We start from the raw sequence: 144179 nt of genomic DNA, 5'->3' as shown, positions 1-144179 counted from the left end.
CTTCATTTTTCAATTTTTTTTTCTTTTTCTTTTTTTAATTTAGAGCATGCCTTGCGGGCGACTCGCGGGGTCCCTGCGGGCGACCAGGTGCCCACGGGCACCATGTTGGCTACCTCTGGTTTAGAGGATTTCTCAAATAGAAAATCAAACAGACATAGGAAATAACATGTTTATGGTTTTATTTGGAATGGGTGTATTAGTCATTGTCCTTGGATTATTGTTGTTAATGATGTTTATCTCACCCATCCTCATGGCAATCATCCTAGTTGAAGGCATTTTTCCTGTTTTGCCGGAGAAAGAAACAAGATTCGTGAAGACGTCCACGTCTTAAATTGAGTGTTCAAGGGAAATTGTAGATGTGCACGATTTCATACACTTAATTAATAAGGATGGGCAGGAGTTAGGAACTCCCAGACCCAGAGGGTCCAAGTGTGGACTCTATGATTGCAAACTGGGGATGGGAAAGTGTGACATATCTTCCAATATGGTCCACAGACTTTGCTTTTCCTCATAATGGGTCATTCAGTGTCGACAAAATTAAACTCCTAAGAGAAAAAACAATAAAAAGGTCACAATATGGAAAGACAGAAGATAATAAGAAATGTCTTGAAATGTGGAAAAAAGAAACAGAATGTAGGGACAGAAAACAAACGTTTAAACAGATGGCTAAGTTTAAAAATAAATTTAAAAAAGAGATTAAAAGAACTGAGAAAGGTGAAAGGAAATCACATAGATCTCTGTATCCTCCATTTACAGGGTGTGGCGGTCCTCTTCTCGACGCCTGCTTTCCTCCTCCCCAACAACAAAACCCTCCTCAATATGATGCAGTGACAAGACCAGACTCTACCAACCAACGAAGAGTCAGTCGCTGACTATCTGACTCATCTGACTGTCCTGTTTGACCAGCACAGCGGCATCCCTGTCCCTCCGCAACTGGGTGACCAACCGGGTGCTTATGAAACACATCTGAAACAGGCCTTCCTGAATGGTCTGCTCCCTCCACTACGGGCAAAAAGATCAACAGCTCCAGAAAGCACAGCTAACCATGATGCAGGCTGTGTCAGCACTGGTGGGGCCCCGTAGTCAAGATGGCGGCGCCAGCAGAGCGAAACACACACAAACACGCTCATGCAATGAAGAACAGCTTGCGTGTGTAAACGGTCACAAACTCAATTTCATGGTCGATTCTGGTGCAGTTTATTTTGTGATTAGGATGTCAGCTTTGCCCACATCTCCTGAAATGAGTGGTCGCTTTATTTTCTCTCAAGGCTCAACAGCAACAGTGAAGGAAAATTTCACAAAACCTCTCCCGTGCACGGTTAAATTTGACAAACATCTCGAGATTTGAAATAATGAGTTTCTCAAACCGTAGTTGTCTTAGAGTTTTAATTATTAACTCTGCAGAGGGTTACACAGTCAGCAACATGGCTCAGAGTGCAACAACGAGTAGTTAAAAAGGAGGGTTTTTATACAATGTGATAAACAGGAAACAAGACAGAAAGAAGACAGGAAATGTCTGCTGTCTGGCATCACTGTTACAGAAAGAGGAATCAAACCCAGCACACAGTTGCACAGATAAAGGTCAACAGGAGGGTTAGGGTTATGAACTTTGAGGTTCCATCAGCTAAGTGCACAGAAAACCGTCAAAACAGTAGTAAGACATTCATCAGTGGAATTTCCATTACCCTGCCCCCTTTTGATCATACAATGATCACACGAAAATAATCAAGAAACACCATAACAAACATCAATAACAAACATCAAATCATAGAAGAATATTGACGAGTCTTCAACCCATGCACTTTGCGTACGTAGAGAGTTAACATCCACCATGGAGAGGTTCTAGAACATACAATAGGTAACCGCTGCTGTTAATGTGCAAAGAAAAAAGTACTTTCCTGCAATTGAGCAAGCATATAAAAAAGAACATGGAAGGTGTAGGAGGAAATCAGGTTACACAACATTATCACACAAGTCTGTGGACGGAAGTTGAGAGGACAACAATGTAAAGAGAATCTCATAAGGTGAAAGATTAGACCTGATTCGTTTTCTCATCCTCATTTACATCAGCACCAGAGGCAGGACCTTTGGCCATGTGAGACCTGTGTCTTCACAGCACTTTGCAAGCTTAGTTTCCAGTGGCTTGGTGACCACACTTGCAGTTTGTTTTGAGGCAGGAAAGGCTTCAACCCATTTTGAGATTTACCTTCTGATGGTGATAGCTCTATGAAGTCCATCATCAGATGTTCAAAAGGTTGTACAGGCGGTGGGTGTGCTGCATGGCTGGTTACAGCCACTGGCCTGTCAATATTGTGTGTGCCGCAGATTACACATGCCTGACAGTATTTTTGAGCATAGGTGGAGAAACATTTCGTAAACCAATGTTCTGTGATCATAGATAACATCCCCATTTTAGATGTGTGATCTTTACCGTGAGCTAACTTAGCATAATGAGGGAAGAAATGTTTTGGCAAACTGGGTTTGTTGTCAGGACCATACCACACACCAGTTCAGAACATAGCACCAGAGGTCTTCCATAGGGAGATCTCAGGAGGAGTGACAGTGGACTGTACTGCAGAGAGAGAGGAGGACATATCAGAAGTGATAAATACTGTCTGTGTATGAAAAGAGGAAGTGACATGTCAGATGTGAGTGTGACAGCCTGTTGTTTGAAAGAGGAAGTGGTAGGCGAGCCGCAGCTTAAGCAGCAGCATTCCCCCGAAACAACACATCCGTATGTGCAGTACATTTGCATACAGCAACAGTCAGTAGCAAATTTGCATCCTTCCGTGCTGTTTGGGCTGAGAGGTGATGAGGAAGAGAACTCGAGAGGAGAACGTCGTTATCTGAACAAACAAAAAAACCAACAGTTAGTACCAGAGACAGGGTCATGTGAGGAGGACCCATCTACATACAGAGTCAAGTCAGAGTTAGAAAGAGGTTCGTCAGAAAGGTCAGGTCGTGGTGAACACTGGACTTGAAGTTCAGCAACACAGTTGTGTTTTTCCCCGTCGTCCAAAAAAAAACATTGGATAAGTCTACAACCGAAAAGCACGCTGCGTCAGGCGGAATTTGGGAAAGCAGCGTGTATGGGTTGGGAACAATAGGCGATCGAACAATTACAGCTTCATTCACAGCCTTCAAATCCTGCACAAATCACCACTCAGTAGGTTGACCTTTGTCTCTGATTTTCTTGACTGGAATCAGTAGAGTCAGGGCAGGGGACAACACCAGCCTGCAAAAAGGGTTCAAAAACAGGGCGTATCCCCTCTAGCGCTTCCTGTCTGAGTAGATATTGTTGTTTACATGGTAGATAACCAGATTTTGACTGGGTCACAGTTTCTGATGAAGCCCACATCGTATTTGTCTTTTGCCCACAGTGTTTCAGTTAGATCTGAAAGTAAAGGAGAAACATCAGAGGGGATGGACAACATGGCATAAGAATGAAGGTGATTTTCAACCACAATCAGGGCGTGTGGCTGGAAAACAGAAGGTTGGAGAAACTTTTAGATCAAATGCACCGGTATACACCGCTGTTATAATGACCGATGTAAACTCCCTCTGGATATAATAAGGTCGGCATCTGATCATGAGGTGGTCCAGGTCTGGAGAACAGCCCGAAGAAATAATCTCCAAATCTGAGCAGCACAGATTGTTCACCATGCAGCAGACACCTCCTCCCTTGCTCTTCCCCGGGTTTATTGTCCGTTCCTGGCGGTGAATGGAGAACCCCTCGGGAACAACAGCGGAGTCTGGGATCGAGGGGTCGAGCCAAGTCTCCGTCAAAACCAGAACGTTACAAAACTGTTGAAAAACCATCTTGCTCCGAAGTTCTTCCATCTTATTATCAGAGACTGAACATTAGCCAGAAGAATACTTGTGGTGGAGGCCGGTTCTCACGTTTCCTCAGCCGGACTAGGACGCTGAAGGAAACCCTTGTTTCCTTCATCGTCTCCGTGCTCCAGGTACAACAGGTAAACATTGCCATGGGTATTCCCCTTTGTTTGCTGGTGGTGGTGAAAAAGTGTTTTCCACCGTCAACCTGATGTGCAGAAGTTGTTCTCTATCATATTGTATGATAGGGCTCGCTTGGTCAGTGTGCACAATGCAGAATAAAGCTGAATAAATAACAAAAAAAATGAAAAAAGAGTAGAGCTGTGACACTGCAGCCTCCATTGGCACCATCTTACAACATAACAGTAAACAATACAAATACAAGGATGCAGGCAGTGAAGGATTTAGCAATTTGGGGGCCAAGAAGAAAACAGGCATGGGGCCCTCTGCATCTGTTGTTCTCCACGTTTTTCAATCCTTATTTATCTAAGAAAGTCCTACTTGTAACTTCTTCCCAACTCAACAAAACATATTAATAGTTTAACAAATGCACTCATGGTAAAATCTTATTTTCATAGACAATATGATCTCTGTACAATAAGAATGTATCGTATTGTCCATTCACATGGAAGATCTGTCATTTATTACCTTGGTTTTGAGCAGGATATCTGATTGATGTTGATGATGAGCCTCTGTCTTATATCTTGTTTTAATTAAGTGAGACAATAACAAAAAGGGGGTCAATTATGGAGTTACAGAAATATTAACGAAATATATTTTTAAAAAAGATTACCATTTTTCTGAGTCCCTGTCTTTCTCTTACTCTCCTCCTTTGTACCTGTTTTCTCTCTCTCTCCCTTGATGTTTTTATTTTCTTGTCTTTCTCCGAAAAACACGCTCACGTTTTTTTAAATCATCATGTATAGGCCATCATGTCAAATTCCAGGAGCGAGTGAAAGTGTGTGTGTGTGTGTGTGTTTGTGTGTGCGCTCACACACACAGAGGCCCCGGGACCCCGCCCCCACTCACGCTCAAAGGGACACACGCAGTGAGACCAGAGCTAGTTCACGTGAAGCAGCCGGTCAGTGACTTTGTTGAAGACCAGTGGAAACAGTGAAAACACTGAGTTTCTCTGGTCACAGCAGAAGTTGGTTTGTTCCGAGCTGGAGTTTCTGTGTCCTCCTCCACTCTATCCTGCTCTCACTTAAACTTACAAACACTCAATACTAGTTATCACGACCTGATCAGTACATTAAGTTTTCTTAGTGTTTGTTTGATTCGCTCCGGAGTTTATGAGGCTGCATTTAAACATCATAAAAAATGACTCGTCAACATTTTACCGCTCCGTACAACACAAGACGTGACGTGAACAGCAGGACTCAGTGTTAAAGTGACCGGAGCGACATGCATACATGATCAGACACCATCGATTAATAACTAAAGACATGATCGTAAGTTTGTCTCTAAATAATCCCAATAAAAAACAGAACATTTGTACGTGAACTAGTTCATTTTCATCTCTGTGAACTGAACTTTGAACTTGTTCTTTTTAAGTGTGAAATGGCTCAACTCTGCTTGTCAGTTTGTGTTTACGCCCCAAATCACTTCCGTGGACACGCTCATGTAATAATCCATTGTAGTGGGGACTGAGGGGGAGGGGGGTTGCTGAGACACTAGTTACTCATAAATTATAGGCATTCTGATGCCATTTTAGCATATGGAGTAAAGAGTAAAAAAAAAATCGTAACCATAAGTTTATTAGTAATAACAGCCTTACAGAATAAACGCATGCAAAACATAAACACCAACATCATCACTAAATAAGTGATTTCCCTATAGGGGTTTTGTATTGCCGTTAGCATGAAGCTAATGGAAGCTTACGGAGGCAACGCTCACAGGTTAAACTTAAAACACGCTATGCTAGCGGGAATCATCTATAGTAAAGGTCACACACATAATGCAAGCATAGCTTAACTCAGCGCTGATTTCATAAGAGTTAACCGGAGATTTTTTCACGCCGATGTTTGCTGCTGAACGCTGCTGCACACTGCTCACCATAGTAGAGGGGAAAGAGGAAGTGATCCTCCGGACCCGGATATTTATAGTTGAGCATCGGAAATTATTATATTATTTTTAGATTACTTTTAAATCATTTGAAACCTGGGTTACATTTGCCTAATGGTTAAGTCCGCCTCTGGATGCAGGAGCAAGTGAACACAGTGTCTGGCAGCAAAGGGCAAGAAGGGACTTTGGAGGTCCCATGACGGTCTGGTGTTGCACCTGTAGCATTGTTCACTTCATGGGTATCTGGATCGCACAGTGTCCAATGCTGTGCGAGAGGAGAGGTTTGTAATTTTGTAAAATTTGTGCCCAAAACAATGTGAGAAAAGGTGTTAAGACACCAGTAGGCCATATTCCAGTGCCAGAGGGACCATTCAAACACATTGTAATGGATTATGTTAACATAATAAAATGTGTGCATAGAAAAAGGTGATAATTTAAATAGTACTATCAAAAGATTAAATAAGATTTAAATTCTTAAATAAGGGTTAAACAAAGGTTGGGGTGTGTTTATTATCCTCAATCACAAGGGATGGTAGAAAGAGTTAACAGAACCTTCAAAGCTAAGTTAAACAATATCTGTGCTAGCACAAAGCTAAACTGGGTAGATGCTCTACCACTTGCACTAATGAGCTATCACATGCAAACTAACAGAACCACACATTTAATCCAACATGAAATGCTTATAGGTTGACCATTGCCCGCTTGAACAATTGCAGATGAACCTGAAAATGAACTGTCGTACAAAAGCTATTTCTCTTCAGGAGAAAAGCAGAGTCCCAGACTCCAGCCTGGTGGCAGAGAGCCCGGTGGTGCCAGGGGACGAGATCTACATTAAGGTCTTTCAAAGGAAGTAACACCAGCCAAGATGGGAAGGTCCATATAAGGTGGTCCGAGCAACGCCCACGGCTGTCCAAATTGAAGGAACCACCACGTGGTACCACCTGAACCACTGCACCAAAGCCAGCAAGGTGCCAACGGCCCATAACCTGTCTGGTGTGGATACTGCCAGGACAGGCCCAGGAGGAACAGCTGATGAAACGAACGATCCAAGGAAAGACCGAGAGACATGAATCAGAAGTATGATGCAACTACAGACCAGACAAACACCAAAACAGATCAAGTTTGAACTACACCAGCTAGAGTGATTAAGACCAATATGGCACAAAATGCTAGACGTAAAAAGAGAGAAAGAAACAGAACTGAATTATAGAAAGCTATTGTTTCACTTAAGAAGGTGTAGTTTCATTACAGTTGCTAAATTTTCTAGAAGGTTGTTTGGTATTTTCTTAAAGAAGGCTCCAGAAAGAGAGGAATTATGGGGGGTGACCAATGTACAGTGACCTTCCAGCAAAAACAAGTGGATTGTCTGGATGAGACCAGAACCTCAGTGGCAAGTAGCATAATATGATTTTTATCTTGAGATTGGGTTTAATATAACTTGTAAGATATCCAACGTTGACATTTTTACCTTGAACCGTGTGGAGAGGACAACAATGCAAATAGAATCTCATAAGGTGAAAGATTAGACCTGGTTCGTTTTCTCATCCTCATCCTCAGCCTCATCAGCACCAGAGGCAGGACCTTTGTCCATGTGAGACCTGTGTCTTCAGAGCACTTTGTAAGCTTAGTTTTGAGTGTGCCATTCTCTCGTTCCACAGCTCCACCAGTGGCTTGGTGACCACACTTGCAGTTTGTTTTGAGGCAGGAAAGGCTTCAACCCATTTTGACCACATGTCGAACATCACTAAGCAGTGAGATTTACCTTCTGATGGTGATAGCTCTATGAAGTCCATCATCAGATGTTCAAAAGGTCGTACAGGCGGTGGGTGTGCTGCATGGCTGGTTACAGCCACTGGCTTGCCAATATTGTGTGTGTCGCAGATTACACATGCCTGTATTTTTGAGCATAGGTGGAGAAACCTTTCGTAAACCAATGTTCTGTGATCATAGATAACATCCCCATTTTAGATGTGTGATCTTTACCGTGAGCTAACTTAGCATAATGAGGGAAGAAATGTTTTGGCAAACAGGGTTTGTTGTCAGGACCATACCACACACCAGTTCGGAACATAGCACCAGAGGTCTTCCATAGGGAGATCTCAGGAGGAGTGACAGTGGACTGTACTGCAGAGAGAGAGGAGGACATATCAGAAGTGATAAATACTGTCTGTGTATGAAAAGAGGAAGTGACATGTCAGATGTGAGTGTGACAGCCTGTTGTTTGAAAGAGGAAGTGGTAGGCGAGCCGCAGCTTAAGCAGCAGCATTCCCCCGAAACAACACATCCGTATGTGCAGTACATTTGCATACAGCAACAGTCAGTAGCAAATTTGCATCCTTCCGTGCTGTTTGGGCTGAGAGGTGATGAGGAAGAGAACTCGAGAGGAGAACGTCGTTATCTGAACAAACAAAAAAACCAACAGTTAGTACCAGAGACAGGGTCATGTGAGGAGGACCCATCTACATACAGAGTCAAGTCAGAGTTACAAAGAGGTTCGTCAGAAAGGTCAGGTCGTGGTGAACACTGGACTTGAAGTTCAGCAACACAGTTGTGTTCTTCCCCGTCGTCCAAAAAAAAACATTGGATAAGTCTACAACCGAAAAGCACGCTGCGTCAGGCGGAATTTGGGAAAGCAGCGTGTATGGGTTGGGAACAATAGGCGATCGAACAATTACAGCTTCATTCACAGCCTTCAAATCCTGCACAAATGTCTTTGTCTCTGATTTTCTTGACTGGAATCAGTGGAGTCAGGGCAGGGGACAATTACACCAGCCTGCAAAAAGGGTTCAAAAACAGAGCGTATCCCCTCCAGCGCTTCCTGTCTGAGTAGATATTTTTGTTTACATGGTAGATAACCAGATTTTGGAGTGATTTTGACTGGGTCACAGTTTCTGATGAAGCCCACATCGTATTTGTCTTTTGCCCACAGTGTTTCAGTTAGATCTGAAAGTAAAGGAGAAACATCAGAGGGGCTGGACAACATGGCATAAGAATGAAGGTGATTTTCAACCACAATCAGGGCATGTGGCTGGAGAACAGAAGGTTGGAGAAACTTTTAGATCAAATGCACTCAAACCTTTATCTTGATGTTCTCCTTTACACTTGACATCCATTGCACTTCTGTCCGTCCTGGGAGAGGGATCCCTCACATGTGGCTCTCTCTGAGGTTTCTACGTTCTTTTTTCCCTGTTAAAAGGGTTTTTAGGTAGTTTTTCCTTACTCTTGTTGAGGGTTAAGGGCAGAGGATGTCACACCTTGTTAAAGCCCTATGAGACAAATTGTGATTTGTGAATATGGGCTATACAAATAAAATTTGATTGATTGATTGATTGACTCAGACTGGGTGAATACATTACATCAGGCGTAGTTGTGGGTAGCCAATCAACGGCAGCCTGGCATGATCTGACCAATAGGCCTAAGTCGTGCCACTGGTCATCATGGGACTTGGAAAGCAAGATGTGAGGGCTGGAATTTGAGACGCGAGGCAGTGCCATCTGCTGGTCGGTGAGTGAGACGGCAGCTGCACTTCTGGAACCAGACCAAAAAATATTGCACACATTCAGAGAATCATCGGGGAAAGGCAAAAACAGAGATTCATAAACGTGATCTGGTGTGTCACATGTGAGGTGCAGTGCAATGAATCAGTGTGCATAAAAACAGAAAAAGGGGTGACAAGAGAGTGTGACATGGAGAGCAGGGGTCTCATTTATCAAACATTGCGTAGGATTCATACTAAAAGTGTACGTACGCCCAAAAGCTGGAAATGGCGTACGCCAAAGGAAATTCCGATTTATAAAACCGTGCGCACGCACACCTGAACGCAATGTTCGCTTTATAAATCACAGTCCACCTGGAAACGTTCGTACGTGGATCTGCCTCCAAATCTGCCCTCCACACGCCCACTTTCAACCATAAATGGTCAATGCAAAGCACGGCATGAATATTAAATTATCCTGCTGACCAATGGGTTTCCACCGTGAGTCCTGACGGAGTCACGGCATCAAGCGATGAGAAGAGGAAGCAAAACTTTCTGACATCGAGGTGATTGTTAGTGAGGTGGGGGTGAAGAGCAATTCATGGGACAGCAGTGATGTCACTAATAAAGAAAATACACTGATACTCTGCTGCTGCTGTTAACACAGTGAGTGAGAGTGAAGACGATAGAAAGAAAGGAGCCTGAAGTAAAAAAAAGATCACAGATCAATAGAATCTATATCAGCTGATCAGACATCGCTGAACCCTCGCTTCCTCCTCATCCTTCCATTCGCGTGCACACATCACGCAGCATCACGCACCAGTGTCACGGCAGTATTTATTTATTCAGAGCATCGGACTGATTCCCTCACATCAGTGGATCCTCACCTCCTCCCTGGGATATTATTTGGAAAGTGTCTTCATTTCTTGTAAGTGATCTCCAGTGCGCGCTGAGCGCCTGATGGCTCAGTCCCGTTCACTGCAGTGATCTGATGATACACGCACAGTGTTAGAAGATATTATTAAAAACTATTAATGACTCGGCTCCGTAACTCCGCTGTTAAATGGAATCTAAACGTAATTTGCTGTAAATTGATTTATATACAGTGGGGCAAAAAAGTATTTAGTCAGCCACCAATTGTGCAAGTTCTCCCACTTAAAAAGATGAGAGAGGCCTGTAATTTTCATCATAGGTATACCTCAACTATGAGAGACAAAATGAGAAAAAAAAATCCAGGAAATCACATTGTAGGATTTTTAAAGAATTTATTTGCAAATTATGGTGGAAAATAAGTATTTGGTCAATAACAAAAGTTCATCTCAATACTTTGTTATATACCCTTTGTTGGCAATGACAGAGGTCAAACGTTTTCTGTAAGTCTTCACAAGCTTTTCACACACTGTTGCTGGTATTTTGGCCCATTCCTCCATGCAGATCTCCTCTAGAGCAGTGATGTTTTGGGGCTGTCGCTGGGCAACACAGACTTTCAACTCCCTCCACAGATTTTCTATGGGGTTGAGATCTGGAGACTGGCTAGGCCACTCCAGGACCTTGAAATGCTTCTTACGAAGCCGCTCCTTCGTTGCCCGGGCGGTGTGTTTGGGATCATTGTCATGCTGAAAGACCCAGCCACGTTTCATCTTCAATGCCCTTGCTGATGGAAGGAGGTTTTCACTCAAAATCTCACGATACATGGCCCCATTCATTCTTTCCTTCACACGGATCAGTCGTCCTGGTCCCCTTGCAGAAAAACAGCCCCAAAGCATGATGTTTTCACCCCCATGCTTCACAGTAGGTATGGTGTTCTTTGGATGCAACTCGGCATTCTTTCTCCTCCAAACACGACGAGTTGAGTTTTTACCAAAAAGTTCTATTTTGGTTTCATCTGACCATATGACATTCTCCCAATCCTCTTCTGGATCATCCAAATGCTCTCTAGCAAACTTCAGACGGGCCTGGACATGTACTGGCTTAAGCAGGGGGACACGTCTGGCACTGCAGGATTTGAGTCCCTGGCGGCGTAGTGTTACTGATGGTAGCCTTTACTTTGGTCCCAGCTCTCTGCAGGTCATTCACTAGGTCCCCCCGTGTGGTTCTGGGATTTTTGTTCACCGTTCTTGTGATCATTTTGACCCCACGGGGTGAGATCTTGCGTGGAGCCCCAGATCGAGGGAGATTATCAGTGGTCTTGTATGTCTTCCATTTTCTAATAATTGCTCCCACAGTTGATTTCTTCACACCAAGCTGCTTACCTATTGCAGATTCAGTCTTCCCAGCCTGGTGCAGGTCTACAATTTTGTTTCTGGTGTCCTTTGACAGCTCTTTGGTCTTGGCCATAGTGGAGTTTGGATTGTGACTGTTTGAGGTTGTGGACAGGTGTCTTTTATACTGATAACGAGTTCAAACAGGTGCCATTAATACAGGTAACGAGTGGAGGACAGAGGAGCCTCTTGAAGAAGTTACAGGTCTGTGAGAGCCAGAAATCTTGCTTGTTTGTAGGTGACCAAATACTTATTTTACCGAGGAATTTACCAATTAATTCATTAAAAATTTTACAATGTGATTTCCTGGATTCTTTCCCCCCATTCTGTCTCTCATAGTTGAGGTATACCTATGATGAAAATTACAGGCATCTCTCATCTTTTTAAGTGGGAGAACTTGCACAATTGGTGGCTGACTAAATACTTTTTTGCCCCACTGTATGTTTTAATTAAAAGGTTCGTGTGGAACAGAAATGTCGCGCGATCAAAACTAAGCTGTTGGTTTTAATGTAAATGATGAATTGGATCAATAATCTGGCTTCAGTTCACCACCTCACGTCTGTGTCGCCACTTTCCCGTCTCCAAAACGTTCGTACGCATGGGTCAGAGTTTGTGTGGAAATACGCAAATTTTCCCGTCAAGTTTGTTTTTATAAATCCCAACGTTTGCGTGAGAAGTGGCGTACGCACGTTTCAGGCGACAACAGAAAATCATGTTCAAACCTTATGGGATGTTTGTCAAATTTAACCGTGCACGGGAGAGGTTTTGTGAAATTTTCCTTTACTGTTGCTGTTGAGCCTTGAGAGAAAATAAATCGACCACTCATTTCAGGAGATGTGGGCAAATCTGACATCCGAACCACAGAATAACCTTCACCAGAGTCGACCATGAAATTGGGTTTGTGACCGTTAACACACAGTTCGAGTTGAGGCATTTTCTGAAAAGCATCATTTATTTAACATTATGTGTGTGTGTGGTTAGTACAGCAAGCTGTTCTTTATTCTTTGATTATCATTGTACAGTGTATTATGATTCATCTCGAAGTGAAATTAATGGTGAATTAAAATTTCGTATCAAAAGATTTGGGCCCAATGATGAAAATTCCTTTAAATGTCAAATGGAAAGTAACTAAGATGACTTTACAGAGCTATCGACGAGATGGTCAATCTCAGTGGAGCTAGGGTTTTTATTAATTCGTTGGTTATATCGACGGATAATACGGGTTTAAATGTAATTGGAATTATTTCCTTAAATTTTGCTACAGCACTATCAGGTAGGCATCGAGAAAAGGAGTTTTTTATTAGTGGCATATATTCTGATAATGAAAAATCGAAGGTTATTAAATTATGGTCTGATAGAATTGGATTACGTGGAAGTACTATTAGATGTTCAATTTTGACACCGTATGATAATACCAGGTCAAGTGTGTGGTTACAACAATGAGTAGGTTGGTGTACACACTGACTGAAACCAATTGAGTCTAGTACTGAAATAAATGCTACGCTAAGGCTATCATTAGTATTATCAACATGAATATTAAAGGGGACATAGCATGCCCATTTTACCACAAGTTGATATGGTTCCTTGGGGTCTTAATGAAATGTCTGTAACATACTTTGGTCAAAATACCACAAGGATCATATAAAACAGCACCCTTTTTACCCTGTATAAAACAGCCCTCCACAGAGCGACCTGTTTTGAGTGCCTGTTCCTTTAAATGCTAATGAGCCAGCTCCCCTCCCCCATGATTTTAAACGATATAAATTACATATTTTATATGATATAAATTATCAAATATGCATCCCATACTTTGTATTCCCTTGTTGTCCTGGAGTTTTAATTTTCCCAATCACATAATTAAATGTCCCCTCTGCCCATCCACTACAAGCACACAAGCAGACAGACAGAGAGAGAAAGAGAGGTGGGGGGCTATGAAGACCATCATTTACCCCCGAACCCCGACATTCAACGGGTACAACAACAAGCGGAGAAAGCAGAATCGCGGGCTGACCTTATATATACAGTCTATGGGGCTGACCAGCGCGGAGAAATGCTCGTCCCGTGTGAACAGCCAGGCGGCTGTGCGCTTGAGAACGGCGCTGCGCTGCCTCGCAGCTGCGCTTCCGCGTCCGGTGTACCCCGGCGTAACTACTGTAACCCGGCGGAACTACTGTAACCCGGCGTACAGTAGAGCTGAACACTGCGGAAGTCTTCCACACAGCTGGCAGTGTGGAAGACCTCTGCGAGGCAGCGCAGTGCCGTTCTCCAGCGCGCAGCCGCCTGGCTGTTCACACGGGACGAGCATTTCTCCGCTGGTCAGCCCCATAGACTGTATATATAAGGTCAGCCCGCGATTCTGCTTTCTCCGCTTGTTGTTGTACCCGTTGAATGTCGGGGTTCGGGGGTTACAGTAGTGCTGAACACTGCGGAAGTCTTCCACACTGCTGGCTGTGTGGCGCTGACACAAATTCCAGCTCACGCACGGGAGAGCGAGCGGTCGCTCCCGAGCAGCTGCTGCAGCCTCCCAGTCCCAACGATCCAGACAAATGCCACATGTGAGTGAATCGCGGGCTGACCAGCGGAGAAATGCTCGTCCCGTGTGAACAGCCCGGCTGCGTGCTTGGGAACGGCGCTGCGCTGCTCTCGCAGCTCGCTGCCTCCGTGTAAACCCGAAGTAACGAGGTGGGGGACGGGGGTGGGGTGGGCCAAGACCATGTAGGGAGACTTCCAGTTCCTTGTTACGAAACAATACCCAGGAAGCGCAATCGAGTCGCTCAAGCATGACGTTTCTGACTTAGAGGAACTATAACAAAACGCGCAAGTGTTTTTTCCCCAGAGTTTTTGGGTTGGTAGACATGCCAGATACCCACATTAACCTGTAGAAGCACTAACAAAGTGGAATTTGCATGCTATGTCCCCTTTAAAGTCACCAACAATAATAATTTTATCGGTCTTTAGGACTAGGTTTGATAAAAACTCAGGGATTTCCATTAAAAATTCAGAAGCACGGTAAACTACAGCAAATATGATTGGCTGTTGGTACTTCTTGGATGGGTGTGGAAGACTAAGAACAAGGCTTTCAAATGAGTTGTAGCTTAGTTTAGGTTTAGGATTAATTGATAGACTGGAGTTAAAAATAGCAGCAACTCTACCTCCTCGGCCAAATTCTCGGGGAACGTGTGAATTTACATGACTGGGGGAGAGTAGATTCATTTAGACTGACATATTCATCAGGATGCAGCCACGTCTCAGTGAGGGACAATACATCTATTTTTTTATCTGAGGTTAGTTCATTAACTAAAATAGCCTTTGATGATAATCTTATGTTTAAAAGACCACATTTAAAAGTCTTTGTTTCTTGAGTTGTTGCAGAGGTTGTGTTAATTTGTATTAGATTTTTGTGTAGAATTCTCCCTCTGTTATTGTTTGATTTACATAATTTAATGGGACGGTGGACAGACAATCTCTATGGGTTTGTGGTTGTGTGACTGATCCAGAGGGAGCGCAGGGAAGTGTTTAGCACTGCAGCTCTGCTTCCTGGTCCCAACTCTGGGTTGTCATTTAATGGGTAATATTCCTAGATAAGAGAGCTGTTCCATCCCAAGTGGGATGAACGCCGTCTCTCCTAACAAGACCAGGTTTCCTCCAAAAAGTTTGCCAATTATCTACAAAGCCCACGCCATTTACAGGACACCACCTCGACAGCCAGCAGTTAAAAGACAACATGCGGCTAAACATGTCATCACCTGTTGTGTTAGGGAGAGGTCCAGAGAAAACTACTAAATAAGGGTTAAACAAAGGTTGGGGTGTTTATTATCCTCAATCACAAGGGATGGTAGAAAGAGTTAACAGAACCCTCAAAGCTAAGTTAAACAATATCTGTGCTAGCACAAAGCTTAAGTGGGTAGATGCTCTACCACTTGCACTAATGAGCTATCAGAAACACAAACTAACAGAACCACACATTTAATCCAACATGAAATGCTTATAGGTTGACCATTGCCCGCTTGAACAATTGCAGATGAACCTGAAAATGAACTGTCGTACAAAAGCTATTTCTCTTCAGGAGAAAAGCAGAGTCCCAGACTCCAGCCTGGTGGCAGAGAGCCCGGTGGTGCCAGGGGACGAGATCTACATTAAGGTCTTTCAAAGGAAGTAACACCAGCCAAGACGGGAAGGTCCATATAAGGTGGTCCGAGCAACGCCCACGGCTGTCCAAATTGAAGGAACCACCACGTGGTACCACCTGAACCACTGCACCAAAGCCAGCAAGGTGCCAACGGCCCATAACCTGCTAATGGTTATGGGCTGTCTGGTGTGGATACTGCCAGGACAGGCCGAAGAGGAACAGCTGATGAAACGAACGATCCAAGGAAAGACCGATTGACATGAATCAGATAAGTATGATGCAACTACAGACCAGACAAACACCAAAACAGATCAAGTTTGAACTACACCAGCTAGAGTGATTAAGACCAATATGGCACAAAATGCTAGATGTAAAAAGAGAGAAAGAAACAGAACTGAATTATAGAAAGCTATTGTTTCACTTAAGAAGGTGTATTTACATAAGTAAAACCTGAGTTTCATTACAGTTGCTACATTTTCTAGAAGGTTGTTTGGTATTTTCTTAAAGAAGGCTCCAGAAAGAGAGGAATTATGGGGGGTGACCAATGTACAGTTACCTTCCAGCAAAAACAGGTGGATTGTCTGGATGAGACCAGAACCTCAGTGGCAAGTAGCATAATATGATTTTTATCTTGAGATTGGGTTTAATATAACTGGTAAGATATCCAACGTTGACATTTTTACCTTGAACCTTGCGGATCCAGGAATGTTTACTACTCTAAAACTTGCAGAAGTTTTTACCTTTGATTACCTTTGTCACGTGATTGGAGAACAATGTTGCATTTACATACCCAATAACAATAATTACACTGGTGGTCTTGGCTGTGATCTGTCTATTGGTTTGTTGCATCATACTGACTCTGAGAAAAGTACTCACTTAATCTCTCGTTAAAAAGATGACCATGATGGCGACTGCACGGGAGGCGGAGGCTCAGCTGGCACAACTAGTAGAGGAGATTCCAGATCCCAGAGCAATGGACTGAACTCTGGAATAAGGGACTGATAAACATCACCTTGTGCCTCGACTGGGATCTCCTAATTCCTATGATTTAAAATTGTTTCTGATTAGGTGGATCATGTATACTCAATAAGCACATTTAAACTTTGATTGATTTGACGATATGTTTTGTGCACTCGCCTGTTATAATTTAGTTTAAAATTTAAGTAATAACCACATATACAACTTTGTTTGTAACAATAAAATATTGGTCATATGTGTGACAACCCTTCCACTCTGCCTGCCTGTGTGCCTTGCAATCACTTGCTCCTACCTACCCATCTGGGTGGGGGCATCCAAGAAGGCATAAAAGACTGCTCTTCTGGAAGTGTCTCTCTCAGCAGGGCCTGCTGCACCAGCCTCATCCTTGTTCCTTTGTTTGGTTTGCTGCACCAACCAACACACATCACACTATATTGTCACTCATCCACACACTTCTGACACAATTTATGTCTCTCATACATACACACCCCACCAGTTAATTAATATGCTGTATTAGTTGAGCTAAATAAATTATTTTGATTGATCTATCTGTGTGTGGCTTCCGTTTTTGTTGCCAGCCTTGAGCCAGGTGGTGACATATGTTACTCAGACACCACATATGTTTTTAAACTTGGTTTTGAAGAAAGTTTGAGGTAGTTAGATTTGTTTTATTTAGTGAGATTTTTGTTGTTGAGTAATTTGTTGACAGATAGTTTTGGGGTCTCAGGACCACAAAAGGGGGGATTATATTGTTTAGCTGGACATCTAAATGACCAGTGCTCTTTGACTAGTCATATAACTGTTAGCTTAACCAGTCAGCTTGACCTAACTTGTGTTGATTAAACTATGCTGTAGTCACAAAACAAACACATACAAAGACACACACACAAATGTCAGTACTGTGGTTATAAAAGCATGTATTGAACATTTCACCCCGTCACTGTTTGACATTGTGTTAACTGTGATTTTCACTGTAAGACAAAGTTGTGTAAATGCATGCTTCTGAGACCACGCTTATAGTTCTAAACACATAACTGTACATTTAGTATGTTTCTGTAGTAGGTAATTTGTGTGAAATTGTCACCACTATACAGCACAATATTTAATAAAAGACCAAATTTACTTTAAATGATCTCTCTAAGCCAGATCAGTTAGTGACTTGTCTAAAGTTATGTAGTTAAGGTAAGAGACACATATTCATATTAAAAGTAATACAGGTCTTGATAAAATCAGTAAATGTTTTTATTGCCAAATATCTGAAATGGTATTTTTGCTTTATGCATTCCCATAACAGCTGTGTTAGGATGTGCCAGTGTGCACAGGGTTTGATTGTCAATATTCAGGCAGGTTAGCTGTGTTTCTCAGTCAAGGCTACTGTGGATTAATTTCTGAGTGCTCCATCCAGAGTTATTAGAGCGCTGTTAGGATGTTGTGATAATCTGTTGGGAATTGGTGTCTTTGACGCTAAATTCCCTGCTGCTGTTTCTCCAGAGTCTTAGGCTGCGTTAACATTTGAACAGGGTAAATAACTGCTTTTGTTGCAGCAGTGAGTATCGGGCTCCAGACAATGCTGGCTTCAGGGGAGACGACCGTAACTGTCCGCGTCCTGGTAAGCCAGAGAGGGCCGCATGCTCTCAGCTGCAGTTTAATCCGAACAAAGTGTGTAGTCATTGTAAAGGCAGAGGAAATTGGAAATCTGAATGTCCTGTTAAATCAGATGTTAAAGGTGGATCTGGTCGGGGATGTCTGTGGCCTGTTGCACTGGCTGCTCCTGTCTGAACACTCAGTCCTGGGTTTTCTCCATGTGTTAGCTCTCACTGTCCTGTGAACAGGTGAAGCCAGAATTAGAGCATAGCCGAGAGGAATTCGATTTTTATGCTTTTGTGTCATTAGTGGGCAGTAGTTTAAAGGTGCCAGTGAAAATCCTGAGGGATACTGGGGCTTTTGATTCTCATATTCTGACCTCTGTGCTGCCTTTTTCTCAGTGTACTAACACATGATAGTACATTCTGATGCTGGGAATGGGTTTGACGGTGTTGCGTGTTCCAGTGCATAAGTTAGAGCTTGATTGTGGCTTGGTACAGTGTGAGGTATGGGGGTGCGCCCTTACTGCCAATCCCAGGCGTGGATATCATTCTGGGGAATGATCTGTGTGGGAGACGTGTGTGGGCTAGCTGTCCACCATCTGCTGAAGTGACATCCTCTCCTTCTGTCACTACAGTGCCTGATGAGAGTGCGCAGTGTTTCCTAGACGTGTTTCCAGCCTGTGCAGTTAGAGAGCTATATACCGTGAGAAGGCAGAGCCTGAAGTTGAGCAGAGCAGCACAGAGGGGACTGGGAGCGCCTCTGTTTCCATGCCTGACTCTCTTTTAACAGTTCCTCGCAGCGTCCTGGCAGCTGAGCAGCGAGCTGATCCTTCTCTTAGTGAGCTGTTTGAAAAAGTGCTACCAGAGGCTGATGGGAAGAGTGCTGCTATGGGTTATCTGTGTCAGGATCAATTGTTAGTGAGGAAATGGGTTCCTCGTGGGGTTAACTGTGTTGGTGATCCGGTTTTTCTGGTTGTTTTTCCGTCAAAGTTTCGCGAAGAGGTACTGAGGACCTTGCATGATCAGTAGGGACACTTGGGGGTTCGTAAGACCTATGACTACATCCTCAGGTATTTTTTCTGGCCGCGCATGAAGAAGGATGTATTTAGTTTTATCAAAACATGTCACACCACACTCAGAGTCAAGGAGCATTAGAAAAGTTTCATCAAACCCTAAAATCTCTGTTGCGTAGTTATTGTTTCGAGTTGAGTCAGGATTGGGAGGAATATTTACCCTGGTTGTTTTTGGCTGCCAGAGAGGTAGTTAAGGAGAGCACAGGGTTTAATCCCTACCAGCTTGTATTTGGTCATACAGTGCGTGGGCCGTTAACTTTACTGCATGATGCAGTTGTGCAATCTGAACCACCCCTTAGTCTGCTTCATTATGTGATTGGTTTCCAGCATGGGTTGTATGTGGCTGGAGAGCCGGCTAGGGAAAATTAAGCATCTGCTCAGAGGAAGATGAAAAATCTTTATTACCGTATGGCAAAGACTTGTAAGTTCATTCCAGGAGACCAGGTTCTGGCTTTGTTACCACTGGTGTGTTCACCATTTCAGGCCAAGTTCCATGGCCCTTTTACAATTTTGCGCTGGTTTTCTGAGCAGAATTACCTGCTGTCTACACCAAAACGTAGAAAGTCAACTCAGCTCTGCCACGTGAATTTGTTAAAGCCATTTTATACTCGTGAGTCGCCATCTTATGAAACTGGGGGGAGTTTGCCACAGCAGACTGTGAAACCTGTGTTAGTGACAGACACTGTTGGAAGACACTCACTGGTTTCTGGTGTGTCTGTACATGAAGAAGATGGTGTGGTTTCACCTAATGAGAGCCTGCTTCATGGTCATTCTGAGTCACTGCGTGATTTAAAATCTGTGTTTAGCCATTTGTCCAGTGAATGGTGCGCTGAGCTGTCTGTGTTGGTCAACAATTATTTGTGTTTGTTTAATGATGTTCCAATTCATACACACTTGTTTGAACATGACATTGATTTGGTTTTACAGGGTATCTCAGGCAAAACTTAAGGTAATGGAAAAAGAAATAAAGTTGGGCATCTTCGTGCTTGCTTGTGGATAAAGCTGATAAAAGTCCTCAGTCCCTGTACTGACTACGGGAAGGTAAATGGTATAACAAAACCAGATGCTTATCCACTGCCACGCATGGAAGACTATGTAGATCAGCTATTTTTCTTAGCAAATTTGATCTGTTCAGAGTCCCTGAGGAAAATAAAATGCTCAAAAGCAACCTGTTTATCCACCCCGGTGGCATCGTCTATTGCCAAAAACTAAAACCTTGAAACTACTGACTGGACACCAAGATAAACAAGTGTGCATCTGCGTTGCCATGCTGTGCACCTGGTCTATGGACAACTGTGAAATCATATGTGCCATTAGGCCTTCAAGCTCCCTGAAGGACATTAACCACTATAAGGCGGAGTGATCAGTCCGGACAGTGAAGTGGAGGCCCCCAAGGTAATATTTGAAGTGCCGGATGGCGCTGACCACAGCGAGCAGTTCCCGCCTGGTGACACAGTAGTGACGTTCAGCCTTGTTGAATGTCCTGCTTTAGTACGCCACCACTCCTTCTCCCTCAGGTGTCACCTGGGTCAACACAGCACCAGAGCCGACGTTGCTGGCATCCGTGTCAAGAACAAAGGGAAGGGTGAGGTCAGACGGGGAGAGAATCGGTGCCTCCACCAGGGCTTTCTGCAGCGAAGTGAATGCTGCCTGACACTTATCTGTCCATGAGAATGTCTCCCTTTTTTTTAGCAGGTAGAGCAGGGGCACAGCTATGCAGGATAATCCTTTCACAAACTTCCTGTAGTAGGAGGACAGGCCGAGGAGGCTGTGCAGCAGGGGCTGGTCGTAGGTGCAGGCCAGTGGTTGGTGGGATGGAAGATGGCGCAGGCAGGGCCTCTGGGGGGCTGTAGCACACAGGCATGTCGGTCACAGTCTCTGTTGTCTGTGTTGTAATGGTGTGAGTCACAAGACAGCCTGGCTGGAGCGGTAATGTCTGGACACGCAGGTCAGCTGGTAACAGGGCCTGTAGGAAATAGTCCTGGGCTAACTCACTCTGGATGACAGGGGGCATGTGAGTATAGGTGTGGTGGACCAGCCCCTAAATATCATTGGCAAGATCCCTCAGCAGCTCCAAAGGGCAGCTGGATGGCTTTCTCCTCAGTTGACCACTTGCTTGCCTAGGTATTGAATACGTTCTAGTTAGCTTTCCCGTCATATTTGGGGGTTTTCATAGCCGGCGGAAGGGCTTCTCTGTGCGGCTCAACATGTGGGCAGTAGAGACAACACAAGACTTCAGCTCTCCTTTTTTACAGATTTATATATGAACGTACACAGGTTACTGTAGGCCGTAACCAACACCAAAAGAACATGTAAAACTGCTGCTTCTCTCTCGCTCCGTTCCTCACTCACATGCAGCACTTGTCTCACAACACACTCACTTCCTCGTTCTGCCTCGTAACCCAACCAACAGCCATTGGTCTGTAACGGTCCAACAGTGTCACGTGCCCAACCCTGACATGTTTACTGACATTCGGGAAAAGTCAGTACTTCAACAACATTCTTCTAACTCATCTGAACATTAGTCATAAACCACAACCACATATAACAGTCAACAATAACATGAACTACCAGTCAGTTACAATATATAATGATCATGTAATTACATACCTCTATTATAATACTAAGGGGAAAGTGTTGCAAAATACAGGGCATATGCTATATGCTACTATCAACTACAATATTTAACATTCAACAATTTTATAAATATAACTTTCAGAAAACAACATAGAAACAACGAATAACCCAACCTCATCCCAGAAAACTTTGAATACTTTTTTTACTCACTGGATGCAATCCTGATAAAAAATGTCTAAAGAAGTTTTGACTGTTTTATTCTTAATCTTTTAGACATTGTAAATTGCTCACTAGAAACAGGTATCTTTCCAGATGCACTGGTCAAGCAACTTCTTAAAAAAAAACATAATTCCTTTATGCTGAGCATCTACAGACCCACTTTCAACCTGCCTCTCCTAAGTAAAATTCTGGAAAGGTTGGACAAGTTCCTACATATGAACCATATATATGATCGATTTCAGTCTGGTTTGAGAGGGACACAGCACTGAAACAGCACTGGTGAGAGTAATAATTGAACTTAGGGTGAGCCCAGATAACAAAAAAGCATCACAGTAGATCATGAGATTCTTTTACACAGACTCGAAAATTGGATTGGTATCAAAGGCACAGCTCTAAACTGTTTCAAAACATACCTCACTGCAATGTTCCCATGATCTCTAAAGGTTGCAAAATATAACCTTGGAACCTTCAGAGAACGTTCGTCGAGGTTCTCTATTTGCTGAGATCGCTGGCTTTTTATGTTTCCATACGAATTATTTTAATGCACATAAATGCTCTTAAAATGTTCCTAAAAAAGGTTCCAAACATGTCATGTTGACAGGGTAACACTTCATGTCCCAGGGAAAAAACATCACTGTTCAGTACAATAAGGAAGAAGCTCAAATTGAGAGAAGCAGAAAGTCAGACACCGATGTACCATTACTGCTGCACCCCCGGTGTTCGTGACTGAGTGTTGCCTGCTCGTTGGACATTTTGTACTGGTTTGTGGTCGCTATGAACCGCAGCGCAGTCCAGAGGCAACTCCTGGTGATCTCTCTGTCATTGAAATGGCTTACCAATGTTCGTACTTTTTTTTTCTTCTTTGGGTTAACTGCAGTCTGTGGTGCTTCACCACTGAGCATTTGGAGTGCTAAAATGATTGTGGATTTGAAATGTAGCGGCAGATGTCATGTTTTATTAAAAATCGCTCCAAGAAAGTGTATTAGTGTACTGTTAACATATACTGTTCCTATGGAAATTGCTGTTTCCGGTTCAGAGACCCCCCATTCTGTACACAAATATTTATACCTTCTTGCTCTAATAGTGTTGCAGTGTTCAGTGTTTCTTTCCCAAATATAGTAGCAGTGATGTGTATTTGAATCAAATTTTTTCCAACTCAGACACAGATTGTACAGCTAGTGGACTTTGAGGAGATATATGCAGAATTTGACAATGCAGACCATTTACTGAGATACAAGAAAAAACAGGACACGTTTATATTAATAAGTGACTGCCAAATGTTAAAGTTCAATCCAATAGAATTTAATTTAATCAACATTAAATCTTTTTTCACACAAAAATAGTGATAGTCAGCATACAGTCTAAATATCAATCAATCAATCAATCATTACTAAATAAATACTCAGCACTGTTGTGTTTTCTCAGTTATGTGACACTTAACTGAAAGGGAGAACTTACGACAAGGAAGTGAGTAATGTAACGGTTTGTTAAAAAACGTGTTTATCACAGAATATTGAAACAAAAGATCTGAGATACAAAAATCGTCCAATTACACAATATATTCCAACCATGACATACACTGACTGTAGTCAGCTTAATTCAGAGTTTTCATGACAGTGTAAGTACGCAAGTTGACCAAATATTCTCCACAAATCAGCACACTTTAACCACATTTGAAGCACAATGTAATAATAAAAACAAAGTAAACACAGCAGTTTTAAAATTCATGAAACTCATGGCTCAGATAAAAGAAGGTAAACTGTTTAAAGGATTATTATGTAGGGAAAACTTCATTGGAAATCTAGTGATGCAAACCCATGGCTCCAATACTTGAGGATACTTTTTGGGTGAAAAGTTGCAACACTTACTAATGAGCCAATCAGCACATAACGTAATCACCAGAATTAAATTTATTTTTGAAAACAGCAAAGAAAGGTATATTAAGTATAAAAATATTAAAGGTTCAGTGTGTAGAATTTAGTGACATCTAGTGATGAAGTTGCATGTTGCAGCTGAACACCCCTCACCTTCCACCTCCAAGCATGAAATAGAACCTGTGGTAGCCTTCAATTGTCATAAAAACTGAAAAGGTGTTTAGTTTGTCCAGTTTGGGCTACTACAAGAAACATGGCTTTAATATAATTTCAATGTATTAACTTTTTTTACAACAACCTTAAAAAAAAAGATTGCGCTATTGTAGCGTTAGCATACTAGCGTTAGCATGCTAGCGATCTTTCATGGCATGATAATCCCGTAATTTCGCATCGACTACTGATGACGTGTCAGGTTTACGGGACGACTACTGATGATGTAACAGCTTCTTGGATGGCTGTCCCAATTCGTAGGGGAAGATTTCAACCACTACCCCTTGTGACTCCGTTTCAAGGGGCAAGATAACCTTCGAAAACACGGGGTAGGGGTAGGACCAGGACCAAGGGGTGAAATGGGATTGGGCCTTAATGTCTTTGAATGGGACTTCATTCTCTTACATGACCAAACCTGGGTTTTGCACATTTCAGTTACATGCAGTAAAAACTGACTCACAACGCATGCTGTTACATTTTTCTTTTACTGCATAATTACAACTAATGACAAGAGAAACAATTCAGGAGTGTAATGCATTTTTTCCTGCTGCACAGCAAGAATTCTGAAGGATAATGTGGTGTTGCATTGTTTTTAACCATATTTTAGTCCACAAGGTCTTTACTAAACAACAGTATTAAAGTTTTCAGAGACAAAAAAACAAGTTTCATACCTAAATTACTAAATTGCTTGAGTCAGGAAAAATATGTGTGATACACCTCAGATTGGAAAGTACCACCGGAGTCGTGGCATCAGTCAAATACTACAGCACATATCTTAGGAGTCTTTTTCACCTCTTCTCTAGTTCAGTGTTGCTTCCCGTTTTCCCAGGCTATTCTTGGTCCCTGTCAGTATTGTAAATCTCAAAACGTATTGAAAAGCCCCACATTACAGACACTTTGTTGGGGTGGAGAGATAGTCTCGATACAATGAAGAACTGTGATGAAATACATGGCGATTATCATGGTGATGATCAGAATGGTTTTGAAGTACATTGTTCCCAAGTTAAAGAAGTGGAAAAGGAAACAAGTGAGCCATCATAGGTTTCTAGTAAAGTATCTCAATGGGCAATGGCTCATGGCAGCTAATAACCCTCATCTCCATTTCAAACGGAGTACGTACAGAACAGGCAGTTGAGTTCACTTCAACACTGATTAATAATCAATAGCACAGGTATGCACTGAGCACTAACCAGTGTTAGTGCACAGGTATGCACTAACACTGGAGCAATTCAGAAGCTAAGCTATGTGTTGTGTCGTAATGTGGTTAATATTTGTGGCACTAAAGTATTTAGTGGTACTGATTACCAGCTTACTTTCACCACTGCTCAAACAACAAAGAGCCGATCAGAGCTAGAAACTTTAGGCTAAACTCTTAGTACCGCAGGGTAACAAATACAAATACACAAGTAGTATATGTGCTAAGCTAGTCTTGAATGGGAATATAAAAACATGTACGTCGCTGTGTAAGTAACAAAGCACTGTTGCTTTTACTCTATGCAACGTCGTCTAATTCTCCCATTGGCTTTGCTTGTTTTCTTCTGTTTCTTTTCGGTATCCTGAACTATGTCTCCTCTTTCGAAGCTTTTGTGTAGTGTTACTCATGGTGAAGGTAGAAATTCCTCTTCTGTTAGCATCAGTTCACTTTTTCCCCAGTAGCACCACTGCTTCCCCCAGTACAAAGAAGCTCTGCACCTTTGTCTTCACCGCCTGGTGCCGCTTCACTCTTGGCAGTAGCAACCTCTTTGTCCTCCATACACTGTAGTACTTCCACAGTGTATTCAGACTCATTTAAAGTTGCTACAAGGAGTTTTTAACTGGTTTTGAAACAGTCTAATTTTAATATTGCTGCCTCTTTTGACCAACAGCAAATGAGACAATCAGGGAGAACATTCTTTTTTCAGTAAATTATTCTCAATTTCTGTGACTCGCAAAGTTAGAAACAACAATTTACAGCAGTCAGGGCAGAAAAGTCTATTTCAGTTTCAACATTTCTTTTAGCCCCCCAGAGATCCTATGTGTCCCAGAGACCACTGGCATTACAATACCACCATGAAACGACACAGGTGGTGGAGGGAGAGGAAACTGAAGCGGGGGAAGCAAGCCAGGCTACACGATAGGCTTAAGGCTAACCGTACAGACCAACTCACCAGAGTCTGTTTGAGGTGAACTTAACCTAATAATAACAATCAGACTAAGTGGTCACACAAAGCTGGTTATCAACTTGGTAAGTCAACCCAACCCACTTGCGCAGTCAGCTCTCACGCAAATTACACTACACTGTTGCGCAGTGCGTACTGTCCTTAGAGGGAATGATAAGGGAAGTATAAAACAATGTATGTTTGGTTAAGTTCACCGCCACTAACACATCCAGTACATCAATATAAGTAACTCCCACAAGTAAAGAAACGTAGAGCTATGCAGACAGTCTGTGGTACTATGAGCACATTTCTCCTACATGTCGGGTTGGTTATGTTCAGCTCCAGCAGCTTACAATGGTTTAGTATTCCCTCTGATGAGAATCTTTATGAAAGATATAGATTCTCATTGGAGTATGTAAAATTATTTTCTTGGTCTCTGAAGAGCCTTGTATTCCTCAGAGACCCTCTAACAGTCCACCCTAATACGAAGTGAACGAGCTTCGTAGAACCGCCAATTATGAACTAAACCTGATGTTACCCTGATAACCGCAAATCCTGCTTCATAGTACAGGCCTCTGGTTGAACAAAAACATCCCAGACGTGGCGATCAAAGTAGCCGGCTGTTCTGTTTACAGAGAAGGACCAAATGAGGGACTCCGGGAAGATCAGAGGAGGAGGTGTGTGTCTTACCGTCAACAACAGCTGGTGCTGGTGTTTACAAACACTGCTGCCTGAACCTAGAGCTCCTCACGGTAAGGTGCAGAACGTTTTTTCTTCCAAGGGAATTCACAATGACAAAAACTCTGGCAGTATACATTCCCCCACAAGCTAAGGCTCAGGTAGCGCTTGAAGTCATGAAACATCTTTGACGGTTCACCCAAATGGGATGATCATCGTAGCAGGGAACTTAATATCAATTCAGATCGTTTATCATCATTTCTACGGAAGATCGCCCACCCCCAATTGGCTATTGGCTCAATTTCTTGACAGATGTCAAGAGGAACATTTGGCCCTGTTGTTACAGCACAAGCCAAGAGGCAGATTTGGGTGAATTTAGCGTAGAAGATCATCAGCTCAACTACAAACTGACAAAATATTTATATTTGTGGTGCTTTTATTCATCACATGCTGTCTTTACCAAACTTAATCCTGAGAATTGTTGATATTGACATGGGTTTATGATGGCTGTAGATTACCTCATTAATCTGTTTAAATGCATTTTGCCTGTGAAACAGAGATTCACTTACTGTTGGTGAAATAAAGGCTGGACTCAAGGCTTTTTGCTGTCATTTTTCTGTTTGGAGCCTTCTTAAAATATTTCTGCCCTCTAGTCAAAATGTGTTAGAAAAAACAAATATCTGATGCTGACCATCCAGGTAGCATAGCATTTAAACTCTATCCATTTATGTCTTAGTCACCACACAGACATGGGTCATCACCCACCCTGCTTTGGCACATGCAAAGCTGACTGACTTCCCCCACTTGGGTAGGTTAGATAATATGACACATCAGACTGCTTATAATCATTTTGTCACCTTGTGTTATGAACCATTTCTTAAATGTGTGCAGACATGTTAGTACAGATAGTTTGTGCCTATATCAGTTTCTTATTTTTCACAAACTGAACATTTAATGTAACAATTTGTGAGTGAGCTGAGCCACATCACTTTATTGTGGAACATTACTTATTACATATCTAATTTAATTAACTCATAGTGCATCTATGATAGGCAATATACTTATCCATGCTGGATATGTTCAATCATTCTACTAAAGGGTTCTTGAAAGTCAGAAACTGTCCACAAAGACTGAACTTTGTTTTCAGACACTGTAACATTCAGATATTCTATACTGTCAGAATCCTGCTCTATACATTATTTTTTAAACTAATCTTGCCAACTTACTTCATACTTTTGGATACTTTTGGGTTTCTGAACATTGTGAGTTTTACGCCTTTAGACACAAGACATTTGCAACGTGAGGTCTTCCAGAATGGTTCTCAAGGTCAGGGGAAGTTTGGGATTAAAGGATGAGGATATTAAAAGGGAAGTCCTCATATTATTAGCAGTACAAAGACATGTGAGTGCACGTACTGTATATAAATAATCTACGCTCTTGCTGGACCTACTGTTTATGTACATCTTCATGTCGAAGTATCTTGTAAAGGACCCAATAGAATATGTTGAAAAAGAGAAAGGCCAGAGGGAAACCGGCCCTCGACACAGTGTCAATCTTTTTGGCTCGGTCAATAAATAATTTCCTCATCTCTTCAGTGCTTTTACCCCCTCCACACGCTGCCACTCCTGGTGGATTCTGGGTTGTCTTTGCTGTGGCTCCTTGGGTGCTCAGAACAGTAACAGAATTGTTGGTGCTAGCCTTTAAATCCTTGCTGTTGCTGGGAGTTGAGGTCGCAGCAGTTTTGGAGGTTGGCATGCTCTCATGTACTTCCCCTTCCTGTTGGAGAATGAGGAGGGGGAGGGTCACAGGTCAGATAAGATTGCACATGTATTTTCTTCACTGACTGGCTATGCCACTCTTGGGCCCTTGAGCAAGGCATAAAATAAAGTTAAAATTATTGTACTTAAACCAAATGGAATTGATGGCTTGGAAAGAATTGAATATCACTCTAATTTCATATTTGTACATAATTGAGATCACTATAGAATTTTAAATATAGGTCTACAGTATGCAGTGGTTTCAAGTATTCAGACCCCCTTAACGTTTTGCATGCTTGATGTTGTATATGTAAATCTGAAGTGTAAAGATGTTTAAGAAACCATTGCAGATTTATCTATGGAGATTCTTAGTCATCCAGGTCATGGTACATCCAAGTGCTAAAAAGAGGTCAACTTGGCTTGGTTGAGTTTCTTGAAGACATTTTACTTCTCATCCGAGAGGCTTCAAGAAACCAAGTCCAGTTGACCTGTTTTTAGCACTTGGACATTGCAGATTTGTCAAAAATAAAGAACTGAAATCTCTCATTTGCAAAAGTATTTAACCCCTTAATTCAGAACTTTGTAGAAGGTCCTTTAGCTCCAGTTACCACTTTGAGTCGTGTTGGGTTAATCTCTCCAAGCTTCACACACCTGGATTTGGGCAGTTTATCCCATTGTTGCCTCAAGATCCATCTGACTGGATAGTAAGTGCCTGAACTACCATTTTCAGGTCTCTCCAGAAATGTTCTGTTGGGTTTATGTCTAGGCTTTGGCTGGACAACTTGAATGGAGTCAGAGACTTGTCTTAGAGCTATTACAGCATTGAGGTTGTTGTACTTGACCTGGGGAACTAAAACTATCTTACTATGACTAATTGTGATTACACCTGCTGTTAGACAGATCTGTGGTTTACCTCAGATTGTGGGATGATTGTTGTAAATAGTGCCTTCTGGTGGCACCTGGGCTCTCAGATTATAAATCTATGCCTTCTTATTGCTAATGAGAGACACAAGACACTGACACAGCATCTGATGGCATCAACAGACTCGTCTCTGTACTCTATAGTCTGGAAAATTATTGGGATTAAATTAACTGGGATGGTACAGGGCTCACCTGATTCAACCATAGCTATAAGATGAATCAAAGAAGAATGTCTTAAATCTAAATGACTATAAATGTAGAGATGGTGTGTGTTTTCCAAACCCAGTGTGGGAGCTGGTTCCACAGGAGAGGAGCCTGGTAACTGAATGCTCTACCTCCTATTCTAATCAAGATACAAGTGAGCCTGTATTTAGCGAGCAAAGTGATCCCCCTGTCTCTCTGCAGGTATCTGAGTCCAGACCTGCAGGATTCAGACAACAACAACAATTATTATTATTATTATTATTAATAATATTAATAATAACTGTCACTACATTAAAACATATTTAGATCTATAATTATCATTCATATTGTTTTCATTATAACAACTAGTCTGTCAAAGCTGAAACATGATGGTTACATAACTGTTCCTGGTCTCTCTCTCCTCTCTAGAGACTTTTATGTCTGGGTCAAACGACGTGTCCTGGTCAACAATAATTCCAAGGTTCCTCACAGTAGAGCTGGGGGGGAATCCTAATGACCATCTGGTCAGACAATGTTTCTCTGAGGTGTTTAGGGCACTACAATTAGTCTCATAAAGATTAACAAGGTGCGACATCCTCTGTCCATAACCCTTAACAAGAGTATGGAAATTACTTCAGTTTTGTCTGAATTTGGAAGTTAAAAGTTATGGGTCATCCAGGCCTTAATGTCCTACATTGATAAGTACAGCTTGATTTAATCTGCGTAACAATGGAAATGTATATGGTGCTTCCTAATTATATTGCCATAAGGAATTATGTTTTTTGTTTTCTGTCCGAAAGTAAATCACAATTAAGTGTGCATGAATTGAAAGGGTCTGAATACTGGCACTGTGTGTTATAATTTGTGCTTTTGTGATTTCATTTAGTTTCAGATAAGATGAAATACTCATGCAAGCTTGCATCTTCCCTATGCTAACATGTTTGTATTAAACTTTGTGGTTAAACAGAAATTTCAAGATGCCCATTTATTGTGTCATAATTTCACAATGCATAATGTGCAAATTAAAATGATTTAATGGGCTGAAGTGGCCATTTTAGAACATTTCCTAAGCTTACTCAAATCTTTCAATGGTTACTCGAAGAGACTGCTCAATAGCACATTTTTGTGAATATACAATCTTGCTTGTAATGTTAGTTTGGGGAATCAATATTAACTGTGACAATAACTTCCAACCTCTGGGTCACGATGTTTAAGAAAGAAGCTTAGATGAGAACAGAAATCATAAAAATGTAGAAAATTTTGTTCCAGATCATTATTTTTTTAAAGGCCACTTGGATAAAATGAAAAACAAAATCCTGAATGTTAATCATTTGGAAAGCTATTTCATTTAATGCTTTGAGCTATGATGTGAACTATCACCAGTGTTATTAAAAGCATTGAATCAGTGGGTAGAACTAATTCAAGGCTTCTTCAGGAATCCATTTTTGTGGGGAAAAAAACTGCTTTGTTGAAAGAACAGAGTAAGTTTCAATAATAATAATGAAAACCCATTGTTATATATTCTTGACACTTGTGTTTCATAATGTTGCTTGGGGATATAGTCTCCATGCCAGTCTATTCACTGTGCAGTGCGTACCAAAGCTGGTTTACTCTGACAGTTTGTTCCAGTTTATCTTTAACCCACAAACTCTGAATCTTGACTTTGTTACAAGTGTAGCAGAGCAGGTAGTATGCAATTACCCTGTGGTTGCTGGTGTAGATATTGCTCATAGATCCATACAGAGGGTCGGATGGTTTGAGGCCGTTGTCATTGTTAACATAGCGGAGGGAATCAGCTAGCACCACGGGATCAACTGCACCTCCACTGTTCTGCCAGTCGACAGCATGCACACCAGACACAGACCAAAAGAACAAAAAACAAATGGTATACACCCACTGATTCAGTCAACACGTGTTAGAGATTTAGCTGGAAATACGATCAGTTACTTTCTGTTGAGGAGGGTCTGATGTCATATCATGCGGCTGGCGTTGTCAGCGCCGCTGTTTTTTTTCCTACTATTTATTCATAGTTTAAAACCTACCATGAATAACAGACATTGAACCCCGAATTATTCTTAAAAAGTGCTGCTCATATATGGGTGAGTGAATGACACACGAAACTGTAAAGCGCTTTGAGTGGTCATCAACACTAGAATAGCGCAATATAAATACAGACCATTTTTACCTGCAAATGTGGTATTTTTCACAGATATTTTACCTTGCTATAAATTTTAACAACCATTTAAAGTTAAGAGATACAGCCAGAACATACTGTATACTGATTAACAAAGGTAATGTTTTCTTATTTTTTCCTATATTTTTCAACATTGATACTATCAGTTTCTTACTCCTTATAAATTTGAAAGCTTTTGCTATTTTTGTTAGTGAGTTGACTGAATGCTGAGATGATCCTTTCCCAATCCACAGACACCCAAATCATGCACTGACAACAGACTTGGATGGCCTTCTGTCAGGTAAGTCACATATTATAGGACCAAGAAGTCACAAGACCACACAGTGGGATGCAGTTGCAGCCATGCTGTATCGTGCAATAGGTAGTAGCAGAAGTGGTAGAGCTGCTTTAGACATCCTCTGATCCTTTCTCCAGAGGCGCTGTATTTTTTAATTCAAATGTCCAAGTGAGAGCCTCTTTTTGTGGACCTTCTCCGGCTAGTATAATGTCTGCAGAAAGTCTGGAGGAGCCAATGTGATAGAGCAGTGTTGATGATGTTTCTAACACACAACAGATGCAAGAAATGAAAAACACAAACAAATAGAAAACAGATATCTCCGAATAAAAAAGCGATGCCATACATGTAGAAGACATCAACAAAGATGTCAAGTTTTTGGTGATAAGAGCCAACGCCGGTGTCAATATGCTGTAAACAAACACGCGATCGCCACAGCAGAAATAATATGTTACATTCTGGCTCTGCCTGCTGCACTACCCCTCACCTGAAAGCTCCAGACATTTTTGTGTTGTTGTGAACGTGTCTGAGCATAGAAACTCCTGCTGCATTGTTCATGTGTGAAAGGCAACCTCTGCATAAAGTTCAAACCCAATTCTCTGGACTTCCTCTGGAGGTCATATCTGAAAAACGATAGGTGAGATGTGGTTTCTCTTATGTCTCAAACATGCACACGCATTGACAATGTATCTCTACTGACACACCAGACATGGTGTTGTTATCAACTATTGTTAATATCATTATATTTGGATGGCTGTGGCTCAAGTGGTAAAGTGGGTCCTTGAGAAACTTACAGAACCAGATTTAGTGCAGCATGAATGGAAATGTAAATGGCGCTTTGAGTATAAAATGCTTTCAGTGGCCTAGAAGACTAAAAAGACTAGAACCACTCTGTTGACCAGGATTTTTTTCTTCACCCACCCTTAATCATCTATTCCTCTGAGGAGCACTGCACTGCACTGCAACAGTATCACAACATGTCACCACAAGGTGGCAGCCTTGAGGAGTTGAGAGAATTCCTCACAACGGTCTGTATGTGAAAGTAGCATGTAAAGGTTCAACTACTTTCTGGTTGTCCACACTGGAGTGCAGTGTTGATTGTGATGTAGGATTGTTCTTTACCTTGCTCTTTTCTTCTCTTTTATGATGCCGTCTAAATCGCAGCAGCTCCTTATGTTGCCTTGACACAAAGTTAACAGCAGCGTACTCCAACAGTGCAGAGAACACAAACAGCAGACACACCGCCATCCAGATGTCTATGGCCTTCACATAAGAAACCTGCAAACACATATACATTGCTTCATTTAGTAAAATGAATTTGTGAACATTCAGTCTTTAAGAGGATTTTGTAAACTTGGTGCTCCTGCACATTAAAGGAGAGTATGAAAAGACACAGAAAGTAAGTAAATCTATTTAGTTTCACATTTAAACACAGTCTAAACTAAGCAAAGGCCTGTGCTAAAGGACAAAGTAAAAAGGGAAACAAAAAGAGAAACATACCATCAACAAGGGAAATATACAGAGACAAAAGATTCTCAGTCATTCAGGTCATGGTATCTTCAGAAGTTTTACAAGTGTACAAGTATATCTGGACTTGCTTGTGTTACTTGAAAATGTTTCTCCTCTCATCAAAAAGGCTTCTTCATTTCCAACTGAACAAGGGGAGGATTCAGGTATTTAACCTCTTTGGGTCTGCACCTGTGTTGCAAGTTGGTATGTTAAACAGGCAGGTTGTTAAAACCCTCACCAGTTAGTGGGTCATCAGGGTCCTCTGAGTCAAGGTGTGAATGGCTGTGGATACCTGTAATTCGTAGACCCACCTGGCTATTGTATGAGTCATTAGAGTTACAGGAGTTGGGGTGTGGTTGGTTTTGTGAACCAGTGATGGTTCACAAAATATGAACATGACCATCCCATTCTACTTGAGGTGTAAGTTAACTGCTGAGTCCTGGTCTGAAGAACTCTCTCTCCGAAGCTGTGCCATCAGTTTGTGTGATGATTGTTTTGTTTCCCCCATGATATACAGGTGCATCTCAATGAATTAGAATATCATGGAAAAGTCCATTTATTTCGATATTTCAATTCAAAAAGTGAAACTCATACATTATATAGATTCATTACACACAGAGTGAAATATTTCAAGTGTTTATTTCTTTTAATTTTGATGATTATGGCTTACAGCTAATGAAAACCCCAAATTCAGTATCTCAGAAAATTTGAATATTACATAAGACCAATAAAACAAAGGATTTTTAATACAGAAATGTCAGCCTAATGAACAGTATGTGCATTTATATATGCACTCAATACTTGGTCAGGGCTCCTTTTGCATGAATTACTGCATCAATGCGGCGTGGCATGGAGGCGATCAGCCTGTGGCACTGCTGAGGTGTTATGGAAGCCCAGGTTGCTTTGATAGCGGCCTTCAGCTCGTCTGCATTGTTGGGTCTGGTGTCTCTCACTTCCTCTTGACAATACCCCATAGATTCTCTATGGGGTTCAGGTCAGGCGAGTTTGCTGGCCAATCAAGCACAGTGATACCATGGTCATTAAACCAGGTATTGGTACTTTTGGCAGTGTGGACAGGTGCCAAGTCCTGCTGGAAAATGAAATCAGCATCTCCATAAACCTCGTCAGCGGAAGGAAGCATGAAGTGCTCTAAAATTTCCTGGTAGACGGCTGCGTTGACTTTGGACTTGATAAAACACAGTGGACAAACACCAGCAGATGACATGGCTCCCCAAATCATCACTGACTGTGGAAACTTCACACTGGACTTCAAGCAACTTGGATTCTGTGCCTCTCCACTCTTCCTCCAGACTCTGGGACCTTGATTTCCAAATGAAATGCAAAATTTACTTTCATCTGAAAAGAGGTCTTTGGACCACTGAGCAACAGTCCAGTCCTTTTTCTCCTTAGCCCAGGTAACACGCTTCTAACGTTGTCTCTGGTTCAGGAGTGGCTTGACACGAGGAATGCGACAGTTGTAGCCCATGTCCTGGATACGTCTGCTGGCTCTTGATGCACTGAATCCAGCCTCAGTCCACTGCGGTTGCGGTTATCCCTGTTGCTTGTGCACCTTTTTCTACCACACTTTTTCCTTCCACTCAACTTTCTATGAATATGCTTGGATGCAGCACTCTGTGAACAGCCAGCGTCTTTAGCAATGACCTTTTGTGGCTTACCCTCCTTGTGGAGGGTGTCAGTGACTGTCTTCTGGACAACTGTCAAGTCAGCAGTCTTCCCCATGATTGTGTAGCCTACTGAAGCAGCCTTAGAGACCATTTAAAGGCTCAGGAAACCTTTGCAGGTGTTTTGAGTTAATTAGCTGATTAGAGTGGGACATCGTGAGTCTACAATATTGAACTTTTTCACAATATTCTAATTTTCTGAGATACTGAATTTTGGGTTTTCATTAGCTGTAAGCCATAATCATCAAAATTAAAAGAAGTAAACGCTTGAAATATTTCACTCTGTGTGTAATGAATCTATATAATATATGAGTTTCACTTTTTGAATTTAATTATCGAAATAAACGAACTTTTCCATGATATTCTAATTTATTGAGATGCACCTGTAGGTCTGAGCAATCCTTGTTGCATTGGACTGTATAAACCACGTTGTTCTGTTTGTGTCTGGGTATTTTGCTCTTAGGGTGGACAAGCTTTTGCAGTGGTGTGTTGCTGGTTTTGACGTGTACAGGTATATGGTGTTTGTAATATATATGAAATGTACAGGTATATGGTGTATGAGAGGTGAAACATCTTCAAGACAGACAAGCAAGGCCAGATACCTACAGTGGGGCAAAAAAGTATTTAGTCAGCCACCAATTGTGCAAGTTCTCCCACTTAAAAAGATGAGAGAGGCCTGTAATTTTCATCATAGGTATACCTCAACTATGAGAGACAAAATGAGAAAAAAAAAATCCAGGAAATCATATTGTAGGATTTTTAAAGAATTTATTTGCAAATTATGGTGGAAAATAAGTATTTGGTCAATAACAAAAGTTCATCTCAATACTTTGTTATATACCCTTTGTTGGCAATGACAGAGGTCAAACGTTTTCTGTAAGTCTTCACAAGCTTTTCACACACTGTTGCTGGTATTTTGGCCCATTCCTCCATGCAGATCTCCTCTAGAGCAGTGATGTTTTGGGGCTGTCGCTGGGCAACACGGACTTTCAACTCCCTCCACAGATTTTCTATGGGGTTGAGATCTGGAGACTGGCTAGGCCACTCCAGGACCTTGAAATGCTTTGAGTGCCTGTTCCTTTAAATTCTAATGAGCCAGCTCCCCCCTCCCCCCTCTCCCCCCCATGATTTTAAACGATATAAATTACATATTTTATATGATATAAATTATCAAATATGCATCCCATACTTTGTATTCCCCTTCTGTTGTCCTGGAGTTTTAATTTTCCCAATCACATAATTAAATGTCCCCCTCTGCCCATCCACTACAAGCACACAAGCACACAAGCAGATAGACAGAGAGAGAAAGAGAGGGGTGGGGGGGGGGCTATGAAGACCATCATTTACCCCCGAACCCCGACATTCAACGGGTACAACAACAAGCGGAGAAAGCAGAATCGCGGGCTGACCAGCCATGTTGGTAAAAAGCATGAGCCCGTATTTGTACGTAATTATTCGTACCCCAGAAGGGGAGGAGGGTTGATTTCTGGACCTCCTGCAATTTTAGTTGAAGACCTCTGGTTTAGAGGTTGAACCTAGGGAAGTCAGTTCAGGAAGATCTTTTGAAGAACTGCTACAGTTGGTTCTATGGTTTCTGTACTAGACAATGTATCAGTGCTATTCATGGGGAGGTAGTGGTGAATTTTTCCCTGATAATTTTATTTGTAAAGAATGAAATCATTGCTCCTCAGAGTTAGAGGAATAGATTGATCAGTACAGCTGTGACTGTCAGCCTGGCTATAGTGCTGAAGAGGAACCTGGGGTTGTTCTTCTTTTCGTCTATTAATAATGAATAATTCTGGAATTTCGGAGTGCTTACTTGTAATTTATGAAGGCTATCTTTCCAGGCTAGGTGAAAATCATCTTGGTTGGTGGAACGCCACTTCCTCTCCAGCTTCCATGATGTCTGTTTTAACAGACGTATTTGAGAATTATACCATTGAGCTAATCTCCTCTGATTGATTTATTAATTGAAGGGTTGTTTGTAATGAGGCTGTACTATTAACAAAGTTATCAACTAGTGTGGGAGTGAAGTTTTGATAACTTTCCTGTGTTGTACTGACACATGATTCAGAGGAATCAATTCTATAAATTAGTTTACAGTATTATCTGATTAACACAGAGTAAAAATAGAATTTCTGTCCAGAATCAGTGTAGTCAATAATTGTACATTCAAATGTAATTAAAAATGGTCAGACAAAAGATGGTTTCAGGGGAAATATAATTACATTTACAAGATCAAGAGGGTGATTGAAACAGTGAGTGGGTTTATTTACATGTTAAGTAAAACCAATTGAGTCTATTAATTAATTAAATGCTGAACTAAGACAGTCATTGCCAACATCTACACGAAATCGATTATGTAAACTATAATCTTTCCTAAGAACTACCTCAGATAGAAATTCAGAGAATTCAGATAAAAATTCACAGTAAGGAGCAGGAGATATATAATAACTAGATTAACTGTTTTATGTGATTTCTGGCTTGGATGTACAACGCTGATGAGATTTTCAAATAAGTTATGACTACCTTTAGGTCAAGGGTTAATAGATAAGTCCGATATAAAGATTGCTGCGACCCCTCCACCTCCGCCTGTGCTTCGAGGAATCAGTATTAATATAGGTAGGGGGCGTCGCTTCATTTAAACCCTCATATTAATGTTTTTGCAGCAGGTTTCAGTTAAACACAGTAAATCTATCTGATGGTCAGTAATCAGATCATGAATGAGTCGGGATTTTAAATTGAGTGACCTGATATATAATAAACAACATTTTAGTTGTAAGGGATAGTTTACCGAAAATTAATATTCCCTCATTATCTACTCACCACTATGCCGATTGAGGGGTGGGTGAAGTGTTGAGTCCACTGAACACTTTTGGTGTGTCAGGGGTAAACAGTGTTGCATTGAAGTAAATGGGACCCCTTCTTCAGACGTAAAAAAACTACAGAAAAAAATACATAACATTCCTACATACTGCTCGTGTGGTGTCATCCAAGTGTCCGCAAGCCCTGACATTCAAATTCCACAAGAAATGGCATCATTAACACCATGTTTTAAGCCTAAATGTCCACTGACATCTCTCTCTGATATCCTCCTCGGAGCCGCGGTCACGTTCTGGACACACTGGAAAACCATCCACTGCACACAAGGTCAACACTGTCGCAACTAATGAAAAGGAGCTCTTAAAAAATATTTAAAATCAGGTTTGGAAACAGATCGCTTAATGAGAGTCTAAGAAATAAAGTTAAAACACAGTTAAGGAAGGCCAAGGCAAATTACTCTCTATATAATATTCGATAGGCAAAAGGGAATCCTCAAAAGCTATGGAGAATTATTGATAAACTTATCTGAAAAGAACACTGTAAAAGTAAAAACATAGAGCTTATGATTTTGGAATTTGGACGAAATTTCAGTGTAGTTGATTTAAGTAGTGATCCACAAGCGCCTGAACTAAACTGTATTAATGAGGCAAAATTTTATAAAATCATTTTAACTTTATCTAATTGTAAGGCTAGGGATCACTGGGGACTTGATATAGTCTTTCTTAAAAAATATAAAGATTATATGTCATTCCACTCCTGTTACCTAGATCACAAATCAGTCATTGAAAGACAGTACATTACCATCAGCTTTTAAGACAGCAATTGTAACCCTAATGTATAAAAGTGGTGACAAAAAAGAAGTCAGCAATTATAGACCAATAGGCATACTACCAGCTGCTTCTACAGTGATTGAAAAGGTAGTTGCAGAACAGCTGGTGTCACATCGAACAGCAAAGATCTACTCCATCCAATGCAGTTCAGTTTTAGGAATAATTACTCGACCGAGACTGCATGTTGCTACTTCTTGGAAATAATTAAATCTAAATTAGATAAAGGAGGAGAGGTAGGAGCATGGTTTCTTGATCTGCATAAAGCATTTGATACTGTTAGACATCCAATACTTATGTTAAAGTTGCCTAAATTCAACCTTTCTGATAGTATATTAAACTGGGTGAGATCTTATATTTCTGATCGTTCACAATGTGTTCGTAATAATAATGAATTATCATCATTAAAATCATGAACAATGGGAGTGCCATGAGGCTTTATTTCCGAGCAACTGCTGTTTAGCTTATATATCAATGATATCCCATCTGTTTGTGAGGATATGGATATACAGATGTATGCCGATGACACAGTTGTATACACTTGTGCAAGAAATGCTGAACAAGTGGTAACTAAGTAATAAAAAATAAAAAAACTTATCAACAGCTTAGTTATAATGGACAAATAATCAAAAAGTTAATGAGGTTAAATATTTAGGTTTGTATTTGGATTCCAATCTGACTTTTGAAAAGCACATAAAAAAGCCTTAAAATGTTTTGACAGAAAATCATTAAATTACCATAACTTTAACATACTATCTGAATACAACCTCCTGAGTTTTGAAAATCTCATTCTGTTTTCAGAAGCACACTTGGTATTTAAGATCATTCACAATGCTGCTCTGCCACCTCTGAAGAGCTTTTTTCAGCTCCACTCAGAGCAAATGAGCAGGACATCTCGATCTGCTCTAAATTCAGACTTAAACATCCCTCTGCAGCGGACTGCCTTTGCACAATCTGCTTTTTCATTTACGGCCATCAACCATTGGAATATGTCGCCCCGCTTTGGTCCCAGGAAAATATTTAACTGTGGTAGCCGGTGTCACCGAGCCACCCTGGCTTCCCAGCTGCTTGGGAGCTGCTGGAGGGGCTGGAGAAGCTACAACTGCTTGGCTCGCTCCGGCTACCGGGGACTGGATAACTATATCAGCTAATGATTGTGGTGGAAATCTGACCTGATAAGAATTTTGAAATAAAGAGATCCGAGAATAATAGTCTTTTAAGTATACTTTATTCCTTGCAAGGAAGGTCAGACAATCATACAGCATGTGAATAGCATTCTGCAGAGGGAATGACAATGAAACATTTGCAGGCGTTTGCTTTTATGCAGATGTGGTGAAGAGGTGAGATGTGTACGAGTGCAGTGTTGAACTGTGTGTGTGTGTACTGAGTGAACAGTGAAATCCCAGGAGATAAGACACAAACACATGCTGAAGGCATCAAGGTCTCGGTGGGGAAATCTGGTCACCTAAGGTTATCTTGATAGTTACACATGGTATACAAAAGCAGAGATAATATATAGTGTGGTAGATATGAGTGTGAAAAACAGTACGAGTGTCGATGTGACTCCAAATTAGCCTCAGTGGATCAGATAATAGCAGAATTAGGAGAGATTATGAAGAGCAGAGATCGATACTGTTGTGTATTGACAGCCTAAATTTGTCCCTTCACGGATACTGTTACGCCCCCTTTTGTGTTACGTGCTTACATTGTTGTGATCCTCCGTTCTGTGTAAAAACTAATACATTCTCCCTTGTCTCCTGTGTACTCATTATTGGTGATAGTACCTGATAATTGAGTGAGTATACAACAAAACTGGCGACGAGGATTATGTGTTCTCACGTTGTATTTGTTATTTTCGGTTGAAAGTCCGAGTTTACCGGAGTTGTTTTTTTGCGGGTGCACGGCGCAAGATCGTGGCTGACTGGGCGACGGCGCAAGCCAACTCCTACAGTGTGGATGAGACGGCACCTGCACGGAGAACAGCGCTGCTGCGGGGGAGGAGGAATCTCCGCGGTGGAAAGGAGACTGAAGAGAACTCTGATGGGACGGATATAGGGACCACAAGTGGCAGTGAGTCAAACGAAACAAGGGAAATAAGCACAAGGATAAGACTTATTGCAGAAAGCAAAGGAAAATAACGAATATTGCTTAAAAATGGCTGCACTCGTTGGAAATATTGGACCATTTGAAGAACAGACGGAACAATGGACTTCATACACCGAGAGGTTTGAGTATTTCGTACTGGCTAACAAGATTAAAGGGGATGTCTTAGTGCCAGCATTCTTAAGTGTTATGGGAGGAAAAACTTTCAACCTACTACGTAGTCTTGTGCAACCTGACAAGCCAATATTAGGAAGTCACTACTCCCCTAAGCCACTCGTTATTGCTGAGAGGTTCAGATTCCATAAAAGAAACCAGGAAGGAGATGCTGCAGCACCTTACTCTTCGAGGGACTAAGTTGAAGTTACGGACCTACACTGGTGAGCCTGTTCCAGTGTTAGGAGTCGTGGATGTGAATGTGGAACACCACAATCCGAAAAAGACTCTTCCATTGTATATCATTCCAGGAAAACGTCCTGCTGTTCTAGGACGTTTTCCACACATACACACACAGCCCCGAGGCCTGTGTGTGTGTGCGCTATCTGGGAGCACACACACACACACACGCACACGCCCGCTCATGGTATTTCATGATGGCCTGATACGATGATGATTTAAAAAATGAACGTGACGTTCACTCACGTTTATCGTGACGTTCACGTTCATCATATGAAAACTGACTCGTTAAGTTCACCGTTCATGAAAAATATGCGCGCATGCGGCTCCAGAGCCGCAGGTTGCCGACCCCTGGGTTAGATCATCCAACCGCTCATGGGGTTGAAGTTCTGGATGTTTGTATTTGAATAAGCGCACAAACTTGTTTTTACTACCAACATTTCAACCACCCTTCAAAATCTTATTTTCTTATTTAAACCTTCTAGCAGTGAGCATACAGTATATGTAAGTCAAATGCCAGACCTAGTATTGGATGTACTAGGCTACTGTGGTGGTGGAACCTAATAATATCAACTGACAAATAACACACATAGCAACAGACATAGCTTTAGTTCTTCTACCTCCCCCTCAGAGCAAGTGGGTGCTCCAAATCTGGACAAAGGGCATAAAACCAACATCAGACTAGCTAAGTTATGTTTACGTTATTTATTATCATTTCATTCCGTGTTTCCCGCCCTAATGTGCTTCACCTGTGCCTTATTGTCTCACCTGTGTGTCATCTCCTTCCCTCTCTTCATGTGTATTTAGTCTGCATTCCCCTCGTGCCAGAATGTAGCCAACTCTGTTACTACTTCCAGCGATCGTTTTCCTAGTGTTAGCCTTTTGTGTACCGTACCTTTTTCTGCTACTAGTTCTAGTCTTAGTGTTTACCCTTTTTGATACCGTTCGCTGTTTTTACTTCCTTTTTGTGTACAGACCTTTTTTCTAGTAAACGACATAGCCCCTTAACATACTTTTGTCTGAGTCTTGCATTTGAGTCCTGTACTACAGTGCCTAACTGTAACACAACATTTCACTCTGAACTGAAAATCAGCTAATTTAATTGAATGTCTGAAGCAATGACAATATTATTTGAACTTTCTGTGATTTGTTTCAATATTGTTTTTTAATTGATTTCAAGTCATTTGGTAAAATTGCTACACCGTCCAGATTTCATTAAAGCTAATTTGACAATTCAGAATGCCTTACATTGTTTTATCATTTGGTTTTCCATACAGTGAATTTGTATTGAGTCATGGTGGAGATAAAATTAAACAATGCAAAATCACTACTTCTCCTCGAAAACGAGAAGATCACAGTGTGACTGCCTCCAGGGACGTCTGACCGACCCCCTTGGGTGAAAAACAGTGGTCACACAAAGACTCAGCTCCAGTGGCGGCTCCTGCCAAATTTCTCAGGGGGGGAAATTGTTACGATAATGGCTGTGGTTACCTGCTTAATGGGTAAATAAACTTAAGTCAGCTAGACATTGTCTCATTGCATTACGTACATTTGCATACAATTAGTTTTTTTCGGGTCACCTCACATCTGAATGAACTAGTTCACGTTCATTTGTTCCACTTTTTAGTGGGATGATTTAGATGTTGATCTTGAATGTGACAGTGGCGAGATCATAGGCACGGCGTGATTGGAGCACCAAGGTGCAAGTTCAACGACGAAAACACGTTAGTGCGAGCCAACCATAGCCATAAAGATTGCATTGCAGTGCATGCAGTTTGAAAAAAAGGTCTTAATATGACAGTCTATCAAAGCGATGTGGGCAATTTTCAACCTGACTGAAATCGCCCGTACTCTATTGAACAGGGCTTGATGCTGCAGCTGATTGGACTATGACATTCAGAGGCAGCAAACAGGACAAACTGTCTTGAGAATTTTTATAATTTAATACATTTTAAAAATAATGACGATTACAATGATTAACAAAATGTATCACTATCACTACTTTTTTCCTTTTGAAGGGCAGCACGCTGTCTCCCTCTATTGGCCAGCCGACCCTGCTCAGCTAACTTTTTCACTTCACTTCTTTTGACTTACACTCCATCTTCTTTCTTTTGCACTTTTACTTGACTCCTTACCCATCTCTCACACTTAGTTAATATAGCGTATTATCTGCGTAGTGTATGCCCGTGCAAATTTATCGATATAATTACTTATTATTTAAAATTTAAACTTATGCCCGTTTAAATAACTTTCCTGCACAATATTTTATTTTTCTTTAAGCCAAATCAACAGATCAGAAGATCTGATCAGAAGATTATTGCACTAAATACTCTTTTTGTTAATCTTTTTACATAACCGCATCACGGCTTTGTTTAAATATGTTTCAAGACCAATGACAATTTTTCCTGGAGTTTTTATAACAAAGTCGAGTTTAGAATTAAATTAATCAGTGCTGGTTCTGTTATCAACCAGTCAAAAATATGCCGACTGCACGCCTGCATTATCAGTCACTGCCTGAGAAGAGAGCCTGAAGAAGAGGACTGACAGCTGTGATCTATCTATCTATCCATCCATCTATTTATCCATCCGTCCATCCATGCATCCGGTATTTACAGCAGGATCCCCTGCTGTCTTCTCACATCGGATTCTCCAGACTTTCTAAAGAATTTATACTAGGGGGCCAGGCTGAGAAAGTCAGCAGATAATCGGAGTTTAGATGCCAATGCTGAAAACGTTCCTCACAAAGATATATGTACAAGTTCACACACTCACCTTATGAAACAATGACTTATTCAGACATGCGCAATATAGTGGAGTGCAAAGCTCTGTTAAGTACTGGAAACATGAGAAACCTCCTAAACTCTAAACACACACACACACAGTTTCAAAACAGTATGCGTGAGAGAGATTGGTGTGCAAATAAGGGTGAAGTAATAGTCCTCCATGTCAAATTTTTTTTTTCTCATGCATACAAGACTAAGGGGTTCTTTCTCACACACACACACTCTACACTCACATGATGTGTATTTGCCCATGTGACACATCTGCCAGTAAAAATGGAGGAAAAATAAGCATTTCAGCACTTGGGAACATACACAACACAGGAAAAGTAGTGGTAGTAGTAGTACTTTTAGTTGTTTAGCACTTGGCTGATAAGGGCACAAGGTTTGTGGATATTTTGTTTCTTATTGTCATTATTATAGACTGAATTCTAGATGTACTTTTGCAGTTTTGCTGAGTGTAAGGACACGTGTGAGTGTGTGTGTGTGTTAAATTTACAATATGTGGGGCAAAGTATGCTCATACTGAGACTATATCATTCACACTAATAATTGTTGTTATGTTTATGAGAATATGATGTGGTTTATAAAATGACAAATAATTTAATTTAAGTTGAATATGTTTATATGCAGCCCTCTATTCAGAGTTTGTTATTTTGTTAAGATAAATAGCTATTAAGTTCATATGGATTTTATGTTTGTATAAATTCATGTTAAAGTCAAGCCTTATGAAGGACAACCTAAAAGACAGTTGGTTAATAATACCACAAATTTAAAGGACTATACAAGTCGTTTATAAGTATATAAGGGAAGTAATATTTGTTTTGTTTTCCTCCTAGCTCCTCCTTCACACTTATCACAGCATGTATGGAGATGGAAATAAAGGGTTGTGAAACATCAGTAAAAAGAGAGTAAGACCATCATTTAGCTGGGGATGCTACAGTTAGGGTTGCTAATGCTAACCGTTGGCCAAAAACCGTGGTGTCATTAGGGAGTACATGAGAGTACGCCATCACTGACGGAAGATTGTTCCAGAGTTGAATGAGGCTTCCATTGTGTGGTGGGCCCCCTGGGATTACAAATTGTTTCTCCAGGACCAGGACTAATAGGGAACTGTGAGTTGAACTGTCCTGTGTTTTTGCTAAAGGTAAAGTTTCAGTCGGCCGCATCGAACACAAGCATCACACATGCCTGCAACGGTTTTCACATTTTTATTTTTTGTGTGGCTGAGTGTGTGTGTGTGGGTCCACGTTAGCTGATGCTAATATTTAACTAAGCTTTGTGTTTGTTGATCTATTGTAATAAAGTGAGAGATAGGGATTTTTGATTTACAGTACTGTACTACAGTACAGAATTTAAGTTTGAAATACAATATTTGTTTTTAAACCAGTTTGAATATTTTGCCAGGTACGATAACTAATTTTGAAAAAGATATATATATATATTTCACTTATATTCAAAAGAGTTGTCTGGGTCAGTTATTTAAAATCACATGAGTATGAGTTTGTGTTATTAAGTTAATATAACATATGCATAGCATAGAGTTTCATGTCGGGTGCTACATATATAAAGATGAAGGTGTGTTACACTTAATTGTTACGGGTATGGGTTAGGATTGTCATTGCTTATTCACTTTTCACAAATGAAGGTGAAGGTGAAGACTCTAAATAATAAAATGCACAAACACAGACCTTAGGCAGTGAAGTCCGGGAGCCTGAGCTCTGTGTTGTCATGGTAAGGACAGTGGTGATACCCAGTGCAACTCTGGCCGGGGCAGCGTCCATGTTGATCCAGAAGGAGACCCAGGACAAAATGACAATGAGCAGAGAAGGGATGTACATCTGGATCAGATAGTACCCCATCTGACGCTCAAGATGGAATCGCACCTCAATACAAGTAAATTTACCTACAAAAAAGCAGAAACACAGAAGAATAACACTCACCTATTTCTTATATCTTCATTTCTTGGAATTTGGTTTGTCTGGCTCTAATAACTAACAAAATATAAGCAGTTTTATGCTGTTCAAAACATCCCTTCAAAAACATATTGGTGATGTCACAGCAATTGGTGTAGCTGCAAAATGTTGGGTTGCATTATAGGCTAACTTTGGGGCTTGGATGTCAGTGTTGTTTTTTTTACCTCCGCCTGAAGCTGTTTTTTTGTTCCCCAATGCAAAAAATGTATGTAATATGGCAACCACTTCACATTGTGTAAATGTTATTTGTATCATGAGGATTACATCTCTGTGTGTGTGTGCACGTGTGCATGTGTTACCTGTGTTGTAGTGCTTGGTGCAGTATCTGAGGTCTGATTCATCTTTAAGAATGAATTGTGGGAGCGTGAGCCCTTCAGCCACTTGTACTGGTCCATTCTCCTGCCACTCAAAGATCAGGTCATTCATTGTGTAACCAACTGAAAAAACAGATGAAAGGACATTTCATAATGAACAAACAATAACACATTGATTGAGTGACAGTGCGTGTCCGTGTGTTCTCTCCCTCTTATGTATTGGATTATGTGTTTCCAAGTATAAAAGTGCTGTAAAATAAAATGTATCATGGTGTCTGTTGCCTCATACGTCGTTTCCCCTCTGCTTTGTTTATGTATTAGTCACTGTGACTTTTGAGAGTGAAATTATCAATCAATCAAATTTTATTTGTATAGCCCATATTCACAAATCACAATTTGTCTCATAGGGCTTTAACAAGGTGTGACATCCTCTGCCCTTAACCCTCAACAAGAGTAAGGAAAAACTACAAAAAAAACTTTTAACAGGGTAAAAAGAACGTAGAAACCTCAGAGAGAGCCACATGTGAGGGATCCCTCTCCCAGGACGGACAGAAGTGCAATAGATGTCAGGTGTAAAGGAGAACATCACCAAGATAAGGGTATTTGCAGCATTAATTAGAATAAACACTGAGTAGCATAATGGAAGGTCAATGAATTGATGGATTTTTGTCAGAAATATTATATATCAAGCAGTCTTGTTGTAATCATAGTCCATGGTCAGCAGCCACCACGATCATGATCCACCATCAAGATCGGATGCCACTATAGTCCACAGTCATTGTCCACTGCCGCCATTAGGATCCACCATCAGCTGCCACCTCAATCATGGTCCACAACCACTATCACATGCCAACACGATACAGGATCCACCATTATTATCACGATCAGCCAGCACGATACAGAATCTGCCATACAGGATCCGCCATTACGATCACGATCTCTGATACGCGATCCACAGATCATAAACTACGATGTGGCCGCAGCTGCGGCCCTGGATCTGCGGACGATAAGGCAAAGGGACTCTGGGGAAGAAGTCAAGTCAGTAACATGTATTGATGAGATATTAATTTCTTTGATGTGATAAGGATGGAGAAGAGGAAGGAGAAGCTTGGAAGAGAAGCTCCGTGTGTCATGTGTCCCCCGACCTTCTAGACCTATAGCAGCATAACTAAGAGCAGGTCTAAGACAAGCCTGGACCGGCTCTAACTATAAGCTTTATCAAAAAGGAAGGTTTTAAGTCTACTCTTAAACGTACAGATGGTGTCTGCCTCCCGAACTGAAAGTGGGAGATGATTCCATAGGAGAGGAGCTTGATTGCTGAAAGCTCTGGCTCCTATTCTACTTTTAGAGACTTTAGGGATGACAAGTAAGCCTGAATTCTGGGAGCGCAGTGCTCTAGTGGGTTGATGTGGTACTATCAGCTCTTTAAGGTATAATGGTGCCATATTATTAAGGGCTTTGAAGTTGAGGAGGAGAATTTTAAATTCTATTCCAGATTTAACTGGAAGCCAGTGTAGCGAAGCTAATACAGGAGAAATGTGGTCTCTTTTCTTGGTTCTTGTCAGGACACGTGCTGCAGCTGTCTGATTTTTGAGATATTACGCAAGTGGAAGAAGGCGGTCCTTTAAATTTGTTTTAAGTGAGAATTAAAAGGACAAATCGGGATCGAAGATCACTCCCAAGTTGCTGACGGTTTCATTGGAAGCAAGGGCAATGTCGTCTAGCGCAGCTATATTTTTAGATAATGTATCTCTAAGGTGTTTAGGGCCAAGTATTAGAACGTATTAGAATGTATATGAAAGTCTTCATATACATTACTTTCCTGGAGAAACAGAGCTGTTTGGCTTCAACTTTTTCAAGGATTTTAGACAGGAAGGGGAGGTTGGATACTGGTCCTGTAGCAATTACAGCAATAAAGCATTGTACCACCTCAAAGGGACCTCATGACAAAACAAGACTTGCAAAAACTGATTCATGCTTTTATCTCTAGTAAAACTGACTACTGCAAATAACTTTGAACAGGGTTTCTTAAAAAGACAACCAGGCACTTACAACCAATCCAAAATTTAGCTGCAAGAGTTTTAACCACATCTAATAAGACAGCCCAAATCACCCCTGTTCTTAAATCTATACACCAGCTACCAGTAAACCGCAGGGTTGATTTTAAAGTTTTACTGCTTTACATTACATTACATTACATTTCATTTAGCTGACGCTTTTATCCAAAGCGACTTACAATAAGTGCATTCAACCATGAGGGTACAATACCAGAACAACAAGAATCAAGAAAGTACAAGTTCTTCAAAAAAGTACAATTTCTTCAAAAAAGCAAAACTACAAAGTGGTATAAGTAAGTGCCATTTAAGTGCTACTTACTTGCTCATTTTTAAATCCCTTCATGGAGCTGCTCCTAAATACCTCACATACGTGTGTGTGTGTGTGTGTGTGTGTGTGTGCAGGGGTGGCTGTGTTTCCCGCTTATGAAAACCTTTGTCCATTCAGTACTCCTCCCAACCTACACACCTGCCACCTGCCTCTCATCATCATCAGAAGCAGTATAAGAACACCAGCACTTCTCTCACTCATTGCCAGATTGTTGTTATCAGCCATCAGTAGATATTCGTCTGCATCTTCTGTATATTCAGTGACCTTTTTAATTTTTCGGGTTTGCTTCGAGCTCTTTGTAACGTGCTTTGTCTCTCTGTTCAGGATCACCTTCAACTGCCACCTGACTTGACCTGCCTGCACGCACACCACCGGTAACAGTAAGCTCTGAGTTAAGTGCCATTACCTACCTTCACTCCTGCACTCTCCAGTCTGCCCTCCGTTCACCTGCTCTATGCTCCAGGCTGCCTCGTCCACTGCCTCCGGATCCCCCCCCACTCAATTTTTACATGATTATTTTATAGAATTCTATCTATTTTATTTGTATTTCAATTATTCTTATTAACTTTAAATCGGTTAAAGATATTGGACATTGGATGTTTAGTTTGGAACATGTGGAAGGTAGGGTGTGGTCTTCATTGCTGAGATTCCTAGTTGCTTGTGAAAGAGCTGCATCAGCCTGGAGGTGAAATTAGTTCCCTGGTCTGTCAAGATCTCATCTGGAATTCCCACTCTGGAGAACAGTTGTACCAGTGCACGCAAAACTGCGGGAGCAGTGACGGTGCGCAGGGGGAAGGCCTCTGGGAAACAGCTGGCATAGTCACACACTACTAAAATGTACTGGTGGCCACCACTGCTTTTCACAATATCCATGGCAATTATATGGAAAGGAGTGGTAATAACAGGAAATTGTTGCATAAAATCCTGATCAGATTTTCTGCTAGTGCATGTTTTTTGACAGGTCCGGCATGTGGCACAATATTTCTGGGTGTGGGTGTACATTGATGGCCAATAAAAGCGTGAACTGATGAACTTATGATGTACATAAGTCTTGTGGCGACCGAGGTGTCTGGCCCATGGAAGTGTGTGTGCTAGGTGCATAATAAGTGCTCTCCAACTAACCGGTATTACCAGACATCTATGGTCATCACCAACAGCAAACAACACCCCTGTATCAACAATAAAAACAAATTTACCCACACAGTTTACATTTGTCTTTTCTACCACCTTAGCAAACAATGGTTTCAATGTTTCATCTTGCCTCTGCTGAACAGCCATATTCTCAGGCACTTCCCACAGTTTATCACTCAGAAAACTCTTGATTTCAGATTCTGTTGGCCTGAGCTGCTCCTCAAAGCGGCATTGGCGACTGGATTTTCTTGGCCCCTTAGTGCCATCTTCACACAGACTACTGTCAAGGTCTGGGAGTGGTTGGACACCGGCTCTGTGATCGAGTAATCACAGACCAAGCAACACTCACATCGACCTTAGCAGTCTCCCCCTCATCTTCCCCAGAGTCACATTCCTTTGAAAGTCATTTCATGCAATAAGTCCATGAGAACAGGTAAGTCCCCCACAATAATGGCATCTACTGGTAGATTTTTTACCACCCCAACAGTCAGAAGATTAGGCTGTTCATCAATAGTGACAGTTAAATCAGCTTTAGGGTAGGGATGATTGTCCCCATAAACACATAAAATGTCTACTGTAATCCACAGTTCCTACAGGTACCAGACTGTGCTTAACCAGAGAGATGATGCTACCTGTATCGAACAGAGCAGTAACCTGCTGTCTATTGACAGTCACAGTTTTATAACGTTGAACTCTAGCTTCTTTATCTCCAGTGGGGCCAAACTCAGGCCGGGGTGCATAGCAAGCGCCTGTGACCTTAGCTTTGCGTATGGGACACACAGAAGCTTTGTGGCCTGGCTGCCGGCAATAGAAACAAACAAAGTCCTTACCAGATGGTTGTTGGTTTGCTGTAATGCTGGTGTTACCTCGAAGCTCCTGGTCAGTCTCCCTTTTTGCAAACCTGGGATGAGGTGGCAGGACCACTGGTCAAGGTGCTGCACTAGTGGGGCGTGGGGCAGGTCCTCCTCTCCGGGCATTGACGTACTGGAGAGCCAGTTTGTCAGCTGCAAGTTCCTCCACTGGCTCATGCTCCTTCACCCAGGTCCTCACCTCGAAAGAGAGTACAGAGAGTAGCTGCTCCAGGATGATGGCTTCACCCTCTAGTGGGACCTGTGCTCACAGCCCAGCACCGTGCAGCTCACTTGGCATTTGCCAGAGAACACCAGAATTGGCAGGTCCGCCATTGGCGCCACGTTCTCTTCACAGATGAGAGCCAGTTAACACTGAGCACATGTGACAGGCGTGAAAGAGTCTGGAGAAGCTGTGGTGAATGTTATGCTGCCTGTAACATCATCCAGCATGACCAGTTTGGCAGTGGGTCAGTAAGGGTCTGGGGAGGCATATCCTTGGAGGGTTGCACAGACCTCCATGTCATAGCCAACGGTACCTTGACTGCTAAGAGATTGCCAGACCTTATGCTGGTGCAGTGGGCCCTGGGTTCCTCCTGGTGCAGGACAATGCCTGGCCTCATGTGGCCAGAGTGTGTAGGCAGTTCCTTAATGACGAAGGCATTGATGCCATTGACTCACCCTCTCGTTCCCCTGACCTAAATCCAATTGAGAACCAATGAGACGTTATGTATTGGTGCATCCGACACTACCAAGTACTGCCACAGACTGTGCAGGAGCTCACTGAAGCCCTGATCCAGGTCTGGGAGGAGATCCCCCAGGACACCATTCGCCGACTCATCAGGAGCATGCCCAGACGTTGTCAGGTGTGCGTACAGGCACATGGGGGCCATACACATTACTGAGTCATATTATGAGTTGCTGTGATAAAAGACACGCAAGTTGGATCACCCTGTGATTTCAGCTTTTTTCTTTGATTTCAGGTATGATTTTGATTCCAGCCCACATGTGTGTCTATGACATTGATTTCCATTGCTATGCAGATGACACCCAGCTGTATGTCCCGTTAAAGCCTGGCCCCACTGATGTGGTTTGCACTATGTCCTGCCTTGCTGATATTAAAGATTGGATGTCCAAAAAACATCTGCAGTTAAACAATGCTAAATCAGAAGTCATCATAATTACACCCCCTGGCCCCGGTACTAGTTAAATTAACACTCTCTCTTCTAGTCTGCGTACCTTATCCAATAATGTTTGTAAAGAGGCCCACAATCTAGGTGTCTTTGACTCTTGATTTGTTTTTTGATGCGCAGGTGACCAAAGTTGTACAGTCAGGTTTTGCCCAACTGAGACAGTTGAAGAAGATCAGGTCTTTCTTTTCTATTGCAGACCTAAAAACTTTCATCCATGCCTTTATTTCTTTCAGGCTTGACTACTGCAATGAACTTTTTTCAGACATCAGTAAAAGAAACATTCAAAGACTGCAATTAAAGCAGACTGCTACTGCCAGGCTTTTAACGTATACTAAGAAAAGAGACCACATCACACCAATCCTTGCTGCTCTCCACTTGTTACCTGTGAGTTCTAGGGTTGATTTTACTGCTTGAATGGTCAGACTTCAGCCTATATATGTGATTTGTTAACCCCCAATGAGCCTAATTGCTGCCTGGGATCCTCGAATAGGGCCCTACTTTTGGTTACAAAATCTTGACAGGTCACTAGTGGTGACCTGGCCTTTGCTGTCTGGGCTTTTCAACTCTGGAACTCCCTGCCCCAGATCTCAGTATCTTCTTTTAAATCTCTTCTTAAAACTCACTTTTATGGAATGGCCTATTTTGAACTGTTGGGATTTGTTTTTAACAATTTCATATTATTTGATATTGTTATAATTTGTGAATCTTGCATCTTTTTTTATTGTAAAGCACTTTGTAACTTTGGTTTTGAAAGTCATATAAATAAAGTTTATTGTTAATAAAATTGAATAAACAGTCAGACTTCAACGTCGTAACTGGGTCACACTTTTGGTCAAAACGCTACCAGATCGTTTAGAAAATTTATATTTTTTTATTTTACCATATCAGACTGACAGACACAAACTGACTGACCAACGACAGGTGCTAATCTCTGCCATGGCAACAACATTCATAGAATCCCTTCCTATTTGGCAGTTTTTCTTAAAACGTTCTTATTTTCAAAATAAATGCACAATTTTTTTTTATTGCTGCAATACTTTATATTAAGAATAGTTATTAATAATAATAATATTAATAAACTGTATTTATGCTGCACTCGTCAAAGCAAAGTTACAAAGTGCTTTACATGAATAAACAAGGATTAGGACAATTCAGGATTAAGGCGAATAAATGTAGGTAATTAAAATAATACAAACAATGTAATGGAATAGATCAAAAACAAAAGAGAATAAAAGGAAGTAAGCCCCCAACAATAAAAAGAACTATAAATAATATCACAGATAAGACATGTTGTCAATCAAACATTGTGCTAGAATTAATAAAAGGTCCTTAGAAAAATATATGTTTTAAGAAGGGATTTAAAAGATGTCACTGATTTTTTTCACCCTGACTGCAAAAGCCGGATCACCTTTAGTCTTGAGTCGGAACTTAGGAACAGCCAACAAAGCCTTGCCAGAGGATCTAAGACTATGCTCTGGCACAGGGTAGCTTGGGGCTTTATGATAGGGTAGCTTGGGGCTTTATGATATATCCCAGGGGTGGCATGTATAAACTGAACAATAAAGGGCCAAGCACAGAGCCTTGAGGGGCCAGCCGAAGAGGAGGCATTACCCATGATTACAGAGAAAGGTCTGTTTGATCGATAGGATTTAAAGCAGTCTAGTACAGTCCCCTAATGCCAACCCACTTTCCAATTTGATCAAACAAGATAGCGTGATCCACCATGTCAAATGTTGGACTCAAATCTAAAATAATTAAAATCTAACAATCACCAGAATCAGCTGTAAGTAAAAGGTCATGGTTAATTTCAGGAGCGCAATTTCAGTGCTCTGACGTGCACGGAAACATGATGGAAATTTGTCAAAGATATTGCTTGTGTTCATAAAATTAGTGGTGCACCGATGTATCGGCCGTATATCGGTAGCGGCCGATATTCGCCTCGTTTACTGCCATCGGCGTATCGGTAATAAACTTGACTTTCACCGATAACATTGGCCGATGTTCATTGGTATGTTTTCTGCAGCCTGCCAATCTGGCATCCAGATTATGGTACACTGACGCCGGGTTTACACTGGGCGCTGAAGCGCCAGCGCAGCGCAGCGCAGCCCCAAGGAAAGCCAGGCGCCTCCCATCCACCCCTGTTAAACCTTTGGCGGTTCACATGGGCTGCGATGCGCCGCGCTGCGCCAGCGCCCTTCACCGATGGTTTCGGCGTGCGGCGAGCGTATCGCGCCAGGAAACAGACTGAAAATGATTTTACGATATAAATGACATATTTTATATGATGTAAATGATAAAATATGCATCCCATACTTTGTATTCCCCTTCTGTTGTCCTGGAGTTTTAATTTTCCCAATTTTCCCAATCACATAATTAAATGTCCCCCTCTGCCCATCCAATATAGCCACACAAGCAGTCATATAGATAAAAAGAGAGAGAGGGGGGGCTAAAGGCTTGCTTGGAGAAAACGTCATTTACCCCCGACACCCGACATTGAACGGGTTACATACAACAACAAGCGGAGAATCGTGGGCTGACCGGCGCGGAGAAATGCGGGTCCGGTGTGCACATGCGCAACAGGTACTACATACAAACAGCAGAGACAATGTCGGCAGCGTCGGCTGTGTGGGATTTCTTCACTGTCTCAGAGAAAGATCGCCGTTTAGCAATTTGCAAGACATGTTCAGCTGACATTTCAAGAGGGGGTAATACCACCAAGGATTTCAACACCACAAATCTGAAGGCTCATTTGAAAAGCAGACACATTGATGAATACAATGATTTCCTGAAAGCTGATAAGAAGCGGCAAGATGCACTGGCTATAATAAACAAATATCGGCTATCGGCTAGATTGTTGTTTTAAGTATCGGTATCGGCCAAGAATTTCCATATCGGTGCATCCCTACATAAAATAAATCAACTCTAAACAGTCTTCTCTCGAATTTTAAATAACATGGTAATTTAGAAATGGGTCTAAAAAATTTTAAATCGGTGGGATTGAGATTTTGTTGAAAAAGTAGGTGCACTACTGCATGCTTAAGGCATGAGGGAACACAGCCAGTGAACAGAGAGCTATTTACAATAGTTAGAACAGCAGAACCAACACTATTAAAATCTGGCAGGGCATACAGTCTACAGGTGCATAGTGAAAGGGACTTGAAGTTATTGAGCAAAGCAGAGGGGTTTCATTGTGGAGAGGTAGCAGGTTCTCCAAGGGGCTTGACCAATCTGGAGTGTTGTATCATTTATTTTGCTGGTGAAGAATGCTGAAAATAGCTCACAGATCAAGGACCCCCTTGCTGCAGTTTGTAGTCTACAGGGAGGGTTGATTATGGAATTAATGGTTTTGGAAAATATTCTGGGTTCATGCCAGTGTTCTGTTATGATTTTGGAAAAAATGGAGGACCTGCCTTTTTTTACTGAATTCTGGTAGGTGGACATAAGTTCTTCCATGATTTGGTAAGAGACTGTTAGACCATCCTTTTTGTTGTTTATAGCCATGGCATGATTTGACTTTTCTGATATTGAGTTGGAAGATGGAGATGAAACAAGGCTGGAGAAAGACACAAGAAGTGAGGCAGTAAGGCTAACAGGGAGCAGATTATTAACATTAGCTGTTTGCGTTTTCAGTGAATATGGGGTTGAAATTGGGCAAGAATTTTTTTGGGGGGGGGGTCTCTGAGTAATAGCTGGAATAGTTGACATGCAGCCTTCTTTCAGGATATTTTTACATTTGTTTTGCATGCATATATTAGTAAGTATTTTAATGGGTTTACAATGAAATGTAATGTTTTTCAGAGGATGCTTATTGCTTAGTTAATGGCGAATGCGACTGGAAGGGGGAGCTATAAGGTGTAGTATTCTGAGGTGTCATGCGTGAGGGAAGACATTTTCGGTGCCCCTGACCAAACAACATGATGCAATTTAGCCGCTAACATTCGACTGCCCGGCACTTTGGGATGGAGCACATCATTTCTTTCTTAGATCCCATTCCTACTCTTAGACCCCATTCCTACAAAATTACTTAAAGAAATTCTGCCCCTAATTGATAGTACGTTACTGAACACAATTAATCTTTCATTATCATCAGGATATGTACCACAGTCCTTTAAACTAGCTGTAATCAAACCCCTTCTCAAAAAAACCATCCTGGACCCAGAGTTTTTAGCCAACTACAGACCGATATCCAACCTACACTTCCTGTCTGAAAACCTGCAGCCAATAAGCTGTGTGAGTTTCTCCAGGAAAGTAATGTATATGAAGACTTTCAGTCGGGGTTTAGAGCCAATCACAGCACGGAGACAGCCTTGGCAAAAGTCACTAATGACCTTCTAATAGCTTCAGATCAGGGGTTTGTGTCTGTCCTCGTTCTGTTAGATCTTAGTGCAGCATTTGACACAATTGACCATCACATTTTATTACAGAGACTAGAACAGTTAATTAGCATTAAAGGAGCCGCCCTAAACTGGTTTAAATCCTATTTTTCAGATCGATTCCAATTTGTGCAAATTAATGATGAATCATCTATGCGCACCAAAGTTAACCACGGTGTTCCACAGGTTCTGTGCTCGGCCCAATTTTATTCTCATTATATATGCTTCCACTAGGAAACATTATCAGGACACACACAAATTTCAACTGCTATGAGGATGACACCCAGTTATACTTGTCAATAAAACCAGAACAGTGTAATCAATTAACTAAACTCCAAGCACATCTCAAGGACATAAAAATCTGGATGACCCGCAATTTTCTCTTATTAAACTCAGATAAAACAGAGGTTCTAATACTTGGCCCTAAACACCTTAGAGATACATTATCTAATGATATAGCTGCGCTAGACGACATTGCCCTTGCTTCCAATGAAACAGTCAGGAACTTGGGAGTGATCTTCGATCCTGATTTGTCCTTTAATTCTCACTTAAAACAAATTCCTAGGACCGCCTTATTCCACTTCCGTAATATCTCAAAAATCAGACATGTCCTTTCTCAAAAAGATGCAGAAAAACTAGTTCACGCCTTTGTTACATCCAGACTTGATTATTTTAATTCCTTATTATCAGGCTCCAGCAGTAAGTCGTTAAAGACTCTGCAGCTTGTCCAAAATGCTGCAGCACGTGTCCTGACAAGAACCAAGAAAAGAGAGCACATTTCTCCTGTGTTAGCTTCGCTACACTGGCTTCAGGTTAAATCTAGAATAGAATTTAAAATTCTCCTCCTCACCTTCAAGGCCCTTAATAATTTGGCACCATTATACCTTAAAGAGCTGATATCACCTTATCAACCCACTAGAGCACTGCGCTCCCAGAATTCAGGCTTACTTGTCGTCCCTAAAGTCTCTAAAAGTAGAGTAGGAGCCAGAGCTTTCAGCTATCAAGCTCCTCTCCTGTGGAATCATCTCCCACTTTCAGTTCGGGAGGCAGACACCATCTGTACGTTTAAGAGTAGGCTTAAAACCTTCCTTTACGATAAAGCTTATAGTTAGAGCCGGTCCAGGCTTGTCTTAGACCTGCTCTTAGTTATGCTGCTATAGGTCTAGAATATCGGGGGACACATGACACACGGAGCTTCTCTTTCCAGTTTCTCCTTCCTCTTCTCAATCATTATCACATCAAAGAAATGAATATCTCATCAATACGTGTTACTGACTCGACTTCTTCCCCGGAGTCCCTTTGCCTTATCGTCCGCTGATCCAGGGCCGCGGCTGCAGCCACATCGTGGATTATGATCTGTGGATCGCGTATCAGAGATCGTAATGGTGGATCCAGTATGACGGATTCTGTATCGTGCTGGCTGATCGTGACAATAATGGCGGATTCTGTATCATGTTGGCATCTGATAATGGTGGTGGACCACGATCGAGGTGGCAGCTGATGGTGGATCCTAATGGCGGCAGTGGACAATGACTGTGGACTATAGTGGCATCCGATCTTGATGGTGGATCATGATCTTGCTGGCTGCTGACCATAGACTATGATTGCAGCAGGACTGCTTGATATATAGTATTTCTCCTCGGATCCTCGACCGTTACTGACAATAATCTATCAATTCATTGACCTCCAGTTATGCTTCAAAATTTGTATTCTTATCAATGCTGCAAATACCCTTATCTTGGTGATGTTCTCCTTTACACTTGACATCTATTGCACTTCTGTCCGTCGTGGGAGAGGGATCCCTCACATGTGGCTCTCTCTGAGGTTTCTACGTTCTTTTTACCCTGTTAAAAGGGTTTTTTAGTAGTTTTTCCTTACTCTTGTTGAGGGTTAAGGGCAGAGGATGTCACACCTTGTTATGAGACAAATTGTGATTTGTGAATATGGGCTATACAATAAAATTTGATTGATTGATTGATTGATTATAAGTCTTACAGTTGCCCCTGGTGGTAACAATGTCCCTGACCATAAACTCAGAGCAACGGCACACACTCAAAAAACTTGTATCTCCATTTCAACTACTTCAGTCTCGTAAAAAAAAAAAAATCAATCATCATATCACTGAATCAGATGTTATAAGCTGAGGTATCTGCATATCACGACAACCTCCTTGATTTAATGTTTCAGTGCATCTCTATGAAATGTTTAGAATTCAATTGAATTGAAGTGCAGTTGGATCATGTTGTATTTTTCTTCATGATATGACATAAATCATTTCCTCTCATCCTCTCTCTCTGCTATTTGCGTGTCTGTCTGTTTTTTCATGTTCTCTGCTGTGTGACATGACGAGCACACACACACACACACACACACACACACACACACACACACACACACACACACACACACACACACACACACACACACACACACACACACACACACACACACACACACACACACACACACACACACAGCTGGATCTATATATAGTAATATCTCTGGCCATTGAGCTGGAGCTGAATAAAAGACATATAATGCATCCAACTGCTCTCTGTGCCCTGGGGCCAGAACATGCTACTGAATGGACAAAATATGAATTAGTCATTATAATCCTATCAACATGATTAAACATGACTTTGTGTTTCCTTAAAAAGAATATGCTTAGATACTGTTTCCACAAAGGGAGATATAAAGTGGAAGGAGGATGATAGTTATTATATGATGCATGGATGAATCTAAAAAGTTGAGATACACAGAAAAAACGTTCAAACATCCAAACATTTGTATTCATACTCTGAGTTTATACAAGATCCAAATATCTTAATTTTCTTAATCTTAATCTTGTTGCTCTTTTCAATATCCAGTTCGTGTTTGCACAGTTAATGCTCACTGTATGAATCTAAGTCGTGCACAGTTTAATTCCCCCTGGGTAAAGAGACAGAGCCATTAACTGAGGTATGGCATACGACACAAGCAGGAGAAGCCATTGCAATTATGATTTAAAAAGCGAGAGGAGATAGCATTGGTGGATTTTAATTTGCATTGTTTAATTTTAGGAGACTGATTTGGGAAGCTTTATGTTTTGATGTATTCAGTCATCAGTGCTTATTCAAGCCTGCTCACAGGTTGGAACCAACTGTCATGAAACCCTGAAATGCTGATTTATTGAGTGAGAAAAGCTGAGTGTGATATCAAGGTTTAAAAGACTGCCTTTTTTAAGCATCAAACATGATGGTTATACAGCGTACAAAGCTCAATAATCTGCCTTGGTACTAGTGTTTCATCCAATATTCTTTATCTTCTTCAATTTTTGACTGCAGCCTTACATTGCAAGATGTGCACAGATGTGCAGATACAGTACTCGCAGTACAGATGAACACTGTGCACTACAACATCTGTGTGCAAATTACAAAAAGCAGGGAAACAAGGTTGTAAAACCTATCTGGTGATTTTGTTATTGAGATTGAGAAATAGACTAAACAAAGGAGAAAAACGTTTCATTAAAATTTTAACAATAGCAAATAAATTTAATTACTTACAACAGAAATGGTATCTGTCCATTGTGGTACTTGTATATAGTACTTGGTGTCAAATGTGTGCAAATTAATATTTAAGTGTAATTTATCTATGTGAGGACCAATTTGAGTTTTAGAAGTAGAGAGTGAGGACAATTGAGTTTAACCTAAGTGCTGTTTGTGGGTTAACACTTGGTTTTAATGTTAAGGTTAAGTTTAGGTTTAGGTTTAGATTCAGGTCAGGGTAAAGGTTTTGTTAGAGTAAGCTAAATGCATTGTCTCAATGAGGGTCTCCACAAGTACAGAAGTAGAAGTGTTTGTGTGGTCCAGGTTTTACTGGACATAAATCTGTATAGTCACAATATAGGTACTTGGACTAAAAGCAAGTCCCCACAACAAAAATTATCAAATTTGAAACATGCTTTAAGGTAAGGGTTAGATTTGGTTAAAGTTTAGGCATGTTATAATTATGGTTGGGACAAGTAATTGTCCAGGAAATTAATGTAAGTCAATGTAATGTCCTTCGAAGTCATGACTGTGCGTGTGTTTGTGTGTGTGCGTACTTACAGCTTTCCAGCTGCATCATACAAGTCTGAACATCCATGGGGAAGTTTTTAAGATCCATTGGACATGACAGAGTCAATGTTAGTCTGAAAGTGAAGAAGGGGGAGTGAAGAAATGAGTCAGTGACAGGGTTTCAGGGTATCCATTAATGTCATACACATGTACTCTATCTGTGCTTATTTCATACTAATACAGCACTAAGGGAGATCTCTTTGAAGCTCCAAAACCGAAGCCAAACCTCTCTGCAATATCTAAGATGTGACAGCTTCCATTTCAATACATTGTATAACTACACATCATTTTAGGCTGTACTGTTATATTGTATAATTGCAGGCGAGCATGCTGTTTGTGTTTGCTCCTTACATAAATTAATAATGGTATTACCAGGTACTGTAAAATCAACTCAAATACATATGCATTTTTCATTATTTAGTGATTGCCCTTTAAAAAAGGCAAATCCTAAAGGTTCAGATGATGTATTTACACCACATATGGTGGATTCCTCACATCCCATCCTGTTTACGTGACCTTGGTTAACTGTGTGCCTCTGGTCACAAAAATGTGTGCTCAAACTGAAAACCTAAAATAATGTTATCCCTCCTATGGACCTACTGTATATCCACTGACTTATGACTGACCACTCTGTCTCACAAGGGATGTTCTTAAGCATCTCGAATACTGATGCTCACCAGCTGCACTTACCTAATGGAGTACAAAACATTTCCATTCTTAAATATCCTGAGCAGTTTGTTGTCTGTAGTGACTTCATGAAAGTGGGCTCCCTTCTCATTGGCAAAGAACAGATCTGGTTTCCATATGGAGTCTAACATAGAGGGGTCCAAGTCCAGAGAGTCATCTGGGTACTCAGCATAGGCAAGCCTGGGATCATTCCATTGTTGACGAAGGAAGATATTCACACGGTAGTCCTACCGACACAGAGAACAACAAGAATATGAGTTAGGGTTAGTTAAACACAGTTCAACAAAGTTTGACCAGTGTCCAAATATTTTCTGAATATGGATGTCACATTGTTTTGTGCAGTTCTATACATGAATACACTTGATGAAAATTACGTGGTTGGTGTTATCATCTTTGAGAGATTTACCTTTTGCAGGTAAATGTAAATCAGAACTCAAAACAGGACCAGCAATTTCCAGGAACAGGGTACCCTTCAATTTATAAAAAGAATGCCCCACTTGTCATTTTGTGCATTTTCTGAATCCAGACTTTGCATAATAGCAGTAGAAGAACCATATATTTCTGCATGCACAGGCACAACGAATGACTAGAACAGAACCTATAATAGGGGATTGTATTTACAGTAAAGATATAGACAATTTCCTTGTTTGCATCAATTTCACTTATGGCCAACTTCACAAAATTTTTTCAAAACCATAAAAAAAACTGATCCCTTGTCTAAAATTATTAAAACCATTACATTATTTCCCCACAGTTACTCACTAACTGCTCCTTATGATTAAATGCTGTTTAACAAAACATCTGAAGACGGCACAATATTTGACAGCGGCTTGACAACAGGGATAATTCATAATAGTACGAGGAACTACACCTGGCTGAGAGGGGAGTATCTTTACATAACTCAAGATTGTTTTCACATTACAAGACAAAACAACTGTACGTGACTATGTAGTGTGTTCCTCTAAGGATTTGGTGGAGACTAAAACAGAGCTAAAAGAAAGTAAATATTGAGTTGACATTTACATTAAATTTACTGTACAATCGCTTGCAGTCAGTGCAGTGCATCTTGTTCTGCTGCTTCAGAGTGGCTTTCAATCAAAAATAAATGAATTATAATAATAATAATAATAATAATGTTGGTGCTTTAAATGAACAGTATAAGTGATAAGGATTTGGGTGCACTACTGAGAACAAAACATCTAAACTGATCTAGCAAATGTTTTAATTTGAAATGGTTTCTGTTAGGACAAACCTGTGCAGTCAGACAAACTACTCTGCTCTACAACTAACACTGCTCACACACAGATAGATAATGGATTAAGACCGATGAAGAGACTGAGTGAACAAATGGAAAGAGTCTGACAGAAGTAAATCTGCTTTATATAGATAGTGTGAATGGACAAGAGTGAACCAACCTGTCTCTAAGCCCTCTGTGTGCATACTGTGTGTGTGTGTGTGTGTGTGTGTGTGTGTGTGTGTGTGTGTGTGTGTGTGTGTGTGTGGCACTGACATTCAAAAATTAAGCCTGATCCTCCCCCATTTTTTTCTTTCATTTATGATTATGGTAAAACAAAGCAGGAACAACAAATCAATAGGTTTATAAATGGTTATATTACCATTAAAGTGTTATTTGAAAGAAACTCTATCATTATTGAAACCAAATGTGTTTAAGACCGCTATAATAGATGATGCATGAATCTACCCCCAACATGTGGGTCCTCATATGCAGCAACCACTGATGAAGTTGCAGTAAATGTTCATGTCTTTCCAGACTCATGTAATATATGTAGTTGATTTGTTGAACCTAAATTACTTGTCATGTCTTTGTTGAGGCTTGTGATTATTGTTCTGCTGTGTCGACTGTATTAGTATGCCAGTTCATTGAGAGGAAAAAAAAGTAAAATGACTAAAATTCCAAATCTGAAGAAATTCCCTAAAGGTTTTTGTAAGATATAAACAATTCCTCTTATAGTAGTTTTTTTTTACAATGTGTGACACTATATCCATTGACACATATTTTTTCCATCATGGCAGTGAATCATATCTAAATGTGGTGTTGATGTGTTGAGGTTATGTCACTGATCGCTCCTGTTTGTCAGAGGGAGAGAGGAGTGGGTAGATGACGACAGATGGTAGGAAGAGATAGATGTTCCTAATCCTAATGTGACATATGGCCCCTTTGTATACATATTCCTCTGTGCTTCACTCTCACTAAAGCTCCCATTACAACCTCCACATTTGCACTGACCCTCATTCTGCAAAGTCATCATACTAACTATTTGTCCGTGAGCTAATTAGCCAGGGCCTTCGGTTTTAGTGGCAAACAATCCTGTTTACTGTGTATTGGTCAGGACCATAGACTGTATATAAAAGATGGACGTAGCTTCCGGCTCCAAAAGAAGAGTGCTTAAAAGTGTAGTACACTTATACTGTTAGTATGTTGTTATTAGGGCCCGAGCACAGTGCGAGGACCCAGTTGCTTTAACTTCGGTTAATAGTTTTGAGTTCACCTGGTTTAAGGCCTGTTCCTCAGTAGCAACCATAGACTGTATCAGTAACAACAGCAAAGAGGAGCCGATGTCACTAGTTTGTTCAGTCAGTAAACTTTTGTTCTCTTAACGTTTTACAGTCTGTATCTTCACGTGTTCTCTATGTTCCACATAAGTTACTGTGGGTTTCTATGTGTTCTGACCTGAGAATAGGAAACACGCTAGTTACTGTCCCACTGAATGTGAATTACAATGCTAACTAAGCTAGCTAGTTAGCCGATAGCTTTGCAATGCCGGGCCTATGAGTTCCCTCAGGGCTGCTAACCTGTGTTAACCAGGTGTATATCCCAGGTGCCAAGTTAAGCTCGATAAAAAGGTAAATTTAAAAAGTCCATGAGGATCTGGTGATAGTTCAGTTTAACATAATGTTTGGTAACTTGTAACTTCTTACATGTGGTTAAACTATAGCATTAACTTTCTTTGTTTTGTTGTGATTACCTGCTGTATGTCAACAGTTAATCAGGTAAAAAGTTATGTGTAAGTCTATGTAGTTATGGAAGCTATCAGATTATACTGACTGTGTCTTTATTTCTACTTTAATCTGATTATTTAATTCTGATGTGATAATGTCCGATTGTTACCAACTAATTCATTAATTATTTTTCTATTTCTCTCTTTTGACATGCTTTTGTAAGTTTTTGAATCATCCATGAATCTACCAGAGGCAGAAGGACTGAAGCTTTAGTTGATGATGACGTAAAGCAACTGGAACTTATCCAATGATCACGATGACTGCTGTCCACAGAAGGAAGACCTTATGCGTGAAGCTGAATATTTGGTGCCATTCTTAAGGATGTGGAGAGAGACTGGATAACAACATCCTTAATTCTTTAATGAGATGTGATGATGATGTCAATAAACCACCTTCAGTTTCTTCTGAGATGACAGACCACCAGAACTTTGTGTTTCATTTTCTATATTCTCAGATTCAGTCACTCACCTTTTACTTAATTTCTGCTGTTTTTAGATGTGGTAGTAACATTTTTAAAACATAACTTGAAAATGGAATTAGTAAATAGATCAACTTCAGCAGTCACAACCTTCACAGGTAAGTGTTTACTAATGTGACATGAAGAGTCCTCAATCGTAAACAGCTGGAACTCTACAACCTGAAGTTCACCGGGATTAATTGTGACTTCTATAACAAATGTTTACTGGTGTTAACACTTATGTATTAGATATACATGATAAAGTGTTTACTTAAACACTTCTGATATTTATGATTAAATAAATAATAATTTTCCGTTGACTACGTTCAAAGTGTTCATGTATAATTATAATACTGTGCCTGTTGCTGCTGTGACTTTTTAACAGATGTGCTCCTTAGAATCATGAGTAGTAAAATAGTTGCATAGATAACTTTATTGCACATTAAACTACATTATTTTATAATCCACCAAAAATGAAATACAGTTGTGGATCAAGGTAAACATGATCTTGACTGTAGGAAGATTCATCTTTAGTGCTTAATATTTAGTGACAATAATTTACAGAAAAGTTAGAATTGAGAAAGCACAATAGTAAAGTAGTATTTCATATAAATCTTACAGCACTTGATTCAGTCGTCTTTTCAAGAGTAAAGTCCAAAGACTGGAGGAACATAAGCTTACATTTAAAATTTTGAACAGTGTGTAGTTTAACTAATGATGGTGGTGGAGGAAAGATGCAAACAGACCAGGAGCCATTATTCATCGCAGTTCATGTAGCAGCTCATATCTGTTCTGACGTCTCTTCATGTTGTACAGATTAAAACACAGTGTTAGAAAATATTTTACACACTATTTAACGTAAGCTAACACACCAACTGTCTGAAATATGTGGACATGTGGCCACTGGCTTTTCACATTATTAAACATTAACTTTACCTCAGATGATGAAGCTAACTGTGTTAGCAGCTAGTTCTCAGCGCAGTGAGGAGCTCGGTGTGGTCAGTAGCCGATGTAGGTGGGCGTGTTTACACCAATCGGCAACAACCCGGGCTGAGCGATGAGGCCAATGCGGAAGTGCAAAAAGCTGCAGTTCACTGGGTGGCCACTTGAGGCTGGCTCCAAGAAGAAAAGTTTACAGCTTGGTTCAAAAAACGGTTTTAGTCTCAATCACTAAGTTCTTCCTTCATGACAACTGTGAGGGGGGTGAATTTTTTTGTAACTAGCTCATTTAAATTATATAGAGTTTTGAAATTATGAATAATTATCACTGGATGGACAGGTGACGTCACCGTTAGCTCGCCACTCCAGCTTCTAGCCTGTTGCCTGCTCGGCTTCACCTGAGCTAACAGGCTAATCCCGTCACTGAACACGACCTGAGTCTGTGGCGAGGTTTTCACTCAAATATCGGATGAATTATACGGTTTGATGTTCGGCTGGTTCTCCTGACGGAGAAGTTAAAGACGTCTGTGCTCCAGATTCTGTGGTAAGTAAAATACTGTATTTTATTTATTTGTTAGTAGTGATTAGCAGGTATCGGTGTCTCTTTACCTGGCTTGTTAGCTTAGTTCCGCTAGCCTGCAGGCAAGATACCAGCATCAATGGCAATGCTAACGGGACCGTAGAGTAGTTATTAAACCGACACAACACCGACATGAGCCAGTCCACACAGCAGAGAGAAGTGTTAGAGTTTATGAGGATGAATTTTTTAAACTGAAGGCAACTGTGTGTTTTTGGAGAATAAGCTCCAGTTTTTACATCGTTAATCTTAAGCAGACTTTACTGAATCAACTGAGTCATTCTTGTGTTAAATAAGTGAACATGCAAAACAATGTATTTGTTTGTCACATGAAAATAAATAATAGGAAGTGTGACTTTACTAGAATAGAGAGTCACATAGAGAACCTGAGGCTGACGTCCACCACCTATTTCCTAATCTGATGTGAAGTGATTATGATCTGATGAACTTTGAACTTTTATTTTTACCATGTAAAAGTCTGTGAAGGAGTTAACCTGACACATGTATGACTTTACATATCTGTGTATTTGTGTTGAATGTTCCTCTAGGTGACTCAGACATCCTGCTCCTGTCGATGTCCAACATGAGACAGAACTGGACTCCAACCAGACTGAACACAGAGTCATCACTTCAACACTGACTACAGGTACAGACCTGTTTTCCTTACTTACAAACAATCAAAGCAAAGTATTGCACATAATACATAATGCATTAAAGGGGACATAGCATGCCCATTTTACCACAAGTTGATATGGTTCCTTGGGGTCTTAATGAAATGTCTGTAACATACTTTGGTCAAAATACCACAAGGATCATTTAAAACAGCACCCTTTTTACCCTGTATAAAACAGCCCTCCACAGAGTGACCTGTTTTGAGTGCCTGTTCCTTTAAATGCTAATGAGCCAGCTCCCCCCTCCCCCCTCTCCCCCCATGATTTTAAACGATATAAATTACATATTTTATATGATATAAATTATCAAATATGCATCCCATACTTTGTATTCCCCTTCTGTTGTCCTGGAGTTTTAATTTTCCCAATCACATAATTAAATGTCCCCTCTGCCCATCCACTACAAGCACACAAGCAGACAGACAGAGAGAGAAAGAGAGGGGTGGGGGCTATGAAGACCATCATTTACCCCCGAACCCCGACATTCAACGGGTACAACAACAAGCGGAGAAAGCAGAATCGCGGGCTGACCTTATATATACAGTCTATGGGGCTGACCAGCGCGGAGAAATGCACGTCCCGTGTGAACAGCCAGGCGGCTGCGCGCTTGAGAACGGCGCTGCGCTGCCTCGCTGCGGCGCTTCCGCGTCCGGTGTTAACCCGGCGTAACTACTGTAACCCGGCGTAACTACTGTAACCCGGCGTACAGTAGCGCTGAACACTGCGGAAGTCTTCCACACTGCTGGCTGTGTGGAAGCGCCGCTGCGAGGCAGCGCAGCGCCATTCTCAAGCGCGCAGCCGCCTGGCTGTTCACACGGGACGTGCATTTCTCCGCGCTGGTCAGCGCGGAGAAATGCACGAGTGCGGGGGGAGAAATGCACGAGTGCGGGGGGACTGGGGGGGGTTGAGGTGGGGGTGGGCCAAGACCATGTAGGGAGACTTCCAGTACCTTGTTACGACACAAAACCCAGGAAGCTCAATCGAGTCGCTCAAGCATGACGTTTCTGACTTAGAGGAACTATAACAAAACGCCCGAGTGTTTTTTCCCCAGAGTTTTTGGGTTGGTAGACATGCCAGATACCCACATTAACCTGTAGAAGCACTAACAAAGTGGAATTTGCATGCTATGTCCCCTTTAAATTATATATGCAATACTATTGATGTGGAAGAACTCCATACTGTACATTCATTGTCTTGGTAGTGCACTGTTTAATCCAAAACCACATTCAAATACATAGTTGAATATCCACAGAAAATAAGGACACAAACTTTGTTTATAAGTAACACTTCCTCTACAATAATGCCATACTTTTATGTTTCCTGTCATTTTATTAGGTACAGACGAGCCTGAAGGACACAGCTGTGCCTTGTGTGTGTCAATCCGCTGAAGTGATCTCCACACATCTGCCCTGGATATTACAGGGGGGCAGCGATCCTCCTGGGCCTCTTGTATCTCCACAGCCGGGGAGTTGCTCTCAAAGCGAGCATAAAAGGTGTTCAGTTCATCTGGGAGAGATGCAGATACCACCTCAGCACTGCTGGTCCTTCTTATGCAGTCTGTGATGTTTTTTAGGCCAGCCAACATGTTCCTTGTGTTGGAGCCCTGGTAGTGAGACTCCACTTTGTCCCTGTACTGTCTCTTGGCACTGCTAATAGCACTCCGGAGAGCGTACCTGGACTTCCTGTACTCCTCCAGATCACCTGAGTTGTAGGTGTCGGTTCGTGCTTTAAGTTTGGCATGGACGTCCCCATTAATCCAGGGCTTCTGGTTTGGGAATATTCGTACAGTAATCCTCATCGATGCATTTGCTGATGTAGCAGATAACCGCGTCCGTGTATGTGTTGATGTTGTTGTCCTGGAACACACACCACTCCGTAGTTCTGAAGCAGTCCCGTAGAGCCGAGTCTGATTGGTCAGACCATTCAGACTCAAAGTGCAGTCAGCCAGTCAGATGGGGGGCTCATAAATAGTTAATGAGGCAGGCGAAAACAGCCTGTTCTGTTCTGGGTCAGAGAGAGGCAGAATAGGGGACATGCAGGAGAGGAAGTACGAAACGTGACGTTTCAATAACATATTTCTTAGAATGGACTGAGTTAAAAAGTCAGCGGAATGACTATTTTCATACTTTGAGGGTACCTACTGACCCCCTTCAAGTAATTACGATTTAAGATAGTTATTTCATAGAGCATCATATAAAAGACTAATGCATCTAGTTTAAATGTTAAGTTTGTCCAAAACAAACTGCAAGTTGGTACTTCCTCTTGCATGCATGTTGTATCTCAGCACGAATGTATTAAAAGTCAAATTTGAATACTTCTTTAGGAATGCTTTTTGACGAAAGTAAGTAACTTTTGTCTGTGCCTAGAGGTTAAGTCAATGTAATTTCATGCAGGAGCTCTGTTACTTACCATGGTGGTTTCAGCAATGGAGCCAAAGCTGTTGATGAAAATGTTGCAGGAAACATTGACTGGAGGACCTGCAGAGGGAGAGAAATGAATGATCAGACGGATATTTTAATATAAATATAACAATATATTGTTAAGTGACTCAAGTTTATGAACGCTTGTTTCTTGGAAGTTGCTTTGGTTTATACTTTCTGGCGACTAGAAACTAGTGTTTCAATGGTACAGACATGAGGGATACATTTCATTTTCTAAATACTGAAAAATTATGCATGCATCCAGTGTGTATTCATTCAATCTTTTAAGTTAAATCTTATTACAAGGCACTTGGCTTTGGCAAAATGGCCAAAAATACTGTAGGCCATGTGATTAAAACACTGTGGCTTAATCTGATCAAAGATCGAGCTGCCAGCATTCATCAGGTTTCTTTTCATGTTCTTTGTTTAATCTTGTTGTTTAGGGCTGGTTTTCTTCCTGTCTGTGTCGGTAAAATTCATGCACACTCTGATCAGTCGCTGAAACACACAGATATGCCTCATACCAAGTCAGATCTTTATACTGTAAATTCTCACAATTTGGTTTGTTACTTGTTTAGACAGTACCTCAACATGTGGACCAATTTTGCATTAGACACAACCCAGGCCAAAATTTTGCATTCATGCAGTTCACCTTATCGCAGTGAGGTTGTACTTGGGGCCAGTATCTCCCCCTGTGGCCTACCTACACTGCAGGACATATGACAGTGTATGGGCAGTGACTGTTACAGGGTTTGAAATAGACATATCTCTTATTGTACTTAATGGCAGCATAAATGAGCCTTTAAGAAAATGCGCCTTGGAAATAATTTTCTAATAATAATATGGTAAATGGTCTGTATTTATATATCACTTTTCTAGACTTGATGAGCACTCAAAGCGATGACCACTCTGCATGCTGAAGGACACACTGCAGATGGGGAAGACTGGGATCGAACTGCCGACCTTCTCGTTGGAAGACGACCGCTCTACCCCTCAAACACAGCTGCCCCCTAATAACATTTATAATCACAGAAATACCTCTATAAAACTATTTACATCGACAAATAATTAAATGTAATAGAAGGAAGTAGGGCTGCAACAACAAATCAGTATAATCGATTATAAATTATTATAAAAATTGTTGGCAACCAATTTAGTAATTGATTAGTCTGTTCCAGAGGTGGCAAAAGTAGAAGTGCAGATATTTGTGTAGAAAAAGACTCTGGTAAAAGTAGAAGTACTGATTCAACTCTTTTACTCAAGTAAAAGTAAGAAAGTACAGGCTCTGAAATGTACTTAAGTACAAAAGTAAAAAATTAAAATTGAATTTTTAACTTCAATGATACACAATGTCTTTTTTAATAACTTGGCAAAAACGAAAAAAGTTCTAGGCACACTAAATAGGATAGTTTTCCTCTTTTGTTAACCTGCACAGTGCTGATACAGAGAAAAAAAAAATCACTGGACAAAGTCTAGTTTTGCTGCAAGCCAAATTTCAGACAGAATAATAAAGAGTGAATTGAACCGAAATCCTGCATGAGCACCTGGATAATTTTTTACAGGGAATAAATGGTTAGGGAATATCCTCACGTTGATTAAGTCCCTGCCCATTGTACACACTTCCCGTCGCTACTACCGATTGGATGGTTTAGTGAGGTCCTCGGATTGGCCCTGCTGGAGTCGGTCATGGCCCTGGCGGAGTGCGAGAAGGCGATCAAACTTGACTATCTAGAGCAGAGGTCACTAACAGGCGGACCGCGGTCCGAGTCCGGACCCAGAAGCCGTCCCGTACGGACCCGGACCTACAGCCAAAACAGAAGGTTATGATTTAAAACCTGACGGGGCGCTTCTATTTGTAACCGGCACAGCTTTTGTAGTCTTTACGGTAGTGGTTTAGCGGGTGAGGAAACGCACAGACCAATTGCATGCGAGTTAAGCCACCCCACGTGATACTACTCAGCCAATCAAGTCTGTGCATTCCAGGCGGTAAACATTGCGACTCTACAGTGCAGACAGATGAGAGAGTTAGAGGCAAGTTACACATGAAAAGACGGTAGAAAGAAAAAGAAAGATAGAGATACAGGTAGAGAAAACAAAGGGAGAGAAACAGAGGAGTGAGACGGAGAGAGGGAGAGAAACAGTGGAGTGAGACGGAGAAAGGGAGAGAAATAGGAGTGAGACGGAGAAAGTGGAGAAACAGGAGTGAGACGGAGAAAGGGAGAGAAACAGACGAACAAAGTGGGGGAGTGGGATATAAGAGGGGAAGAAAGTGATTCTAAAACTGTTCAATTGTTAAGATGTGTTGAGATTTATTATCTGTAAAATTGGTTGAGACTTTTGAGTCAAGATGTGAAACAGAAAAAGGGAAATTCAAGCTTTTGCTCCCTTTATTTTATTTTTCTGAAGTTAAGCCCTTTATTTGAACATGCACAATTTTCACATTTTATTTATTTTCTCTTATTTTGAAATGCAGCCCTACTTTTATTTAGTTAATGAGAGAACATTATACATATCTGCAATCATACATATATGTTCAGTTCTATGTTACGTGACAATAAATATTGTCAAAAAGTTTTTGAATCGTACTGAATTCATTTGATTTGACAGTCAGGTATTTAGTACATGCAGATGTTGATACAACTACTAGGCTACTTAAATATATATCACACTAAATAGTTAGACATTATGATCTTCCGGACCTTTGCTTCCAGAAATTTTCTCTAACTGGACCTCTTTAAATTTTAGTTGAATACCCCTGATCATTACCGGTACAGCCGCTCGAACTCGGTCGTCCACGGCAGACAGGCCAACCTCCGGACACTTTGGGTCTTGCGCTGCCCCCTGCCTCGGGAGATGTTGGCTGGTGGCGTGTGTGCCGTCAGGGGGCCAGTGAAAATAAATACTCGAGTAAAGTAAAGATACATGAAAAATCGACTTAAGTGCAGTAATGAAGTATTCGTACTTTGTATTTGTACTTCGTTACTTTCCACCTCTGGTCTGGTCTGTTATCATGTACGACACACACTGTGGCAACAACTTCTGAGGTGGGGGCAGTAAACCAGCAAAGCCTGTGCCTTGTTTCGCTCACGTGACGCTGTCTCCTCTCTGGAGTCAATGTTTGTTGCATACCAGGTGCTCCTGACCACTGAGACAGCAGTGTAGGTAGAATGAAGGGCCACCTGGATCCCCGCCAGCCACTGCAAGCTCATACAGGGGTCAGTGTCACAACCGGCAGTGATTCGTTAAACACATCACCCATCCTAACACCTCTGTGAGAGGGGAGGAGGGATGATTTGGCTCTGCAATGCACTCCAAACTTCAACAATCCATCAAGAAGGGTTTGTCAGTTGTTGTGACATGGGAGTAGCTAACTGTCCAACGATGGAAAGATCACGCCCATGGCACCCTTTCAGGGTAGAAGAAGTATATGTTGGTTATTGTCGCTGACTGCGATAGTAATGATCGCAAAAACAATAAAGTGCCTTTCATATTATAGGAATTTATGATGACATTTTTGTTTAAGCTTCCTGTAATTTGTACATACTATGATTGTCAAAAAATTACAAAAGGGGGGATATGTAATGGTAATTTTAACTGTATGCTATACCTTGTATGTAATATTTTATCTGAATGTGAAATTATCATCATAATAAGTTGCAAATGTCTGTAATACATATAAAAACAGCATTGTATAAGAAGATTAAGTTAATTTTAAAGTAAAATGTAGCTTTTAACTTCCGGTACTTGATGTTTCTCACCATCAAGTATCACAAATAACACAAAACATAAAAGATCTTAAACATTTAAATGTAATGCTAATGTTGCATTTTAGGCTTTGGTTTATTTGTTTACCTTTATATAGAAAAACATAAAAACACAAAGAGACCCTGCTCTGTTGGACTGAGAAGGGAGAGAAAAATTATGACGGAGGTACTCTATATGTCGGTTTACATTTTTATGTCCAGTGCCTTTCTGTGAGCAATGTAAGAAGTGAACTGTATACGTTAACGATGTCCATGTATTGTACCATGTTACATATCATGTCCCCACATGAAGGCACTATTTCTACACAGGAACATGTGGTCAAATATTGCCATGAAATAAATCTGGATTTACTGGATGTGCTCAACATTTAATGTGTTTTGATGTTATTGTGAAGGCTGCTCGCAAGGCTCAGTCCAATTTGCAAAGTCTTCTCCTGTGAAAACAAATTGTCATTGACAGCAGATAGCTTGGTGGGTACCTTTGAAGTTCGGTCTTATCCTTGCGTCATATCCGGATGTCCTCCCCATCAGTTTGTCCAGAAAATCAGAGGGAGACATTGGGGCCTGCTGTGTCCTTCCAGCATTGTCCACCTCCTTACACTGACACACACTATCACAGAAACAAAACATAGAATAATTGTGTGTATCATTTTCACAGCAGGGTGTATGTATTTTGCTACCACCCATGTGAACTGTCCTTGCAGTCCATGCGCATCGGGGTAGGGCTGCACAATATTAGGATAAAACATGCGCTATGCAGGGCAGACACCCAGGGAGCCATACACAGCTCCACTAGGTCCACTTATAGTGTTAATTTGGAGTGAGAGAGAGAGAGAGAGAGAAATGACGATACATTTTCGATATATCGTGCAGCCCTACATCGGGGTGTGCTGCGGCTGCGGTGTAGTTGCTAGAGGTTGGTTGACGATTCTGTTGACTTTTGGCAAGTCAATTTGGTCAAGCAGATTGGACAATATAAAATCAAATTAGTGGAACTTCCTGATTCATGGCAATATGGACATGCACTGAAGAAATTTGAAGTTGATGTGATTAATTTTGTAGAAGGAGTACATTTAAGTATAATGCCTGCAAATAGCAAAAACTAAGCAAAAATTGTACAGTACAATAAACATCTGCAACTTCTTGTTCAATGTAGGGTAGGTGTCCAAAACGCTACGTTGTAAGTCTGGCTATGATACATATACCTACCGATTTTCATACATGTTGGTGAAACGTGCCACCGGGGCTGCTTCGTTGAAATTTTGTAGAGGGCTATCGAGCCATTTTGCTACAACCATATGGAAAAACCCATATTGGCAGTAAATTTTTGTCATCTCCGAAGTGTTTGCCAAGTTTCATGACTTCTCATGCAAAATACGCTATCAACTGCTACAACAGCGAAAATGGCAATTACACTGCCGAAAAACTAGTTTTGGTAGAGTTTCTACTCTACTCTGCATAGGGTACATGTCTACGCCTAGGCTCTGGCGTAGCTTCAATGCAGAAGCATGAATTGGGCTTAGGCTGAATGCGTAGTTATATAACAACAACTTTGGAACAACCAGTCAACCTTGATCTACGGTCCTCTGCAGCTTTTTCAGGTCTAATCAAGGGTGTTTATCATTCCATAGTTTGTCGATCTGCTTGAAATATTTGCGGGGAATCTTTATCGGGAGTGCCTGTAATAGGTAGTTAAATTTGGGTTCACTGTTTATTTTTATTACATTGACCTTGCCCTAGAGGGAGAGGAATAGGGGGGACCATCGGTCTGTATCAGACTTAAATTTATCTAGTAGGGGTTGAGAATTGACACAGATCAGGTCAGACAAAGATGGGGGGATTATAATTCCTAGGTATTTGATACCTGACCATGGCCAAGAAAAATCCCATGGTTGTTATAGGGCAGGGGTATTCAACTAAAATTTAAAGAGGTCCAGTTAGAGAAAATTTCTTGAAGCAAAGGTCCGGAAGATCATAATGTCTAACTATTTAGTGTGATATATATTTAAGTAGCCTAGTAGTTGTATCAACATCTGCATGTACTAAATACCTGACTGTCAAATCAAATGAATTCAGTACGATTCAAAAACTTTTGGACAATATTTATTGTCACGTAACATAGAACTGAACATATATGTATGATTGCAGATATGTATAATGTTCTCTCATTAACTAAATAAAAGTAGGGCTGCATTTCAAAATAAGAGAAAATAAATAAAATGTGAAAATTGTGCATGTTCAAATAAAGGGCTTAACTTCAGAAAAATAAAATAAAGGGAGCAAAAGCTTGAATTTCCCTTTTTCTGTTTCACATCTTGACTCAAAAGTCTCAACCAATTTTACAGATAATAAATCTCAACACATCTTAACAATTGAACAGTTTTAGAATCACTTTCTTCCCCTCTTATATCCCACTCCCCCACTTTGTTCGTCTGTTTCTCTCCCTTTCTCCGTCTCACTCCTGTTTCTCAACTTTCTCCGTCTCACTCCACTTTCTCCGTCTCACTCCTGTTTCTCCACTTTCTCCGTCTCACTCCTCTGTATCTCTCCCTTTGTTTTCTCTATCTGTCTTTTTCTTTCTACCGTCTTTTCATGTGTAACTTGCCTCTAACTCTCTCATCTGTCTGCACTGTAGAGTCGCAATGTTTACCGCCTGGAATGCACAGACTTGATTGGCTGAGTAGTATCACGTGGGATGGCTTAACTCGCATGCAATTGGTCTGTGCGTTTCTCATCCACTAAACCACTACCGTAAAGACTACAAAAGCTGCGCTGATTACAAATAGAAGCGCCCCGTCAGGGTTTTAAATCATAACCTTCTGTTTTGGCTGTAGGTCCGGGTCCGTACGGGACGGCTTCTGGGTCCGGACCCGGACCGCGGTCCGCCTGTTAGTGACCTCTGTTATAGGGTCTTGGGGCAATATTTTGTCAGAGGGAGTGCCTCTGATTTGGCCCAATTCACTTTGTATCCAGATAAGATAGAAAACATATTGATGATTTCAAAAAGGAAGGGAGCGTTCTGGTTTTGTTTTGAAAACCAAAGCATCATCTGCATAGAGCATCAGCTTGTGACTACCACTGCCTTTTTGGATACCTGGGAAGTCAGGGTCTTTGCGATTAGCTGTTGCCAGAGCCTCCAGCACCAGAGCACAGAGCATTGAGCTCATCGGGCAGCCTTGTCTGGTACTTCTGTGGAGATTGAAATACTGCGAGATAACGCCATTTGTTGCAACTGAAGCTCTATGGTTGGTATACAGAAGCTTGATCAATGAAATAAAGGTCCCATTGAAATTGAAGACCACCAGGGTGGAGAACAAGTACTGCCACTCTACCCGATCAAATGCCTTCCCACGTCCACGGGCCACAGCAGGGGAGACATCAGCCTTGGGGGGCCTCGCACTGCGTGACCCACATAATATCAATCAGATGCCTAATATTATTAATGGAGCTGTGAGATCGAATAAAGCCAACTTGATCGGGTTAAATCAGGCTAGTTATCACCCTCTCTAGTCTAACAGCTAAGATTTTAGACAGTATTTTACTGTCACAGCCAATCAGGCCGATTGGTCTGTAACTTTTGCAGTCTAATGGGTCCCAATCTTTCTTAAAAATATGAGAAATTAGTGCCTCAGACAGTGTTGGGGGCAGATTGCCTTTCTCTTAATCCTTATTATACATCTGTAATAGTAACAACACTCTGACAAAGTGGGGAGACCGAGGGAAGTCAGGAGTGTAAATATCTCCTGCTGGTCGACTTGTGATTCTGATGAGTAAAGTGTTCTCCTCCACAGGTGAAATAAAGCATAAAACTCCTCCATCCAAAGAAAGAGGGGGAAGTAAGTCATAATCAAAACACATTATAAACGACAAGAATGTTGCATTATGATGTTCCTGGCTGCATTACAATGCCATCAACTGTAAGAATTGTATCATTAGGCATTCATCAATTTTGTATGCATGAGCAACCTTTTACATGAGAGCAATCTTTTACATGACAAGTATCTATTAAAATAAAACCACCACCATCCAGAGAATATAATTAAACAACTATATTATCACATATTAACTTTTAATCTTGAGGTGTTTAGATTACACTGACCTAATATGAAGCCAATTTGATGAATCCTCTAGGAGGAGTTTGTTAAATTACAATGCATTGAAATGGCAAAAACCGAGCACAAATTGTACATTAAGTAAGGGGCGGCTGTGGCTGAGGGGTAGAGCGGTCGTCCTCCAACCTGAAGGTCAGCAGTTCGATCCCCAGTCTTCCCCATCTGCATGCCGAAGTGTCCTTGGGCAAGATGCTGAACCCCGAATTGCCCCTCATAGAACAACAAAGTGCTGCTAATAGATGCACTGTATGAATGTGTGTGTGAATGGGTGAATGTAAAACTGTACTGTAAAGAGCTTTGAGTGGTCATCAAGACTAGAAAAGCGCTATATAAATACAAAACCATTACCATTTACATTACATTCAAAATGTCTGATTCCCTGTAAGGTTTAGGGTAAGGGTGCAAGAGGCTTTTTTGTAATTCTGGACATGGTATATAGCTACCGATTTTCATACATGTTGGTAAAATGTGGTGCCGGGGCTGCTTTGTTGAAATTTTGTAGGGGGTGCTTTTGAGCCATTTTGCCACATCCATATGCAAGACCCATATTAGAAGTAAATGTTTTTTGACAGTTGTGATGATTTTCATGACTTTTCCAGCATATTTAGCTATCCCAAAATGTGATCAATTGTAAAAATTAAACATCAGCATTCGACACAACGGAAACAGTATTTAACGAAAACATCTACCACCTCTAAAGGGTCCCTCTGACAAAAACTCACGAAGAGTACAGTGGCAGAACGTCAGACAAACACTTGAATGAAAATAGTGGATTTTAAGATCGCCTCAACCCAGGTGATGTGATATTAGATGATAAAGGGTTTGATGTGGCAGATCCAGTCTTAACATCCCAGCATTTACTAAAAGGAAAAAGCAACTGGGCTGAATAGTTAAACTTAGCTATTTCACTATTTCCTGTGATGTTTATAAGTTTGATTTGTGTTGCTGTGATAATTTGGTAATAAGTTATTTGAAAGCTAATGTTAGTTAAGTTATGCTCTTCACATACTCTCTTTGCATGCAACTACAGTGCCTTGCATAAGTATTCACCCCCTTGGACTTTTTCCCATTTTGTACTGTTACAAACTGGAATTCAAATAGACTTAAATAGACTTTTCCCCATTTGATCAACACAACATGCATAGTACTTTGAAGGTGCAAAATACCTTTTATTGTGACACAAACAATAATGAGAACAAAAAAGTTGACATCTGTTGGATGCATAAGTATTCACCCCTCCTGAGTCAATACTTGGTAGAACCCCTTTCGCTGCAATTACAGCTGCAAGTCTTTTGGGGCATGTTTCTACCAGCTTTGCACATCTAGAGATGGAAATGTTTGTCCATTCTTCTTGGCAAAAAGCTGAAGCTCAGTCAGATTGGATGGAGACCGTCTGTGAACAGCAATTTTCAAGTCTTGCCATAGATTCTCAATTGGATTTAGGTCTGGGCTTTGACTGGGCCATTTTAAGACATTAACATGCTTTGATCTAAACCATTCCATTGTAGCTCTGGCTGTATGTTTAGGGTTATTGTCCTGCTGGAAGATGAACCTCCGCCCCAGTCTCAAATCTTTTGCAGACTGCATCAGATTCTCTTCAAGGATTGCCCTGTATTTGGCTCCATCCATCTTTCCCTCAATTCTGACCAGTTTCCCTGTACCTGTTGAAGAGAAGCATCCCCACAGCATGATGCTACCACCACCATGTTTCACTGTTGGGATGGTGTGCTCAGGGTGATGGGCAGTGTTGGGTTTCCGCCACACATAGCGTTTTGCATTGAGGCCAAAAAGTGCAGACAGGTGGACCCTATTTACTAGTTATGTGACTTGTAAATAGATCTTTGTTAGGGGTTTCACAGTAAAGGGGGTGAATACATATGCACTCAACACTTTTCAGAGTTTTATTTGTAAATAATTTTGAAATCCATGTAATATTTCCCCCCACTTCCAAATGATGGACTATCTTGTGTTGGTCCATTACATAAAATCCCAATGAAATAAATTTTAATCTGTGGTTATACCATGACAAAATGTAGAAAAGTCCAAGGGGGGTGAATACTTATGCAAGGCACTGTACTTTCTCTGACCTGGCACCAACACCTCACACATGCATCTCCCCAAACTCAACACATACATGTGATCTCAGCCACATGATCCCACCACTCCAGGGGGTCTTTTGTCTTCATAATGGCCAACAGCCATTTTGTTATTATTAAATATGAATATTTTTATTATTAATATGATAGCCAAATTTATTGACTGCCCAAAGGCACTACATGTAATGGTGTCACGCTTAAGGTATAATAATCCCAACAATAAGAATAATATTATAACCACCCAGGCACCCATGACTATAAATATTACTGACATATTTTTGGCATTCCCAATAACTTCCACTCTTTCTGAAGGCTGTGTTGGATCCTTACCAAATTGTCTGTATTTGTATGGTGCTCTTCGGTCTTGGTTAACACTGTAGGCTCTTTGTAGAGAAATTTTGCCATTCAATAATTCACACAAATATAAAAGTAGTGTCCGTGTGCAGTGCCTGCGCAGCCGTCTAAGTCAAATTGGACACAGCAGCTCTTTCATGTTAAGGGACTCTGCTCATCTCATCTCTGCTTCACTGTCTGTGTCGCTCTGTGAGTGTGGGCGGGGTCCAGGGCCTGTGAGTGTGTATGTGTGCAAAATCTGTCTCGATCCGTCTTCAGACACAGATATGAGATGAGATGAGGGAAGTGACTCGCTAATTCGCTAAAATGTTGCAGCTATTCTTATGTTAAATGGGGTTACTCATGGGAAAAGTCATATATTAAAAGTTTGAATCCTCCTTTTTATGAATCGATATCGGATGATTTAAATGAAGAGCGATTTTACTCAGAGAATCAATTTTTTAACCCAGCCTGATATCTGACCCTTGGGCTCATTTATCTTTCCAGAAATTGAGGCACTTAGCTACAGAATCAGACACTGATCCCACAACAGTCCCACCGCTTTCGGCAGTAATTCATAATTAACTCGGCCGGTGAGAAACCTCTGGAGTGCATTCACAAGCAGCCGTCAAGTGCTCTCAGCCTTCTAAATCAACTAGAACAGTTACAAGTAACAGCTATAGTAGCTTACAAAAGTCCTCTGCATTTCAGGCATATCTTCATAATACCATGAAAAAACTGTGCTCTCCACGTCAGCACAGCACCCAAAGCAGCCAGACTAGTTACCACAAACATTTGACCACACAAATGTCCACATCCTTGGTCACTGGTCTTTCAAGCATATTGTTCCTATATCCATCTTGGTCACCTCTATCAAGCTCGCATTCGACTGGACTCCATTAATTTACCCATAACAAACTAGGGTTGAATGATACCAAAGACGGAACCTCACTGGTTCTCTCTCCCCACGGTCACCAGTATGTTTTTACCATGTTAAAAGGGTTTTTTAACTAGTTTTTCCTTACTCTTGTTGAGGTTAAGGGCAGAGAATGTCACACCTTGTTAAAGCCCTATGAGACAAATTGAGATTTGTGAATATGGGCTATACAAATAAAATTTGATTGATTGATTGATAGATAATGTGGTAAACACTGTGGTCACTCTCAGGTACCTGCCACAGGTGCACCGTGCTGTGTGGTGCTTCATCAGCCAAGCTATGCTTGATTAGGTACGCTTTATGTAGCACATTTGTGTGTCTTAGACCCTTTCATGTTGTGTTTTACTGCAGTTTCTCATCGCTATTTAGACCATCAGTCTCTCTAATCATACATTCTCATCATTTTAGATACATTACGGTTATAATCATTAAAGTAACACTCATCTCAACAATACACAATTATGTGTGCATATGTGTTTTTGAATGGACAGGAGCTTGAAAATGCCATGGTTAAGATTGATTATCCACTGTACCTGTGTGTTTGTCAGATGGGACACAAGGGACCATTTCCAAAAATGACACTGCAAGGGTCATACTGCCAAACACACACACATGCATGCACACACTCTCTGCTGAGAAACAGAAGAAGGGTGTTCACCATGAGTTTGATTACTCATTTTTAGGTCTTCAAAACAAGCAATGATGCTGATAGTTACAGTCAGAGAAACAGACCAGTACTCATTATTTTCAAATGAGCTTTGGGAGACAAGAAACGACAGAGGGCAGCACATAATTTGGCAGATAAATCAATGACCTGGAGACAGAGTGAAACAACATAAGGAAAGATGAGCGGTAACAGACAACAAGAAGAGTTTGTCTATCCATATAGAAGTTGAATTTTAAAGACAGCTAGATTTCTTTATACTTAAGTTCCTATTAGTCAGTCAGTTCCTCTCAAACACATAAGGGATATAAGTTGTAGTAGTAGCATAGTAAATGTCGACATATAAATCATTGCATGCACTTGCAGAATTCAAGCTTAGAATTCAAATATAACCTCAGATTTCACTCCCATGCCCAGTCCCTATAACTAATTCTGCAAACTGTTGCAGCCCCATACTCAGTGTTCACCACAATAATGAGACATTCTGCACAAACCTAAAGTAATAAAAGACTCTGTAAATTGACACTTTGAATCCCTGAAATGGGAAGCTTATCTGTTACAGTTCATCAGAGAGAATCGACCCACCATGTCTGAACTGCGGCGGCTGATGAGCAAGACCCTCACAAATGACTATCACAGAATTCAGAGCGTGTTTACCCCTGCAAGAATGACCGTTCGACTGGAAAACCCAGACTTTGAACATAGAGATAACGCTGACTTTAGAAATGCTGTTGTGGCCCTTTTTGACATAGTGGGGGACAAATTCCCTCTGAGACTGAACCTGTCAACTATCACCAGCATGACACAGAAGCCACAGGAGTCATGCAGTTTGTTTCTGGCATGCCGGACAGCAGCTTTCGACACACACAGTGGCCTCGTCAGACCTGCCCCAATGGGCAGATAGCCTTTGGACTTTATGAAGTCCATCTGAAAGAACATTACCTGAGCAGAATGAAGCCTGAATTGGCACACATGGTGAAAATATGCTGTGTCACTTGGAAAACCTGCCCACTTGCAGATATCCTGCAGCCTGCTGTACACGCTGAGGATGAGTTGCTCGGCAGAGATGAGGGAAAGAAACAAGACAGCCATCAGTCCCCCACCTCCACAAAAATCTCGCCAGGTGGAAGGAGTGATGATGAGCCGGACAAGAGAGGTGCTGTAGGAGGACCACACCCTGATTCCACCACAGGCAGTAAGATGCAGATAAGAAGCATGATGACTGGTGAACAAGTGAATGAGACTGTCAGTGCATACTTGCAGAGACTTACAGCTTCTTTTGAGCTGGACAATGCACTCACTTGTCTAGCTAATATAGGAGCATCCCCATTGTCTCCCTATGAGGTCTGCTTAAAAGAACACTTCTTAAGCAGGTTAAGACCCGAACTCTCCAGTGCCGTCAAAATCAACTCTGTGACCTGGAAGACCTGTTCACTAGCTGACATCCTGTAGGACGCAGAGTTGCAGTCCTACACACTTCTCTGCACTCCCTCTGGATCAGTCACACAACCAATACCCCATAGAGACTGTCACTGCATGAAAAGCCGAATTTTAATTCCTGGCAGTTAATGCCCGTTTATAGGAAGCAAATCCCGCGTTCGCCCCTGACACAAACTGGCAGAAACATACCCCTGGTAGCGAAGTGGGGGCTGGGGAGGAGTCCGCGGGGACTCACGGAGCGAAGGTGGGATCTAATTAGAATATGAATCGCAGCGAAATCGCTTTTGAGAACTTATCTCACTTCACCATTGGATGAAACCACAGACCTTTGAAACAAAAAGTAGCTTGTGATTGGCTGGTAGATCTGTTGCTATTGGTCACCCTGGGTCATTATAATACACACGTGGGTAAACCCCTCCCACACAATATTAATAATAATAATAATTACTAGTTATTAGTAGTAATAGTTTATTTATTAATATTAATTATTAGTAAGCCTTTACCAAAAGCACTGCAGTTACTGAAGACTACATTTATTCATGTGATGCTTGATGTTAAATGTTGAACATATTGTAGAGGGAAAAAAACATCAACAAGGTATATGTTGAGTCAAAGCTTTATTTACATACAGCACAAATAATGTAAAAACACAACTGGCCTAGCCAGTAAAAAACTAATCAGGTGAAGCTTGAAATGTCTCTTTGCTGCCTCTGGGTCATAAGTTCTTTGTGGGACTCTGTCCGAATCTGCTCCAGTGTGTAGACGTCTGTGGTGTGTAGCTGTGAGATTCAGTGTAGCTTCTAGTCTTATTTGAAGTGTGGCACACAGGTCGGTGAGCTCCTGGCTGTGGAAGGATGGTTCCATGTCATCTGCCCCGCTTCAATCAGCTGTAAACACAATCAGTACAATTAGCACAGTTCAATGACAACATACACCTATACATGTAACCGAAAAATGATCTAATGAATCTAATCTCACCCCCCTTCTTCTCTGTCGACTCCTGAACTTCTCAAACACTTGAAAACACAATGATGAAATAGATCAGATAAAGTAAACTTATACAATGTATTTTATACAGCACAGCGCGTCTCTTCTTTAATCTTACCCTTGCTCCGGTTCGTGGCGCCGGCCATTTGCCTCAGAGGTGTGAAGAGACGGGCAGTTTCCTATAAAATACAACAGGACAAAAAGTCACTTTATGAAAAAACTTAACGGGAACAAACTCTTAAATTTAAGCAGTTGGTACATATTTAAACATGCACTAGTTCTGCTCAAGCACTCGATGCTCTCTTCTTCTTTTAGCAACTTTCTCGCTAATCCCACAGTTGTTAACACGCTATTCAGATCTAAGAGTTACTTAGCAGTTAGGAATGGCTTCTATCTTTAGTTTAGCTCTTACCGTAATTTTGGGATTGTGCGCAAGTCTTTTCCGCTTCGACTCCTCCACACTGGGGCCAATGCACTCATCCTCTCCTCCAGGGAAACAGTGTTGTGTGGACTTCAGCAGGTTTTTTACACCGAAAACAGAGTCACTCGACGGACCAAAAAGCAAAACACGAGCCGGTAGTTTCATGTCTGCGGGAGACAGATGCTTCATTCACGAAGCTGTGATTGGACGAGCCCTCGAACGTGATGACGTTAACGACTGACGTGGCATCTTCAGGAATGGACGCATTCACAAGCTGAGTGTGACGTTTTCAGAGTAAAACTTCACAAATGACCTTTTCACTTTTGAAGCAGCGGTTATAACAGTTTTTAACATTTTAACACTTTACATTTATATGGGATGAGTATGTGACTGAGGACCAGTTTATTCTTGCTGGTGTTAAGTTAATGTACTTACATGATTCTTGCTGTTCTCTGTTTGTACCCTCATAGTTGAATGCACTTATTGTAAGTCGCTTTGGATAAAAGTGTTGAGTGTTTTAATGGAATACTGGGAAAGTTTAATAACAATAGGACAATTGAAGTCCAAATTATGAGGCATTTCAGCAGAGTCAACAGCTTAGTATGCCATGGACATGTGAATATGGTGCTGAGTTTTTCCAAGTAGTTTGAGAGGACGAATATTTGGGACTTTGTCACGTGATGACACAGCTGATATGCTTTATGTGAAGCACAGTGTTTTGGTGTCAGCAGAAAGACATCTCTTAGATGCATCATCAGATCTACCCTGAAAACTGTATCACTGATTACACTCATTATAGCATACTTACTTATATAAGGCAAATCTATTCAAGCTACAATTTATGATTCTATAATTATACTAGGCCTGGTGTATTTATACCAGAGATTTTCTTAAAAGGGAGTTAGTACCTTTTAGAAAAAGGTGTAACCTCTGCACCACTAAGTGAAACTATCCTGATTTGCATTTGTAAAGATAACATTTTTATCATTTACATGTGAAAGCCTCCCCTAGGAGCAGGGGGGTCAACTGCCAAGCTTCTCAGGCTTGTAAAACTGCCAGAAACTGTAACCCCACATCAATCCCCGGCAGTTCCTGGCAGCTTTCTGTGCTGGCTGCAGATTCCTGTGAACAATCGTTCACCTGAACGTCCACAGAAATTGATTGTGCCGTTTACTGACGAAAATCCCACTTTTGTGAACAGTGACTACTGTTCACAAATTCTAGGTCCCAACACCCTCTTCCCATGGGATTGTCAATTCAGCCATGATGACCGTCCTAGTGGGGATAGACCACAGTACGATGTCCCGTCGAAGGGAGGTTGCAGTGATCTCATGTTCCAGTCCCCTCCAGGAACAGGAGAGACTACTCCCTTGCACAGCTGCTCTGACTCTCGCCCTTCCTGCCTGACAAACTGGATCAGCCGTCTGCCCACATAATGGTCCTGTTGTTTACAGCCTCCCAGGTTGTCCAACTCCATTGTTGCTGTTGGCTTAGGGGATCTGACTCTTTTGAATATCAGTCTTCCACCAATCAGAATGATCTCAAATGCTGTTGTTAAAAGGATGGGAGAGATGAAGCAACCCATTGCTATTCCTTTCTGCATCTAGTACCAACCGGTTGAGATCTCCTCAGTTGTGTAGCAGACGTGATAGTTGTTCGAGTAGTTTCCTACAAAGCTCTGGATACATGCTAGAAAATGGAAAAAGTTGAGAGCGAAAGTAATGAGCTCCTGGGGAACACACGCATAGGCATTTGCATGATCCAGCCAAGCTGCGTGGAGAACCGACTTATTCTGACTGCTCCAGGGAGCAAGGAAATGCTGTAACACCTGCCTTCTGACAACCGTCGATGCAGTGGTTTGCCAGGAGGTAGCTGGTTATACACTTTTCCACCACCGATAGACATGCAGCGCATGAATAAATAGCACATGGAACACCATTTATCGCAGTTAAGGCAGTGTTTTGCGATACGTTGATGATATCGCATGTTGATATCCCAATGACGCTTTCGATATATCATGCAGCCCCAGTCCAGACTTTGCCTTTCACACATGCACAATGCAGAGGGATGTTCTCTGCACAGACGTGTTCACAACAGCAACAAATCTTCTGCATTATTTAGGCGAGAGGTTGAGCAGCCGGGTGCAGCAAGCAGAGGCCGGAAGTAACATTAAGTGTGCTGCAGAGATCACGTCATCATGTTTACAGCACCCCGGCACCAAAGTCAGCTCTTATCACCACAAACTCTCTCAGAATCTCCGTCTGTGTCTTCTATGAGTGTGTCAATGCATATTCACCGGGATATATTTTCTTCTTTTTGTTTTTTTCATTTTTGCGCTTGTCACATGTTAGAAGCAGAGTTGTTGGTTGTAGCTCGTTTGCTTGGGTCATAGGCTCTCTTATTGCAATGCTCCGAATATTTACAAGCAAAAAAATATTGAATAAAATAATATAAAATAGAATATCAAAAGTTTAAAAATAGAAAATAAAATATATATATCTAAATATATATATACACCTAAGAAAAAGAAAGAAAAACAATGGTGCAATTTGTTAACTTCAATCAGCTGTAGGGCCACTTTACAATGAAACTTTGTAAAAATATGATGATTGATCTCAAAATATTGAGCAATGGTAAGGCGTCGGTAATACCATCTGTTGGTACTGTTGTGCAATAATGCATTAAACGTGATACCATAAAATGGTGTGCCTTTCGGCATTCAATAAATTTGGTTATCAAAATAAAATATTGAATATTAATATTAAAAATAGTAATATTAAATAACTTGAATTGATTAAAGTTACCTCGGGGCACCACCCTTCAAAGGAAGGGAAAAGATAGCCAATTTATTGATTAAGTCTCATAAAAGTACTAACTACAAATTTGGAACTCTGATTAACAATTAATTTAATAACTATAACCAAAATTACCATATAGATAGTTAGCTAAGTTGAAGGATATAGAGTTATTGACAGTGTAGAGGTTGGCAGAATTCCAGTTGTGTTACCTGTTCATGGAAAGGGAAAAAAGGGTTGCTGTGCTGTTCGAAGTCCAGTGAAGTCATTTTGCTGGTTGTGGTTCTGCTGTGCGAGTTGTTAGGCAGGACCTCGAGTCGCTGCTTGAAGGTTGGTAGAGCTTGGATTGGGAGGTTTCCTTGATGAGGTGAGTTGCAAGCTGCACCTCTCCTCCATGGAAGTTGAGCAGACAGAGAGGTGGGCTCCTCTCGAAGGGTTGCGTACAAAGAGGAAGAAGGGGGGGAGAACTGGGCTTATATTGGCCCGGTGACCTCATGGGTCATGGGGCCCAGAGTGACCAATAGTGGTTGAAACTTGTATCCCTGGTCGGTTTTCACACCTCTGTGTGACGTTGACGCGCCCTGGGAGACTGAGTTCTGGAGGCTCTGGTTTTCTCCAGAACAAAGGACATGCGGCCTTAGGCTTTTGACTACACATATGGCGGAACTGTAGTTCACAAATACCAGGTCCCAACAGTACAGACGAACAAAAAAGTCTCAGGGACCATTTTGATTAACCCAACAGGAAGTCGGCCATTTTGAATTTAGTGGCCATTTTGGCTGATTTATACATGCATTTTAAATCCTCCTAGAGCTTTTGTCAGATCAACTTCAAATTTGGTGAGTGTCATCTTAACCACTTAAAGATTGAAACATTTTAAAAGTGTGAGTTTTCGTCACACGGTGTGACTATGGGATGGCGTCATTTTGAAATGACTCGCCATGAAAACAGGACGTTATCGTATCTCGACATACATGGTCCAATCTACTCCACACTTCACATGTATGACAAGAGTCCTGGCATGACGACATCCAATTAAAAACTTTGACTTACCATCCCAGTGCCCCCTAGTGGCAACGGGAAATGTCTTGTTTTTTACATGTCTTACATTTTTATGTACTTCTTGTCCATTGACCACAGCCATGTCAAACTTTGTATTGGGAAAACTGTGAGTTTTCGTTTGAAGGCGTGTCAGTGGCGTGATGTCAAATTTCAAGGATTCCCCATGACATCGGAAATTGTTAAATTTCCACTGTGCATTGTCCAATCAGCACCAAATTTTTCACACATGATCAAGGTCCCAGCGTGAACAGATCTATATTAAACTTAACTCTGGGTCATAGCGCCACCAACTCATTTATTGTGAAAAAGGAAGTTTTTGTAACTCCACTGAGCATTGTCCAATCAGCAACAAATTCCTCACACATGAACACACTTGGATTACTTGAACAGGTCAAAATGTATTTCATGGTCATAGCACCACCTACCGATTCGCTGTGAAAAAGGACATTTTTGTAACTCCTCTGTGCATTGTCAAATCAGCCCCAAATTCCTCACGGTTCATCAGAGCCCTGACCTGAACAAATCTAGTTGTTTGTATTAAGAGGTAGTGATAGCGCCAATTAAGAGGTAGTGATAACAACATTTATTCAATTTATATACAATTTTTACGATGTGTCTATATTTGATGGCATGGACCGTAATGCATGATTAGTGGACGTGGTCTCGCACCACATGACACAGGAAGTGACGCGTTTATCCTTCCTGCGGTGCCCAAAATGCACGCAGAAACAGGGTTTTCCCCTGATTTCCTACAGGTGTAGGGACAGAATACCAGATGTGCTTCATCAGTTAATCAAGTTGCTTCATATACTCTGCCCTGCCATCTCAACACTGCCAGATCGTAGATTCAGCTACCAATAAGTGACGGCGCCTTGTTGTAGAAAACCTTGTGTGCTTATATGCTTGTACTATGCATCTGTGAATGACGAGATTGTGAACAGTTAACCTTTGTGTGCCTACACTACACGGCATTAGTGTATGAGCAGCATCAGGCATTTAACCTTTGAACTGGGCATCTGTACATGAGGAGCATGTGCAGCCTGGGGCAACTGACTAACAAAGAGCACAAAGAGCATCAGGCTCCGAGTGCAGCCTGAGCAGCCCGAGGCGATTGCCTAATTAACAACAGAAACAGATCCCACTTGGTATGGAGCAGTTCTATTATCTAGGAATAAACCTCAGTCTATAAACCCAAAATGAAAACCCAGAGTTCGGACCAGGACGCAGAGCTGCAGTGCTACACACTTCTCTGCGCTCCCTCTGGATCAGTCACACATCCACAAAACCATAGAGATTGTGTCTGTCCCCCGTCCCATTACATTATTTACATCAAACATTAACAGAGGGAGAATTCAACACAAAAAAATTATAAAAATTAACACAACCTCTGCAACAACACAACAAACAAAGACAATTAAATGTGGACTCTAGAACATAAGATCACTGTCATCAAAGGCTATTTTAGTAAATGAATTAGGCTCAGATCACAAAATTGATTTATTGTCCCTCACTGAGACCTGGCTGCTTCCTAAAAATTATGTCAGCTTAAATAAATACTCCCCCCTATCATATAAATACACACATTCCCCGAGACTCTCTCGAGGAGTTGGAGTTGCTGCTATTTCTCACTCCAGTCTATCAATTAATCCTAAACCTAAACTAAGCTACAACTCATTTGGAAGTCTTGTTCTTAGTCTTCCACACCCAATCCGAGAAATCACAACAGTCAAACCTATTTGCTGTAGTTTAACGTGCTCCTGGGGCTTATTCTGAATTTTTAACGGAATTCCCTGAGTTTGTATCTGTCTACCTGTAACTGCTGTAGCTAAATTTAAGGAAATAATCCAATTACATAACTGGATTACACATAACTCTGTATCATCCGTGAATATAACCAATGAATTCTTTAAAAACCCTAGCTCCACTGAGATTGACCATCTTGTCGCTAGCTTTGTAAACTCATTAGGATTAACATTAGACTCCATAGCGCCTCTAAAAAAGAAACGTGTTAAACATAGTAAAAAGCGTCAAGAAAACCAGAAAGGAAGTGGCGCTCCAACAACTGTGTTGTAAATCCCCTAGCCTGGAAAAATAGTGTTAAAGCATGTAAAAAGGCCCTCCACAAAGCAAGAGCTGCCTACTACTCAACATTAATAGAAGAAAATAAAAACAACCCCAGGTTTCTCTTCAGCACTGTAGCCAGGCTGACAGAGAGTCACACCTCTATCTAACCCAGTTTTCTTCCCTCCCTAAGTAGCAATATCTTTATGAACTTCTTTAATGATAAAATTCTACCTATTAGAAATAAAATCTACCATCTCCTGCCCTCAGTTGACATTAATATACCCTCAAGCAGATCTCAGAAACAGCTGAGAATCCTACTAATTATTTAGATAGCTTCTTCTTCTCAGCTGACCACAATAATCTTGTCATCTAAACCCACAACTTGTATCTTAGATCACATTCCTACTAAGTTACTCAAAGAAATTCTGCCCCTAATTAATAGTACGTTACTGAACACAATCAATCTGTCATTATCATCAGGATATGTACCACAGTAATTTAAGCTAGCTGTTATCAAACCCCTCCTCAAAAAATCCACCCTGGACCCAGAGGTTTTAGCCAACTACAGACCAATATTCAACCTCCCCTTCCTGTCTAAAATCCTCGAGAAGGTTGTAGCCAGTCAGCTGTGTGAGTTTCTCCAGCGCCTACATTTTGTGCTGGTTCTCCTAAAATCTTCGGTAAGGAGCACCAGTGCTACGATAGGAAAAAGTTAGATTGGAGCCCTGCCTTAGAGGCAAGAAAGCAAAGAATTAGATGTCACAGCTTTTAGTCCAAATGTTTACAAAAACTAGCTGCTTCTGGACTGCAGCTCGATGCTGGGAAATATTTTAGGGAGGGAAGTTTAATACCATTCAAATATGCACTGCTAAAACCATGCAAATCAAGTTGAACATTGGTGAATCTGCCCTTGAAGCAACACAGGCATTTCATAGTTACACGTAGAGATGCAAAGATCTCCCCCAAGTGTTTCCCTGACACATTTTCAAAAGATGCTTGGGGAGCAGCAGCACAAAGCTAGAAAAAAAAAAAAAACCTTGACAAATAACTAGAAGCTATATAGCGGACATCCCTGGCCTGGCACAAGCTATTAACCCAAGGAAACAAGAAAGGGAGACAAAACAGAGACAAAAACCTACCAGAAGTCACAAAAGACCAAATTTTAACATAAACCCCAGAAAGAAAAAAGAAATTCAAAGATTATGGATGATTTTTTCATAGATGGAAAGCAAAGCTCATGGGAAACTGAATAAGATAATCAGACTTTTGTGTTCATATAAATGATATAGTCAATAGCAAAGGTGATTTCCATTCATAACATGAATTTTCTATTGTGATAAGGTAACAAATTAATAATATGCATCAGCATATAAAATCATATGCTGATGATTTTATATGCTATGATTTTATTTCATATAAAATCATGATCGTGGTGGCAGCTGACCATAGACTATGATTGCAGCAGGACTGCTTGATATATAGTATTTCTCCTCAGATACTCGACCATTACTGACAATAATCCATCAATTCATTGACCTTCAGTTATGCTTCAAAATGTTTACCCTTATCAATGCTGCTAAAACCTTTATCTTGACACGTGGCATCTATTGCATTTCTGTCCGTCCTGGGAGAGGGATCCCTCACATGTGGCTCTCTGAGGTTTCTACATTCTTTTTACCCTGTTAAAAGGGTTTTTTAGTAGTTTTTCCTTACTCTTGTTGAGGATTAAGGGCAGAGGATGTCACACCCTGTTAAAGCCCTATGAGACAAATTGTAATTCGTGAATATGGGCTATACAAATAAAATTTGATTGATTGATTGATTGAGCATCCATCTGAAAATAAATAACAACATATCAACTGCTCTCTGAAACTAAGAGGCTAAAAAGCCCTGCCCTCTCTGGGAGAGGTTTGGTTTTGAAGTGCTGACAGAATTATTTATCACTAGCTCTCTGATTATGCAACAAAACATCCCCATGAATGCGACACGAACAGACAGAGAGAAGAAGCCTTTTGCATTTGGCCATACAGAGAGTGGTGAGGAGACCTTGGTATATCCCTATGATTATGTAACAGCATGGCAACAAACATTCTCAGCAAAAATTTAACAGGAAAGCAACTGTAATGGCAGAATTTGCATTTGTGTAATGTGTATGTAGAAGAAAGTATGAACAAATGTTTTCTGTGACTTAACTACGAAAGTTGCAGAAGGAAGTGTATGGCCCCCCACATGTGTGACTTAGTAAATGGTCACAGCAGGGGTTACTTAGTGTGTCTGATAGAGATAAGATAGGGGAACTCTGCATTGTATACAGGACTGGGGTCTTTTGATGTTGTAAATGAAGATAGGGGATCTCGGAGACAGATTGTCTCACACCAGAAGTCACACCAGGGGTCTGGGACGGAGATCTGAGACAGGAAGTTTGCCTACCCTGGTCAGACTTCAAGAGGCTGAAGGATACCTTTTGCTCCTCACAGGGAGGGGCTTCTGATTGTATAAGTGAAGTGATTCTCCTGTGCTCTGTGCTCATTCTATACACGTTACAATAGGTGGCTGTGTGGGGTGAGCCCACCTGCAGGTGTTAGAATTGAACTTTCCGAAAGACAATGTTATGTGTGTATCATTATACAATAGAAATTGCCACCACACAACATTACCAAGAATCCATGATTGAGGGTATGTTTAGTATACTAGTCAGAGCGAAATGTATTCCATGGCTTTTCAGACCCTGAACAGCATTTGAAGTGAACTTTGACTTTTAAGTCAAGTTATCCCACTTTTTCCTCAGAGATGTCCACATCTGTCCATCTCCATTTTCCTGTACATCTGCTTGGACTGAACTTCAGCTTTATAATCTTATATCTGCAGACAGTTTTTTCTTTTGGCGCTATAAAGATTCTCATAATGTGCATGAATACAGCATGCTAAGCTTAATCTGATCATGTATGTTAGAAATAGTTAAATGACTAATGCTTCTTTGCATAAACCAGAGTGTGGCACATTGGTGTGCATATGTCATCTCACATTTACCTGTAAATGTTAGAAAATGCATATTAATCAATGCAATTATATGTTTATCATGTATGTAAGCAACGCCAGACTTACTGTATCTCAGCACAGCTGTCACACTGTGCACTGAGCAATTTCAGTGACCATGTCACCGAAAACCTTAGATAAGAAACTAGTAAAATAGGAAGCAGAAAAAGAGAAAAGATGCATTGGGGTTTGAGGAGTAGAAATTCAAACGAAAGAGTGCAGGAAGGTAATTGATTGATTATGTTAGTTCTAAGCACCACAAGCTGTGAGACATAAAGACAAAAAACTATTTTTTTTTAATTAAATAAAATTGTATTTGTACAGAGGCAAATCATAATATATATTATCTCAAGGCACTTTACATAGAAGTTCAAGACCTGAACAATTATAAAGAAACCCAACAGTTTCCACAATGAGCAACCACTTTGGCGACTTTGGAGAGAAAAAACTCCCTTATTAACTGGAAGAAACCTCTAGCAGAACCAGACTATGTGGGCGGCGGGGGAGGAGAGGGGGAGAGAGAGGAGAGAGAGACCAGGAACAGTTGTGTAGCATCAGGTTTCAACTCTGACAGACTAGTTGTTGAAAACAATGAGTGACGATTATGGATGTAAAGATTATTAATGGTAGCAGCAACAATTAACATAATAATAATAGTAATAACAATAATAGACTGAGAGCCAGGCAGCATTCGTGGGCTCCACTGGCCTAGTCAGAGTTCGCCTTCCCCGGCTAAACGCACACAGAGCGAGCGCTCCTCTCTCTCACACAAAAAAAAATTTCTATCAAAAAGAAAATGTTGAGTATAAAAACCGGCATTTTACTAAATACTTCTTAATACTGCATGTGTTGTGTTCATTGATTTCCTGAAGTTTATTCACTGAAGTTTACAAAAAACTTGTTCTGAATAGTTCTCTTACTCTTGTTACCAAAAACAAGGGTGTTCTGTACATTTTTTAGTTTTCTAATAAACAATAAATATTGCAACTTCTGATCAACCCATATCCATGTCAGGCTTAAAATACCAACGTCCGGTTTAACTCCCGCCCCTTCCAGATAATTTTGTTGGTTGAACAGATACAGATAATGGTGTACTCACTCATCCCTAGTTCAGGACTCACCTGATCCATCCATAACTATAGGCTTTATCAAACAATTTTGAGATGGGGTCTGACTCCAGAACCCAGGGTGGGAGCTGGTTCCACAGAAGAGGAGCCTGGTAGCTGAAGGCTCTACCTTCCATTCTACTCTTACAGACTCTAGGAACCACAAATCAGCCTGCATTTTGGGAGCGAAGTGATCTATTGGTACAATACGGTGTAATAAGCTCTTTGATATATGAAGGGGCTTGATTGCTAAGAGCTTGGTGTGTGAGGATTAGGATATTGAATTATTTTCTTAATTTTACAGGGAGCCAATGCAGAGAAGCTAAGACAGGAGAAATATGATATCTCCTTCTGGTTCCTGTCAGCATTCGTGCTGCAGCTTTTTGGACCAGCTGGAAGCTTTTCACAGACTTACTGGGACATCCTGATAATAAAGTAATCCAGTCTGGAGGTAACAAATGCATGGACTAGTTTCTCAGCATCCTTCTGAGACAGGATGTTCCTAATTTTCATAATCTTGCACAGGTGGAAGAAAGATAGTCCTAGAGATATGCAGGTCAAATGACATGTTCTGGTCAAACATAACTCCAAGGTTCCACACAGTGGAGCTGGGGGCCAAGCTAATACCATCCAAGGTGACTATCTGCTCAAATAGGGTTTCTCTGAGATGTTTAGGGCCAATTACAATGACTTAATTTTTCTCTGAATTTAGAAGTAAAAAGTTGTGCGTCATCAAGGCCTTGATGTTGATCTTGAGACATTACTGAAGTTGAACTAAGTGATTACATTCATCAGGCTTCATAGATATGTACAGCTGGGTGTCATCTGCGTAACAATGGAAGTGTATGTGGTGCTTTCTGATGATGTTGCCTGAAGGTGAAGATATCAGTGCAAGGACAGAACCTTGTGGAACTCCATGACTAACTTGTGTGTGCGCAGAGGACCCATTGTTAACATTAACAAATTGAAATCTATCTGATAAATACGACTTAAACCAGCCTAATGCCTTTCATTTAATCCCTACATGTTGTTCAAGTCTCTGTAATAGAGTCTTATAATCTATGGCAGTTGTCTACAACCTTTTCAAGCCCACGGTCACTTTTTAATTCCAAATGTAAGCCGACATCTACCACCCCAATAGCTTCCAAAAAACCTACTTCGGTGGGTTATATTATTTATTTTTGCAATTTATGTTAAAGGCTCAATGTACGCCCATACATATACAAAGAAAAGAAAGAAAGGCAGTTATGTAACTTTATCTATTCAATGCACCATATTCACATTAATATCAATACATATTTACACCATCTGCTCAATGCACAATCTATATTTCTCAATCTTGACTGAAAGTCTTCCAACAAACCATTACTATCTAAGTAATCACATAGCTGATTAGCAACAGCTTTTTCAAGGATTTTGGAAATGAGAAGGTTTGATATGGGTCTATAATTATTTAAAACATCTAGATCAAGAGTGGGCTTCTTAAGCAGAGGTTTAATTACCGCTACCTTAAAAGCCTGTAGTACGCAGCCGGTTAACAAAGATATATTAATTTGATTTAATATGGAACTGTCAATTAGAGGAAAAACTTCCTTAAAAAGTCTAGTTGGGATAGGGTCTAGTAGACAAGTTGATGGTTTAGAGGATGAAAGATATATCGAAGAAAAGGTGTTTATAATATAAATCTGGTGCTACAGGTAATTCTATGGTTTCTCTGCTCGACGATGTATCTGTGCTATTCATGGGGAGAAGGTGTAGGATTTTTTCCCTAATGATTATAATTTTATATGTAAAGAAGCTCATGAAATCATTTCTCCTCAGAGTTAGAGGAATAGATCGGTAGAGGTATGACTCTCTGTCAACCTGGTACACTGCTGAAGAGGAAGCTGGGGTTGTTCTTATTTTCTTCTATTATTAATGAATAATATAAGTTTCTAGCATTTCTGAGTGCTTTCTTGTAATTGATGAGGCTATTTTCCTCTCCAGCTTCTGTGATGTCTGTTTTAAAACACGTATTTGAGTGTTATACTATTGAGCTAATGGGGTGGCCGTGGCTGAGGGGTAGAGCGGTCATCCTCCAACCAGAAGGTCGGCAGTTCAATCCCAGTCTTCCCCATCTGCATACGGAAGTGTCCTTGGGCAAGATGCTGAATCCCAAATTGCCCCTCATAGAAAAAAAGTGCTCCTAATAGATTCAAGATTCAAGAGTTTATTGTCAAATGCACAACAATTACATTAAGCAGTCGCTGGCAATGAAATGCTTGGGTCACAGGCTCTCTTATAGCAATGCTCCGAATATTACAAGCAAAAAACAATATTGAATAAAATAATATAAAATAGAATATCAAAAGTTTAAAATAGAAAATAAATATATATATACACCTAAAGAAAAAAAACAATAGTGCAATTATGTGCAATAGTGCAAATATGCTAAGGTGCTGGTTTAGTGGAGTTATTGCAGATTGGAGGAGTTTAAAAGTCTTATGGCCTGGGGGATGAAACTGTCTCTGAGCCTGGTGGTGCGGGCCCGGATGCTGCGGTACCGTCGGCCAGACGGCAGCAGGCAAAACAGTTTATGGCTGGGGTGATAGGGATCTTTAATGATCCGGTTGGCCTTCTTCCTACACCGCTGGGTGTAGAGGTCCTCCATGGATGGTAGCTCCGTCCTGGTGATGTGCTGGGCAGACTTCACCACCCTCTGCAAAGCCTTACGGTTCAGGGCGGTGCAGCTGCCGTACCAGGCGGTGATGCAGCCAGTCAGGATACTCTCTATGGTGCACCTGTAGAAATTGCAGAGAATCCTGGCATCCATGTTGAGCCTCCGCAGCCTGCGGAGGAAGAAGAGCCGCTGTCTGGCCTTCTTCCTGATGGAGTCTGTGTGGTGGGTCCAGGTCAGGTCATCACTGATGTGGACCCCAAGGAACCTGAAGCTGCTGACTCGCTCCACCATAGTCCCGTTGATGGAGAGGGGGGGCGTGTTCTACTCCTTGTCTCTTCCTGTAGTCCACGATCAACTCCTTCATTTTGCCGACGTTGAGATGGAGGTTGTTGTCCTGGCACCAAGATGTCAGGACTCTGACCTCCTCTCTGTAGGCCTTCTCATCGTCGCCGGTGATCAGGCCTATGACAGTCGTGTCATCAGCAAACTTAACGATGGTGTTGGAGCTGTGGGTGGCCACGCAGTCATGCGTGAACAGGGAGTACAGGAGAGGACTGAGCACGCAGCCCTGGGGGGCGCCGGTGTTTAGAGTCAGGGTGGAGGATGTGGTGCTGCCTATCCGCACCGCCTGTGGTCTGCCCGTCAGGAAGTTCAGAATCCAATCACGGAGGGCGATGTTGAGCCCAAAGTCTCTGAGCTTGGTGACGAGCTTCAGGGGCACGATGGTGTTGAATGCTGAACTGTAGTCAATGAACAGCATTCTCACATATGTGTCCCTCTGGTCCAGGTGGGAGAAGGCAGTGTGTCGGGTGAGGGAGATGGCATCTGCAGTCCACCTATTTGGCCTGTAGGCAAACTGAAGAGGGTCCAGAGAGTCAGGGAGGGAGGAGGTGATGAAGGGTTTGACTAGCCGCTCAAAACACTTCATGATGGTGGAGGTGAGTGCTACTGGGCGGTAGTCGATCAGGCAGAGGGTTTTTGTTTTTTTGGGAACAGGGACAATGATGGTCTCCTTGAAACATGCGGGGACTACAGACTGGAGCAGTGACAGGTTGAAAATGTCTGTGAACACATCTGCCACATCTGCCAGCTGATCTGCACACACCTTGAGAGCTCAGCCAGGAATACCATCAGGTCCAGGTGCCTTGCGTGTGTTGATCCGGTTAAGAGATCTCCACACGTCTGCCCTGGATATTACAGGGGGGCAGCGGCCCTCCTGGGCCTCTTGTATCTCCACAGCCGGGGAGTTGCTCTCAAAGCGTGCATAAAAGGTGTTCAGATCCTCTGGGAGAGATGCAGACACTACATCAGCACTGCTGGTCTTTGCTTTCTAGTCAGAGATGGTTTTGAGTCCAGCCCACATGTTCCTTGTGTTGGAGCCCTTGTAGTGAGACTCCACCTTGTCCCTGTAAAGTCTCCTGGGTACGACATCATCGATGCATTTGCTGATGTAGCAGATGGCCGCGTCCGTGTACGTGTTGATGTTGTCATCCTGGAACACGCACCACTCCGTCGTGCTGAAGCAGTCCCGTAGAGCCGAGTCTGATTGGTCGGTCCACCGCTGAATGGTCCGAGTCACCGGTCTGTCACGTTTGAGTTTCTGCCTATAGGAAGGCAGCAGCAGAACTGAGACGTGATCCGATTTGCCGAATGGGGGGCGAGGGAGGGCCTTATACGCATCCCGGAAGGGAGTGTAAACATGGTCGAGTGTGTTCGCACCACGCGTAGGACAGCTGATGTGTTGATGGTATCTCGGCAGGACTTTCCTCATCTTGGCGTTGTTAAAATCACCGGCCACAATAAACGCAGCCTCGGGCCGTGATGTATCTGTCCTGTCGATAACCGCATGCAGCTCGTCCAGTGCCTGTTTAGTGTCGGGATGTGGCGGAATTTACACCGCTGTTATAACGACCGATGTAAACTCCCTCGGGATATAATAAGGTCAGCATCTGATCATGAGGTGCTCCAGGTCCGGAGAACAGCCCGAAGAAATAATTTCCACATCTGAGCACCACAGATTGTTCACCATTCAGCAGACACCCCCTCCTTTGCTCTTCCCCGAGTTTGTTGTCCGGTCCTGGTGGTGAATGGAGACCCCCTCGGGAACAATGGCGGAGTCCGGGATCGAAGGGTCGAGCCAAGTCTCCGTGAAAACCATCACGTTACAAAACTTAATGTCCCGTTGAAAAGCCATCTTGCTCCGAAGTTCGTCCAGCTTGTTATCCAGAGACTGAACATTAACCAGAAGAATACTTGGTAGTGGAGGCCGGTTCTCACGTTTCCTCAGCCGGACAAGGACGCCGGCCCGCGACCCTCGTTTCCTTCGTCGCCTCCGTGCTCCAGGTACGACAGGTAAACAGCGCCATGGGTATTCTCCTTTGTTTGCTGGTGGCGGTGAAAAAGTGTTTTTCGCCATCAACCAGATGAGCAGAAGTTGTTCTCTATCATAACTTATGATAGGGCTCGCTTTGTCAGAGTGCACAATGCAAAATAAAGTAGAATAAATAACAAAAAAACTGAAAAAAGAGCAGAGCTGTGGGGGAGCTTGAGACATGGCAGCCTTCCTCGGCGCCATCGTACATGCACTGTATGAATGTGTGTGTGAATGGGTGAGTGGCAAACTGTACTGTAAAGCGCTTTCAGTGGTCACCATATTTCTAGATATGAGAGCCGCTCCATCCAAAGTGGGATGAATGCCATCTCTCCTAATCAGACCAGGTTTTCTCCAAAAACTTCACCAATTATCCACAAAGTCCACATTATTTTGTGGACACCACCTCAAGAGCCAGCGGTGAAAGGATGACATGCGGCTGTACAGGTCATCAATGTCTTTGCATATGTAAACATCGAATCTATATTGATTTATGTGACCACCGACTGACAGTGTTGTTACTGCCGACGTGAATAACAATAATTTACTGTAATTACGCTTACCCTTAGCCAGCAGTTTTAAATATGACTCTATGTCACCTGCTCTGTCCCAAGGAAAACATTTAACAGTGGTCACCGGTGTCGCTAACTTCACGTTGGTCCCTCAGTAGGTGTGTCGCTAAGTGGCGAAAATTTATTGGAAACATGAACAGGTTCGTGGTGAACCGGGAGCTTTGGTTTAGGACTACACTTCTTATTTCGGACAATCACGCAGTCGCCCTGGCTTCGCGGCTGCTCAGGGGCTGCTGGGGGGGGGGCTGGAGAAGCTAAAGCAGCTTGGCTTGCACACATCAACTAAAGATTTACTTTCCATGGTGCAGAGCCACGATTCCAAATGGCTAATCCCTGCCTCCATCCTGGTAAATAAACTACATTTAAGTGTCTGAAGTGTCCTTGGGCAAGATACTGAATGGTGAACGCCAAATTGCCCCTTCTCATAGAGAAAAGTGCTGTACATAGATGCACTCTATGAATGTTTATGTGAATGGGTGAATGCAAAACTGTTCTGCAAAGCACAAGACTAGAAAAGCACTATATAAATACAGACCATTTAGTACACATACCGTTATCGTTAAAGGAGGCAGAGGAGTGACTGAACATCAAGCACACTGGGCAGGAGAGAGCAGGGGAGTGAGAAGGAGAAGCCATCGCTAGCTGCTAAAGCTAAGTTGCCAGCTAACACCAGACAGGAGAAGTGTGTAAATCACTGTGAAGTCGCTAAGACAGGGAAAGATATTAGTGCGAAAAACAGCCAGAGTGTAAGTGTGCCTCCAAATTAGCCTCAGTGGATCAGATAATAGCAGAATAAGGAGAGATGTAGAAGAGCAGCGATCAATACACAAACACCAACGAATACCGAAAGTGACAAAATACGCTCACCACAGCACGTCAGCTGATTACATATCATGATCCATGTATACAGCTGTTTATAATTCTCACTGATCTCATCCATCTTGGTTGTAAGCAGTGGTGGGAAGTAACGAAGTGCAAATACTTTGTTACTGTACTTAAGTAGATTTTTCACATATCTGTACTTTACTTGTGTTGGGCCATGGTTTTTTGTGAAACCACACTTCGGCCTACATGTGCCGTCAAAGCCTGAAGCAGCATGTTCCTCCAGGACTCAGTCTCCCAGGGGCCATAAAAAACCAGAGCAAGGAACTCAGTCTCCCAGCGGGCATCAAAGTCACACAGAGGTGTGAAAACCCCCCCAGGGGACACAAGTTTCAACTCCCATTGGTCACTCTGGACCCCATGACCTGTGAGGTCACCGGGCCAATATAAGGCCTGTTCTCCCCCTCTTCTGCCTCTTCCTACAATCCTTCCACAGGAGGGAAGGCTGTCGAGCCTCTTCTCCAGCTCACATCCTCTTTTTTCATCCAACTCTTTGAGAGGAGCACAAAGGTGCAGCTTCCAGCTCATCTTACCAAGGAAACCTCCTCATACTCCAAGCTCTAACAACCCTCCTAGCAGCGATGCGATGTCCTGCAGGAAAACTTCAACCAGCAACTGAGCGAACACAGCTCAACAAAATCACCAAGGCAAGAGCCACAGACTTGCAAGACGACACAAAACTGCGAACTGCACAGCAACTTCCTTTTTCCACTTTCCACGGACGGGTAACACAACTGGGCTTAATAATTATACTAGGCTAAGCAAGACTGTTTATTCGATTCTGTGTGATGTTTATAAGTTTGATTTGTGGTGTTGTGATATTTTGGGTACAAGTTATTGAGAAAGTAATGTTAGTCTGTTATGCTCTGCACAGTCTTTCGTTGCATCCAATCTAGTAACTTTGTCTAATTTGGCACACACACAGACACACGCATAACTCTTCACCTCATTATCTCTACAGGTCGTAAACATTCCAATAGGTGGGGGAAGGGTGTTATCTCTTTGGCCAGCCGCCATTTTGGAAGCACACAGACACACACACGTATACTCATATACACATCTTTGTTTAGTAATTACACTGTTAGTAATTTGTGTTTTTATACTTTATTATATTCATAATAAATGTTTTCCTTTCACAAATGCTTTTTTATTAATGTTGCATAAGTGAATTTTGCCAACCTCTACACTGTCAAGAACTCCATATCCTTCAACTTAGCTAACTATCTATATGGTAATTTTGGTTATAGTTATTAATTTAATTGTTAATCAGAGTTCCAAATTCGTAGTTAGTACTTTTATGAGACTTATTCAATCAATTGGCTATCTTTTCTCTTCCTTTGAAGGGTGGGGCCCCGAGGTAACTTTAATCAATTAAAGTTATTATTTAATATTTAATATTAATATTAATATTTTATTTTGATAACCAAATTTATTGAATGCCGAAAGGCACACCATTTTATGGTATCACGTTTAATGCATTATGGCACAACACTTGAGTATTTATTTTCCTGACGACTTTTTACTTTTACTCGCTACATTTGAACACAAATTTCTGTGCTTTCTACTTCTTATATTCTCAAAACTGGCTCGTTACTTGAGCAGCGGAGGTTGGCGCAATGCGCGCCTTCACGCACGGCGCACCTCTCTCTCGCGTGCCCCCTGCCTCGGGAGATGCGCAGGCCCGGCGGCATGAGACCCTAAGCGTCCGGAGGTTGGTCGGGCTGCCTTGGTCGACCGGGGTCGAGCAGGCTGTACCGGTAATGATCCCTCTGCAGATTCACCTACCGAAACTTTTAAAGAGTTTTACTTCCTCTAGATAGTCAAGTTTGATCGTCTTCTCGGCGCTCCGCCAGGGCCGTGACCAACTCTGGCAGGGCCGATCCGAGGACCTCACTAAACCATCCAATGGGTAGTAGCGATGTGTGTAGGGGGGTAGGGACTTAATCAACACGAGCACATTCCCCATCCATTTATTCCCTTTAGAATTATCCAGGTGCTCATGCAGGAGCTCGGTTCAGTTCAGTATTTATTATTCTGTCTGAAATATGGCCTGCAGCAAAACTAGACTGTCCACAGATTTTTTCTTCTCTGTACTAGCACTGTCCAGGTTGTTAACAAAAGAGAAATTATCCTATTTTGTGTGCCTAGAACTTGTTTCCTTTTGCTGAGTTATCATTGTGTGTCATTCCTGCTACTGATTAGAAAGTGAAAGGTCCATGTTTAGTGATATTTACAGAATTTTTTAGTGGTTATACTGTGGTCTATTAGTGTTCTTAGGCAGACACAAGAGGCACTTGTTTATTCTCTTGTGTTGGTTCTTTGAAGTTCAGATGCACTAGTCCATTACTATTTGAACCTCAGCATCTGGGGTTAAAAATTTGTAAAATTATACAGTATATGTATATTTTTGTTATAATTTTTCAGTCAGTTGAAATAAATCCTGAAGAGAACTGTAGTAGAAAAATTAACTAAGTATGGTTGACAAACTATTTTGTATTTGGAAAGTAAGTTTTTGCAGCCTGTCTAAAGACTTTTATGACCTGTATCTACATATATACAAACTGTCCAAATACTTTATGACCTGAGCTGTTTTATGGTCTGAACTGTTTATGACCTGAAAACTGCCAGACCCTTTAGCCACTTATTTACCCTCCAAAGAACGGAATGTACGTCTGCCTATCTCCTTAGGAAACACATGTAAATCAGTTGTTTGTGTTTAGATTCCTCTCTCAACCTGCGCCTACAGAACCAGTCTGAACTGGCTCTGAGAGACAGCCTTAGTCCTCCTATATAAGATCCTTGTATTGGACTGTTCTCCATCTTCACTCTGAGATCCTTGTGACTCTCTGTGTTGATCCTTTCTGCAGAAAGCCCCTATTAAAATACACGTAGATAACTTTGGTGTTTCCAGCCTCTTGTATTTCCAGATTTCCATCACAGAACAATTTTGGGTTGTTTTGTGTCTGTATAGGCCTACTAGAAAAAGCACTTTGCATTTTTAATTTTGGTACTTGTACTTTTACTTTTGATACTTAAGTACATTTCAACACCAGATACTTTTGATACACATATACATTGAATATGAGCTACTTTAAGACTTTGACTCAAGTCATTTTCTTACGGGTGACCTTTACTTTTACCAGAGTCACTTTCAGGTAAGATTTCTCTACTTTTACTCAAGTATGGCTTTCAAGTACTTTATACACCACTGGTTGTAAGAGAGCTGGAGTTGGCGAAGAACAGACTCGGGAGTGCTGGTCTGTACGGATTAGCCTTTAGCCTAGCCTTTAGCCTAGCACATAGCCCAGCACATAGCCCTGCTTGCTTCCCCTGCTTCTCTTTCCTCTCCCTCTGCCTAAACATAGGCTTTTCCAGCCCAACTGTCGTAAATTGTTGCTCTGACTTGGCGGGTAATCTGTCCCCGCGACAAACCTTGAGAATAGTCAATTTTCTCCATCATTGTCTCATTTGCTGTTGTAGCTCATAAGGAGGCAGTAATATTAAAATTAGACTGTTTCATAACCAGTTAAAAACTCCTTGTAGGGGCTTTTAAAAAATGCATTAGCGTAAACACTGTTTAAGAAGGGCCGGAGCAGACTGTATCTGGTCAGGAGACTGAGGTCTTTTGGAGTGCAGGGGGCGCTCCTGAAGACCTTTTATGACTCCGTGGTCGCATCTGCCATCTTCTTTGGAGTAGTTTGCTGGGGTAGCAATATCAACTGCTCATGTGCAATCCATTCACTGTAAATATCATTACATTACATGTCATTTGGTGAACTCTTTTATCCAAAGCAACTTACAAGTAGTTCATTCACACTGCATATTACTTCCTGTCTTTACACTGTATATACTGTTTTAATTACATTCATGTTTCTATATTTCAATTTTTTTTAATATATATTCCTTACACTTAAGTAGTGCATGTTACTTGCTGATGTATTTTTGACTCATGCTGCTGTAATACAGCAAATTTCCCCATTGTGGGACAAATAAAGGAGCAGAGAGAAAGCTGTTGCTACTCGAGGAAACACAATGCACTAATGAACACACACAGCCAAATGTGCAACTTTAACAGAAAAGTTAGAACATGCTTTGATCAAAACATTCCAAAGCAAGAAAGAACAGACAAGCACATGCCAACTTAAAGGGAAATATCACTTCAATTATACTGTCTGGTATCTGAAAATAGTTTTCTTTCCTGAGGTTTTTGCAAATTTTTTAACATTTCTTGTGTCAGACAGGCTTTCCAAACACAAAAAAAGCCATCCAATACCTACTGGAACAACATCAATTCTGCATGGATGACATGTTTTTCCATGTGTTTACCAAAAGGAAAAATCGAACTGGGACAGGCCCTGATGTTTATCATGAAAGATGGAGGGATGTGTTCAGCTTCACCACAACATAATTAAGTATTTGCCAGGGGCTCGTCATCTTGGCTCTTCTGTGTGACTGACAATGCAGCAAGAATTGAGTCATTAGTTGGTGCACTGACATAAGCACAAATTATCTCCAATCACTGCTCTCCAGATTTGGAATATGCGATTATCTACTGCAGGCCCTTTCATTTTCACCTCAAACATAGGCCATTGTGTCTGGCAGGATTCAAAAATGCATAATGTATCAATGCATAATGTACCACAGTTTTTTTCTTTAAACATGCAAACGTAAGGACTGGGCTAACCCAAGTACACACAGCTTTTCAGTAAGTGGATAGCCAATGGGCAATGGGCCTTTGGAAGACACACAAACACATCAGACAGTTGTGTTTCTCTCTGCATATTTTCAGATCATGACGCTGATTTCAGCCAGAGAGCAGAGGCCAAGAAACAACTACAAGGGGGGGTTAGGGTTGGGGGCGGGTCCTCTACTAGCATTTCTAGCCTATTTGCAACTGCAGTACTTATTCAGACAAAGGAACTGCTGGATTAATCAGTAACACAACATTTCCAAGCCACCCCTGGGGTACTTTTACCATTACAGCCCAGGACAGCCCAGTGCTGTGACAGGGATGGGGTTCAATACTGCTTTCAGACAAATATTAATTTGGTTCGAAGACTGTACCACCCTCGCCTCCCCCATCACTTTCCCAACACAGCACACACACAGGCTGGCGGAGCTCCACTTGACTGTGGTTCTCAGCGACATGTTTCCTTTAGCAGTAAAGTGTTCTTTTGGCTGTATATGACATGCACTGACAAAAACGCACACATGCATTCAAACAAACATGCACACACACATGCAAATGATGATGTTGGGCACTGTGTGGTTGCCTGTTCAGAGTGTGTCGGTCAGGGCATGTAATAGTTCTATAGTAATAGCCTGATGGGGGAAATGGATTCTATTTACAAACTCACATGGCAACAATCGGCAATGTCAGAAGTGGCTAGGTTAAAATAAATAGGTTAGTGGGTTATGGTCTTGAGAACCGCCCAACCCAAACTACTTCATAGTTGACTTAGTAAGAAATACACCCGCCATTCTTTCTGTTCTTATTTTCATTTGTTGTTCATTCTGTAAAATAAAAGTTTTCATGTGCATATGCATATTAGCAAAAATAAACATCAATACCAAAAATGTCAATACCATCAATACCAAAAGGGCTTACATCTGCCGATATTGTTGGCCAAGTGATAAATCTAGGTAAAATATCTAGATACAGTAAATGGTCTGTATTTATTTTGCGCTTTTCTCGTCTTGATGACCTCTCAAATCCCTTTACAAGTACAATATGAATACGAAAAAAAGATTCTCGATTTATACTTAGATTTATTGAACAATAGTAATTATCATTGATTCTGTGAATGCTCTACTCTCGGCCATATTATGCAAAATACACTTTTTCATGGTTTTTAAATGTAAAAGTGTCACCCACGTCTCCAAAGGCTCCACATATAATAAAAAAACATTTCATAATGTGTCACATTTCTTTAAAAAAATCAATTAGGCAACTGTGTCTTGCAAGGAGTTCAGTGTTGGCACATCCACTGTTCCTCTTGCAGCTCTTCTGCCGCATCTTGTGGACTGTAGCATCCTCAACCATTGTGCCGGGGAGAGTGGCAAAATGTACCTCTATTCTGACCCATGTACAGGACATCCATACACATGAGCCATTTTTCATGTCCTGCGGAGGATTTCCGGAGAATTGTGCCTGGACTTTCTTTGCCATTCACACGGGCTCAACGCAGCGGGAGGTTCTCTGGTCTAAAAATAAAATATCTCATCAGTCATGAAACTTCTGTAGCCGTCCTGTTGTTTATTCAGCCAAACTCCTTATGATAATAGCGAGACAGTGGACAGTAACAATTAGCATTCACGGCCGAGCTAACTACATGTAAGTAACTGTACCAAGGCACACAAAAAAAAAAGCTTACAAAAGATTAAAAAAAATCTTTGACTCACCAGCTCAAAACATCCTACTCAGCTTCTGAAGTCTGCTTGAGCTTCTTCTTCTTCAGATTCAGGATCAAACTTGTGTGAAGATTAAATTACTTTTCGAATTAACCGCTGTTAATGTAGCTTTTGTCTTCTTATCCAATCAATAATCGGAAAAAAAATTGTCAGATTGATCGTTAGTTAAAGCCCTAATCCAATCTGCACCAAAGTTCACATCTTTGATAGGAATCTCGTGTGTTCAGTCTAAATCATAGTGCCCTGCAGTGGACACATCCGATGGACAGAATTCTCCAAAGCCTGTTTGATGTGGTTTACACTATTATTTGGTTTGCACTATGTGGTTTTCAATGTTACTCGCTCCTGCAAAGAACTGCGGGGTTACCATGGTAACAAATGCAACGGGAGGGGTTAAAAGCAGATGTTTTGATGGCACCAGGAAGTTCTCTGTTGCAGGTAAAAGTCATGTGAATAAACGCACACCGAGAGGGGCAGCTGACAAGAAAGCTCCCGACTATTTCATTCCAATGACTCCTACAGCCCCTTACTGGCAACAAGAAATGACATGTTTCTGGCAACACGCCAAAAGTATATATGTACCATGTCTAGACTTACAAAACAAGACCCATACCGTAAACCCATCAGGAAGTTAGCCATTTTGAAGGTAATTTAAAAATTTTGCTCGGTTATGGCCATTTCCATCATTCCATTATATCACGGTATAACTTTTCCTCGATAGAAATTTAAGACATGTCGATATAACTTCTATTGAACTCATCCCGTACATGTTTTGATGGACAACACGAACAGCCAATGAGAATGAGCATAGTGCTGGAAAAGAGTTACACCAACATCAAGTTAGGTTGACGCATACATCACAGAGAGGAGGAGCAGCAGCAGCACACGCGTTAATGTTTGGGTTCCTGCAGAGAGGAAGATGACTCTGCATCGATGCAGGGACTGAACATTATCATGTTTTCAACTACGTTCATAGTTTCAGCGGATTTCTACCTCTGAAAAATTATAACACCGTTGCTTCAGCACAGACGCACATTGAAGCTCCGGTCGTCCTGTGTCAGAGTCTCTGTCGGAGTCTGCTTCTCCCTCACTCCCCCGCTGACCTGCGCTCGCTTTAACAATAAACACCATCACTGATCACAAGTTATTAGGACACGTACAGGACTGAGGTTTACTTTGGCCCAATGCCATTTCACCCCTTGGCCCTAGCCCTTAGCCCTTCCCCTTCGATTTGGGCGTTCACGTGTAGGGGTAGGCTGTCCCTATACCTGTTGGGAAGGAGGGGTAGGGCTAAGATTTTTCAGACCCTCACTTCTAACCCTGCATTAGCATAGATGTTATTTCGATATTATAGGTTTGTCACTTTAGTAACTGCAAACAATAGCATGGGTGTATTTAAGCTCTCAACAATGTTATCACAATGACATCCACTGCAAAACGTGTTGTCTCGTCTGTTTACATCAACAACTACTGATGACGATTTCAACCACTACCACTTGTGACTCCGTTTTAAGTGGCAAGATAACCATTGAAAACAAGGGGTAGGTGTAGGGCCAAGGGGTGAATGGGATTGGGCCTTAGTGTTCGTTTGATTCGCTAGAGTTCATGAGACACATGTTTAAACCTGCGACACAACACGAGACGTAACGTGATACGCACAGTCAGGACATCAGGGTTAAAGTGACCGGAAAGATCTGGAGTCAAGATCCAACATCATCGATTAATAACTATTTTAGAATATAGGACTAGATGGTGAATAGCCCATGTGATTATCAGTCTGTGTATGAAGAGGGACAGAGACGAGCAGGGAAACACACACACACACACACACACACACACACACACACACACACACACACACACACACACACACACACACACACACACACACACACACACACACACACACACACACACACACACACACACACACACACACACACACACACAAGGTTCCTCCTGCAGATTACGACGTAACGCAGTGTTTTAACTTCTTTGTTGCAGAAGAAGCGACACCCCATTTATCCAGTATCATAAATACGAATTCAGCAGGTTTTTATAAATATCAGTTCTAAGTGTGATGATCAGAAGAGCAGAGTCACTTGTTGACCAGTGGAGTAATGCGCCTCAGTGCAGTGGCGCTGATGGAAGATAAGATAAAATAAAATAAAACTTTATTGATCCACAATTTCAGTTGTTACAGCAGCAGGCACATCAAAATGAGGTAGACAAGAGAATAAAGAAATAGAAAAAGGCAATAGAAAAAGAAAAAAAATTAAAGAAAAAAAATGCTAAGTATCTACATTATATACACCTTTTCACGTGGCAAAACGGCGCATGTTGATGAGTATTATTTTGCAGTTGATTGCATTTTTAGGAGGCTAAACATGCATGAGAACTAATGAATTTTAGCAAACATCGAAAATGACAAACATTTACTTATGGGTAAACCCATTGAATATGGGTTTTGCATATGGTCTAGGGATGCACCAATCTAACTTTTTCAGTCCTGATACGATACCTGGTTTTTGCATATCAGCCGATGACCGATACCGATCCGATACCATTGTTGAATTAATAAACTGTATACCTTGCAGTGTGGAAGAGACTGATGGCATCAGGCTTGACTTAAACATTACCCTCCTAACTTTGTAACTTTTGTAACAAATTAACACATAGATATAAATGTACTGAATTGTTACTTATATTTAAATAATAAATAATTGTGCACCAGCAGCAACTTGGAAAAGCATTCAAAATAAACAGGAATCAAACTTAGTAGCTTAACTAACTTGGTCAAAAGTACAAAATAAAGTTTTTTGTTGAAGCATCGCACTGTGAGGGTTTACAACTCGTGTCCAACCAGTGGACAGTTAAACCTAAAAGCGACATGGGTAACACATTTGAGCTACAGATATCTGTGGTGAAGCTCATTGCTTTTACATCTCTTTACTCTTCTGATATGTGTTTGCAAACTTTCTTGTGCAGTTCAGTTAACTTCTTTGTCGTTTTGTCTTCTTCTTTTGTTTTGTTCAACTGCAGGAGCTAAGCGTGCTCGCATGACACTTCTGGAGGTGCTTGATGGAGTTTGTTGTGTTGTATTTTTCAGTGCTACCACCACCCCTCACAACATTTCTGATTTAAATAATGTAAACTATTATTAGTTGTTGCCCTTGTGCTCATATAGTAAGTGGAGTATGCATCATTAGACTACAGACTGAGTCTGGTTTCTGGTGTTTACTAAGTACACATTCCTGAAACATATACAGTACTATTAACAAACACTATTAAGACAAAATAAAGGGAGGTGCCATATACTGCTGGGTATCTTATGAGTAAGCTATACACAAAGAAAATACACGCTGAATATGACACAGTCAACTTATCCACCTCTTCATGGTGTTTTCTCACCCCAATCCTGTGGCCTGCATCCAGCTGCGCAGCGATGTTAGTTGTGCCTAACATGGCTAGCTTCATTGTATTTTTCATGTGCGCCCTCATAGACTCATGTTTCTGTATTTTCTCGGATAAATGTTTCATATCTCTTACTCCAGTAAAAGTCCATGCTGTATATGTTCCAGCAGTTTTAAAAAGTCAACATGGAAAGCAAAAGACTGCATTTACATGGCTACTTCCTGCTTGCCAAGCCTTTGTGCTGTACCAGTTACGGGATAATCCTTGGGTGTATGTATCACGGCTGCGATGCTGTTTCATGCGTACCCGCAGCCGTCATGTCACTAGTACCTTCTGATTTCCTCCACCACCGACACTGAGTGACAGGGCTTGGGCGCTAGCAGCATCGCCCTTCGGGCATTATTTTCGACTGTGTTGATTGGCCAAATTTACTTTGCTATACGCGTATCTTGCTCAGTAACAGTCCCTTATTGGCTACTCGTTTCCAGTGCCCCTGAACCAAAGACTGTATGCTCTGTTCGTTTCCCACACATTTCCACTGAACATAATTATTTATATTTTATACAACACGCGTTATTGGGAATTTTAAACACATAAAAATGTAAATCAGAATCAGAATTCTTTTTATTGCCAAGTATATTTACACATACAGGAAATTGCCTTGGTGTGGTTGGTGCATTTTGACATAAAAACAACAATCGGACATAAAAACAACAATATATACAGAAAGAACAATAAGTTATGGGCACGTGCGGTGCTAAGGTGCAGTGATTGGTTCCAGGATAGTGCCAATAATATATAAGTTATAAGTTATGTGCGGAGGGGAGTGGCGGAGTCAGTGTGATGCAGGGGGCTTGTTTGTGAGCCCCACTGCCATGGGGAAAAAACTGTTCAGGTGGCGCGAGGTTTTGGTCTTGATGGCCCGGAACCTTTTTCCAGATGGGAGTCTCTGGAATAGGTGGTGGCCGGGATGGGAAGGATCAGCAATGATCTTGCCTGCTCTCTTACTGGTCCTGGAGTGGAACAGGTGTAGGAGAGCCGGCAGGTCACAGCCGATGACCTTCTCAGCTGACCGAATGATCCGCTGCAGTCTGCCCTTGTCCTTGGCAGTGGAGGCAGCGAACCAGACGGTAATTGATGAGGTGAGGATGGACTCAATGATGGCCGTGTAGAACTCGACCATCACTTTCTGCGGCATGTTGAATTTCTTCAGTTGCCGCATCCTCTGCTGGGCCTTCTTGATGATGGTGGTGATGTTCTCAGCCCACCTCAGGTCCTGTGCAATTATAGTCCCCAGGAATCTGAAAGACTCCACTGTTTTAACTGGGGAGTCGCACATGGTGAGGGGGGCGGTTTGGGCTGGGCTCCTCCTGAAGTCTGCTACCATCTCTACAGTTTTCGAAGCGTTCAGCTCCAGGAAGTTCTGGCTGCACCAGGAAGCCAGGCTGTCAACTTCCTCTCTGTAGGCGGGCTCGTCCCCATTGGAGATTAATCCAATTAGGGTTGTGTCATCTGCAAACTTCAGGAGTTTGACAGAGGGGTGGCTGGAGATGCAGTTGTTGGTGTAGAGGGAGAAGAGTAGAGGGGAGAGCACACAACCTTGTGGGGCTCCAGTGCTGATGGTCCGGGGCTCAGAGACAAGCTTGCCCAGCCTTACGCGCTGCTTCCTGTCTGTCAGGAAGTCAGTGAGCCACCTGTAGGTGGGCTCAGGCACGCTCAGCTGTGTCAACTTGTCTCGGAGAAGAGCTGGGGCGATAGTGTTGAATGCGGAGCTGAAGTCCACAAACAGGATCCTGGCGTAGGTGCCGGGGGAGTCAAGGTGCTGGAGGATGAAGTGGAGTCCCATGTTGACTGCGTCGTCTACAGACCTGTTGGCTCTGTAGGCAAACTGCAGTGGGTCGAGGAGGTGGTTGGTTATGGCCTTGAGGTGGGTCAGCACGAGGCGCTCAAAGGTCTTCATTACTACAGAGGTCAGGGCGACTGGTCTGTAGTCATTAAGGTCTGTGATCCTCTGCTTTTTGGGAACGGGGATGATGGTGGATGTTTTGAGGCAGGCAGGTACCACGCATTCAGCCAGTGAGGTGTTGAAGATGTCCGTGAACACTGGAGACAGCTGGTCCGCACAGTACCTTAGTGTGGAGGGGGAGACAGCGTCTGGTCCAGCTGCCTTGCGGGGGTTCAGTCTCTTCAGTAGTTTGTTGACGTCCCTCTCCTGAATGGAGAGAGGTGTAATGGGGGAGGGGCAGTCTGGGACCATTTTGTGGGGGGTAGTGTCTTTGTCCAGGCTGGGAATAAGAGGTGTGATAGCTGGGGGTTCGGAATGTGGGGTAGGGTTAGAACTGGTCCATTGTCTGTCGAATCTGCAGTAGAAGTCATTCAGGTCGTTTGCAAGTTGAAGGTCTTCCACAGAGTGGGGGGATTTGGTTTTGCAGCCGGTGATCACCCGAAGGCCTTTCCAGACTGACGAGGAGTCGTTGGCTGCAAATTGTTGTTCCAGCTTCTTGGAATACTGTCGTTTGGCCTCCTTAATCTCCTTGCCAAACGAGTATTTAGCCAGTCTGAACCTCTTGAAGGCCACCTCTTTCTCCAAACGAAGCTGTTTGAGTTTTGCTGTGAACCAGGGCTTGTCGTTGTTGTAACTCACCCTGGTGCATGTTGGAATACATCTGTCCTCAAAGAAGCTGATGTATGACGTCACAGCATCTGTAAATTCGTCCAGGCTGCTGGAAGAAGTTCTAAAAATGTCAGAGTCTGTGTTGTCCAGGCAGTCACGCAGCTCCTCCACAGCTTCACTGCTGCTCCAGTTCTTAGATCTCAGCACAGCAGGTTTAGAAGTTTTGAGTTTCTGTCTGTAGGCCGGGATCAGATGAATAAGAGCGTGGTCGGATAGACCCAGAGCAGCGCGGGAAACTGCATGATAAGCCCTGCTGATGGTACTGTAGCAATGGTCCAGAGTATTCTCTCCCCTGGTCGGGCATTTAACTAACTGTTTGTATTTGGGGAGTTCGTGAGTTAAGTTGCCCTTATTAAAGTCCCCAATGACAATAACAGGGGAATACGTGTTCTCTCTCCTTCTCTCCACTCCTAGTATCTGATCAGCGAGTTGGCGTTGAGCCTCGCGCACGTCAGCTTGCGGTGGGATGTAAACAAACAAGTTATCATAGTTAATGTTAGATTTTTTTTATAAAAGAATAAAATAAGGGAGGGCGGCGCCCTAGCCCCCTCTATTGGCCAGCTGCCACTGGTCGTGAGTCAAGTCTAGCTGCATGCTGGGCGTGCTCCTGACGCATGATGCAGCAAGCATTGCAAAGTTAGAATTGAAGTGAATAGATCGGCCCCATGGATCAGCCCCATTATCTGATACCAGAGTCAATATCGGGCCGATATCGTATATTATTATCGGATCAGTGCAGCCCATATATGGTCGTGGGAAATGGCTTGATAGCGCCCCCTACAAAATTTCAATGAATAATATAATTTTTGCTTGGTTTTTGCCATTTGCAGTCACAGTTTTCACTATTAACTATGGTCACATAACCGCCGTGCAGTGAAATCTCTCACAAGTCACGTTTTGTGTGTGCGACCCACTGAAACGTTAGTTGAGAAGAGGAAACTGATGTAACAGCCTTAATTCCACCAACGCTGGCTGAAAAACAGCGAGAGGAGAAGTCCTTGTTTACTTTTGGTTTCTGACCAGCTCCGAAGGAGCGGCTCACACGCACGCACGCACGCACGCAAAAACGTGAAACCGTGATATTTCCTCTGACAATAATCGTGGCACCAAAATTTCATATTGTGAAATCCCTAATCACAGCACCACCAAGCAACAAAATGCATGCATCAACAGGATATGACATTTAACTATTCCATGCACTGTGCAAACGCACAACACAATACCGAGCCTTGTCAACCAACTACAACTACAACTACTACAAAGCAACTACAGCCAAAGCACACCCCGACGTGCGTGGACTGCGAGTGCCCAACCATGTCTCCCTGCAGCTTTAATTCGACATGTTTTTTTGTTCAGATTCATATAAGGTCATTGTGACATTTGACCGCTGAATCGAATCACTTCATCTTTACGTGACAACTGATCAAAAGTTGAAGGAATCCCCTCTAGGCGGACTTGAGATATCACATTCAAGATGTCAAAATCATGTTTTGGAGGCCACAGTGACCTTTACCTTTGACTACCAAATTCTAATCAGGTGATCCCTGAGTCCAAGGGAATATTTGTACTAAATTTAAAGACATTTCCCTCAAGTTGATCTTAAAATATCATATTCGAGAAAAACTCAAACATACTTTGTGAGGCCATCATAATTGTTGTTTTAAAGGGGACATAGCATGCAAATTCCACTTTGTTAGTGCTTCTACAGGTTAATGTGGGTATCTGGCATGTCTACCAACCCAAAAACTCTGGGGAAAAAACACTCGCGCGTTTTGTTATAGTTCCTCTAAGTCAGAAACGTCATGCTTGAGCGACTCGATTGCGCTTCCTGGGTTTTGTGTCGTAACAATACACTGGAAGTCTCCCTACATGGCCTCTTCCACACTGCCAGCTGTTTGGAAGACTTCCGCAGTGTTCAGCTCTACTGTACGCCGGGTTACAGTAGTTCCGCCGGGTTACAGTAGTTACGCCGGTTACAGTAGTTACGCCGGGGTACACCGACGCGGAAGTGCCGCTGCGAGGCAGCGCAGCGCCGTCTCCAGCCAAGAGCCGCCTGGCTGTTCACACGGGACGAGCATTTCTCCGCGCTGGTCAGCCCCATAGACTGTACATATAAGGTCAGCCCGCGATTCTGCTTTCTCCGCTTGTTGTTGTACCCGTTGAATGTCGGGGTTCGGGGGTAAATGATGGTCTTCATAGCCCCCACCTCTCTTTCTCTCTCTGTCTGTCTGCTTGTGTGCTTGTAGTGGATGGGCAGAGGGGACATTTAATTATGTGATTGGGAAAATTAAAACTCCAGGACAACAAGGGGAATACAAAGTATGGGATGCATATTTGATAATTTATATCATATAAAATATGTAATTTATATCGTTTAAAATCATGGGGGGAGAGGGGGGAGGGGGGAGCTGGCTCATTAGCATTTAAAGGAACAGGCAGTCAAAACAGGTCGCTCTGTGGAGGGCTGTTTTATACAGGGTAAAAAGGGTGCTGTTTTATATGATCCTTGTGGTATTTTGACCAAAGTATGTTACAGACATTTCATTAAGACCCCAAGGAACCATATCAACTTGTGGTAAAATGGGCATGCTATGTCCCCTTTAATGATGTGCAAGCTCACGTTATTGATTTTTATCGATGATGATTCACGCTCTGCATGTCAATATATTTGGCTTTAGATGATAAATGAAAGACATTCAGATCATTGACGGGTTTTTCCGTCAGTGAATCATTGTCAGAAGAAGATAATAAGAAGAGAATAGAGAGAAAACAGAGAATTTGAAAACAAATTTGTTCCGCCTCCTCCGACTAAATTCTACTGTTGAAACTTCTAGTGATCACGTTTTGTCCCAGGTCAGATTCATCAAGAGCGGTTGATTATATAAAAGAATTATGAAGCTTATTTATGATCCCAGAACCTGAGGGAAGTAACAGCGCACACACTCTCTTTCTCTCTCTCTCTCTCTCTCTCTCTCTCAGCTGACGTCTCTGACTCACTACAGTTTAAAAGTAGATTTGTTTGTCGCCACAATATCAACACTGATCATCACATAATGATTGATTCTTATATTAATGAGTTAAATCTTTCTTCAGAGCAGCCGCTCGCTTGCTCTTTTCTTCTCCCACACACACACACACACACACACACACACACACACACACACACACACACACACACACACACACACACACACACACACACACACACACACACACACACACACACACACACACACACACACACACACACACACACACACAAACAAACAGTGTGATCAGGCACATGTGTAAACTCAGTCTGGGTAAAAAAACAGACTTTATAAACTTAGTAAAAGTATGGAGCTGAAGGAGGTGGCGGGGAGCGCTCTGTTTGGTTTGACGCAGACGGCGCAGCGCGAATGATAGAGTTACAGAGGAGCAGTAAATTACTGACAGAGCCGCTAAAGACTGAAAAAAAATTACTTTTCAAGGTCCAAACATTAACACTGTGGATGGCTCCCTGGTGTCTGCCCCGGACTTGGTGGCGCTGTGACCGGGCTGTGCGCCTTTTCCCGGCTGTGGAGCTGTCTGTGTTCTCTGCGTCCATAGCCAGGGACTGTTCATGTGTATTTATCGCAAGTCATAACATCATCGCGATATTAAACAACGTTATCAGTATCGCATTTTTTCCTAATATCGCACACCCCTAATGTACGAGCAGAAAAAACTAAAAAAAAGAATGCCTCCGGCCACTGGCTGTCATCGGCGTGGAGGCATAATAAAATTGAATTGATTTATTTTCCTCAAAACTTATTTAGACAGGGGTCCCTGTGGTGGAAATGAACAGACTTCTTGCAAAGGTTCCTAGCTCCTGGGGAAAGTTCTTGCAGTGAAACTGCTTAATTGACTTACTAACATTTGTGTTCGTCATTTGATCCTGTTCTGTCTCCAATAAAATTACATTATTTCCAGTAATTAGTGGGACAACAATCAACAAAAAATACAAAAGATTCAACACCATTGTGAATCTGACCTCCTAATGCATTTACATACAGCAGTTGAGGAAGGGACTTTCATAATATTCACAGAAATGAGAAAAGAGAAAAAGTACTATGAAATCAACTGTTATAATAAACCTCTATGTCTTCACTCATGCTAAGCACACCGCACATATGCACAGTAACATACAGCTGCCAAATGTTTAATATCTAATACATTCCTCTAGATGCACTGTTATAGTATGGTATGGCCAGTGACCATTGATAATGCTCCTCTGCATTTAAACAAAGAACAACACTAACAAAAATAAAACTACAAAAGGTAACAGAGGGAGAAACAAATACTGAGTATTACGCAGGATTCACAACCTGAAGGCAGATCCAGCCCAGCTCCCGTTGAGTGACAGACTATAAGCCCATTAAAATTTGGTATTTGAATTCATCCATGACCCTGCAAGAGGATTTACTGCAGTTTTGATCTTTTCAGCTGGTTTTTATGTTAAGTTTTGCTCTAATCCACATTTATTTATTTTTAAATTAAAATACCAAAGCAAGTAAAAGTTAAAAACAGTGAACATCCCTATTATTAAAGGATGTGCAGCTGAGGGAGAAAGGAAGAGGAGGGTAAATATATAGGGAATCAAGTTAATATAATTTGGCTCTGCTCTTGCCTTTTGCAAATCTGCTATTATTGGTTGTTTTGAAGACTGTATCTCACGAGCCATTCTTGTGGAACAGAAAGTAACTCAACTGTCATTCCACAAGATCCAATGGATATTATTACTTCTAACTAAAACAGAGCCCCCAGCTACTATGGTCTCCAATGACCAGTGGTGTTCCGAGAAATTGGTTGACCTCCTGACTTCTGATGGCACCTTCATATTAGTGCTTGTATTTTTAACTATGAGGATCAATAGGGGTAAGTCAGTTCACCTTATACATCACAACATCATGATATTACAGCATCTCTGCTCTCTTCAAGGCTTAAGATAAATTGCAGAGTTGGGACCAAGTCTGACATTTTCTGGAACTTTCCCTGAACGATCTCACAATTATGCCCATTTCACTTCTCTTCATTTAGACAATGCCCAGAAGTATGCACCCTTTTCCACTTCCATACAATTAATCACATTGAATTGTTCTTGCCCCCCCTCTAAGAGGCTATAAATTTAACAAATTTTATAAAACACACCAACACTACTGTATGATGCTACTGGCCAATAATGCAGCAACAGATCAATCAGCATTATACTTCTCTTTATTATTTACTGCAGTGGATTCTGTGCTTCGATAAAATTGTTACAGGTGGACTGTTGAGCAATGTTTTGTCAACTATCCTGATTTGGAAGGATGTTCAGCAGGATATGCAGAGTGACAACAATGTACAAGTTAGCTCTCCAAGCAAATGCCTGCTAACGAATGTGCAACATTTTCTGCCAATACTAGATACAAAGCCAGAAAAATATATCGTATGAAGTTGCTCACTCAGACTCATGCCTAGTATGGGTCTGCTGCTGCCTGTACCAATCCCCAAAAAATCAGGCAGGCAGAACAACTTGTCGCAGTGGAATAATTCTGCTATGGATGGTAGCGTGAAAGCAAGGAGCCCTCACTCTGCAGCAATATCTGGGAACATTTTGGTCACCTCAAGTAACTGCTCACTGACTGAAAAAAGTAAATCGACTGCTGAGTCTCGGATTATTCAGCTAACAGCTGAGCTCTAAATGGTCTTTCAAGACGTCTCTCGCTCCCTCTCTTTACTGTATCTATAAACATTGTTGGTCTATTTCTCCTGTTTCACACTTGTGTAAACGTGTGCCTTGGATATACATGTTTTCGTAAGTGGTGCATCATGTGAGAGGATCACAGAGATATACTGTATATATAAGCTCAGGCTCTTAACCAGCAAACTCTTCCTCTACCTCCATGTTGGCTTCATACTTTTTCACTATTAAAAAAAAACTCTTATATCAACAGTCAGTCCTTCAGTCCTCAGTGAATCAGATGGGTAACACCAGATGCTATGATAACTATGATTAGCAATATTATATTGTTTTTGAGATCTTTAATGCATGACTAGACTGACAAATAGATGTAGGATTTTGACACACGCACGCACGCACACAGGCGTAATCGCTGAATAATTAGTTGTTGAGAAAGGTTAAGGCAAAAAACACTAGGTATTTAAGGCTGATTTTAATTTTTGGAGGGTAAACCAAGATTTATGCTTTTTTTAACATAAACATAGTAATGTTTGGCAAAGACACCTCAAGAGTTATGAGGTGTCCTTGCCAAACATTATCATATTAAAAGTACACCATATGACACAATATACGGGTCCTCAATATTTAAAAATAAAATAAGAACATACAAACCAAAGACCCACAGATAAATATATTTAAGTAAACTGCATGAACATTTCTGGGGTAATTAAATGCCAATACCAAACACGAATGTAACAAAAGATTTAAACTTGAATAAAAATACGTTTTTTTAAAATGTCTTCAAATGTAGCAATTTAAACAGATATAAAATGTAATTTATTTTTGAGTAACACGTTAGCATAACTTACCCTTTGCCACGATACCAAATAAATACACTATTCCATATCAGTCGCAAACTATTTAGCTACACATACAACGAGGAGCTCCCTTCAAACTTTACATGGACATGTAAAAAGCCAGGTGTGTTAGAACACACAGCCAGGTCTCACCTGAGAGACAGCAGCAGTTTCCATGCGAATACAATGCCAGCCACAGACAGCTGTTTCCTCCTCATTTCTCTCCCGGCGCTCGGAATCCTCTGCTCTCCTCGCGGTTCCTGAAGCTTTCAGCGCCGCCACACAGCGCTCGCGATTCAGCCGAGGTCACACAGCATTCGGGAGGCAACTCACAAACATACTGTAGCAACAGGAGGACGCCAACAACTCTGTTCTGTTAAATCCAATGATTGGCTCCAGAGACGGCATAGCAACGAGGCAATTTATAGAATAAATGAAAAAAATGGTTTAAAACAAATGGAAATGCGAGGGATGCACCCGTCGGCAGCTCAGGCTGTGCTCTGGTCTCGCTCTGTGCCCTCGTGAAGCACAGGGGCAGAGAGACCCGCCCTCGACACCGGATTGGCATGAATGACAGCCACCTCAGCCACTCACCTTCAGTGCTGTTAATTTTTCCATCTGAATCACTTCTGAAATTAGAAGCACTCATCCACCCATGCATTATTACTCTTCCTTCTCATGTGTCCCTATAGTTCAACATCCTGACATCCTCTCTATTTTATTTTCCTCTTTTCTTTCTCCATCTGTCTCATGCTCTCTCTATCATTCTGCTCCACAGCATCACATAGTCTAATGGGCTTGTGATTGCTTGCTGTAAAGTAGCCTATGTCGATGACAGTTTACCATATATGGCCGAAGCTGGCATGGGTAGAGAAGGATGTTGATTGAGTTCAGATTTACATGAGCCCCCTAAGGCAAGAACAGACATATTATCCAGTCAGTCATTGAAGTACTTAAAGAGTCTACTGCAGCATTCTGGATATTAAATAGAACACTGGAATGCTCAATGAGACTATGAGAATGATGAAATGGTGACTTTGAACTGCCGGGGTGGTTATATTGATACTGGGAGAGCAGTGTGGGGCTCATTGCTCTTTCCTTTTTACCATTTGAGTGCATGTAAAAAACAGGCTGAAGTTTCTACACTGTTTATGTGAATGCAAACACCCTCAAGCTGAGAGGCAGCTCCTAACCTCTTATCATGATTAAATATCAGATATTGATTTTTATTTCCTACAAAAGTACAAAGAAAAAAATATTAAAAAGTGAAATACACAGATTTTCAGTATTTGTACATTGCAAAGATAAAGCTGTAAAAAATAGTTTAATACATCACAATTTTAAGTCCACTTCAAACGTGTTACAAGATACATAGACCAATTCTAACATATTACTCTGTAAAAATACAGTATGTTTGGAACTCATTAAGCATTCAGATGTGGAATATATTGCTGGGGCAGTTAAATTACACTGTAAAAAACATTGACATTTTTAAATGTCCCTTCAAGTCAACTGTCAACAGAGACAGTGTTACACAGGCACGTTTTTGTGGTGAGTGACTGTGTGTGTGTTGTGGGCGCAGCTTTCTTCTCATTTCACCTGGTCAATGCAGACTTGTATTCCATCTTCTCATCAACCCAGCAATACAAATACCCTGGTTCTCCTGCCATTCCTTGCCAGATTGTTCTACCAGTTTAGTTGGCATAAACTGTCGGCTGATTTATGTTAAAAAGCAAGTTTTTCTATTTATAGTTACATGCAAACTTCTAGTGCTCATTTCTTTCTTTATTGTGCACAATCACCATTCCCCTTGCAAATAATCATTATACCCATTTACCTTTTCCGCTCCTGTGTCTGTGTCTGCTTCTTGGTCCAGTTAAACAAAAACCTTTCACAGATGCAAAATGTTTACATTACATTCTGTTTTACATTAACAAAAATCCAGAATTAATACCCTATATTAGGATTAGCAATATTTAAAATCACAACAACACAAACGAGAGCAGAGATGCAAAACAGGTAAAAAAGTATAATCTATTCAGTGTTCAGTAATTTAGTATGGCTGTTAGGATGTTATAAAAATTAAAATTAACCTTCTTACGAAAAAGGTTCCCCATGCTGCTCTACCAGAACTCAAGGGACGGACACATATCCCCATCTGTTTGCAGGGTTGGTTCACTGTCCCAGCTCCTTCTGCACACTCAGGGTACATGGCTGCAAAACAGAGCATTGGTTTATAAAACTAGAATTGGAAATAGTTGTGAGAGGCTACGTTTGTGCCTTTACAAGGCTGATGGCCAACCAAGGGCTTATTTCAAATAGACTGTTGTATCAGAGCTAAGGGATGGTGGGTGGATGGTGCTGGTGTGCGTGAAGGGCAAAATTTGGAAAATGTTGTCCCCCTGTCCGTAGTCCCTAATGTCCTGCTCCCTGGCCAAGTCTTTAACCCAGGTAAGGACAGAATTAGTTTGAGGAAAAGTCTAAATGGTACGTGATGAAGTTGGGGATGGTGTTACACAAGTAGACCTGGAACAAAAAAACAACAGCCACACAATGAAGTAGGAGAAGAGGAGCGTGAGTGTGAAATTCTGATATGTTCAAGACCAGATGGAGCATTAGATATGCCTACATTCTGCTTCGCTGTCTTTCATGCCTGCAGCCCTCACCCTCCTCTTGCTAATGTGCAAGATATGAATTAGACATTAGGGTCTTGGTACTCCAGTGCAGCAGGATAAAACTTATAACATTTTCTGACAACTGTAATCTGCAATTAAGTGATTATTGCCCTCTCTTCTATCCACTCGCGGTGCCTTCACATTGTATGCACTATAAATAAAGCCTTTCTTCTTTTAAGCCTGTACCAAACATATGTTGTCACACAGTTTTCCATTTTGCATGAACAAGAAACCACACCTGAAAGATGTACAGTAGCCTATATTTTGTAAAATTTGTACCTTCCTGCCTTATGGTATTCCATATTTTTTTGTCAAATAATTCCTTCATTCTTTCAGCAACTAATACTATACAAATGTAAAGGTACATTTATTATTGTAAGTATTATACTGTATACTCATTGTGCATATGCTTGATATACAATATATCTACTCAGATACTCAATCATTACTGACAATAATTAATCAATTCATTTACCTTCCATTATACTACAAACTGTTTATTCTAACCAATCCTGTAAATACCCTTATCTTTCTGATGTTCTCTGTTACACGTGGCATCTATTGCACTTCAGTCTGTCCTTGGAGAGGGATCCCTCACATGTGGCTCTCTCTGAGGTTTGTACCTTCTTTTTCCCCACATTAAAAGTTTATTTATTTTTTGTATTTTTTTCCTTACTCTTGTTGAGGGTTAAGGGCAGAGGATGTCACACCTTGTTAAAGCCCTATGAGACAAATTGTGATTTGTAAATATGGGCTATACAAATACAATTTGATTGATTGATTGATATACCCATCCATTCCATAAATCATCCTAGCACTCTCATCAGGTCAGTGGTGACAAGAAGGCTACACACAGAAAACTAAAGCGACTAACTGGGACCAAAAATGGTCCTTCAGAGTGATGCCATAGAAGAACCATTTTAGTTCCAAAAAGTACCTTCTTCTTCTTCTTTGTTCTGTTTATTGGCGGGTGGCAACCAACGTCAAGGTGCATTACCGTCATCTACTGTATCTCTTATTGCCCTATGTAATAAATGCCATAAATGGGTGTCAAGCTACTTTGTTGGTGTGTGAATCAGAGTTATCTAGGCCATATAAAATTATTTTGACCGATCCTGTCTCCCTCAGATAATGGAGCATACTCCCTTTTCCAATGGTAAATACTATTTCCAAGCTCTGTACTTCCACTCCATGCTTTGCAAATTCCCTCATTAGCTTGTTCTCGTTCTCTAACATACCTATTGCAGTGAAGCATTATATGCTCCACTGACTCCAGTGTTGCCAATTTAGCGACTTTGTCGCTACCTTTAGCGACTTTTCACCTTCCCTAGCAACTTAAATGTCTTATCTAGTGACTAGCGACAAACCTGGTGACTTTGTTACATTTCAGAGAGCCAATAGCTACTCCCTTTTGAGATTTTTCGGGCAACATTGACTGACTCCTCTTTTTGGCAGTAATTGCCTAAAATAATGTAGAATTTCTGTTTATTAAGTGCAGTGTATTATTAAGTCTAGTCTGTCCTATCCTCAGCCTAGTCACAATTTTCTCCTCCTTGGTGCTCCTTTTCGCTGTCCTCACTGTGCTCACATTCCCTGTGTGTGCTGCATCCCAGCTATGCTGCCATTCTTTAATAATGTTTCCTTTGAATATTGTTTTTGCTTCCGAGTGAAATGTCCATGACTTCTTCGTGATTTAGCGCTTGCTTAGCCAACAAATCCACCCCTTGATTGCCCTTTATCCCTCTCTGCGTCGGTATCCACATAAAAGTAGTCGCAATATTAATATTTTTAAATCTATACAGTCTCAAATATCTCAAGTCACCCTAACCCTTGCCTACTGTTGTCTGAAAATGACTTTAACAACATCAATGCTGAGTACGAATCCATGCACAAAAAAACTAACTAATTTGTAACTCTTCTGTCCACCGTAATGCTGCCGCAATCACTACAGTCTTTATCGTGTAAACTGACAAATGATCTGAGGTTCTGGTATTCTAAAACCAAAACTTGTTCTTCCTGTAATATAATCTTTGGATCTATCTGTGTTTACTGGAATAAACGTTTTGTATAATGTATACAATTTATCTTCCACCAAAACGGCTATATCTTTATGTCCTTGCCAGAAAAATGAAATCAGTAGACACTGAGGGGAACAGCCAGGGTGGAGTAACCCAGTAGGGATATCAATTTTCTGACTTAATGATATTAAGTAAATCAGTGGAGGCCTGGGGTACTTCTCTATATGCGAAAAGGAGATAGGGCAGCCATTGATCCCAGTCTGTACCAGTGTCATTCACAAATTTCTACAACATCTGAGGATGGTATGGGGTAGTCCTCAAGCTCTTGGTGCCAAACGTTTTTTGTGCCTCGGTGCTGAAAATACTTGGTGGTACAAAATGCCTATGGACAAGAGTTTGGTCACTGCCTGAATCCAAGAGTGCCTTTAGGGTTTTACCATTAACTATCGAAGTCATTTTTGCACCTTGGTCCAATTTAACACTTGGTTCAATACTTTGTGGTACAAAACACATCTGTATTATCTTGGATGAGTTTTGGGGGCACCTCGACATGTCCATTCCACATAAATAACACACCACCATTTTGACTGAAGGCTTTGAGGATTGGATCACCCTCATTGGAGGCTTACCCACTTGGTTGTACTGAGGGCCTATCCTTCCCATCCGGCGTAGATTCAAGGCTGACCATTTTCCTGTGCAGCCATGACAACATCAGACAATTAATCGGCCTCAGCATCTGAACCTGGATAGTGTTCTTAAATCCAAACCTGCAACTCAGGAAAAATCATTCTCAAGTATCACTCCAAGATTATCATTTCACCAATTTCCTGGAGTGTTGTACATTTTGGCTTTATCCATTTAACTTACAACTCCTTCAACAGTGCATATAGCTCCTTTCGGCTCTTATCAGGATTTATTTCAAGAAAGCGAAATCTCTGCCTATACGTCTCAGGATTTATATCATATTTTTTGAGAATGGTTGTTTCAACTTTATCATAATCAGGAGAGTCATCAATATCAATGTGTACATATGCACTTCTAGCTTTGCATCTGTAAGCTTTTCTCAATCTAGGCTCATGAAACCGAGACTGACCTGCTGAGGCATAGGACTGATTGCCACCCTCATTGCTGGTGTAGCCAGATGCGCGCTCCCTCCCTGCCGCTGCGGGGCGCTTTACCTGTTCTAATGGCGCGCTGGTCGCTAGGCGACGTCAGGCGCCCCGTATTTAAGGAGGCGGCCGTGCTTGGCTCGCCCTCCTTCCGTTTCCGCTCCTCTCCGGTGGGTCTTCGGGTTAAGCGTTGAAGAGGTACTTTTGTTGCCGCGGCGGAGTTTGGCATTGTGGTGCAACAGCCAGCGCCTCCCTTAAATATCCCCCTCATACGCAGTGCGACTGACCGCTGGCGTGGGATCGCTCCGCCGGGGACCTTCGGGGTGCAGTTACGGGTCTGCTTGGTAAGTAACGTTGTCTGCCTATCTCTTGCTTATCTTACCCCAGCTGATTGTTCATGTTATGCTACAGCTGGATTCAGCTACGGCTGGGGAGACTCCCACCCTCCGGGTTGCTGTGGCTGTACCTTGGCTTGACAGGGTGGTGCGTATAGTCCCATTAATCATCAAATTCTGTTATTTTGTCCTTTGAATTACTAAATTTGTTTATTCGCCTTTCTAGAGGCCCTGCTCCTTCGTCGGCCGTCATTGGCCACCACGCTGCAGACAGACCTGCTGTTTTGGCTTTTCTGAAACTGTGTTTTGGCTTTTCTGAAACTGTGTTTTGGCTTTTCTGAAACTGTGTTTAAACGACACTTTTATGAACTGTTGCGGCTGATAAAGGCACGGTTCGAACAGTTAAAGACTGCCTGGCTCGGACCAAGGAAGTGTGTCATTTTTAAAAGTATTGTCTCGTTCACTGTGGCTCTCCACGCTACACCTCCACGGCGCGTGGAGTGACCACCTCGGAGGGACGCCCTGATTTTAGTAACATTTAATCCCATTTACATTGTGTTTATATTGGTTTGTATTTGGTTTATTTTGTTGCTTTGTTTTGTTGTTTTCAACCCTGACATGTTTTAATTATCTTTTTATTGTTGGTCAGGTGCTGTGGGCCTGAGGCGACGACCCAATTCCTGGTGGTGGTGTTTTCTTCACAACCCGTTTTGTTGGCTTGCAGTGTCACGGGTGGTTAGTTTATTAATCCTTCCCCTTTTTCTTTGGTTCTCGTCGCCGTGGTAAGTCCCAGCCCAGTCCCTGTGTGATCTTGTCAGAAGTGTTTTATTTCATATGTTAATTTGTATTCTGTTTGTTTGTTTCATTGTGCTTTTGTTTGCATTTATTGGAGTTATATTAAAGTTCTTTTGTACTAGTTAAACATGTCTCTTGCCCCGTGATTCAAACAAACCTGTGCTGTTGCACTTACAATACTTTAGTATTTCCTGGAGGTGAAACTCCCCAGGTGGCGTTGTGGCAACCTTTCACTATCCCCGCTTTCCCTCACGCTACACTGGGAGCAGTTTGAGAAGTGACGTCAACTTCAGGTGGTTCAGGCTCAGCCATCAGAGACTCAGAGGCTAGGGAGGTGCAAGTCAGCACTTCTACTTGTAAGAGCTTGAATTGGTGTTGGAGTACTCTAAAGCGCTGCTCTTGTCGGATATTGGCCTCCTGCTAGACCACATGGGACCGAAGAAGGGATACTAGGTTAGATATTGTTGGGTCCACCCCTCCAGAAGCTCCATTCTCCTCCTCACAATTCACTTGTGCCTCTGATGCAGTGAGACGATTTGGAACATCTCCTCTTCCTCCCTTTCCACTTTTTCTACCTCTCTGCAAACTTTGAGATCTCAGGGAGGTGGAAGAGGAGAAAAAAAACAAAAAAATAACTGGATGATCCCACCACTGCCACGAAATTCCGTGGACCAAGCAGTCAAGGCACACAACATAAATTTTAAGTTTAAAAAAATGTTGGGTTTATTTTCCCCCCAAAAGTTTTAAGAATATACAATACTCAAGAAGCTAAATTAACAGACCTATAGTGCCCTTAAAAGAGGATAACAAAAAATCATCAATCATGTTTCCTTTCCACAAATAATGTTTGGTTCACCCGGAAAAATTCTGAATAGAATTCAAGATCCTGCTCCTAACATACAAAGCCCATAACAATCAAGCCCCTTCATATATCAAAGGGCTCATAACACCGTATCGTCCTAATAGATCACTTCGCTCCCAAAATACAGGCTCTCTTGTGGTTCCTAGAATCGGTAAGAGTAGAATGGGAGGTAGAGCCTTCAGCTACCAGGCTCTAACTCTCCTGTGGAACCAGCTCCCACTCTGGGTTCAGGAGGCAGACACCATCTCTACATTTAAGGTTAAACTTAAAACGTTCCTTTTTGATAAACCCTATAGTTAGGGCTGGATCAGGTGAGTCCTGAACCATCCCTTAGTTATGCTGATATAGGTCTAGACTGCTGGGGGAATTCCCATTATGCACTGAACACTTCTCCCCTTATTTCTGTCTCTCTGCACCCACATTTATTTATATTACACCAACCAACCAACCAAACCTCTCGCTCTCGCTCTCTCTGGAGTGTGTGTGAGCTGAGAGATGGTTGCGGTTAATGAGCGGTTTGTTCTATTTGTTGATAATTCTGTTTATATATATATATATAGTGTATTGTCGGTTATAGGGTTTTTTGGTGTTGCTGTGTACACGGAGGAGGTGTTAGGTGGTGCGTGTGTGTGAGTGTTTGCAGTCGGCCGTGTGCTGGTTGGTGTGCTAAACGCCATGGACCTCACCAAGTTAACCCGGAAGCACGGCATTAAGATCGCGCCGGCCTTCCCTTGCTCGGTGGAGGAGTGTAGCCTGGCCGTGGGGAGGGTGGTGGGGCACAGCAGCGTGAAGTCCGCTGCTAGAATGAACAACGCGGTTGTCATTTTTTTAGACAGCGTAGAGAAGGCGGAACACGGTGGTGGCGACCGGGATTGAAGTGAGCGATACGTTCGTATCTGTTCTGCCTCTCGCCACACCAGCGGTTAAAGTTACTCTGTCTAACGTCCCCCCGTTTATTAGAGACAAGACTTTGATCAGAGAACTGTCCAGACACGGAAAGATAGTGTCTCAATTAAAGAAAGTGTCCTCAGGATGCAAGTCTCCTCTGTTAAAACACGTGGTGTCGCACAGAAGGCATCTATTTATGATTATGAATAACAGGACTGAGGACCTGAACTTGGTGTTTAAACTCAGAGTGGAAGAGTTTGATTATGTGATTTTTGTGACATCAAACAACACGAAGTGCTTCAGCTGTGGAAAGGAAGGACACCAAGCTAAAGCATGTCCACAGAGAAATAAAACAGCTGACACTGAGGAAAAACAGGAGGGGACATGGGGGGTCCAGCAGGAAGGTCAGGAGGGACAGGAGGGGACAGGGGAGGTCCCAAAGGAAGGTCAGGTGAGTGAGGAAGGACAGGAGGGGACAGGGAGGTCCCAAAGGAAGGTCAGGTGAGTGAGGAGGGGACAGGGGAGGTCCCAAAGGAAGGTCAGGTGAGTGAGGAAGGACAGGAGGGGACAGGGAGGTCCAACAGGAAGGGCAGGTGAGTGGGGGGACAGGAGGGGACAGGAGGGGACAAGTGGGGTCCAGCAGGAAGGTCAGGTGAGTGAGGAAGGACAGGAGGGGACAGGGGGGGTCCAACAGGTAGATCAGGTGAGTGAGGAAGGACAGGAGGTGACAGGGGGGGTCCAACGGATAGATCAGGTGAGTGAGGAAGGACAGGAGGTGACAGGGGGGGTCCAACAGGTAGATCAAGTAAGTGATATTGACATGGAGGGAGATGAGGAGGTGCTTAAAGTTCCTCATCTGAAAAGAAAGACCAGGAGCAACAGTGGAAGCTCAAAGGCAAAAAAAGGAACAGTGAAGAAAGGAGGGAGAGGAGCAGCAGAGTCTGAGTCCAACATGGAGACCGACTCTGCTGACAGTGAATCCTCCGACTTCAGGACAGGAAGCCAAAAGAGCACAAGCGGTTACAGTGTGGGGAAGATAAAAGTGTTTCTCCAGAAAACAAAGAATATGAAAGGATTGAAAATAGAAGATTATTTCTCTGATAAAAAGCAGCTTTCAAACTCTGCCCGGTTGCACATGAGCAGCAAAGGCAGAGGAGGCTTCACTGACCAGGAAATATATAGACTAAAGAAGATTGTTCCAAAAATTAGACAAGAGAAAAACAATGATGAAGATGATGAATAAAGTTTTACATCCTGATTACCAATCAGTCTTGTTTTTGTGTGTGTTTTTTATATTTTACAACACGAGTCTTTTAAACATTAGTTCTTTGAATATGAACGGAGCCAGAGATACTATGAAGAGGTCTCTGATGTTCCAGCAAATGAAACTTAAAAGAGCTGAAGTGATGTTTTTACAAGAAACTCATAGTGACTCGAAAATGAGAATGACTGGAAAAGAGAGTGGGGGGGGGCAGGTGGTCCTGAGCCACCTAAACACAACCAGTGGGGGTGTGGGCATCATCTTCTCCAAGAGTTTCACACCAGAATCTTTGGAAGTGGAGGAGGTGGAGGAGGGCAGACTACTGGTGGTCAGGGCAAAGGTTGAGCAATTTTATTTTGTTTTTATGAATGTTTATGCTCCTGTCTTAGGACCCGACAGTCTGTTTTTTAAAGGTTTTAGACACAGTTTTAAGCAAAGTTAAAATTGAAGATTTCTTATTTTTAGGAGGAGATTTTAATTGTACAGAAAATTATGTTTTAGACAGGAATCACCTAGAGCCCCAGAGTGCATCGCAGCGTGCACTGAGGCAGCTGCTGCAGGCTCATGACATTTGTGATGTTTGGAGAAGACTGAATGAAAATAAAAGACAGTACACCTGGACTCATTGCAGAGGCAATTTAATTTCCATGGCGAGATTAGACCGGTTTTATTGTTTTAAACATAATTTTAATATCTTCAAAAAGTGCGGCATACTGCCTGTTGGTTTTACCAATCATGCGCTGGTTTTTTGCAACGTTTTTATCTCTAATTTAAAGTCCAGAAGTGCATACTGGCATTTTAACACGTCTCTTTTATGCGATACACATTTTAAGGATGTTTTTTTGGAGCGGTTTTAAAGAAAGAAAAAATTATTTTATTTCTTTAAAACTGTGGTGGGACTGTGGGAAGGTTGAGATAAAGCAGCTCTGTCAGCAGTATACTCTCAATGTTACAAGAGACATTACCAGATCTATGGAGGATCTAGAGACGGAAATTGTGGAATTGCTGAATTTAATAGAATCCTCTGGAAATCGAGATCATATTAAAGATCTCAAGTCTAAAAAATCTGCTCTTACAGACCTACTGGGCACTAAGGCTCAGGGGGCGCTGGTCAGGTCACGATTCCAGACGGCAGCACTGGTGGATGTGTAGCAGGTATTAAAATAGTGCATTCCACCAAAAATCCCTCAGCTTTTGTTAATTATTGCTGTTTATTGTATTGGGTGTTTTACATGGGTTTGGCGCCCTCTATTGGTGATGAGTGAATGTGATACATTCAAAGACAATTGTAAATCATAGTTTTGTTATATATTTTTTATGAATACTTAAGTATTTTTGCATTTATTATTTCTTATACAGGCCTTTTTGTTTTTATTAGGCAAGATTTGTAAATGTACTGAGAATGCATTGGAGCTGGCCGAGAGCGAGCACATTCAGCAGCAATAAAAGTCCTGTGCCGAAAATCAAGTCCCGGTCTTCTACTTCATAAACTGACACACAACGCAGGTAACCGGCACAAAGGATAGACCGGTTACATTGGTGCCGTGACCCGGATCCATCGTGGATCAACACCAGCTTGGTCACCGGAGGTTGCTGAATGCCATCCCAAGGTTTTTTTTTTTGTCTTGCATTGAAGTGATATTGTCACAGTTAAAATAACTTTATCTTGAAGTGACGTTGTCACATTGGGATTCCATTTTATTTTAGTATTTCACTTGAAAAAAAAACATTTGTTGCCTATTGTATTTTCTTTTTCTTTTCATTGCCTAATGTGAAAGAACATTCTCAGTTATTATTTTCTTTGGCACTCACCTAAGTGTTTAATCAGAAGAAAATGACATACAATGTGGGAAGGGGAGAATATGTTCCTACTGGTGATTCTGGTCTTACTTCTGGGAGGGGAAGACTTTTAAGTGAGCTGTGTAATACTCCAGTTAGAGCTCCAGGTAATGTGGGCTCACCAGCCTTTAGCTCCACCAGATTATCTAATAGTCTATTCCCTACCAATAGATCCGCTGAAATGCCTTCAGCAATTCCAGACATTAGTGACCCAGCTTTAAATCATCTAATCACACACATCGCTCAGCAAGTGGGACAGACTCTATCAGCTCAGTTAAAGGGGGAGGTTAAGACAGATGAGGGCGCACAGGTTCAGAACTCAGGTGCAGGCCATACACTCACTGACTCAGCTCTTAACCTGACTGGTGTGAAGTTAGTCATGCAGTCCGATGTGAGAGAGCCTCCTGTTTTTAGAGGAGATGGTTCAGACAAGCATTCTGTAAATGAGTGGGAGGAGCTTATGGACACATATTTGAGAAAAAGGGGTACACGACTTGAGATTTTATCCAAGCGAATGGGTAAAGCTAAAGACGTAGTGAAGATAACCCTACGTAGCAACCCATCACTGAAACCCCACGAGAACCCAAAAGTGATAACGAATATACTGAAACAACATTTCGGTGATGCAACATGTTCAAGTATGCCTCTTGCTGACTTTTATAGCACAGTGCCTGTAACAGGAGATAACCCAGTTGAATATTGGATCCGCCTTAACAAGGCTGTCGACGCAGCTGAGGAGGGCTTGAGGAGACAAGGACGACACATTGATGATCCCAGTCGAGAGGTGACCATGATGTTTGTAAAGTATTGTCCAGATCCCGCTCTTGCTGCAGTGTTAAAGTTCAAAGCACCAGACAAGTGGACTGCTAGTGAAATACAGGAGCAGGTTGATCGTTATCAAATTGAACTGAAGGAAAAGTTATTTACCGAGCCAAGTTGCCCTACATCAGCTAGAAATGTGACAGCTCATGTTCAAACAACTGCAGTTGATATGTCAGCTTCAGCTATCTGCGCAGTGTCGCCTCCTGTCCAGTTGGAAGTGAGTGCCACACCTAACCCTCAGATTGATGACAATTGCATTAAGACTCTCATTGGCCTCCTCAACCGTACACTTGCTCAAAACAATCAGGCAGCAGTTAGACAGCACTCACCCGACCAGTTACAAAAGAAATTCTGCAGGGTTTGCAAGTCTGTTGAGCACTCCACTCTTGCTCACTGTAGACACGAGCGCTTGTGTTTGTCTTGTTTCAAGCCTGGCTACATTAAGAGGAACTGTCCGAATAACAATTTCAGACAGGAGCATCAGGTCACAAACTCACCTCGAGAGCAGCAGCCTTTAAAGTAATCAACTCACATTTGGGGAGGGGATGTGTGGGTGACAGTAAACAAACCCTCAAAAGTGACAATGGACTTGAACAGTGTTTTGTGAAGGCGTGCAGTACAGCACCAGTTGGTGTGAAAGTGATAGCTCAGAACACACAAACAGTTGAACCATACGATGAACTGTTCTACGCTCCAGTCAGTGTAAATAATAAATTCCAGATGAGAGGAATGCTAGGGTTCCATGGCCTGTACATTCAGTGAGGAAGCAGAGAAAAAGATGCTCAAAGAAAACATATTGTCAGAACCTAAACAAATGGACGAAGAAGTAGTTTTAGTAGGGTGGGGAGGAAAACTCACGAAACCAAAATGTATGTACGAGGTTGAACTGAAAGTGTATGGGGAGAGTTGTGTGATGGAAATTCATCTTGAGATTTGAAATAATGAAATTCTCAGACTGGAGTTGCCTTTGAGTCTTTATAATAGTAAGCTCTGCAGAGGTTACACAACAAGCACGGGTGCTCAAAATGGAACTGGCCGCAAGTTCACAAAAGCCAGAACTTATACAAAGAGGTGTTTCATAAAACATAATATGAAAAAAAGACATGAAAGACATGAGATCATCATCTGTGTCTGTCCGTCCGCTGTAGCAGTTGGAAGAAAACATCACCAAATAAGGGCATACACCCTGTTTATCAAGGTCATAGCAGTGAAACACCACCAAATAAGGGTTCCATCCTGTCAGGTAGACAGTATCACAGCAGTGAGACACCTGGTCAGTGCAATTTTCCACTACAGTTGCATTGTTCCAGCTCTTGTGGTACCAGGTCAGCGAGACGACCTTATCATTGGCACAAATGTGATAAAGTTCCTTATGCACCAGTTGAAAAACAGTGATGATTATTGGCGGCTCATCGCCAATGACAGTCTCTCATCATCTCCTGAGTGTGAGCAGTTCTTGGACCTCATGGCAAACACATCCCATTGGAGGGGTGAGGAGCTGCCAAACAAGATTGGCACAGTCAAGCTCAAGCAGTCTGTCATTCTTCTGGCGAGGCAAGAACACCTTGTTTGGGGTAAGCTACCTAAAGATACACCTATGTCACCAGGAAGTACTGTGGTTGTTGAACCCACTTCATCCAAATCAATGCCGCGAAACATCATGGTTGGTGACACCGCTGTGGGGTGACAGGTGGGTACCCATGAAGGTCACCAATCTGTCTGATAGACCCATTACGCTAAGAAGAAACTGTAAGCTTGCCGATGTGTCCCCCTGCTTGGCTGTTGAGGATTTTGAGGTCTTCCAAGGCTCTAGCAAGGTTGAGAAAACTGCCCCTGAAGAACACGCCACTTCCACCAATCTTTCAGACCTTGAACAGAGACTGCGAGATGTTGGTCTTAGCAACTTTGACATAAAATCATGTCATTCTGACCACAAGGGGAAAGAAAAGTTAGTTCAGTTACTTGAGCGCTACAATGACGTCTTCTCAAAGCATGCATTGGACTGTGGTGAGACAAAGGACTTTGTCCATCGGATCCGACTTACCGATGATCGTCCGTTTCGCCTTCCTTATCGGAGAGTTCCACTGCTCAGTATCAGACACTACGACAGGTTCTGACAGAAATGGAAGAGCAGGGGATCATACGGAAATCTGTGAGTGATTATGCCTCACCATTGGTGCTGGTATGGAAAAAAGATGGAAGTTTGAGGATCTGCACTGATTTCCGTTGGCTGAATGCGAGAACATTAAAGGATGCCCACCCGCTCCCACATCAATCAGATTGTTTGGCTGCTTTGGGAGGAAACACCTTTTTCAGCACAATGGATTTGACATCTGGCTTTTATAACATCCCAATGGCTGAAGAGGACAAGAAATACAGAGCTTTCACTACGCCACTAGGCCTGCACGAGTATAACAGGGACTGTGCAATAGTCCTGCGTCATTCATGCGCATGATGCTGAGTATATTCGGTGAACTTCAGCAGCCTTTTATGCTACTTGGATGACCTGCTCGTTTTTGCACCAACTGAGGGGGAGGATCAGATGGTATTTTATTACCAGCATTATATCCCCAATTGCTCTTCCATCGCTAAACCACTCTTTGCTCTCACTGCTGGACAGAAGAGAAGAGGAAAAGGGAAAGTAAAGGAAAATGCGGGGACATACAGGAAACTTAAACCTGATGACTGGACTCCAGAATGTGACACTGCTTTAGTCAGTGTGAAGGAGAATCTATTGAACTGCATGGTTCTTGCCCACCCTGATTTCTCACGCCCACTGATTCGCCCAATGCTTCCTTGGACGGGCTTGGTGCAGTATTGTCACAAATACCAGTTGGTGAAAGTAAAGCATGTCCCATAGCTTTCGCAAGTAAGACCCTGAGCAGTTCCCAAAAGAGGTATCCAGCTCACAGGCTAGAGTTTTTGGCGCTTAAGTGGAGTGTGTGTGAAAGGTTCAGCCATTGGCTAAAAGGCACTTCTTTCACAGTGTGGACAGACAACAATCCACTCACATACATAATGACTAAACCCAAACTTGACGCCTGCGAACAGCGCTGGGTTGCCAAGCTCGCTCCATACACATTCAATCTAAAGCACATTGCAGGAACCAAGAACATACGTGGCTGATGCCCTCAGTCGGGACCCGTTCGCTAGGACAGTTGGTCAGAGGCTTATCACAGTGTTATGACAGTCTACTTACCGAATCTGATGAAGTTGGGGAAGATGGGGTTCAAGATGCCTTTCGTCTAAAGGTACAGTGTTTCCAGACAAAGAGATCCACACCAGGGTATGCAAATCAATCTCATCCTCTCCCACTCTCATGTAACAGAGTTGTGAAAGCACTTCTTGATGCTCATGACCAATGGGATGGTGCCACAGAGTGTAGAGCAGCTCAGTTAGTCCAGTCTGTTCAGCACCTCGTACCACCAGGACACAACCTGTTACCTACCTTCTCCCTGGAGGAGCTCCGACAAAGAGTTCTGCCGTTTCTGAGTCGGAAAATGAGACCCTCAAGGAGGGAGAGAGTCGGTTTGGACACAGGGGCCTTGGTGCTCATCAAGCAGTGGGAGAGACTTAAAGTTCTTGATGGAGTGCTTTACCGTGTTACCAAGGATCCCTTAAGTAAACAAAAGAGACACCAGTTTGTTTTACCTCGATGTTTGGTAGAAAAGGCCTTGCGGGGTGTGCATGATTTAGCTGGACATCAGGGACAGGCAAGAACAATTCAACTGACAAGACAGCGATTCTTTTGGCCTAGGATGGAGCATCAGATAAAAGACTACATCAAATGCTGTCAGAGGTGCATCCTGGCTAAGACACCTGATCCATCCACCAGAGCTCCTCTCGCAAGTATCAGGACCTCAGCTCCTATGGAGTGTGTTTGGATTTTTGGAGCGCAGAAGACAGCAAACAGTGTTCAGTGGATGTTCTCGTTTTGACAGATCACTTCACAAAGTTGGCCCACGCATTTCCATGCGCAAATCAGACAGCAAAGCAGGTTGCTAAAAGGTTATGGGATAACGTCTTTTGTGTCTATGGATTTCCAGAGCGCATCCACACAGATCAAGGGGCCAATTTTGAAAGTGAGCTGATAGCGGAACTACTCAGGTTATCAGGAGTCTCCAAGTCGCACACTACGGCATACCACCCAATGGGAAATGGAGGAACTGAGAGATTCAACAGGACTCTGGGTAATATGCTTCGTTCGTTGCCATTGAGAGAGAAGGCCAAGTGGCCCCAACAAATACAGACTCTAACTTTTGCATATAATGCAACGGTGCATGAGACGACTGGATGCGCTCCCTTCCATCTCATGTTCGGCCGTGTTCCGAGACTACCTGTTGATGTCATGTTCAAACAAGTGTTACAGGACCCTGTGGTTGGTGACTACAGCAGCTATGTGAATACCTCCAAGAGGCAGTAACTATTGCCAATTCTAACACCTGCAGGTGGACTCACGCCACACATCACCTAGCGTGACGTGTATCAATGAGCAAAGAGCATAGGAGAATCAATACATTTATACATTACAGGCCCCTCCCTGCGAGGAGCAGAAGGTTATCTATGAGTCTCTTCGATGTATGATCAGGGTGGGCAGACATCCTGTCTCCATCTCTGTCCCAGCCCCCTGGAGTGACTTCTGGCCTGAACCATCTGTCTCTGAGATCCTTATCTTCGTTTACAAGACAAAAGACCCCAGTCCTGTATACACGACAGAGATCCCCTCACCCACCAAACAAAAAGGCCTATATAAGAAATAATAAATGCAAAAATACTTAAGGATTTATAAAAATAAATAACAAAACTATGATTTACAATTGTCTTTGAATGTATCACATTCACTCATACCACAGTCACACATCATGAAAAGATTCACATTTTCAATTTACAACAACAATAGTCCTATGCAACAAAACATACCTGTTCAGTGTTTTAGCAGAAGAAAAGAAACAGCGTTGGTCATTCGTCTTCAGTAAATGCCTAACATAAAAAAATATACGGTTCAAACGGCGTACTTGAGGACACAAAATGACGAACGCCAACGCACATGCACAGAAACATAAAACATGTTTGCTAGCTCGCTAAAACACTCTTAACTAACTCACAAATGAAAATGAACCCAACAAAATGAAACGGCTCGACTGCTATGATAATATTACAAGCAAATGAATCATTCTAAACACTTACATATGTCTTAAGCTTAGAAATTTACACATTAGTGTCGCGCTGTACAAAATACTCTCGGCCAGCTCCAGTGCATTCTGGCGAGAGCCGGGAAAATAAACACAATGTCCGCCCGCGACCAATAGAGGGCGCCAAACCCATGTAAAACACCCAATACAATAAACAGCAATAATTAACAAAAGCTGAGGGATTTTTGGTGGAATGCACTATTAGTTTTAATACCTGCTACACATAGACAGATACACATTTTGGTTCACAGCAGAATAAACAGAGAAAATGATCTTTCACCTGAGTTTTAATGTTTATCTGATGAATTTATGTCACAAACAAATTTCTGTAAGTCTTTTCAAAATAAAAGCACTCCAGAGTTTGTTAATGGAATCCATTCCCTTGTTTAAAAAGGTTTTTTTATTGTGAAATATTTGCAGGAGCGGAAAAATGCACGGCTTCATACTGTGTAGTACTGGTATTTATTTGAGTACAAGGGACTACTTTCATACAAGGCAATAATCATATTTGTGGCCATATTCAAATCAAAGCCTATATGTAAAAACATTGTGCTGCAGTAACAGCTCCTCTGCAGAACATGATGCGGAACTGAGAAGCTACATATTGTGCATTGTAAATATTAATTGATATTAATTTGAATATTGTCATTGAATAGAAAAAGTTGCACAACTGCCCTTCTTTGTGTATATATATTTCTTGTACATTCAGCCTTTAACAGAAATTGCAAAAAATAATAAATATGACCCTCCTAAGTCGTTTTTTTGGAAGATATCAGGGTGGTAGATCTCGGCTTACGTTTGGAATTAAAAAGTGATCTTGGGCTTGAAAAGGTTGGTGACCACTGCTCTAGTATAACCCCTATCTGTTATCTGTGTGGACAAGAGGGCCACACCAAGCCAATGTGTCCCCAGAACCGAGTTAAGCTTTCTCAGATGTGCTTTGTGCCCAGGGAGAGATTTGAGTCAGCATGACTTGTGAAGTTGACCTTTCTAAAGGCTATTGGCAGGTTCCCCTTACCACCAGGTCCTGTGAGCTGACTGCCTTCAGGACACCTTGGGGACTCTACCAGTTAACTGTGATGCCTTTTGGGTTGCACGCTACATTTCAGAGACTAATGGATAAGGTACTGAATAGTCTGTCACATTTTGCATCTGCTTACCTGGATGACATTGTAGTGTACAGTAACAGCTGGAAAGAGCACCTGAAAAATCGTAAAGTGTTTTTTGAGTTACTTCACACTGCAGGGCTTACAATCAAACCTGCCAAGTGTACCCTCGCCAGAAAGGAGACAGCGTACCTGGGCTGTGTCATCGGCAACGGGGTCATCAAGCCCCAGGTCCAGAAAGTACAGGCCATCCAATCCTGCGCTCTGGCCCAGACCAGAAGTCAACTCAAGTCCTTTTTGGGCATGTCAGGTTGGTACCACAGGTTTATTCCGAATTTCTCTGCCAGAGCGGCTGTGCTTACAGATATGACCAGTCTCAAGGGGCCCAGCCAACGTCGGTGGACAGAGGAAGCCAAAAATGTCTTCAAAGACATCCAGCAGGCCTTGAGTGGACATCCCGTGTTCCACTGTCCAGACTTTGAGCAACCTTTCATTTTGCAAACTGATGCCTCAGATCGTGGGTGGGGTGCAGTACTCCTCCAAGGACCCTCGGTGGGCCGCCACCCCATTGCATTTATAAGTCGGAGGCTCTACCAGAGGGAGACCCGGTATTCTACGGTGGAGAAAGAATGTCTGGCTGTCAAATGGGCCCTGGACTTCCTCATGTATTATCTCTTGGGAAGACAATTCATCCTGGAAACGGACCACAAGGCCTTGCGGTGGCTACAGAGAATGAAGGACACGAACAGTAGAATAACCCGCTGGTACCTAGCCATGCAGCCCTTCAAGTTTGAGGTTCATCCCATACCAGGCAAACAGAATTCCACTGCAGACTACCTTTCCCGCTGTTCCAGCGAGTGTCCAGAGGAGGGGGAGTGTGTGGTGGCCACATTAGCAGCTGCCTACCAGTGTTAGTATTTATTTACATTTGATCACATTTTACACCCAAACATTTACAAATAATGACAACACATAGTCCTTTATGTTCAAATGTAACACTCTTTATGTTTGTTTCTAATTTAGGTGCACACATTTTGTCACATGGTCTTTTGAGTTGTTACAAACACTTACTTTTTTGTTTGTCTCACTGAGCTCCCCTAGTAAAAGGCCTGACGCCTGGCAAAGATGGCCTTTTAAAGACAGCCCATAGGAAGTGGAAGAGGCCATCAGAGACTGAAAAAGGGGGGAGACTTTGATTTAAGAATTATCAAATCCTTTCTTTTTATTGTTTCTTTATCATTTGCTTTACACAAACATTTCTTTGTAGATTGTTTTTTTTATATATATTGTATTTATGTTTTCACATCTTAAGTGTGTTAGTTAATTAATGTTAGTACATAGTACAGTCCCCCCCTTGTGTTTGTCTGAGATTAGTCCATGTCTTTAAAATCTCCCTGTGTCATGTGGGAGGATGTCAGTTTTGGTTATGTTTGGTTGAGTTAAACTTGTGTTCTTTATTGCTTAGTTGGCCTCTTTTTGAGTTAGTGCCCTTAATTTTGTAGCTCTTTATTAGTTTCTTTTGTTACATAGAATTTACTTACTTTTGTGACTTGCTTGCAACTTTCGATATTAAAGGAGAAAATGTCATTTTTTACTTCTTGTCCTTTTGCCTTTTTGAATGGTCCCTGACAGACATGAATATGGTGAAATACAAATACAAGAATAACCGCGAGAGATGCAAAGTACAGTCTCAACTATAAATAAATGAACAGCTTTGAAGAATCATTTTACTCAGTGAAGAAAAGTATCGATCATTATATGGTGATGAATGTCAAATAAATCTATGTTTATACAGTAGGTCACAGACATGAGCTGAGTCGATGTGTGTGTGTGTGTGTGTGTGTCTCTCTGTGCATGTTTGCATATGTTGAGCGAAATGTGATGTCGCCCTTATTTTAGACATCCCCTAGGCTGTGCCTCCCGCCTCACTGTCTAGCGGAGTTTCAAAGTTTTTAACAGTCTGACAAAATAATCAAAACGACATCAATATGTCTCAATAACACTTGTGGTGATAAAGCTAAGCTGTAAGGAGTTAATGTAGATGACTCTCACCCACTACTAACCTGTAAAATATAGCATGAATGCAGCAGCATTGAAGTCACGGAGCATTCAGTTCATCATCCAGACAGCATCTGACATGTGGGCGGAAGTTACCCCCAAAGAGACAGTACTAGGTGCAACTGCTCCCGTGCCAAAAGTTCCACCTGAGTGCTGCTGTCATTTACTGATCTCTCCATAATGCATATGAAACATAAACCCACGTGACTATCACGTATGTTATTAGGAATAATATTAGACACTGAAAATCGCAAAAATTACTGTTAAGGTAATTAAATAAAATATTTTGGGGCATACCACATATGTATCACATACATTTAAGCTAGCTGAAATCAAATTCCTTCTCAAAGAACCAGAGGTTTTAGGCAACTACAGACCTCCCCTTCCTGTCTAATATCCTCGAGAAGGTTGTAGCAAATCAGCTGTGGGAGTTTCTCCAGGAAAGTAATGTATATGAAATGGTTTTGTATTTATATAGCACTTTTCTAGTCTTGATGACCACTCTGCACTTTACATTACAGTTTTACCCATTCACACACACACAGTGCATCTATTAGCAGCACTTTTTTTGTTCTATGAGGGCCAATTCGGGGTTCAGCATCTTACCCATGGACACTTTGGCATGCAGATGGGGAATACCGGGGATCGAACTGCCAACCTTCAGGCTGGAGGACGACTGATCTACCCCTCAGCCACAGCCGCCCTGAAGATATGAAGACTTTCAGTCAGGGTTTAGAGCTCATCACAGCACAGATACAGCCCTCACTAATGACCTTCTAATAGTTTCAGATCAAAAGTTTGTGTCTTTTTTCGTCCTGTTAGATCTTAGTGCAGCATTCAACACTATTGATCATCAAATTTTATTACAGAGACTAGAACAGTTAATTGACATTAAAGGAAAACGCCCTAACCTGGTTCAAATACTATTTGTCAGATCGATTCCAATTTGTGCAAATTATTGATGAGTCATCTGCGCGCACCAAAGTTAACCACGGTGTTACTCACGGTTCTGTGCTAGGGACCATGGTCGAGGTGGCAGCCGATGATGGACGCTGATGGCGGCAGTGGATCATGACGTTGGATTGTGGGTTATGGTGGCGGATCTTGATCGTGGTGGCAGCTGATCGTAGACTATGATTACAACAAGACTGCTTGATATACAATATTCCTACTCAGATACTCTACCATTACTGACAATAACTCCTCAATTTATTTACTATCCATTTATTCTACTCAATGTTGTAAATATCCCCTTTTTTAAAGTGGCATCTATTGCACTACTGTCAATCCAGGGAGACGGATCTACATTTTTCTCTTGTTAAGTCTTTTTCTTTTGTATTTTTTCCTTACTCTTGTTGAGGATTAAGGGCAGAGGATGTCACACTTAGTTAAGTCCTATGAGACTGTCAGGTGAGGGGACTGGGAGAGCACCTTCATCTGTACCAGAGGATCAATCAGCGCAGGTGAGAGCTGTTAGCTGATTGATTCTCAGGTTTAAAAGGCAGCGGCTGAGCTGCCTCAGGGGAGACTCAGAGACCCGGACACAGTCACGGAGAGACACGCGGAGGACTGAGTCATGCAGAGGGGCCGGCGGAGGGCATAGCTCTGGTGCCGGGTGCGTCGGGATGTTGGCGCATGTTCAGGTCTCCACACCTGGGCCTGCAGTCCCTGAAGCCTCTGTTCCTGGTCCCTCATCGGCGTTGAGGCCGACGCCTGCAGCCCTTGCAGCCCCTGTTCCTGGTCCTTCGTCGGCGGATAGGCTGACCCCTGCAGCCCCTGTTCCAGGTCCCTCGTCTGTGGAGAGGCCGAAGCCTGCAGCCCCTGCTCCTGGTCCCTGGTCGGCGTTGAGGCTGATGCCTGCAGCTCCTGTTCCAGGTCCCTCTTCTGCGGAGAGGCCGACGCCTGCAGCCCTTGCAGCCCCTGTTCCTGGTCCCTCGTCAGCGTTGAGGCTGACGCCCCTGCAGCCCCTGTTCCAGGTCCCTCGTCTGCGGAGAGGCTGAAGCCTGCAGCCCCTGTTCCTGGTCCCTCGTCAGCGTTGAGGCTGACGCCCCTGCAGCCCCTGTTCCTGGTCCCTCGTCGGCGTTGAGGCCGACGCCTGCAGCCCTTGCAGCCCCTGTTCCTGGTCCCTCGTCAGCATTGAGGCTGACGCCTGCAGGCCCTGCAGCCCCTGTTCCTGGTCCCTCGTCAGCGTTGAGGCTGACGCCTGCAGCCCCTGTTCCTGGTCCTTCGTCGGCGGATACGCTGACGCCTGCAGCCCCTGCAGCCCCCATTCCTGGTCCCTTGTCGGTGGAGAGGCCGACGCCTGCAGCTGGATGGCTCCCTGGCCTGAATTTGGTGATGGGGGTATGTGGAGTTGAGGGGGCTGGGAGAGCACCTTCACCTGTACCAGAGGATCATCATCTGGCTGTGTATGGCAGTTGACCATGCCACGGGGCTTTCCCACACAGCCGGTGACACAACTGTTGCTGTGCAGCATCACTTTATTTACTTAACTATTAAACACAAATCAAACTCAAAATAAATGACTAGCTTTTCGTCACTGTCTCCCCTGGACTAACCTCTCCTTCAGTACCACAGCCCGCGTCTTTGCACGTCATGGATTCCCGGAAACGTTTGTCTGCAACCAAATTCACAGACTTCTCCAGAGAATACGACTTAACACATGTGACCAGCAGCCCCCGCTATCCTAAAAGTAACAGAGGGGCAGAAAGGGCTGTGCAAAAGTGAAATCTTTCCTCAATAAGGCGGACGATCTACATGGTTTACACAGCTACTCCTTTCTCTCATAGCTCATCCACAGTCAAATCATTAGAACACCCTTGCCTGTCAGTCAGGAGAAACTAGACTCACAGTGGCGTGACCTCTAGGCTTACCAAAGGAATGATAAGGAGATGAGGGGGGAAACAAACATTGTCAACAGAAAACACCACATAAAGAAAAGGAAAAAGCTCAGGCCAGGACAAAGTGTCTCTGTGAAAAACACAAAACAGGCTGGAACCATCAGAGGCCCAGCTGAAACGCCAAGGTCTTACGACATCGACTTACCCACTGGAAGTTCATGGAGAATCATATCCCACATCTTGATCATCCCAGAGACTGTCAGAACAACAAGATCAGGTCATTCAGAATGGACCGAAAATCAACAGTCTCATATATTGAAAACTGTGGTAATACAGAGCAGAATAATCCCTGCACAGCTTCGGGAATCCAGGTAGTCCACCGTGACCCCCAGGCAGAACAACATTCTTTGTTTT

General features: G+C 41.9%; 1 protein-coding gene across 2 annotated transcripts; it reads right to left on the bottom strand.

The window, feature by feature from the left end:
• Nucleotides 1–23482: 23482 nt before the first annotated feature.
• glra3 (glycine receptor, alpha 3) lies at nt 23483–120471 on the bottom strand. Of its 2 annotated transcripts, XM_035144796.2 has the most exons (10): nt 120119–120471; nt 73872–74002; nt 69618–69685; nt 61547–61770; nt 60848–60930; nt 46818–46955; nt 46234–46448; nt 33548–33703; nt 31659–31787; nt 23483–28872 (listed from the first exon to the last, which is right to left on the bottom strand). In XM_035144796.2, the coding sequence occupies exons 1-10, from the start codon at nt 120181–120183 to the stop codon at nt 28543–28545; spliced, it is 1539 nt and encodes a 512-aa protein (XP_035000687.1). In that variant the 5' UTR covers nt 120184–120471; the 3' UTR covers nt 23483–28542. The 2 variants fall into 2 exon arrangements, with proteins under 2 accessions (XP_035000687.1, XP_035000688.1); XM_035144797.2 differs by lacking the exon at nt 31659–31787.
• Nucleotides 120472–144179: the final 23708 nt, after the last annotated feature.

The sequence above is a fragment of the Hippoglossus stenolepis genome, chromosome 2 (assembly GCF_022539355.2).
Source record: "Hippoglossus stenolepis isolate QCI-W04-F060 chromosome 2, HSTE1.2, whole genome shotgun sequence".
NCBI lineage: Eukaryota > Metazoa > Chordata > Actinopteri > Pleuronectiformes > Pleuronectidae > Hippoglossus > Hippoglossus stenolepis.
Note: the sequence above shows the minus strand (reverse complement) of the source record. Positions and strands in the feature narration are given on the sequence as shown.

Bases quoted from the DNA above. Each gene is read 5' to 3' on its own strand.
- glra3 (XM_035144796.2), bottom strand. From the start codon at position 120,183: ATGAGGAGGAAACAGCTGTCTGTGGCTGGCATTGTATTCGCATGGAAA. The intron at 61,771-69,617 runs GTAAGTAACAGA...CTGTGTCGGTAG, and splicing joins CCATTGCTGAAACCACCATG to GACTACCGTGTGAATATCTT. The intron at 33,704-46,233 runs GTCTGTGTTTGT...ATGTGTTTGCAG, and splicing joins CCCGGACTTCACTGCCTAAG to GTTTCTTATGTGAAGGCCAT.